A 144,179-nucleotide genomic window follows, 5' to 3' on the forward strand; every position below is an offset into this window, starting at 1 on the left:
TTTATGGTTATTTGTTTTCTATTAAAATTCAGAAATGCATCATCTCACTAATGCAATTATGTGAATTAAACACTCTCTGGCTGTAAATGAATATTTAAATGACTTCAGAGTCACAACATGAATAATACACATATGGAAAACTGTTCAACTCATTGTTAAACACAGATCAGACAGCTAACTGCTGCTGTAACTTCAGTATTAAATCTCTTTTAAGTTTTAAACAACATATCTCTCTTCTATTAACATTTACAGAATATTTATAACATGTCAGGATACCCAAAAACTCGAAATAAAGCCTTACTAGAGAGTGAGGACACTAATACACCGTCTCCCACATTCAGAGTCTCAATACACTCGCGTGTAACAGCCGCGAGCGCCATTGTTTACACAAGCTTTCTCCCGCGATTATAAACGCGGCTCTCTCACTCGGCTTTACACATCAAACATTTAATAACAAAATCATCACAGTTATAATACATCTCTTACACTTTAGGAGGAAACAGTCCTTATTGTCTTTTTTTATTTACGGAGTACGAACCTGGAAAACAGAATCAGTTGATTAGTGAGAGAAAGAGCGAACCGCCATCTTCAGATCCAAATCTCAATATGCGAGAAAAGGGAAGCGTCTGTCACTTTAGGCGGCGCGGTGCAACAATACTCGCACTTTGGTTCCGGTTTCTTTGGTTCCCCCCTAATTCATTTTGTTCAATACAATAAAAGTTGCGATTCTAATGAATGCTTTCAGATATTATAATGACATATATATATCATATAAAATATTAATTGTGTTACCACATAAAGGTGTATCACACACTCCCCAACAAATAAAAGTGGCTCCTGACACAAGATATTCTGAACAAATTCACTCAGAACACACACATTTTTTTTTTTTTTTTTTTAACACAAAATATTTCAAATATTTCAACTCTTAATTAATGTATCCTATCTGTCTAATAAGGTGTGTGCTAGATATCATTGGAGTATAGAATGTATGTATGTATGTAATTGTCTTTCATGGCTTCTCATCCACAGTGAGCTGGGTACACTACAGGTAGGTACGGATATGGTGGCATGGACAGGGGTTGGAAGTGGTGGAGGTATGGTCTACTGAGACACTGGTAAGTACGCGGTACTTGCTGGATTTCAACTGCGCTCACAGTGGGCTGTGGGTGATAAGCGGGTTGACCCAGGGATGGGTAAGTAAACACACATTTCGGCCGTCTCTCTCTCATAGACTGTCTCAGTGGAACCTGGTGTTCAGGCTGTGGTGTGGGGACGTTCTCTTGATGGACAGCATACAGTTCCTCTTGAACAGTTCCAGGTTGCTGTTGCTCCACACCCTGTTCATCCTCACTGGATGTCTCCTGTCCCTCGTCTCTAACACTCTCCCTGTCCTGTTCAGGTTCTGCATAACTCATTTCTCCCAGGTGTGTCTCACTCTGGTCGGATCTGTTTTGGCAGTCAGGATTCACATGCGGCACAGGTAAGTAACTCCCAGCTCTTAGCTTTTCCATCGGCATTCGCAACCAGTAACGAGGCACGCTTTCCTCTTCCTCAGGGTCACTTAATTCTGGGTCCTGTGTCTCGTGTATGGGTTTTGGGATGTCTGAAGCTCTCTTCTTTCGCTTTTGTGACTCAGCTGTGTTGGTCGTCGGGTTCTGAGGTGGCTCTACAGGTAGATCGTTGACTTGCAACAGGAGGTTCCTGTGTAGAGTGCGAACTGGTCGGCCTCCCGCCTCTGGGCTTACTTTGTAGACAGGATTATCTCCAACCTGTTCTCTCACAATGTAGATAATCTGCTCCCAGTACGGTCTAAGCTTTCCAGGCCCCCCCCGTTCACTCAGATTGCGTACCAGGACTCTGTCCCCAGGCTGAAGAACAACACCTCTGCTTCGTTTATCATAGTATGTCTTGCCTTTAGAGCTGGACTTTCGACTGTTTGAGTCTGCTATTCTGTATGCCTCCACCATTTTTCCTGCCCATTTCTCAGCATATCCTTTTGGTCCATTCGTTTCAGCTCCCTTATCTGTTATGAGACCGAAGAGGATGTCCACTGGTAGACGAGGATGTCGGCCATACAGCAAATAGTGTGGGGAGAAACCTGTGGCCTCGTGCCTTGTACAATTGTATGCCTGGAGTACATGGGGTAGGTGGTCTTTCCAATTCTCTTTCTCTTTCTCTCCCAAGGTGCGGAGCATCTGCAACAACGTGCGATTGAACCTTTCTGCAGGATTGCCCTGGGGATGATACGGAGAAGTTCTTGAGTGGGCGACACCAGCTAAGTGCCTGAGAGTTCTGAAGAGTTCATTCTCAAACTCCCGACCCTGGTCATGGTGTAGTTTGGCCGGGTACCCGAATCTGGGAATGAAATCATTGAAAAGTCTGTCAGCAGCCGTCTTGCCAGCCTTGTTCCTGGTGGGGTAAGCTTGTGCAAATCGGGTAAAGTGATCAACCACAACCAGGATATACTCGTATCCACCTCGGCAGGCTTCCAGGTGAAGGAAATCGATACACACCAACTCAAGGGGCGAATTTGATGTAATACTTCCCATTGGTGCTCTTTCATGTGTGGCTGGCTTCTTCTGCTTAATGCAAGAGCACTTTCTGGTCACATACTCCTCTATATCTCTTTTCATGAAAGGCCAGTAGAACCGCTCCCTCGCTAGGGTCAGAACTTTTTCAACGCCAACATGGCACATGTTGTTATGCAGCTGGGTGAGTACTGTTCGTTTGTAGGTGGCGGGCAGGACCAGTTGTTGTCGACCTGCACTCTTCCTGTAGAGAAGGTCATTCTCTATGTGTAATCTGCTCCACTCTCTTAACAGCCTCCTTGCGTGTGTGTCCATTCTCTCTTTGTCATCCTCTGTTGGTGGTGTGTCGTTTTCCTTCAGCGCCATCACTTTCCCAATAGCGGGGTCTTTTCTTTGTTCCCTCACAAGCTCATCATGACTGACTTCCGGCAGAGTCTCAACTTGAGATTGGCTTTCGGATGTTAGGTTGAGGGCTGCCACCCAGGCCACGTCTCCTTGTTGTGCTCTCCGGCTTCCTTCCCATACAGCACATACCGCCTCCTCCGATATCTCTTCCGAACACCCAGCCATGAAGGTGTCAATGTCCAGTGGGCAACGTGATAAGGTGTCGGCATCGATGTTGGTTTTGCCTGGCCGGTATTTGATATCAAAGTTGAAATCGGCCAGTTGCCCCACCCACCGGTGACCAACTGCGTTCAGTTTGGCAGAACTCAGGATGTATGTGAGGGGATTATTGTCCGTGAAGACGGTGAAATGTGGAGCGTAGAATAAGTAGTCACGGAACTTCTCACATATTGCCCACTTCAATGCGAGAAATTCTAGCTTTCCGCTGTGTAGGTGATAATTTTGTTCCGCTGATGTTAGCGTGCGTGATCCGTACCCAATCACCCTCATCTTCCCATCCTGGTTCTGATAAAGAACTGCACCGAGACCTTTTTGGGAGGCATCTGTGTGGAGTGTAAAGGGGCAGTTGAAATCTGGATACGCCAGCACTGGGGGTTTGGTCAGCCGGTCCACCAGGTGTTCAAGGATCTGTTGGTGTTGCATCTTCCACTCTACTGGAGTACGGGAGGACTGCTGATTGCCTTTTGTTTTTCCTCTTGACGGTTTGGTTGGAGGGGTGCTGGGCTTTGACTGGAGCAGGTCATACAGGGGCTTGGCTATACGTGAGAAATCCTGCACGTATGTCCGATAGTAGCTCAGAAATCCAAGCAACTGCCTGACGTCCCCAACTGTCTGTGGAGTCTTGTCTTTCAGGGCCCGCACTGCTTCAAGGTCTTTGGGGTCCATTTTGACTCCTTCCGCTGACACCAGCCGGCCAACATACCGGACCTCCTTGCGGAAGAGCTCGCATTTCTCCGGCTTCAGCTTTACCCCATGTTGTTGCAAGGCTTGGAGGACTCTGCGTAGCACCTCCACATGCTCATCAAACGACCTGGAGAAGCACAACACGTCGTCAAGGTAAGGGATGCAGCATTCATCTCTCAGTGTGTCAAGCATACTTTCCATGCTCCTTTGAAAAGCCGCTGGGGCATTCGATAGCCCAAAGGGTATTCGAACCCACTCATAGAGCCCCCACGGAGTTATGAATGCGGTCAGGTACCTTGATCCTTCAGCAATAAAGCCTTGGTGGTAGGCTTTGCCCTGATCGAGGATCGAAAACCAGGCATATCCCCCCAGGGAGTCGGTGAGGTCCTGAATTCTGGGAAGAGGGTGACGGTCCGGCACGGTTTTGTTGTTGAGGAGACGATAGTCGACACACAGGCGTAAGGACCCATCCTTCTTTCTCACACAGATGACAGGAGCTGAATAAGGTGACTGGGACTTCACGATCCACCCTTTAACCAACAGCTCCTGGATGTACTCCTTCACTTCCCTGTAGAGCGGTTTTGGGATGGATGCATAGGCCCTCTGAACTGGGATGTCATCCTTAGTCCTGATCTCCATCTGTAGGGAGGGGATGCACCCTATGTCGTCACTGTCACGAGCAAATGCTCCACATTCCTCGTAGAGCACTTCCTTGACTGCCTGTTGATGTTCAGGGCTGAGGTGACTGATATCAACAGGAGGAAGCCAGGACTCAGGTGGAGAGGTGCTGGGAGAAACGACAGCCTTGACCTCGACCGATGTCATCTTTCTTGGCGTGGGATCAGCCTGATGTGACTCTGGTGCATCAGCCTCAATGACCTTGATAATGTTTTGGATGGTTCCTAGAGTGGTTCTCCTCGGCAGGGTGATCTCATGCTTTGAGTGATTGGAGATGGGCACCTTAACATAAGGTCGTCGGGTGTTATTAATTTCCAAGAGGCCTTCTCCTACACTCAACTGCTCTAAGATAGCGCTTCCTTCTGTTGGTTCATATAGAACAATGGGGTTCGAGACATCAAAGTTTGGTGGTACTCTACACCATACATGGACTGTTCTGCCAGGGGGAATGATGGAATGGTCTTGGCCCACTCTTATAGTGACTGGATCACAGTATGTTTTAGGAGGCACCTGGATGGAATTTACAAGGGCCTCCACCTGTTCCTCCTCTATTCCGAAGGCACTGCGGAGAAGACTGACCACTGTTGCAACTGCATCGCCTGAGGACTCTTTCCTTCTGATGATCTCCTGGAGTACATTGGCTCCTAGAAGGGGCTGGGGCAATGGCAGCGGGCTGACCAGGAAAGGGGCCTGTATAGTTATATTTGGGTCTTCATTCCCGGCAAGATTAACTGTGAGCTCAACCCATCCAGTGTAAGGGACAGCATGGCCAGTGACTGCATAGACGCCAAGTTCTTCCTCTAAAAGCTCAGAAAGAGGTCTCAAGATGTGAGTAGGAATGTGAGTGTCAATCCATTGTTGGTCAATTATGCTCACTTGTGAGCCTGAATCAAACAAGACTGTAGCTGGGTACCCGCCAATCAAACATTTCAGCAGACTTTTTTTTCCAATTAGGGGTGCTTTGCAGGCGATGTTACTCTGGCTGGTCAATACATGTGAATTTTGCTGTTTGTTTTGCTTGGGGTGTCTTGTTATTTGTTTGTTATTTGTTAATGTTTGGGACTGAAGCTGCTCACCGGTCTCTGGGCGTCCCTCGACAAAGACCGAGCTCCGTTTCCCTGCACCCTGACTCGTTGAAGGCACCCCACTGCTCTGTGTCCTGCCTCTCCACACACAAAGCAATGGTTACACTCCTGCACATTCTGTTCTGTACATTTCGGACATCGAGATGTTCTTCCTCTCACCTGGACTATAGATTGTCCCAGCTGTGGTTGGAGAGGTCTGTTAGAGGTTGGCTGAGAAGGAGGGTAAGGCAATCGAGTATTTTCTGTCTGCTGCTCCATCAAAGAAGCCACCATGCGTGTCAGGGTCTCTACCTGAGAACTGAGCTGTTGTATTGTCTGGCGATTTTCATTGTCTGATGGTGTATCTCGTGCCTTGTTGTTGTTGTTAAGGTCTCCCGTCTCAACCTTGGCGCTGTGTGCTTGGGTCACCTTTTGTCGGGTGGGTTGGCCCAGTCGGCGCTGGTGCTCATTCTCATCACTTAGTATTTTCATGACCTGGCGAAGGATTTCCTCGTCCGTGACTTGACTGTTTGAAATTAGAGGTCTTAGTCTCTGTCGGAGGTCAGCGTGTTTTGTCCCAAAGCCCTGGTAGATGGTATGGAGGAACACTTCCTGGATGGTCTTGGGATCATATGAAATGTCTGCACTGGCCTGTCGGGACTGGAAAAGGATTTTCTGCTTGAGCCCAATCATGCGGTAGAGAAACTGCTGTGGTGATTCTTGGTCTGATTGCCTGGCGCACATTAATTCCTGGAACATCTCAGTCGTTGCTTTCTCTCCGAGGTGGGACCTGAGGAAGCCTTTGAGTTCAGATACTGTAATTGAGTATTTGTTTACAAGCATATCTTTAAAAGCTCCTGGTTTGATGATCCTCAACACCCCTCTCACCACTTCTGCTTCAGCAAAGCCCTCTTTCACTCCCTCGTCGATTTGTTTACTGATGTTATTGTAATTTAAATCAGAGTTCTGATCCCCAACCTGACCACCATGTACTTTAAAGTCTCTGCGCTGCAGGTAAGAAAGGTCTTTCAGTAGTACTGGTCTCTCTGAGTTCATCGATGGCATGTAGTGTAACTCTGATTCACCCTGGTGGAAGTAAGTTGTGGGTGATGTGGTCACTGTACATTCTTGTCGTCTCAGTTTCTCACCCAGCTCTTCATAGACTTTTCTCAGTTCTTCTAATGACTGTGTTGTTGTATTGGTATGCGTGCTAGAGTGAGGTTGTGTTTGCATAGCGGTACTGTTAGGGTGAGAATGAAGTTGTGATGTAGGGTTTGGGACTGTAGTGGATGGACTTAAACTAGGTGTAACGTGTGTGCTACCATCACTCAATGTACCCACTGGAAAATTCACAGGATCATCAGCATTAATTACTCTACCTATCAAATCATTTAAAACCAACAACTGACCCATACCCTCATCCTCCAGTCCTAGCAAGGTATCAGATTGCATGTAAGAGACTACATACTCCATGCAGCTTTCTTCATCATTCGCATTCAACTCTTCTTCATTTTTACTGTTGTTAATTGCAATGTCTTTTGCAACCTGATAGATGTCGTTACTTGAGAGTCTGAATAGTTGTTTCTTGATGGCCCACACTAATTCTTTACGAGCTGACGACATGGTGTATAGTTCTGATGTCCCCTTGTGGTTTGTGAGTTCAGTAAATCAACGATGTAGTGTTTTAATAAGTGGCGTGTGTGTGTGTGTGTGCGCGCGTGTCGACCTCCAGATCACAAATGAGATCTCTGATGCTGGCGTGCGATGACCACTGGATCAGCGTGTAGCCCTCCGGACAGTAGCGTGCGCTGGCCCCACGGCAAGTAGCGTGCGCTGGCCTCAGGATCAGCAGTGCGGCTCCCAAGCGAGACGGAGATCCCTTCTCTCTTTGACCTCCCTCCTCGGACACCCACGGGTTGGCTCCTGGCCTGCAGCAGCGTCTTGTCACCTTGGTCGCGTGGTTCTTGTATCTCTGGATCTGCTCCCCCAATGGTTGTGATGAGGAGAGATCCCGGACGAGCCCCCACAGTTTGTTACCGGTTTCAAGTATATAGTAACAGCAGTAACAAAAAGATTATTTTTGTTTTACAGGGGTTCACTACTTTCACCTCTTGTTGTCAGCCTGGAAAACAGAATCAGTTGATTAGTGAGAGAAAGAGCGAACCGCCATCTTCAGATCCAAATCTCAATATCTTTATTTACAATTGTATCAAATCAGGGTATTAAACAGTAACATTCCCTTAATGTAACCATGTTTCAATTTGTTAATGTCAATTTAAACATGTCAATAAAGTTTTCTTCATATATCAGTGTTCCTCTTTAAAACTCACATTCACAAAATACTGTCTTTGCAAAAATAAACATCACTCTCTTTAAAGTGCAATAATAATTGCAATAATATCACAAGGATAAATCATGCTTGTAGCTATATAGTTATATATATTTATGGTTATTTGTTTTCTATTAAAATTCAGAAATGCATCATCTCACTAATGCAATTATGTGAATTAAACACTCTCTGGCTGTAAATGAATATTTAAATGACTTCAGAGTCACAACATGAATAATACACATATGGAAAACTGTTCAACTCATTGTTAAACACAGATCAGACAGCTAACTGCTGCTGTAACTTCAGTATTAAATCTCTTTTAAGTTTTAAACAACATATCTCTCTTCTATTAACATTTACAGAATATTTATAACATGTCAGGATACCCAAAAACTCGAAATAAAGCCTTACTAGAGAGTGAGGACACTAATACACCGTCTCCCACATTCAGAGTCTCAATACACTCGCGTGTAACAGCCGCGAGCGCCATTGTTTACACAAGCTTTCTCCCGCGATTATAAACGCGGCTCTCTCACTCGGCTTTACACATCAAACATTTAATAACAAAATCATCACAGTTATAATACATCTCTTACACTTTAGGAGGAAACAGTCCTTATTGTCTTTTTTTATTTACGGAGTACGAACCTGGAAAACAGAATCAGTTGATTAGTGAGAGAAAGAGCGAACCGCCATCTTCAGATCCAAATCTCAATATGCGAGAAAAGGGAAGCGTCTGTCACTTTAGGCGGCGCGGTGCAACAATACTCGCACTTTGGTTCCGGTTTCTTTGGTTCCCCCCTAATTCATTTTGTTCAATACAATAAAAGTTGCGATTCTAATGAATGCTTTCAGATATTATAATGACATATATATATCATATAAAATATTAATTGTGTTACCACATAAAGGTGTATCACATTTGGCATGTGAATTATATCATGATCTTTTGGGGACAGAAGCGAGGAATGCTTGACATGAGCATAAGTGACGGAAAAGACCCTCAGCACTCACACGAACACACACACACTCTCACGCGAATACTACCAAATACCAACCAGACCACGACAGGGATTCGCCCTCATCCTCTATGCATGTCATCTTGTCTGCTGAGATATTATCTGCTGGCTCTTTGTTTAAGACCAGCAAAACAGATCTGTTTGTCTTCACTCATAGTTAGAAGGGCCGCTTACCACTCCACAACACTTTGATGTCACAGCAGGGAATTTTATCCATCAGTTGTTTGATTAAAGCGAGTTTCATTGCCTTAAGAACGACAACAAATGAGACATGCAATTCTCAAGTAATAACAGAAAGGAACATTTAAAATCTATTAAAAATATGAAAGAAACGGATTTCAAATCTAATGTAGCGCATTTGAAATACAGACTTTTTGTTCCAGAAAATAAAATAAAAAATCTTGCATAATTACGCAAGAGGAAATTAGCCAGCATGATTCCCCCCAAACCCCAAGACACACAAACCCCAGTGTACTGCATTCTGGATGTTACGAACCAGGTCAAGACTTGGGCTCACATGGGTATACAAATCAGACCTCATTTTTTTGGGGGGCACAATTCCATTGTTAGCTCATGGTACTGGCAGCAGTCAGCCTGTCAAAGCCAGTGAGAAGCAAATTTGAAGCCACATAAAAAATTCTGAGAGTTCTTGAATTCTGAGAGAGTATTGCTTCCCTGAGTTTCTCAAAATCATCTCCAATAAATTATATCAACTGACACTGACTAGCAAATAGCATATTATGGTTTCTCAGGGTGACTTTTCTTGTATTAAAGCTCATATATTACTTGTTTTCATAGCCATAAATTGGTTGCAGAGGAAGTGGCTGGAATGCTTTGATGTTTTGTGAAGAAACAATCAAAACATATTTTTATTGAAGTTTTAACCTCAAACATGCTTGTGTGAGTCAAAAAATAATGGGAGTCTTTTTTCCCCCAACATTTTCCATGATGTGCTATTTTCATCTGACAATCCAGTAATTCCTCAATAAAGTAGTCTTTGACCATGTGAACTAATTGTTTTCAGATTTAGTTTGCGGTCTCATATTAAAAGTTTGCTACTCCTAGAATGCATATGTGAGTAATATATATATATATGTGTGTGTACAGACCCTTTCCAAAAAATTTGAATATCATGGAAAAGTTTATTTATTTCCATAATTCCATTCAAAACGTTAAACTTCCATAGATTATAGATTCAGGGCCCACAATTTAAACGATTTCAAGTATTTAGTTGTTTATTTGTACAGAATTTGGGCTTCCAGCTCATAAAACCCACAAAAGCAGGATTTCAAAAAATTAGAATATTACATGAAATCACACAGTAATTACACAGTGATACCATGGTCATTGAACCAGGTTTTGGTTCTTTTGGCAGTGTGGGCAGGTGCAAATCCTGCTGGAAAATGAAGTCAGCATGAAGTGCTCTGAAAATGTCCTGGTAGACGGCTGCGTTGACTCTGGATTTAATAAAGCACAGTGGACCAAAGTCCTCTTTTCTGATGAGAGCAAATGTTGCATCTCATTTGGAAACCAAGGTCCCAGAGTCTGGAGGAAGAATGGAGAGGCACACAATCCAAGATGCTTGAAGTCCAGTGTGAAGTTTCCACAGTCTGTGTTGGTTTGGGGAGCCATGTCATCGGCTGGTGTTGGTCCACTGTGCTGTCCACTCAACGCAGCCGTCTACCAGGACATTTTCAGAGCACTTCATGCTTTCTTCAGCAGACAAGCTTTATGGAGATGCTGACTTCATTTTCCAGCAGGATTTGCACCTGCCCACACTGCCAAAATAACCAAAACCTGGTTCAGTGACCATGGTATCACTGTGTAATTACTGTGTGATTTCATGTAATATTCAAATTTTTTGAAATCCTGTTTTCGTGGGTTTTATGAGCTGGAAGCCCAAATTATGTACAAATAAACAACTAAATACTTGAAATCGTTTAAGTTGTGGGCCCTGAATCTATAATCTATGGAATTTTAACGTTTTGAATGGAATTATGGAAATAAATAAACTTTTCCATGATATTCTAATTTTTTGGAAAGGGTCTGTATATATATATATATATATATATATATATATATATATATATATATATATATATATATATATATATAACACTACCATTCAAAAGTTTGGGGTAAATAAGATTTTTATTTATTTTTTGGAAAGAAATTAATACTTCTGTTCAGCAAGGAGGCTTTAGATTGATGTAAAGTGACAGTAACGGCTTTTACATTGCTACAAAAACAGTACACAGTTGTTTTTAAATTGTAATAATATTTCACAATGTTACTGGTGACACTGTATATATGATACAGTTGATGAGCATAAGAGACAAAATTTCAAAAACAAAATTTGACCAAATTCAAATTTATGAACGGTGTGAAAAAAGTGATGAAACATCTGCTTATCATCTGACAGACAACATTTAGCAAGTTTTTATGTCTTGGTAGCCTAAATGCTTTATTGATCACATGCAAAATAACATATAGTGCAGAGGATCATGGAGCAGAGAAACTCAGGGAAGCAATACTCTCTCTCAGAATTCAAGAACTCTCAGAATTTTTTATGTGGCTTCAAATTTGCTTCTCACTGGCTTTGACAGGCTGACTGCTGCCAGTACCATGAGCTAACACCTAAATTGTGCCCCAAAAAAAGAGAGAAGAAAAATGAGATGTCTGATTTGTATACCCATGTGAGCCCAAGTCTTGACCTGGTTCGTAACATCCTGAATGCAGTACACTGGGGTTTGAGTGTCTTGGGGTTTGGGGGGAATCATGCTGGCTAATTTCCTGGCAGCAGCGCCACGGATAGTATGTCTGTGAGAGAAAAGTGAAAATTAAAAACATCCCCAGTGCTTTCTAATTCTGTCTCTGCGGCTTTCACTGTCTACCTCTCTCTCTTTGTAGATATATCTTCTTTTAGTCAAACGCCACTCCCATGACATCATTAATACTGTATTTAGGCCACTTTTTTATTGAAACCGATTTAACAATGAACATATTTATATACTCAAATACTAAAACACTGAAAGGCCCAGGCTTGCATGTTTCCACTCCCTCCAGCACTATGGCAGACCTTGTAATAGTTCTCTTAACATATTCTAACTAAATCTCTGTTGCTTTGACAACTTTGCTGTGTTTTCAGATATCCTTCCTGCCCCGGGCTGGTTTTGGGGTAATTACATTTCGGCAGTTTTCACCTTGATGTTGTAAAACCTGTGCTAAAAAGAAAAACACTTTTTTTGGAAGACTTTTGAAGAGGCTGAGGAGTTTCTGATGTCCCTCTGGGAGATTTGGAGACCTGGAGCCTCATTTATAAAGATGATCGTATAATAATCCTTAAAGTAAATGCACAATAAAGTCTTGAATATTCCTACAAGCAAGTTTTAAAAAGATGCTTAATTTATTTATTTAAAGGAATAGTTCATTCAACAATTCTATCGTTATTTAGTCACGGATATGTCACTTTTTCCATAAAACAACCTAAAAATCAAAATAAAAGTAGCCAATATGACTTGTGTGCTATATTCCAAGACCAGCCATATGATAGTTTTGCATGAACAAATCATTTAGTTCAAATATAATTTGTAGAAAAGAATGACTCAAAAGAACTGATCCTAAAACTGACTCACTGATTCACTGACTAACTCAACTTTCAACTTGACATTTTGTTCTTTCTTTATAAATACTGTTTGTTCCTTTTACTACAGGATCAGATCCATTGCGATTGGTCAAATCATACATATGATTTATAAATAAAATCACAGCTTGCAAAATGGATGTTAAACTATATTATGTCATTACCGACATGAGGTGCGTACCGGCGTCACAGGAAGTGACAAAGCAGGGAAGTTGCGTGAATGTGGATCTGACAAAGCAGTTTTAAGGGAAGCGGGCGGTTTCAGGAAGCCATTGTAAAAAAGATAATGTTTCCTGCTCTGATGTCACATGTGTTTCCAGGCTTCTAGAGCAGTGTGTATTGGAGTCGTGAGGTAAATGTAAGTGTAAAAGCACACTGTGACATCATCACATCCCACCTGGCAACTGAGGGACCCTTGTTCTCATCCTGCGGCCCGGAAAGGGAGGGGAAGTAAATGTGAGACAAAAAAAGTACCGTAAACTACCATTAACGTACCACTGTGCGTCAACATGTATTCATCAACTATTAGTGCCATCGACAACAATAAAGTGGCTCTCGCTGACATTTACTGATCTGATGCAACCAACCCGAGGCAACCAGGCAGAAGTGCCTAAGTCAACAGCCACAGTGCCTCGGTAACAAAAGCATTTCCAACACGCCTAATCCTCCTGGCTCCTGACTGCCAGAGTCCTGAGCTTTCCAATCACACTAGACCAAAGAGTCACCGCCATGGTGCACCTTCATCCAGGGGCCGTATACACAACACCGTTTTAAACTAAAAACGGAAAACATTTTATGCCTTTTGGCCGTTCATTTACATGACTATGGTGTTTTCGAGGCCTGAAAATGCAAACTTTTGATAACGAGTTTCAAAGTGCACGTTTTTGAAAACGATATCGTTATTGTCTCCATGTAGACTTCAAAAACGTGACGTGGCGCTTACATATTACGTGTTCAGTCTATACGTGCGTAGTTTTTCCTTACGAAGTGACATCGCCAACTACTGGCCTGGCAGCATATTACAGCGTTTTTAATCATTTTCGTGGATCCATGTGAACGGGGGTCATTTTGACAACGTTGTCGTCTATACGCCAAAAATGCAAAGGAAAAAACCTTTCTGTTTTTAGTACTTTGTTGTCGTGTAAATGTACAATTCAATACAATCGGCAGAAGTCAAAAGCTAAATGTAAGCTATAAACGAACTGCGCCATAGTCGCATGACTTCAACGTCACCATCTCTAAGCCTCAACATCTCTTTCAGTCATTATCTAAAAACATTTTCCCTGAAAGTTTGAGTAATTGTTTGCAAGTGTGCAGTTTATAAACCCAATGTGGCTGTAAAAGTGGACTAGTGAGTAGATGAGTTTACCTGTTCGACTGATGACATTTAATGTCTCCGATAACCTCTGTAGTCCCATTTAGTAAAATTGTTAGCAACCGCCTTTTACAAGACAAGAAAAATCAAAAGAGGGTATTACTGATTTATTTTATATCGTAGAATAAAATGTAAAAATATCTGTTCACCACAGACCTAATTTCAATCATTTAACCAAAAACTGACCTCAGGACTGCTAAATGCTAACTCATTTCCAGGTTTTGGCGTACAAAAATCACATCATCCCTGCACCACTCTATTGGTTTAGCCTAAATTGAGCTAAAAAGCAACTTTTATTATGCCAGTTGTCGGATTATATTGGTGATTTGACATGTTATTGAAATGTAAGCTTATCCAACAGTCTTGGATAGTTCAGTCTTTCTTCAGTCTTTCTTCATACTTACATGACTAGAAAATAGCAGCCTGGGGACGCTGCCAAGATGGCCTCTGAGCGAACTACCTTGCCTTAAAGGGACATTGGCATCTGATTAAAGTGGAGGAATAATGTACTGTAGGCTGCTTTCTCTCTCTTTCTTTGGCTAAAGCATCAGTTAAGTATTACCCCCAGTATTATTAACAACACCATTAATGAATATCATTAACAATTATATTTATGACTAACATTTAAGTTCTGGCACATTTATGAGATTAAATTAAAGGTAATTGTCTAATTATAATTTTTGAAAATAATGTAGCACCTACACTAAACTCTACCCTAAACTTATAGTGAAATAAAATTATTATTGTGAAATAAAATTGCTATTGCAAATCTTTGAACTCTTTGATTGTGAGACGTGTTTTACCAGTGCATGCATGGTGCATCACAAGTGCAATGTTTTACCAGGTGAGCTACCAAGCAAGTTTACTACATCAGAAAAGCCATACATATATGTGATGTAAATGTGAAAATGTAGTAGTTTATAAATCAAGCACTATGGTAAAAGTGTTTTGAAATAATAACATTGTATTGTGCAAGTAATATACTCCCATAGTCATCATTTGTGTGAAAAAGAATAAAAGGTGTTTAACTGACAATAATGTTCATTTTAGTGATGGGTGTGTTTTTGGTGTTTTGCAAAAATGTAGGTAGAGACACTTATTTTCAATGAGCCTATATTGGGATAAAAATGCCTGCCAAATGCATAAATGAAACACACTGGTGGCTTTTTTGAGGTTTTAAGATCTCTTTGAGCACTGCAACCCAAGACAGTAATGATTGCATTTAACATTATGCATGATGCTGTGTTTTTTTGTTTCAGTTTTTTTTCTCCTCTGTGGCTTGCCTTAATGCTTCATGTGAAACAGCTCTGTTATGGAGATTTTATTGCTTGCAGGAGTTTGGGTTTTCTCCCCAACGTAGTCCAAGTCTTTGTGTTCTGGGGTGTTCCGCCATTGTTCTGGGTGTGAGTTGGTGCCATTAGAGGAAAAAAACAGAGAGAGAGAGAGAGAGAGAGAGAGAGAGAGAGAGAGAGAGAGAGAGAGAGAGAGGGAATTTATGTCTCAACAGCATAAAATCCAAGTTTAAGACAACAATCCTTGCTTTATAGTTTCCAATTTGTCCATTTTCTAATTAACTTAATGTTGCATTGACAAACATGATGTCATAGCATTTAGATGACCTTAAATTCACAAAAGGGCTCCTTTTTGTACTCTATCTGGCATAGATAAGACAATTTCAAAACCTCAAACAGTGAGATCATTGTTTTCATTTCTTCATTCAGACTCTTCTAATTGTGCATGCTTAATTATGCAATTTAACAAGCCGTTTACGCTGTCTATCAGTCAAAGGTTTCTATAGAAATATCTTTTTGTGTTCTGCAAACACATTCAATGTTGTCTGCCTGCTTCATTGTTTGCGGTTCTTTATGATGGAGTATTTATATGATTTTTACAATGGCAGTTATGCTGGGAGGTTTGGCCCATGGCAAAAGTGCTAGTCATTATTCTTAATTGAGATTGGCAAGGTTTTGTTACTTGCATTAGCATTGACACACAAGAACTTTGCCTTTGATGTTGGTTTCTGGTAGCAGGAAGGGAGGCCACCAGCTGAAATGCCACTGAGATGAACTACAAAAAAGCACAAACTCTGTAATAGCATGAGCCTTTCCTCCCTACCGGGGCTTGCCACACACACACTGTGTCCTTAGGAAGGATAGGCACACACTGTGCCCGCCAAGGTTGCAGCACAATAGACAGTATTCCACTTCCTCTTTGAGCTTGATGTGAGCAAGGACCACAAACAGATTTTGCTGATTGCTGACTCTATAATTGCAAGCTTTATCAGGATCAAGTATGATTTGATTTGACCCTCATGACATGACACTTCTGTAGTGGTTGATCAATGTTTGTTTACTTTTTAGATGGCGGAGATACAGATTAAACAAGGATAAAGATGACCAAGTATATTGTTTAGTATGTCACTGCACGACACTGCATCCCCCACCCATTTAAAGATCTCTCTGATGAGATTGTCACATCTTAAAAGTGATTAAAATTGGGGATGGATCATTCTCCTCATGAGTTTGGGAGGAGTGTATTATGGTTATTATGGCAGCGGTCATAAAGAAAATAATATGTACACGGCTACTTACCTCATTCCTTCCATGAATTCATCCAGCATCCCTTCTCCATCTTAAATCTACATTTTCTTAGTGTCATGTAGCCTGCGCATCAACGATTTTGATGATCAAAAGGTTTCATTGTTGTAGGTTCAAATCCCTCAAGAGTTGATCCATCAATCAATATTGTGCTCTTGAGCATGACCTTCGGTTACTCCAGAAGGACTGATCTATAGTGCGTGTGTGTGTGTGTGTGTGTGTGTGTGTGTGTGTGTGTGTGTGTGACTGTGTGTACAGTATATATATTCTGAATCTGAGTCTATATATCTTTGGTCTCTCCATTTTGGATAAACAAGCCAAACCTGGTTACCCTTTTCCGCATGGCTTAATTGATATAAACACTTGAACTGAAGCCTGAAAGTGTTTTGATAGGAATTACTCTGTGTATTTTAGGCCTTACTTACAAAAATGCTTAGATTGTTTTACATTTGATTTTCATTCATGGTTACTTGACAAAGTTGTATAAACTTTAAATACATTAAAACGTGTGCATTCAATCTTGTATTTGACATTTTATAATAATAGCCAAAATATCATTCAGACCATCCAATCAGCATAATCATAATCAGTCAAAATTACTAGCATTTCATCTCACTTCTGCCCTTCACTCATTTCATCATTCTTCTGCACTTCAAACTCCTTTAAACAGTCATGGTCAATGGTGAGATGTCAGAATTTTTTTTTTAGTTCAGTGGTCATAGCATGTGCCCACAAACCAGACCTGTGCCTCCCTTGGACCGAACCCAAACCCTGACGCATAAATGAATCATAACATAACCCTCCTATGATTTACACATGCATTTGCCTCTGTTTGTCAAGGTTGTTCCAGTTGCACTGAATTAAATCAGTGTTTGAACCTTTCATACCCCCCAACACACCTCACCTCACACGTCAGTGTGTGTTCCCATAGAACGAGCCAGGATGAAGTCTGGACTGGTCTGAAATGCATTACAAAGAACTGTTGAATAAGTAGTGCACCAGAGAACTCTGGTTTGTGGTTTTATTCAATTAAGGTGTATTTATTAAAGGCATTTTTAAACATTGATTCTGTGCGGTGGAGGATGAAAGTCTAGTTTTACATTTGAATCTGTGAGTGAGTGAACTGGCACACACACTCTTGGAGGTGGCTCTCTTCCAGCGCTCTCTTGGTCTGCTGGTCTGTGGACAGCGGATTCAACTTTTTGGGTAAAAAGTGTGAGTAAAGTGAAAGAGCCATCTAAGACTACTAGATCCTTTTAAATAGATTCCCATTATTTGGCACAATTGTCAGTCAAAATACAAGCTCTTAAATTTTATTCAGTTATTCAATAAAGATGGTGTGGCATAGTATTTAAAGGGCCAATTCTGACAGATTACAGATTTCACCAGATTACAGCACGTCAATTCTAATTCTGATTAAGCATGTTCAAACGGGCGAAAACAAGCTCCTACAGATGCCAACAGACTCCGTCAGGGGTAACACACTGATCCGACAAAACCCGGCGTCGTGTCTGTTGGTGCGGTGTGAATTGGCCTTTAGGCTAAGTAAAACCTTAACCTTGCTGGTTTGATCCCCACATTGTTCATTGTGTCCTTGATCAGATATATATAATTGTGTTGAAATTATAGTTTTGACTGATTGGGGTGAATATAGATGCTAATGGGATGGTCTGAATGAAAACCCAAAGGAACCAGGTCAATGTTTCAGTAAAGGAAAATAATCTGTAAAACATGTTTCAGAAAAACATGCTTCTAGCCCTTACAGTTCAAAAGTAATTAACACAAACATGAGTGCAGATTTGGACAGTTGGTGGCGCTAGAGGGATTGAGTTAGAGACTCCAAAATTGCTGTGGTTAATGGTCAGACTGTCCTATATCTCTGTGCCAAATTTCATTATTTTCCCCCAAGCGGTTCTATGGGCTGCCAGAGACTTCATGAGTGGAAGAAGAAAACGAATACACAAGGCACCATTCCACCATCGCTGCTTATTATCACAATGTCTAAAATGCTTCAGAGAATTTGATACGATTACCAAAAATTGACAACCCAATCTATAGCGCAAACAAATCCACTGAGCTCAGACTTAAGAACAGCACAGGCGCACGAGAGATACATTTTTCTTGATTTAAATAAGCTTCAGCCAAGTACATTATATACAAATGACCAACAGCTGAAACATAAATGTTTCCCTTTCTTGCAGGTCCAACACATTTTATGTCCTCACCCTGTATACAGGACCTCAGTGATGGTGACTCATAATATTTCATTCTGCCAAAGTAGAACGGCCTCAATAAACCTTCACATCTTATTTTGAAAGTTGACAAAGAGTTTGACTGTCCACGATTCTCATATAAAACGTGTTTTCACAGCTGCAAAAAGAAAATGAGACAAAAAAAATCAGAACTTTGGGAAAGATGTATAAACTCTACTTTGAGTTATTTGAGCGGAGATGAAGACCTGTGAATGCTCAAGGTGAGGCAGAGAACTTTTCTCATATATATGCTAATGAGAGAGACGGGACATCAACTCTACCGCTGGGTTGTCAGGAGGCCTTTTTCATGTCATATCTTGTCACAGCTTAAGGTTCCTATTGAGGCTGTGAGATTACTACATGTTCTCTCATTAATTCAAACATTTAATCTGTCGTACTGTTTGAGGGTGTGCGTGCATGTGCGTGCGCGTGTGTGTATTGTACATATAAGTTCTTGAGTGTGTGTCCATCACTGAAGAATACTTACACTGTAGTTTTGTTCATTCTGGTCCATCAAAAGTTATCATCAGGGTGATGCGCCATTCAGAAATGATCTGAGAATTACTTTTACAGTTCTAGATTTAAATTGAATTTGAATTAGGGTAGCAAACAAGTTGAAGAATTGCAATTTGAATTTGAATATAAGACAGAAGTATAGAATTATTTGACTAATTTTTAACAAACTTTGAATGTTCACATAGATAGATAGATAGATAGATAGATAGATAGATAGATAGATAGATAGATAGATAGATAGATAGATAGATAGATAGATAGATAGAGCTTTTCTAACTCTAAGAAACAAAGGCTGTTCTTATCCAGCCATAGTCATTGTTATGAGTACATAGATAGCGTGTTAGCATTGACCCAAAAACTTTGCGTTGAGTAGCCAAGAGAGCTTTCGTGATCTTGGCACTGTTTTTTCTTCCCCGTAAAAGTAAGGAACTGCTGCGGGTGACCGAGTTTGGTTTTGAGTCTCCAGAAAACAGGTATTCCCCAGAGAAAAACCCTGAGACCGGTGTTTATTTACAAGCGCTAACAGGGCTAATGCCTCCTGAGTGATTCAAATGGCTGATGTGATATGTCTTCTTTGATTGGGTACAAATAGAGCCCTATTCAACAGAACCTCTTAAGCACTGAGACAAGAGTGACTTTTAGACCTCCACGAATTGAGAAAGAGTAAAGGATGGCTTCCAAATCTCCAAGCACCTGAGGGAAACCAGTACAGGTGACTAATCGGGACCATTAGCGCTGAGACGGACTCCAACGAATGGTTCAAGGAACAATCGTTGCTTTTTACAGTACTTTAGTAAAGGGAAGCACAAGGTTGTATCAGGCTGGACAGGAATAAAGATCTTTTGTCTATTTGTTAAGATCACAGTAGGACTTCTTCAGAGAAAATGAAGCTGTTTGCTCCAGTTTCTTGAAAGATGTCAGTATAAGTGTTTCTGCAGGACCACTATCGTCAAATACGATTGACAATTAGCATATAGTTAGGATTGGCGGTATGGTTCCGTTCTACGCAAGAATTCCCTGCGCATCCATGCAGCCTAGCATAGATAAGAACAGAACAGCACCAACATGAATGTTTGCAGATATCATTAATTCAAGGTTTAAAAGTACAACATAATTCGAGAATTTATTCTGATTCAAGGGGAATCAGAATGCCATACTGACTGACGAGAGGAGGAGCTGGGGATGGAGGAGGGTAACTAGCTCCTGAGAAATATCTGCTGATAATACTGAAGGAGCTTATATATACATACAGTGATAGGCGTCGTATTCGTATAGGTAGACGTGGATCAGTTGAGAGTCAGCTGACGCAAGCTTGACTAATGTGACCTGCCAGAACTGATGCTACGCTTGATTTCCATGACTGCAGCCAACTGAGGATCTTAGACAGCTAAAAAACATATTTAATAGAAAATAATATATTAGAAGTGGTCTGTATTTATCTTCTGAAGTGATACGATAATCAGCACAAATATGAGAGATAATGGAAATTTTAGTCAATTTTGCCTTGGAATACAATACTATTCAAAAGTTAGGGGTCAGTAAGATTTTTTTCTTAGTCAAAAGTAAAAGTATAGGCATGGTTGTACAAAAAAAAAAAAAAAAAAAACACAGCACAGCACAGCACAACTGTTTTTAACATTGATAATAATAAGAAATGTTTCTGGAGCAACAAATCAGCATAGAATGATTTCTGAAGGGTCACGTGGCACTGAAGACGGGAGTAATGATGCTGAAAATTCAGCTTTGCAACACATGAAATAAATTACAGAATGTGATGACGCATTTTCACAGTTATAAATATCTTAAATCTAGAAAAGTTTTTAAAAACTTTAAAAAAAAAGTATATTAAAATATAATGCTCATTGATTACATTTGCTGTTGGATCCACATTTCACAGTATTACTGTTTTTACTGTATTTTTTAAATCAAATAAATGCAGTCTTGGTGAGCAGAAGACACTTTCAAAAACGTAAAACAAATGTGCCAACCCCAAATTTGAGCACAAGAGTCTTATGGGCCATTGTCATGGTACTTTTATAATGCATTTGTAATATTTCTGCAAAACATCTCTTTATATGTTCCAGAGAAGAAAGAAAATCATACAGGTTTGGAGCGACGTGATGGTGAGTGAATGATGACAGAACTATTCCTTTAAATAAAATGAATTTATTTTCAGTTAATTCCGAATTTAAAGGAATTATTAAATGAATAAAAAAAATTCTGAATAATTACGTTATAGCATAAAAAATAAACATTTTACAGTATGTATGAACTAATGTTCAACAAAAAAACAAAAACAAAGTTTTGTCAGATTTCTTCTGGGGACATTTTTTCAGCTAAACTCTATCAGCACAGAACTAAAGGGCCCAGTTTTCTACACACACCTCCGCTGTGGGAAAATGTGTCAGGTTATTGACCCCTGAGGTAATCACAGTGTGAGCACTTGTGACTAAAGTGTATGGACCCTTCATTATCACCCTCAGTTCGCAGATGCGCACAGGTACAATAACACCTGAAGCCTCAGGGCTTTACCACACCACAGGAACGCAAGTCAATTCTTTCTGTAGTGCGAGGTGGCTCAGCATGAACTAGTCATGTCATCCCGCTGAAACATTCAACCAATATTTCTGCAGCCGTATTAGAGGACCAGCCCTCAAGGGAAGATCCGATGTCAATACAGCAAACTGGATGAAAGACAATAGCATGGTGGAAACAAGTTCACAGGCTCACTCAGACTCCACATCCAGTCTTGACATCTGAAATGCCTTTTATTTCCACATAAAGGATGGGGTGAAGGGTTCTGAGACAGTTGTGTAGACCTGCCTCCTCCAGAAGCCCCACTCTGAAAAGATAAGTTGTCGAAGTTGTCAGAGTTCGCCTGGAGGGAGACAAAGTCAGTCTGCTTTCATTTACAGACATCTTCCATTTGACCTCTGCCAAGTCGTCTTTGAAAACAGTTTTATTGCAGGTCGGTGCGAGAGAGGAGGGAGGGGTGAATGGTTCGACGGTGCTGAAAAGGACAGATTCCCCCTTCATTCTCCGGTTCTGTCCATTCAACGTTTTTAGCCCGAGCCCAATCTCACCGGCAAGGCTGCATTGTGACCGTAATGTGAATTTTTTTGCGGCGAACGTAGATGAAATAGGAGGCTAATAAAGAATGTGGCCCACGGAAAGTGAGCGACAGAAGTGCAGCAATGCGAAGCCTGGATTTAGCTTTTTCAATCTTTTTTTGACAATAGCGGAATGACTTTTCATTAGTCGCCTCAAGTCGAAGGTTTTCAAATAACTTCATGACGTGAGAGACAAAGATGTAGGGCTCTGTATACCGACCGCTGCTGAACACTTCATCCATGTTGATGTCTCACCTTTTTTTTTTCTTTTTTTCTGGCCATCCTGTAGATTCTGCTGACCAAAAAGGAATTTGTTCTGTTCAAAAAGTTTGCTGAACAATGAGAAATTTGCTTCAGATTGACAGTTGAGTTTGCAGCCATCTGATATGTTGAACATTATATATATAGATATATAATTTATATTCATTATATATATATATACACTGTATATACTGTATATCAGTAAATTGACTATGCTGTGGCATTTTGCACAATTAAAATGATTAAAATCATGATGAAGGGACAATATGTATGTATATATATATATGAATGATAATATAAGAAATGTTTCTTGAGCACCAAATCAGCATAGAATGATTTCTGAAGGATCATGTGACACTGAAGACTGAGTGATGAGGATGAAAATTACATTTTTAAATATATTCAAATTGAAAAACAGTCATTTTAAATTATAATAATATTTCACAATATTACTGTTTTACTAATTTACTAATTTACTTTATTTTACTAACCTATTTGTGATCAAATAAATGTCTTGATGAGCATTAGAGTCTTCTTTCAAAAACATTGTACTGTATAGTTATATGACAAAACTCACTGCACATGATGATGCTTTCAAAAACAAAAAATCAACCAATATTGCATAATTTGTAGCATGTTAGATTGCTCTGCTTTAAAATGATCTTCTAACCAACTTCATCATGTTGTAAGAAAGATACATACCAGAATATCTGTCCTGATTTCTCCCAGAGGTTTTCCCAAGCATTCCACATAGGGACAACACTCTCTATATCAAGCAGTCTGAATGCTATAATGGCACCGTGCTCATATCACCTTAATCGAAGAAGACACATGATAATTTCCCAAAGATGAATGTCGTTAAGTTATGTCACTGCATGTTTTGCATCAAAGAGAGTAGAACCTCATTCCTGTCTCTCTATGAGCTGCTCTGAGAAAGAAGAAAAGTTGCATGCTGATATTCTGTAAATCTTGTGCAGGTAGTTTTTCAACCTTCAAGCATTGGTATGCCTTTTATCTAGAACCCTGTGTCATGTATTAACACGCAAAAGCATTTACTCCCTAATACAAGAATGTTTCTGCTTACGGGCTGAGCTGAAGGGACTTGAATATTGTATGTGTGTGTGTATGTGGTGTGCAAACGGTCATAGATAAATCAAGCCTGGGGCTCTGTAACTTTAATTGCATCTTATTGCTTATTATGAGTTTCAAAGCGAAGACTTGTTTGAAAGAAGCAGCAAAACTGGAAGTGATGATTCCAGTGTCACAAACTCAAGCTACAAAAGTGAGTTTCAAAGCTCTTAGAGTTACTATCAGAGTGAAGGTTTTCACTGCTGCAGTTCCTCAAGGGAAAACACTAAGTTAAAACATATCGTCATCTTGCACAATTTTCTGACCTTTAATATGTAAACAAATAACATATTTTGGCCATGAGAAACTTCTACTGCTCTCGCTCACAGACCTTAATAAGTGTCTTTTTAAGGTCATGTGTCATAGCTATATCGACAGATGGATAAATATTACATGGATAAATAATAGAGGCTGCTTATCTCACTCTGGTGACTGTTTGTCTATATAATACAATAATTCAATTTCTGTGTACACAATACAACTTAATATTGCAGCTACAAAAAAGCTATTGAAAATTTCTTTTCAAAAACAGTACACACATTGACATTTTTTGAGTAGGCTAAGTAAAGGGGTAAGTTGTCACCCTTTTTAATAAATGGCCTATTAAAAGCTTTTCACAAAACTATAACAATTGTGAAAAACAAAATAATTAATGAAAGCAACATCTAACATACAAAAATGTAAAATCACTGTTTTGACCAGAAAATATTATGATAAAAAATGTACATTATTATTATTATATTATTAAAAATGCATCGTCATTCAGAACATAATTCAACCTTTAGATGACTTTTGTTTGAATGTATGCTAGTGTAGTTTTATTGTGTTATTCAACAGCAAACAAAGTATACCAAAGTTTGGAGAATTTATTTTTGTTTGTCATTTAAGAGGATTATTATGAACTACAGTGTACACCATAGCCTACAACACAATGTAAAAAAATGCACAAATATAGCGTTCCACACAGTAATTGCACTTCATATCTAAGTTCTTGTGAATACTTACCGAGTTTACTCCACCTAATGAAACATGAATGTAATCGCAGTGACAGTACGGTGAGTTGAAGATAATCACAGCGACTCGCGCTGAAGGGGGCGGAGCTCCAAGGTAAACCTCGCCCCGTGGGTGTGTCGTATGCAAATGAGCGACACTGCATCCACCTGCCAAGCTGTTTGGGCAGCATTTGAGGCGAGCGAATGAGTGCGGGCAGGAGTGCGCTTGTGTTTGGAGATATTCAGACTGGTAGCCACAGCGCTGAAGCTGTTCTCGGAGTTGTCAGGTGGCTTTTACGCTTCTTTAACGATTCTTAGCGCGATATCTAACGGGATTTTATAACAACTGTGCCAAATGAACACTATAATAGAGAAGACGCACACCGCGCTCAGGTGTTCAGAGAGATAAGGACTGTACCTCACTATACCTGCAGGACCTGGGACATAAACACACGAACATACACAAGAACTCAGGCATTTACTGGATTCACTCTTTGAGTTGAGCTCAAAGTTGCTTTTGGACAGTTTGGAGAAAGCAGGTAAACATTAATTTCTTTTGTTTTCATTTTCTCAACACTATCATCGTACTATTTTAGTATGAGTCACATTTCAACGTTTGGAGTTAATTTCTAAATGCATCTTTTGATCTCAGTTGAGTTTGCAATGAATGCAGACTCCTATTAAAATGGTATCTTATAATAATTATTTTCCAATATAACAGTCAGTGTTGGCAGAAATATATATATATTTTTTTTTGTATGTATCCTATGTATCCACCAACGTATCCATTGGTGACATTGATTTTTAAAAGGACAAATATTCCACATAGTACCTTAATGTAATATGGTCCTAAACACATGTATAGAAGTAGTTTCAGATGAATTGCAGAATGTCATGCCAAAGGACTCTGCAGAAACTGCTTGACATTTCATGTCAATGTTGGTTAGATTAAGAATAACACATGCTCTGAAGTTGTATTACCCACACACATTCATATGGCAGTATGCACACTAAATAACCTTAAATAATTCTTTGCATTGTCACTAATATTACTCTTCACGGCGTGACGAAATTGCTTTGCTTTGCACATCTCCTTTCATGCTGTTTCCCAGTGTTTTTCTAAAATAAGTTAACCATACACTCAGAGCTCCTGTATATATAACAGCACAATAGGCATTTAAGACCGAGTCAAAGTAGTTTATTTTCAGTTCTCTGCTGGGTGGCAGGAAAAAGAAACAAAATACAATATCTCCAGGGGCCAGAGTGCATGTACAAAATAAACACTGTAACAATTTCACAAACTAGCATTAAACAAACACAGTAAATATAGCTATTCTAGTACCAAATGGGGTAACAACATGCAGAAAGCAAGAGTTGCATAAAAATAAGTGAGACCAGTCATCTTGCTGATCAGTCATAACAAGTCTTTACAAATGTTGACAACTTTCAGTGTGTACCAGGAAGGCTGAATTTACAAGCCAAATCTGACTTTCTTGAGTTATAAGTAGCAGAAGAGACCATACTATTAATATTTTTATTTAATCTAGATTTTATTTTTTAAATTTGTCATCAGAATTGATTAAATCAGTAGTTGAGTATTTTTTTTTATTATTATAGTTAATAAATAAATAAGGCTTATCCTTTAAAAAAAAAAGAAATTGATAGAATCCTCTTTAAGTGGCATTTTAAGAGTAGAACAAATTAATAGATCAAAAAGTAAAAAGAAATGGGACTAAATATTTCTTGCTATCCCACATTTTTTTCGCATAATATTTTGCCTGTTCTTAAAAAAGCATTAAAAGCCATATATTTTGGGGTTTATGGATTGATTCATTCTTTCAGTGTATTTGTGAGATTGTATGCATAATTGCTTACCTCCAACTGTGTCTGTGTGCACTTGTGTTCATATAATTGTTGTTTAATTTCACTGGCTTGTGTGAGGTAAAGAGGCAGAGAATTTAGATAAACAGCCGGACAGTTAACAAATTGCCTGCAAATAGCTGAGGTTTAAACAGCTGCTTCCACTCATAAACGCTCTGCGGCCAGGCAGCGCTTTTTGGACAGATCGTCTTCCGCCAGAACTACTTTTTCTGTTCTGAGATGTTTGCTCCTCCTTAAAAAAGAAGAAGAAGAAAAAAAAAAAATGACGCATATACAGTTGTGATTGATGTCAATACTATGTGGGTTTGGGAACGGTCTCGTTGATTCAGTTATCCGAACAGATTTAAGTTTTTAAGGTTATGTCACGCCACCGCTGAGCAACACGAGTGCAGCCCCTCTATGGGTGGCAGCCTTGTTCCTGCCCATGTGAAAGAGATGGACTATGTGGCAGCAGTGGGGTTTGTCAACATACTCCCTTGGGGAATATCCCTTTGCTGTATGTTTCAAACAAATGTAACCAAACCCTTATTTTTTGGTGAAATGTTTACTGTGGAGGGCCTCTTAGCTTCTCTTATTAAAGCAGGGAGCCCAAAGGTAAAACTGGAACTTTAAACTATCTGGAATACATATAGTACATGCAAACAAGATTTCAGATAAAACTTTGGGTTTTTCTTAGACGTTTAGAGAATGCATAGGGAAAACTCATTGCATATTTTTCTTAATCTTTTGTTCTTCATTTGGTAAGTTATTGCTGATGAGTTCATCAATATAAAATCAAATGTACACAAATATTTCTTTAAAAAAAGTTTTCCACCTGCTTTCTGTGTGCAGCTATAACTAAAAGAAATCAGCTGTGAGTTTTGTGAATAAGGCTAAATTATAATTAACCTAATTTACACTGAAATGAGGTTTGTGCTTTGAAGAATGACAGTGACTTAATTTGAATACAGAGCAGTGCTATTACAGCACTTTTGTTTTGCGAGTGTTTAGTGAATAAATCACATAAATGTGCACTGAAATACGGCATGCAAAAGTGTGCCAAATGTCGAATTTGCCCTACAGTCTGTAACTCAAAGAAATTAACTTTTTATTATTCTGTTTGAGCCATGATTTACCTTTGGAAAGCAGTATATGAAGTCATATAATTTACAATCATGTGTTTTCTTTCGCCAGTGGCCTCTGCAATTGTGTCTTTCTGACTTCAACGGATGCACCATGCTGTTGGGCAGTCCTTGGTCAGTCCAGGTTCTCCTGGCTCTGTCTGTCCTGACATTGGGTTTGGACAGCGAACCTCAGAGCGCCCCCCGGGTCTTCTTGTCCTTCAAAGGTAGGTTGGCTGTTTGGCTTTCTCTTGATTTGCTTCTGGTTTTCTTTTAGGGATTGCATCTCCAGTTGTGTGGCCTGTGGTTTGGAGGAACCGTGTGAACGTTCTGGAGTATACTTTTTTTCACATGCTACCTTCTGGTTTTCATGACTGAATTTGATGAGTTGATAAATGTTTTTAGGTTCGGCGGGAAATTCACAGCATAGACGGATTCTCCGGTCTAACCGCACGCCGAATGAGTGAAAACACTCCGTGTGTTCCTAATGGCTTTCCCATCAAACATCTTAGATTTTTTCTCCCAGCCAGCTGCGTCCACTTTTATCCGGTGTCAGAGTAATTAAAGACACAAACAAGAGTTGAAGAAACAATCATTCCGAACCTTCAACACAGGTCAGAGAAATTTACAGAAAGCCGAACATGCCGTCTCGGTTATTTTCGGTAGTATGTTTTTAAGCACATTTCTGAAATAATCAATTGCAGATGCAAAACAGGAGATGTGAGAAGTTAGTGATGAAATGATGGCAGATGAGCCTACTGTTTTAGCTCAGGGCCTGAACTCTCTCACAGATTCACGCTTAAAGCTGCTTAAAAGGTTTTTACAGCCTGATGCCATAAGATAACCTTTTAATTTCAAAGTCAGCTCCATTCTGACCTAAAAAAACAATAATGTACACTCTTTAAAATAGAGCTTCTTTATTGGCATCTGTGGTTCCATGAAGAACCTTTAACATACAGAACAAATGTTCTTTTGATTATATAAAATGTTTTACTTCACACTAAGAAAAATAATGGTTATTTTAAGAACCGTTCACTGAAAGGTTCTTTGAGGAACCAAAAAGGAATTTCCCTTTTGGAATTTGCATTTTTAATAGTGTACATCAAGTACTTGTACAACATCAAGGACAACTTTTAAACCCAAAAATCCATATAGCAAACTCTGTAACCTTATACAATGAAAAATGTTTCTCGCTGAACCTAATGTCAAATCAAGTCACCTTCATTTATATAGCGCTTTTAACAATATAGATTGTTTCAAAGCAGCTTTACAGTAATAATAGGAAATTAAAGTAACAGAGATTGTTTTGGCTTTACAGCAGCTCTAGAATAAAGTTATTGTCCAGCTAAAGTTTGTTTTGATTGATTCTAATGTGTTGCAAAAAGCATTAAAGAAGCTTTAGTTTTAAGAGTTCAATTGGCCAGGCTGTGTCTGGGGTTTTAAAAGCATCTTGTAGAGTTAAATTGTCTAGATCAGCCATGCACATCAATATGCCTCAGGTCTGCACTGCTGGAGATCCGTCCTGCGATTAGCCGTTTCAGAGAAGGGACTACGCAATTCCACTGTTTGCCAAATTCCCCGGCACAGTTCGTTATTCAAGGCTTTTCCTCCCGCTTTAATCAAGATGGATTTAACACTCCACTGAGCATGTTTGTAGATCCAGTCATTTTTGAAGGATTTCAAATATTGGTCCCTCAGGAATCGCTTTACCTCATGAAGCTGTGCTATGCTAGAACCCTGCACCCACACAGTCTTTTAGCTCCATTATGTGTAAATTGTACATGTATTGCTACCAACAGGATCTAATGTGGTTATGGTTGAAAGGGTCATGGATTTGTCATTTTGTGGGTTCTCTTGAGAAAAAGCTGATTCATTGCTTACTTGCATACCATCAAGTTGGGCGCAGCGTTATTTGGATCCTGCAGTCGCAGAGCTCTCCAGCCAAACTCGCATTTAGCGCTTTTAATTGGTTTTGGAGAGCAACTGCAAACCTCATCATAAGACAGCACCTGCAGTCCACCCCAAACTGCAGGCCTACTGTTTTCACCACATAACACCTCACAGCAAGCACAGGAATGTGCTAATTATTGTCTAACCCATGCCCATTTTTAGATTTCTAAACCTCCCTTCTCACTTGAGTTCAATTTGTGTGCATTATATGATCATTGAAGCGTTTCTCTAAAACTTTCCTTGAGTAGTTCTCAAAGCTTTGAAGATCTAAAACCCAACCCGTCTTTGTTTAAGTTAGCTGTGTCAATATGTCGACCGCTCTTAGATATGTTATCAGGTTTTCCACTTTACAATGCTATTATTCTCAGGAACTCTGTGACAGAAGTATACCATGCCAAGCTGAACACGTTTAAGGCTCATGAATCTCGTTTTTATTTTTCTGTGAGTAGAATGTCCGACTGTCTATGATGCCTTAAATCGAATTGCTCTGTCAACCCACTTTAGGGGTCAAGAGTTGCGACCCCTCACACGAGTGTAGCTCACTTTTCTAGTAAAGCGGTTCCACCCCACTTGGAGAGTAAATCAAAAACATCTTAATTGTTCTTTGAGCTTTGCAACTTCCTTCCCCCTTGTATTGAACTTCGTCAAGGTTGTTTCCCTCGGGAAAATCTCCCATGATGCCAACGGTGAGGGTTTTTAAACCAGTGGCAGATGTGGTACCTTTTCCATATCAGATTTAGGAGAAACCCAATCCTGTTTGGTCTGTGTAGAAATGGATTGTCATGGTAAATGAGATGACACTGATTCAGTGATGATTAATCAAACCGTTGGCTGGATCCAGATGCCCGTTTTCAGTCGTATTGCATGCACGAGTTAATTATTTGAGCCAACGGAGGGTTATCGACCACTGCTCATTTGATGTAAATTGACGCTGTTTGAATGTGTGATTTAATTTCGTGTCTTGTCCCCAATATTGAAAGGTGACCCAGCATGCACAATTGATTTAGAGCCGTAGGAGTCTGTGTCGCCAGCCTCCCTCCAGGGGGTTCTGACCCCTTCAACTATATGGACGCACACACATCCCACTGGGTGCTTTGGCTAGTGTTGGCTTAACTTGCTAATCTGATGTCAGTATTGCTGCTTTTCTAAAAGTGTCTGGGACTGATTAGAGTAAGTAAACATGGCTCTGGATAAGTGTAAAAGAGTGATGTCCTAAAATGTTGAAGTTCTCATGCTTGGAGAATTCATAGGTGGAACCGTTGAGCTCATGCTGTTGTGACGCAATAACAGAGTTCAAAGTTGACTTTAAAGCTTTTAATGACATGCATGTGAAATATGCTGCCTGTTTCAGTTTGACTCCGGGAAATGGTATTGTACAGGTGACATTGGGTTTAAATTCATCCTGGCACAAAATCATAGTAGGCTTTCTGCTGATATTTTTTCTGCAAAGTCAGTTTAAGAAGAATAATTTGAGCCAGGTGGCAATGAGAATTAGGGGTAGATTGGGTCAGTTCACAGTACTGTGATCATTTCTGTATTCTTTTTTTATTGAATTGTAAAGGGTAGCAGATATCAACATGTACAGATCTCAGTTTATGCCAGGTTTATTATATTTCAATGCAAGGGGTAAAGCCAATGAGAAAAAGTCCACCAAAAAATTTGTGTCAGCCAATCAGAAAAATTGGTGGTGGCTCTTCACCAGTGGTGTGAGTGTGGGGGCGGGGCTACCTATTTATAAATAAGGGGTGGTAATTTGGTCATTGTTTTTGCATCCCAGTTTATTTCAATGGATGCCAATGGATTTCAATGGATTTTACACTGATCTTAGAGCAGTTTACCAATGATCCAGTTGATTTTGTGACAAAAGCAGCAACACTGTTGTCAGATCAGCAAAAAGGGCTTTGAAAACCCCCATGCAAATGTTCTGACATATTCTTTAGAATTTGAAAGTTAAGTAGCATGGATCATTGTCATGTCTTTGAGTGGCACAGTTTACTAATTCATAATGTACACATACTTTCTACATTTAAAAATACAATTGGACACATTTAGTTAGTTATTTTATTTGTTTGTTCTTCAAGCAACATCTCAGCTTTTAAGTGACCTGCATTTTTATCAGAATTGAACCTTGGGAACTGGACAAAACCAGGGAGCCCCATACCAGTCTCAGCTTGTTTTTACTTACGTGGTTAACCGCTATGCCAAACATGTGGCATTCATAGTTGCCCACAAAATATCATTTTTAATTTTGTAAAATAACTACTTTGAGGTGTCGGTTTTGGCCAAAGTGGTTGTGAACATTACACGTCTCATTGACTATTACACCCAATACAACAATAACAAATATAGCCATAATACACTATAATTAGTGCGCTAAAAGTGTCTGCCAGCAGGGGAAACAGCACTTATATGATGAAAACAGAACTGCTTATGGACAGGTTATGGGCAAGTGGGAATAGTTATTTTTTACCAGCGGAGTCATATATCTAGGTACACCACAACACTAAAAAATATTTCCAGGTGTTTTTCCAGATAATTCACATGCACCTTCTAGAGTAAATCATTATTATTATCAGAAACTCATTGTTTCTTTTAATTAAAAGATGGGGCTTCATTTCTGTAGCTGCACTTTTGAGCATTCTTTTTTATTTCAGCGCTCTGTGATCTCCCTCTAATGTGTCTGATGTCATCTGATCTCTATAAACAGTTCTGTGCTGTCATGTAAAATCAGGTCATTTGAAATGAAGTCAGTCGAGAGTGATTTGTTCTCCAGGCCTTTAAGTATCCGCTTTTATAGGAGGAACACTGGACGCATTGTATTTGAGAGGGGTAATGATCATTCAAACCTGGTATTGCAACCACATGAGGATCTCAAGAGGAGATCTGATAAGGATGAATAGACAGATGGATGATAAGGGGAAAAGAGCCATTTGGAAGAGTCCCTCTTTCTTATTTTCTAGCTCTTTTTCTCTTTCTTTCCATCTAAGCCATTTCCTCAGAGGCTGTTCGGATTTCAGGAAAACACTGTCTTGCGACACTGGAGGCTCCAATTCACTTTGAGGGCCTTTGGCATTCGAGACTGTGAGACCGTTAACCCTGTGAGGGTGTTCCTGCCCTCTACGCACAAATGGGCTAGGTCATAGTCCTGTATTAAAATAGCTGCTCTGGGTAAAGATAAGTAGTGCAGACTTACTGGCCCCTACTTACAATCACAGAAAGGGCACTTTCAAGAACAATTTTCTTTCTTTTCTTTATAAAGGGAAGCAATATTGCTGTGTTGTTAATGTGCTTTATATGTGGCTGTCTATATATGGTGTGTTAATTCTTCCTTGTCTTGCGATTTGTGCATATGAAAGTGTTAAGATGTTTTAATAGGGTTTTTGATAAAATGCCAGTAGCAAAAATGGTGCTAGAGTATGTATTTTTAATTCATTGACATGAATCAGTTCAAACTCATTCATTTACTGTCATGGAAAGTCATTCCGTGCCATTTATCATGCATTACAATGCTACTATATGTACAAAGTACAAAGGCTGTAATAGTATATCAATCAGTCCTACTCAAAATATATTTATTCTGCTGCAGATTAAATGGAACAATTGCTTTGAGCTACTTCATGCACAGATCAGATTCTGCTGACTTGCACAGAACCGCTCTAAAACACGGGAATATGACCAGCAATTTTGGTTGCTCAACACCATTGACCCACATTCAGTGTTTCTGACTGCACAGGCCAGCATGGTTCATTAATCTGGAGTGATATGATGATGTCTTGACTCTTTCCCACAAACCTCTGCTCTAATCCGTGTAGCTGCATCATAATGCAGGCCGTTTGCATCTCATCAGGACACGGGCAGCAGCTGGACCTAAAAAAAACCCTCACAAACCCGGAGCATGCACTGCAAGCGCTCAGAGTGAGGTCAGCGGATTATCACTGCCCTTTCACACGAGTTTCAGGTCAGCCGGTTCAGTGTGACTGTAGATAAAGGGAAAGGCTTCTGAGGATGAATCTCTCTGCCAAAGGCATCAAATCTCTAATTCTCTAATTATTTTAAGAATGATAATTAAGCACCTTACCTCTATTCTCAATACTGTAATGCAATGGAAATATTATTTAATCATTTATTAATTTAAATTGCAAAGTATCATTTAAATATTTAATGTATTGCCTTTATGCTTATTTTATTCATAGAAAATAAAAAAATACTTTTTTACTATTTTAATTATATTTTTTGCTGTATTACCATTTTAATATTTAAAGTAAAACATTTTACTAACCTTTATTTTAACTTCCATTTTAATTACATTTACAATAATTAGAATGCAATGAGAATCATCATTGCTGCAATGCAAAATCCTTAATTTTCTTTATGCTGAAAATATTTTCTTATTCTGTTTGTTGTTCTTTTGATTTTTGGGTGAAATATGACCCCGGCAATTTTTTTTTTAAACCCCCACCCCAAATGTTTTAGTTCTTTTAAAAATATCTTAGTCTTAAAACAAACTTGTCCACTCAGAGTGTTTCTTAATATAATTTGTCATGGTATTGCTTTAGTTTAAAAGGATATTCCAGGTCATACGGGTTTAGAATGACATGTGCTGAGTAAATGATGATAAAGCTTTTATATTTGGGAAGATTTCCTGTTTATAGGCACTGGATGCTACTAGTTATTTCATACAGTCAGATGTGTCCAACACTGGACATTTTTATGGTGCGTCTGCATATCAGAACTCGCATAGGTGGTCCTCATTTCTCATTTTGGGACATGGATTGTGTGTGTGTGTCTGTCTGTTTGTGTGTTCCATGGGATTTACTGCTGGTCTGTCTGGAGATTCTGGAGATTGATGTTTATGTGGACACCTGGTGAGGATGAAGTGTGTCGTACTTGCGCACATACAGTACAGCCATAGGGATTCTCACTTAATGTTTATTCATTCATTCATATTCATATTCAAAGTGTTTATTCATTTGAGGTCACAGGAACTATAGGTGACTGTATGTTCACTACAAAATGGCTCTTTAGAATTGGCCTACTTGATTTTGATTGGTCAGTCACTACATTCTGCTGTAAAAATGTTTGTATCTTGTCCCAGGCAACCAATTTCTACACAGCTGTGCTAGTTTAAATATCCTGTATTTTGTTGAGTCAACTCAAATCAATATTTCATGTTGGTCAGTATTTCATATTTCAATCAGTTTTGTTTATTTGGTTAGTAGCCGTGAAATAAGAGGGATCCATGTCATTATCACAAAATAAACCCTTTCAGCGTGATAAAAATCTAGTTTATTTTGCGATAATGATCATCTGACTATACATTAGCACTTGTATATTTGACTTGACTATACTTGCATGTATATTTTCTCTTGCATTTTGCCTTGGTTCTCTCTCGTTTTCTTTCTTTCTGTCTTCTCACTCTCTTTCCCCATAAGTCCTTTCTCTTCTCTCATCTGATCCGTTGACACGGGGGAATCTCAGGGAGGCCGAATACTCTGAATTCTTGGGGCGGCAGCAGTGCACACTTTTAGCTCTCACAGGAAGAGTGATGTTGAGTTTACCGTGGCCTCCCTTCTGGACTCTCACCTGTGCGCTTCTGGGGGTTTTGGGTTTCGCCGTCTGTCAGAGCTCAGCTGTGATTAAACTGGGATCTTTCCTCAGCAGGAACACTCAGAGATGCCACTCCACACTTCTTTATTTCATTCCTTCTGGTCTATGTGCCACACTGGAGAGTGACTCAGGAAAATCACGTTCATGTTTAACTTGTCCTAGTAACTGAGTCAGTTATTTTTCTCATTGTTGTCATGATATCACCCTAGAAATATTGGTGGGTTTCACAAAATTAAGATTTTGCAATTACAATTAAGCACTCACTGCTGATTCTCCATACTGTAATGTGAAAAATATTAATTAAAATTATCTATACATAATTGAATGTATTATTATATTGCCTTTATGGTGATTTTATTACAAAAACAATTGCAGTGTTTTGTGAAGTTTATCTGCAGATTCTTTCTTATAGGAACAAGCAACCAGCAACAACAGCAAATTACCAAATATTGAAAATCTGAAATCACTTGCCTAGAAAACTGACTCTTTATCTAAGATACCTGTGGCTTTGAATTCAAGCCTAGATTTAAATGGAGTATATTTAGATCTAATGCTATCGTTCTCAGATTAAAGTGTCGGATAGAATAATGGTCTAGTGGGATTAAGAGAGAGTGATTATTACTGACATGTGTTTGTTGTGCCGTGAGCGGAAACGTTGTGTGTGTGTGTGTGTGTGTGTGTGTGTGTGTGTGTGTGTGTGTGTGTGTGAGTGGAATGGCAGTGGAAAATAAGCTGAGAATGCTCAGTGGGGGGTGAGAGGTGATTTTTAGCATGTCTTAATTAGGTCTTGACCAGAGAATTGTCTTTCATATCTAGTTTGAGCCATAATGTCGATCATGTCTATGAGTTTTATATAAATTTAGTGTATAATTTGTATTTCATAACCATTTGATCGTCATAGTAGGATAAAGAAATAATTATAATTATAATTATCTAAAAAATATAGAACTGAATGGATTTTCTTATTTGAAAGTGAGAAATTTGTACATAACTTTTTTTTTGTGTGTAGAATTCGTATGGTTCACAAGACATTTTATTGCACAGATTGTTTGATTTCATTTTAATGCAAAATATAAGGCAGAACATGTTCTGTTATAATGTCTACAGTTCAGTATCATTCAGAGTTTGGCAAATTTTCCCAGAACGTCCTCCTGTGAAGTTTTGGAGGAGCTCTGACCTCTCCGTGGGATGGGGTCAAGAGCACGCTCTATTTAATGAGCTGGGCATCATTAATCAGCACGCTGTCAGTCATTCACCCACTAGATCTGCTCATCTCAGATATTTTCAGATTTAGATTCTAGAGATGATCTGGGTTCGCTTCAGTTTGCCTGATTTACAGTGTGTATGCCTGAAAATAATGCTCATTTCTCAGTTGATTAAACCATGCAACATGAAGAAACTTGTTATAAGTCTTTCTCAAAGTCAGTAATGAGTCATCGGGAACCAGAATGACAGTTCATGGAATGAGCTCTAAAGAAGGAAGCCAAAACATGAAAAAATGTTCAATGTTTTCTAACCCTCCTGCTTTACTTAATCTTGTTCTCAGTCAATCCCCCAGCATTTCAATCTGTAGTGGTGTGGAGAGGACACGACATTTGTGAAGTGTGGAACTCAGCGTCCGCCCCTGCATCAGGAGACTTTGAAGCCTTCATTGAGATGCTGATTCACGTTCTTCAGTCACCCGACACTGCATGCTTTTCGAGTGGGTGGCAATTGTCATGGAAGGAGATGAGCTCTCATCTGCTCTCATTGAAGCCGTGCCAGGTCCTCCCTCTCCACCACTGACCCTCCACCCACAATCCACCCCTGTTCCTGGTGGGAAATGGGTGGAGGTATGGCTTTGTGAGAAGATCAACTTTTTAAGTTCCCTGTGGACTGTGGAATTGGCCAGGAGTCGGGGGCGTATTGTAGACCTAGGGGTCCAAAAGGATGGAATGAAAATGGGGCGGGGCTTCACACATCCCTTGTTGTTGTTGTTTCGTCTCGCCCCTGCGTTCATCCACATAAGAAGGGCGAGCGGGCGGGCGTGAGTGGTGAGAGGGCATTTGTGTGGGTTCATCGTTCCATTCACAGCAGTTCATTCACATTCTGGGAGATCTGGGGGTGGGCTTGTGACTGGCACTGGGCCTTTATTTTCCATCAATGAGTGCCTTGCACAGTGTGCCACAGAGCAACACACACACTTTACACATACACATTAACCTCTAACTTATGAACGTATTGAGAGATCGGAGGATGGTAGAATTTGATCATAAAATAAATTCAATCTGAAGAGCATGCAGCACTTGTAATATCTGAATTAGTTGTATGTGTTGCTTAAAGACATAAATTCAAAGCTAACCCAATTTCATTTTCTTATAATTGTCCCTGGTCTTATTGTGTTTTGATTCATTTGTTATGTAGAATTTTTTTATATCAGCTGGGATTTAGTAGCTGTAAAATGCTCAAATCACCAAATATTCATATTAATTTCAATTAGGTTGTGTCAGCCCTATATTATTTCTGACTAAATATTCTATTAGACTCGGATATATGTCACATTATGGAAGTCAAATGCCTTGCACATGCTGATCCATATTGTTTTTTTATGGCATTCTAAACCAAGACAACATACGCCTTTGAACAAGCATCAAGATCTTTGAGCACTGATAGGGAAATATCTTATCGAAATTGAAGCCAGTTTAGAACTCAATGGTGGCCAAAGCCTAGAGAGCAGTGTGGTTTATTATTAATGTTTTGTTTATTATTTTATATAATTTACTGACAGCAAATGTTGTTAATGATTGATGCAGATAGTTTCCAAATGGCCACACCTTGTCCAATTAATCTTCCTGAACTTTATATCAAGTCTATTGCTAATTTGGTTCCACCCCAGATGTACCATATAACCAAAGTAAGGAGAGATTTTCAACTTTCTTATTTGTTTTTCTTTAAGAAAGGCATTGTCATTTCACCTCCAAACTCCTCCTTGCATCTAATGGCCAAGACCAGAGTCCTTCAAAATGCAAAATGACAGGCCTTTTCTCTGATGGTCTATGTTTTAACCCACTCCTCTCACATCAAAGCAAGGCCACTCAGTAGGTAAACGCACTTTATTCCAAGTCCCATTCACACGAGCCCGTTTCCCCCCAAGCAAGGTGCACTGCTCCGCGAGACCCGTCAAAGGAACTCTTTTGTTTTGTAAATATATAAGCCCAGGGGAGGTTTTGCCACATAAAGTCCCTGTTTAACTTCTTAACTTGACCACTTGTTGCCCCGCTTAGCGTCTGAATGGTTGTTAATGAATACTTTATTGCCACTTTGCCGCATGCATCACGGCGACTTAGTTTAATTTTTCAATCCAGGCGCCCTGTGGCGTTTCCCAGAGAAGTGGGGAAACGACACATTTGCATTTCCTTTCTGTGGAAAACACAAACGTGGGATGAGTACAAGTGAGGGAAAGACTTGCACACACAAAGACGAGAGCAGAGAGATTGCAAAGGAGGATGGCGTGCATGGAAGGGGGCAGGAGTTGAATTTGCTTTGGTGTGTATGTGTGTGTGTGTTTGTGTGGTTGTCCAGGATGGGGATACAGTAGGAATCAGATTTCCCTCCAGACCCTAAGGTTGATGCCTCAGCAATCTTCCTGTTACGTCGGTCCTGTTTGGACATGTTTAGAATTTATCTTCCGTGCACACACTTGTTAATGTGAGCGTTGAGTTACAGTCTATATTCTTGCTGTTGAGTAAATGTGTGCTGGTGGCTCTTGGGTGTCGTGAAGCAAGTGTATAATCAGGCTGCGCTCCAGATGTGTGTGGAAGCCATCATTTTTCTCACTGCCATTAAGAACATATCCTGACTCACAGGGATTGCATTTGTGTGAACGTGTAAGTGTGTGACCGCTGCCACGGGATTATGATTGTCATCACCCACTTCTCATGGTTTATTTTCTGTACGAAATGACTAATAACTCCATCAATTAGCCAGTAGAACAGCTGCAGTGATGATAATGGACTATTTAAATATCCCAATGCTCTCAGAAATAAATTTTTTGGAAAGTTATTTTCATATTGCATCATATTCATGACTCACTGAAATGTTTTTACAATACGTGGAAATCACAAACGAATCCACCCAACGGAAATAATAACGTCACTTTCCTCTAACTTGGTTTAATGTGATGAATTTTGAGGGTCAAGTTGTCTTTCTGGGCTTCTGATTTCGTGGCGGGTTAAGGCAAGACAAAAAAAATTATAGAAGAGATGTGATTTGTTGCTTGATGTTTTGTGTTGCACCTTCAGTGTTAGTGATAGTTCAGTATTAAAGTGTTCCTAATGTTCATCATGCAAAGAAGCAAAAACAGCAACGCTTGCCCCAGTGACACAGAATTGATCAACTTTAATTGATTGGAACTAATTAGCAGTGTAGAGATAAACAATGATGAGCAGAGACTCAGCAGCTTCTAATGACACTCTAGGGGAAAATAAATGTCAGAGGAACTCGTTTAAAAGGCCAGGCAAGGTTTGTTCTCATGTATGCGTGTTTATGTCTCTTTAAGGCTGAGTTCATAAGTTCCTCATCGCCCTTTAAATGATCCCTAAGACCTATAGTAATCAGACCACTTTAGAACGGTTCATTTTGGTGACTGACAACTGAATGATGTAGACATTTTTGCTGCGTTGGGCCTATATAAGTGTAGATATTGTTTGATATTATCTATTGACAATATAGTTCATTTTGTTTATATTGGTTTATACTACTACTACTACTAATAATAATAATAACAGTAGTAATTAATTTATTATATTAAATATTTTATGTTTATAATAATTATATTATTTAATAATAATAATATTAAAATAATTGTTTGTATTAAGGATGTTGTTTAATAATAATAAAATATTAAACATTTTGTTTAATTATATTATGTAATAATAATGAATAAATAACATTAAGCATATAAAAAAATATTGTTAATGATATTTTATAATATTAATAACAATAATAATCATAATAATACATTTATTATTATTATTATTATGCCGTTATTTTCATTTTTTCTGTTAAGCTTCTCTAACTGTGGATCTTAAAATTCTATGTATTTTAGCAAATTTAAGATATTTACCTGTAAAAACTGTTTTCTTTTCCATTTGGTGGGTGTCTGAAGAATACCATTACTCCACTGTATATGTCATTGCTAGATCTGATATTATTAGAACCAATTATTTAGTTCGAATTTAGTTGAAAAGTGTGAATGTATTTTAAATTATTATTATGGTGGCAGCGAGGCATGTTTTGCTTGAGCAAGTTCCTAAGTCATGGTGTCACTACTGATTATGTTAATTAAAGTACAACATGCATTCGTGCCAAAAATCTCTTACCTGAAGCCCAAACCTGCTCTAGATCAAGACACATTTGTCCAGCCACGACAGACCTGCGTTACAGCCCTCTATTGGTTATGTGCCAGCGTGCATTGCCAAAGCGGTCCCTGTTCAGGCCTGGAAAAAACTAACAGTTACAGAGCTGGCATCAGTCGACGACGTCTAACAACTGAGAGGTGACTTTAACAGCCTTCATCTGTTCTGATTTATGGCATTTCATTAGAATGCAGGAAAAAGCACTACACGATCTTGTGGCTGGTCCACTGTGTCCAAGGTCTTCACCGCTCTTTACTCTGTGACAGAATTAATTGCTGGAAACTTCAAGCGGAGCTAGATGGACGACCTCTTCTAAGATTCGGTTCTTAGTTTTGACAAGCTACGGTTAAGAGGGCACGCAAGTCCAGCGCTGTTTGATGGCAATCACATCACGCCGATGGTCACGGAAACCGCTGGAAAATATGATGTTTAAAACTTGTCATCTCAGGCCCATGCACTTCTCAACATAGACTTCAATTTGTTTCTCTCGCTACGTCTCGCTGTAGGTGATTTGTATTATTTCCAGTTGTGCTTATAATGGCTCGGCTGTATGCAGAAACAGAGGGTTGGTTTTGGACTAGAGTTCAGTTCTATGAGAGATCTGTTCCCAGATGGAGTCCAACTTGATTTAGAGTTCACACGTTTATTATTTTGATTTGAACAAGACCGTTTTCTCCCATAGCTAGTCAGAAGTCTCTCAGTAGAACAGTATTTTCACTGCAAATTAAAAAGACGAAAATTAGATATTTTATGAGTGGATAGAAGAAGCCATTACAAATCAAAATGATTGTAAGATTAAGGATTTACATTCTCAGTGACAACACATATTCAGAATAAGTGTTTTCAAAGCCAAAGTACAGTGAGCTGCTTTTATTAATTTCCTAGTGAAACCTGATCATTTTGGCTTCGCACTATTTATATTTCTCAGTAGCAAATAGGCTTTAATTACATCATGAAATTATTAACTAGTTGCTTGTTGGATGGATGACTCTGGAATCAAGAGGAGGGACATTCCCATTCTAGAGAGTTTTATTGGACTGAAATCTGTGCAATGGGTGCTTTCCTCTCAATAACAAAATAAACGCACAACAGAAATAACAGTGTGGGGTAAACCGCAGTTAAGAAAGCATCTGATCATAGCGATGTTGATGTTTGCACAAGCTTTGCAATTCGGCACTCCAGTAAAGTCACGTTGCATTTATTTATATAGCACTTTAAACAATAGATTGCTTAAACACAAGCAGCTCTACAGTTTTAAACATGAAACAGTGTCAGTGTCTCTTTCAATTAGAATTACAACTTCATTTTCTACTATGAAGCATCTCTCCGTTTGTGTTCATGTTTTCACTTGTGGACGTCCAACCTCGACGGACTGAACAGAAGAAATGAACAGGAGAATATTTCCACGTCTATAAAGGCGGAGCTTCAGAGCACACCTATTATGTGGTCGCCATGGACCAATGGTAGTACGAAAGGGTTTGCCAGCAGGATTGAACTTAAATATCGCTTTAGAATGATGTTTTAATCTCCTGAAACAAACTCCAAACTATAAGGAAAGCTGGTAACGGGATACATCCAAGTTGACTTAAATATATTTTAAACATATTTTATGTAGGCTAAAGGAAAACACACTTTAGAGATGTTCAGCCAAAAGACTGGGATTTACGATCCATAAGCCAGAGTTTGCAGTGAATCCTTGGAGGACTGAATTACGACTTAATCCCTTTAATGAAATGCTTTGTGCTGTAATCTGTCGAACAAGATGTTGGATACTGATACCATTCCCCTGTCTCTAATGTACCACCCAGATTGAACACACACACACACAAATGCACACACTCTCAGATTCAGTGCACATGCAAAGAGCACCAGTGCATGGCAGCAACTGGGATATCTTCATTAGATGTTTGGTAGACGTCTCCTTTTTAGGTCATTCCTTTCTAGTTTATACTGTACATTTACAGAAGAATCACAATTTACATTTTTGAGCTCTCTTAGAATAACTAAATAACCAGCATCTAAAAACTTGTCAAGTAGAAACCGTAATACCGTCTTTAAAACAGTTAGTTCACTTTATTGATGCCATTGGCTGAATAGGTCCAACAAAACTTTGCAGATTGAAATATATATGTTTGAATCTATAAACACAGAGTGACATAATGTCTTGACGAAGATTAACATAGAATTGATCTGTTTTTAATTTTCTCTATATTGTGCAGCTCTCCTCTCTTAGAAAACGAAACACCTCCTTCTCTCGCTGGCTCGTTCCATTGAGGAACAGTTTTGCCCGAGGAGGTAGATTAACGTCTTGCTGTGGGAATTTTCAGGCATGCTCAGTTTTTGACTCATCTTGCTTAATTGCTAAAGCAATTAAAATGTTTTCTGCTGAACATCATGGGGTGGCACCTCGGCGGTCTCTCTCTTTTACTCCGTTTTGGCACACTGTTATCTCTGGAAGAGCTGCAGAAGAAAAGTCTAGCGAAACACAACAAACAAGAGGGGAAAAAACCATTGGCTCTTTCCCAAATATGATTAGCAAATCACCCAGAGAAAGAGAGGCTAAACTCTGCCATCTTGATTTAAGGATGTTGCCGAGATTTTAACATGAAAAGACTTTGACAGATTACATGCCGATGCTGCAGGTAGCTTTGCTGATATTGCGATAGAAAATTACTTGAGAGATTTGGGGTTTTGCACATAAGTTACTTCACAACCTGCTAATTTAAAGTCAAATTTGGTTAGTTTTCAGTTGAAATGCATGGCCATTATTAAAAACATATTCAGATTTCATCTAACTCTGATCAGTTTGACAGTAATCAGAGAAATTACCTTGACGTGGCCTCTCAGTATGGCTGTTGTGATTGAAATTTATGAGCTTTTATGAGGGTTTCGCTGTTTTGTTGTAAAATGAAGCCAACAATAACAAGCAGTATTAATGGCTAACTCAGTGACGCTAGGTATTTGTTCGCTTTGGCACTGTGTGGGAATTTCATTAATCTCGTTCGCTGGACAAGGGGGCATTCTCAATGGAGACGGTTACGCTCATTTTATGCTTAATTCTCAAAAACTTGGAGACCACAAAGGAGTGTGAGAAAAAGGGAGGTTCTTCTTCACTTGATCTTGCTGAACCGTGACCAGAGACCCAGATAGAGAGATCTTTGCCTCCAAGATTTGGGAACAACGCTCATTTTCCCCTCCACTGGAACTCAATGGGCTTTGGAGATTCTTAGCCATAGGTACTTCATTATATAGCATAGTTCGCTTTTAATTACAAAGCCTCTGATTCGTTGTTGTTGTGTGTTTTTTTTTTTTTTTTTGTTGTTTTTTTTTTACCACATACTGACTTGTGGACAATGGTTTCCTTTTGGGTATTTATTATTTCAAGACAATCACCTAAGTGTAAGGTTGGCTTAAGTTTTTGCAACCTAAAGTATGAAGCTATGGAAATTTTTTTAATATTTCCCGGTTAACCGAGACGCTAACTCAGAATACGTGGGGGGAAATGCAGCAGTATCTCATGTCTTCATCTTACGGCAGTCTAGCAACCTGACTGCTAGAGGTGAGAGGTCAACCGTTAGGTCATGGTTTAGGATGTCCTGCCTGCCTGTCAAGCCTGATTGGGTGTTTCATCTGTCAATCATGTGTAACTAGAATGAGCTCTGACAGGTTCGAGACTTTGTGAGGGTTGAGATTGCTGGTAGGGGAGAGATGGTAAAGATAAACGAGCTCCTTAGATGGGTGTTAATTTATTGGGCTGTCACTCTTTCCCCTCGCTGTTTATCTTTCACCCCAAACGTGTGAGACCTGAGCCTCAGGGGCTGGAGTTTTATGAGTTGGGGGAGATATTTTGGGATATCTGACAGGCCTGACTGTGGTTAGCTGTTCCTGGAGGCAGAATGTTGAATGCAATTGAAATATCAGTTGCAGGTGATTCTCCTTTAAAATATATAATGCCCTACCGTTCAAAATCTATATATTGTGATGTCTCAATATTATCAAGAAATTGCCCCCTCATAAAATCTGTGCTCCTGGATAATTATTCCTAAATTATTAACCATCAAATGAATGCTGAATTGTTGTCATGTTCATTTGAGTAGGACTAGTAGGATTCCATTTCCTGAGTTCTTGTATTGAGTCTAGGGAATTTTTTTTTTTTTTTTTATTCAGACCCTATTTCCTCCTATATATTCCTTTCTGTCCTCTTTTTCATGACTACCATACTACTCCCATTGCACCTTGGGTAATAGATTACATCTGCATGAAACCCCTGTCTGTGCATGCACTTTAAGAAGGTGGTGTTGGCTTATTTTTTTGTTATTAATTGGAAGTGTGAGGTCAACCCAAGTATACTCCTAATGGCTGATAGGGAGAATGGATGGTTGGGATTCGGATGATAAAGGGCGGGGAGGGAAGGTTTACACCACTGCTCGGCACTGGGAAGTTATGAGGCCTGGATAATCCGGGTAGACCTCTGATGATGGATGAGAGCTCTCTCTTCTCAGCTTCCCTCTCCTGAGAACAGACCTATAAGTGCACTTCTGTGGGAGGAATTGGGTTTGTTTGGTATCCAAATCTCACTGTTGTGTAAAACAGTATATGGGGTAAGATACAGGAATCTAGGAGTGCAGAACAAAGTTTTGTCTTATATGGCATGTGCATGAGTGAACCGGACAAGAACATGTCTGGGTAATATTTCACCTCCTGAATCTAAAGGTGTATAAATTATTAAACTACATTTCTCCCAATTCTTAAGCCCAATTCTGATTACTGTAAATGCACAAAAAAAAAAAAAGATTTTGTGGTTAAATATGACCTGGACATGTTTTGTAAAGTTCATCCACATGCCCTACCGCAGTCGTGGTTAAACTTAATGAAAAGGCCTGAAATTCTCATAAAAACATATGTTCTGTTCTTGGCCTTGCTGTTCAAATGCATATTTCTAGTGGATTTGGAACATCCAAACTTTCCAGGAAAAACACAGATATTTAGAAGATATATACTGTATATTAAAACAAACAAAAAACATTTTGTGAAAGGTGTGCATGCAGAGATCAGGTTTTATAGTGGAATGATTTTTAGTCCGAGCAACAGGTCTTTGGGTTTTAGTTGAAGGATAAAGAGGATTATATTGCTCTCATATGATTACAGAAACACTACCTCAGAAATGAAATTGTGTGTTTTATGCATTTGTTTCCATCTTTCTGATTCTAAGCTCATTTGAATATACTTAAAGTGAATATATTTTTGTTGCTATTAAAATAAAATCCTCAATGGACAACAGTAATTCACTCATGTTTAATGGAGTGAAAAAATCAAGAGTATTGCTCATTGCTTTGCATTTCTCTTTAGAAAATCAATAGCAACTGCCAAATCTTGCCAAATCTCTTTCGCATCAGTCAGCTTATGTGAGAGTCCATTATGCCGACTGCAAACTGTGTCAGAGATCAATTTGGTCCGGTTGAGCAGGCCACCAAGGGCATCATAATACAATTTTAATATCATAGAAATCCTCTTATTTATCTCTGGTTTTGTTTGCCACTTGCAGCATTCTGGTTGATGTAATGTTATCTAGAGCTGAAGTTAAAGATGGAGACTGTTTATCTGCAGCAGGATGAGGTTGAAGTGTTGGGCGTACTATCATTGGACGAGGTTGGACAGCCTGTGACCCTCCCTGTCTACTGGTCGTCAGAACGCAGTGCTATGATAACCCTACGACCCTGCTCCCGCTGGAAGCTAATCGGGATGCTTTCTATATCTAAAACACAGCGAGAGACTCACACGGAGTGTGTCATTGAAGGGATTTATACGAAGACACTGTCTGTTAGGCCTTTTTTAGGAAAGCATTTGTTCCCACGGCATTAACCTTGGTCAACCAGATTAACCAGAAAGACTGTGGTGGTTAACTAGCATTTTTGGCAATGTTCCACCAGCTAGACCAGCATAAACCAGCATGGAAATTCATGCTGGTATTTTTTTTTTTGCTAAGAAAATGTGCTGCTTTGTCAATGTTTCCTAATGGACTGTTGGACGTGTATGCAAGCTAAAGGTCTGATATTGATCATTTCATATAAAAACTAAAACATAGTCTTCCTGATGGTGTAGCAACATGGTAAATCAATATCAATTCTAAGTTTCTGGGTGAGAACGTAAAGCGAGTTCATCAAGCCCAGTTTAGGCTCTGGGGAATTGCATCGATAAATCAAAAAATGTCATGAACTTGTTTCTTACACATCATTGATCAAACCAGCTTTTAGGAACCTTCAACCACCCAGCTGGATTTAAAACAACAGGAAAGTTAATTGTAGCTCTCTATAATGACTTTCTGCTATTGCAATTGGGCTATTATTTAAAGAAAAATGAGTCTATGTTCTTGTGAATGAATCCACACTCGCCGTACAGCTGCTAACTGATTTTCACTCAATGGCTTTTTTTTTTTTAAGTATTGTTTTAAGTTTATAAACGTTATATTGTTCATTATTCATTACACCCTATAGTGTAAATTTTGAACTGATGGTAACCAGAAGATCGTTTCAAGATGTCATGCACTCTCTTTCCTACTAATTTTCAAACTTTAACAAAAATGAGCCAGCTCATTTCGCAGGTCTTCGTGATGGTGGACCCTACAGCAACACATCATTCCTTATACGCAGAAGTATTTGTTCAACATTGTGTCTTGAAGTTGGCAAGGTTTGGGTTGTAAATCATCTGACAGTTACCTTCCATGCCAGGTCTGATTGCATGGTTACCTCATTCGCCTCCAAGTACTGTAAACTATTCATAGGGCTGAATTTTTCCATACCTGTAATTGAAATGGTTCTCTTTTTGTCGTTTCTTTCAGGCTCTGCTCTCCTTCAAAAAGAGTGTTTAATACTGACTCGCTGATTATAATTTGGTTTTGGAGTTTGAAGGGGTTCAGCCGTCTTCTCCCCATGAGTGAGAGTGACAACCACTTGAACCAATTTATTTCTTGAACCCTTTGTAATTTTCTGTTTGCACTCATTTCTGGAATGGGTCTTGGAATGTTTTTTTTGTGCCACTTTCACAGTCATGTTGTTGGTAATCTCTCTCTCAGCCGATTACCAGCAAACAGGGAGTCACTAAATCGGCCTCCTCTTCTTACTATCTGCTTTATCTTGCCCTGCTTCCTTCCTTTCAGTCTGTCAAGTCCTTCCTCTTTCCAATGAGGACATACTGGCTTGTATCCTCATGTCAGAATTAGTCAATGCTGGATAATATATAAGGGAATTAGCTATAAGTGCATTAGAATTAGGTGTTATAATGACTCCTAAAGACATGTGAAAGTGAAGGTACTAAATTTACCAGGTTTAAAAAAGGAATCTATGTGCTAATATGCACTTGCAGTGTATTCAGGATAACAGATCTTTCCCAAGTAGCTCTGTCTCATAGCATGTTACCAAGTAACACACATGTACAATCACTCCTATGTTGATTTCCCAAATGGATAATTTAACTATTGCCATGTTTGCTTTCTTATAGCTTAAGCTAAATTCTGTTTGAATATTGAATTGGCATGTTCATAGTTGTCAAAAATCATAATTTACTCATCCTTATGTCATTCCTATTTATTTATTTACTTACTTACTGAAATTACATTTTTAAATTAATTAATTTATATTTTTATTTATATTATTGATGTACTTAAATTCATTTTTTAGTTAATTTAATTGTACTTTATTAAGTTTTTTTTTGTTTTTTTAAGACCTTTGGCTTTATTAATCTTATTTTTATTCATTATTTTTACTAATAAATTCTTTGTTTTATAGGACAGTCAAGTGTAGACAGGCAGGAAGTTCTGGTCAAATGGCTTTTTTTTTTTAGGTTGACAACATCCATTTATTTTCATTGTATGGAAAGAAACTTTGTGTATTCCTTTTATGTTCTAAAAAAAACCCATTGAAAATATTTTCATTTTTGGTTGAACTACTTCTTGAAAAAGTGTCATTTGGAAAAGGTACTTATAGCATAAATTGTTGTATTGTTTTTCTTCCCTCATTAGACAGATCTGGCATTTTTCTCACAGTCAACGTGGGCAGTTATTAAAGTATTTGAGCCTGTCATTTTGCAAGGCTTATCAGCAGGGACCCTGTAGGCTCGGTGACACCTGTCCGTCCAGCTCTCCCTCAGAATGAGTTCCTACCCGTGGTGACAGAACCTGTCCTGAAAGGGTTAACCATCTGGCATTTTATTCCCATGGGAGGGCGTGTGTGTGTGGGGTGCCGGGTGAAAGTGTGGCGCACCAAACCTCATTGCTGTTTGTCCACAGCTAATCACCTCATTCTCAGATGAGCGCTTGCGTAAATGGAGAGGAAGAGCGACAGGGCGAAATAGATGAACATGTTGACTCAATCATAATCCTGCTTCCTTCCTGTCTGGCCTGGGAAACGGAACATATGCAGCCCTGATCGAATCCAAAGCATCTGCCAAATGTAACACCAATGTTGGTTTTCTCTCATGCATTGACTCTTATAGGTCTTATAGGATGAATGGTGTGAAAAGAGTCATTCTATATATAAACTTTTCCATTTTACAAAAGCAACAGTCATCTCTTCAGGTCCCATAGGTTGTAGTGACAAGCACCGAGGCAGCGCTATAGAGACCCAGCAGCGGGCGGTAAACGCATGCATCAGCGGGAGAGTAGCCGAAGGATAGAACTTCTACACAATGGCTTCTGTCACTTTTAGCATTCCTTCCCGTCTGCCTCAGAGGAAACGGGGGAACAATTCCACGGGCACCTCTGCCGTGCCTTGACCCCTCAGCTTCTGTTGTGATAGCCCAGCAGTCGGAGGCTTCCACCAGGGTGTACGTAGGACATTTCCCATCACCTCCAGGAGCCACAAGAGATCACCTTCCTAGATGTCCGTGATCGTAAATTAGCCGTCGACATGTTGCAGGATACTGACAGGAACTCTTGCAGAAAACCTGCTAGTCTCAGGCATTCAGCATTTTGAAAATCTGTGTCGCTGACGAAGCGCTTCTCCTCCATTCCCCTTTCCTGAGGCTTTTTAGGGGCTTGTGTTTATATAAGGAGGGCATTGTTTCATTGTAAAGATGATGTAGCAATTCTGCCTGTGGTGTCCTTTTGGGCGACCTTTTTTAGTAAGGGACTATGGTGCAGACATCTGTCCTTCTCATAAGTGCAAATCTTCCCTCGACTCTCATGTCACAATCAAAACTATATTAGTATACCACTTTGGACACCTGAATGGAAAAAGCATACCAAATGAAATCAAACCCTTTCCTCACGTTTTTGTTTTGAGAGCTATTGAGGCTCAACCCTTTCAGCGCGGTCTTCAAAAGTCCGTTCTTTAATAAAAACAAGGGTCAATGAAGTGGAACATTTTTGCTGAATTTAAACTTCCTTCTGGTCCAGGCCAAGTCAAACATCTTCATACTGATACTATGAAAGTGTGTATGGCTTTTGGCAGTTTGGAAACAAAGTAAGGGTGGCCTGTAGTCTCAGAAGACCAAAAAAAAAGCTCAATCAAACTAATATGATTCGTTTCAAAGTAAGTTCATTTGCAGCCTGGACCTCAAATTGTCATCAGTTAGGAATATTATTTACTTAACTATTAGACACCAATTCAAAACAGCTGCTGGGTTTGAAATAATGTATATTCTGTAAAATCCTCGTGAGCACGTCTTTACTCTTCTGAATATGCATTACCGTTCAAAATTGTGGGGTCGGTAAGATTTTTCTTAATGTAATGTTTTTGAAAGAAGGCTTTTATACTCACCTAGGCTGCATTTATTTGATTATAAATACAGTAAAAACAGTAATACACGCATGATACATTTCTTTCAGAATTCTTTGATGAATAGAAAGTTTAAATGTCTTTTACTGTCATTTTTGATCAATTTAATGCGTCCTTGCTGAATGAAAGTATTAATTTCCTTTTTGTTTGTTTTTTAACCTTACTGACCCCAAATTTTTAGACTGTAGTGGACTTTCCCTTTTTCTATTTCACTTTTGCTTGGAAACCTCATTGGGATTCTTTGCAGTAATGCCACTTTGTTTGTGTAATCCCTGCTTCCTGATTCCGCTCAGGTGGGGGCCAGTGACCCTGACCCCGGGGCTAATCCTGGATTAATCTCCAGCTCAAGCAGTCTTTGCTGCTGCTTCACGACTTCTGAGCCCTGGCGCTCCGGGTCTGATGTATTTACATTGGCGGGAATGAGTGTTTCTCTGAGATCGAGAAAGAAAGGAGAGTACGGAAAGAACAGCTGTTCAGTTTCTTTCTGGTTCACCCTTCTCGGACAATATAATATTTCAAAATCCGCTGATCCGATCAGTCTTTTTTTTTTTTTTTTTTTGCAATATTTTGCCAATCATAAAGGTGTCTTTTTCCAACATGCACCTGATCCCTGGACATCCGAGGCCGCCCACCCTCCTGGGGTCAGGGCACAAGAGCGCAACGCGTGTGAGAGGCAGACGTCCGAGATTGATCGCTGTTGAGAGAGCGCTTGTTAATAAAACATGTCTGTGGTGATAGAGAGCTGTGTTTTCACAGATGTGTCTAATTCAAAGCAAGCTGTCTCTCTCCTTCACAATTGAAGCCTTTTTAACAGATACCTTGCGCTGAGAGAGAAAACTATCTGCGGTTTGTTGACATTCAAGCTTTTCCTGTAGGAAATGAATTTTCCATCAGATGAGCAGATTTAAACACCAGTGATTCTTTCATTGATTTTACTTGTTAATTATTTCATCTTTAGTATCAAACAGGAGGAGGAAGTGGTTGAAATTTTGGGTTTTATGGTTATGCTTCTAGCTATGCAAGCTCAATTTCATGTGTATTTTTTTGTTGCATTATGCATTTTATTCTCGCTGTTGCCACAAGGGGTGCTATAGTAGCCATTGATATAAGCTGTGTCCCAATTCAAAGGATGCGCACTTCAAAGGCCACACCTTTGAAGTCCGTGGAGATCAGACCAAGCTTTGTTAAATGGGACGGTCTAGCCAACAGAGGATTGCTCTTTTCACCTAGCAAGCCGTTGATGAGCAGCAGTAACGTTTTTTCTTTTTCTTGGACAGGGTTCACAAAACAGTCTAAATATGTTCACCTTGGTCGATTTATGAACATAATAAATATTATAAACTATATAAACATAAAATATTTGAACTGCTTTTTGAACAATATATCATCCACTAATCGTTGTATTGGCAGATATATGATCATTTTTAATGTTATCTTATATGTTACTTTAACCATGGGTATTTTACGCAATGATCTAGCAATGCATTGGCGTACTTGCGAAGAGTATGGTTCTGATTCTTTAAAATGTTTAAAAGCCTGTATATTTTTTTCTTTAAGACAAATGGATGCCATTATATTGTTTGTTGCACAGTCTTGTACACACAGACGCCCACAATCACTGGGTGCTAATTATATCTTTGAGAATGGTGAGTTTGAGAGTTTGGGTTGGAGGTGGTGATGCATGATATTGGGCACAAACGTTTTAAATGATCCTGAAACAGAACTGATGTGACACACAGCGGCGCATAGTTTAGTCTGTCTGTGGGTAGAAAGACATCTGCAGATGTAGTTTATTAGACTTGCTCATTACTGATGAAATCACCAGCGAAGAAATGGAGTGTACCTGAAAACACCTCAAAACACATGTGCATTTTAAAGTGCAAAAGAATTGTACACCATCTAAATTCTGCAGATTTATAAGGTCACACAGATGATGGAGGCCAAAACATGAGAGATTGAATGAGAGATAAAGATCCTCAATTTATGCAAAATAAATGTCCCTGCAGGACATACAGTAAAATGTGTTTTTATTTGTTACCCCAGAAACCAGACAGGGGTTTAAAAAGGACATCATGATAGAAGAATTTGATGCACTGTAGACATGCGCTAATATTTACAACAAAAAGATCATTCCCCAGTTCACAGTCTGTTTTACATTAAAATTTAGTCTTTAATCCAAAGCAGCCAGTGAGGTATTTTACAAGTTTTTTTATCCTAAGATCTTTGTTCGTTTGTTCATTCATTCCGTCCATCCTCTTTCTTTCATTCCATCTGTCATATTTTCTTTCTGTCCATCCTTCATTTGTTCATTCATTCTGTCCTTCATTCATTCCTTCATACCGTCCTTTGTTCATTTCAAACCATCAAATGAGGAATTACTTATTCTATCCTTATCTTGTTCATGAGAAACTAGAGAAACTTGTTCATGCTTTCATCACCAGCAGGGTGGATTATTGTAATGGACTCCTCACTGGCCTTCCCAAAAAGACCATAAGACAGTTGCAGCTCATACAGAACGCTGCCGCCAGGATTCTGAGCAGAACCAGAAAATATGAACATATCACACCAGTCCTCAGGTCTTTACACTGGCTCCCAGTTAAATTTAGGATTGATTTTAAAGTATTATTACTGGTATATAAATCATTCAATGGCCTAGGACCTCAATACATTGCAGATATGCTCACTGAATATAAACCCAGCAGATCACTTAGATCACTAGGATCATATCAGCTAGAAATACCAAGGGTTCACTCTAAGCATGGCGAGTCCGCCTTTAGCTATTATGCCAGCTGCAGCTGGAACCAGCTTCCAGAAGAGATCAGATGTGCTCCTACAGTAGTCACATTCAAATCCAGACTCAAAACACATCTGTTTAGCTATGCATTTAATGAATGAGCACTGTGCCAATGCTCGTCCGACTATCTGTACTGTACTGTATTTTATTTTTTATTTTTCTAAACTGTTTTAATTATTCTTATTTCTTTTTATTATTTTAATTTCTTCTATGTAAAGCACTTTGAATTGCCATTGTGTATGAAATGTGCTATATAAATAAACTTGCCTTGCCTTGCCTTGCCTTATCTAATCCTTATCTTTTATATATATATATATATATGTTTGTGTCAGATAAATAAATGTGCATTTATAAATATGTATACATATTGTGTGTGTGTGTATCACATCAGGGACAAACGTCTATTACTCTCCACGCTTATGTATTTTATAATGGTCTTTCTGTGGTTCTCAGCTGTGATTAAAACAGGTCCAAACTAAACAGTAAGAGTACACCAGACCTGCTTTTCAGTAGTTTTGAAGCATTCCTTCTCCGTTGGATCATTTTTTGATCCTGGAGGCCAACAAAAACTGTGTGTGTGTGTGTGTGTGTCAGAGAGAGGCTGAGGAACAAGTATGTATTAATTTATGACACAAAAGGATATTGCTCTTAAGGCAATACTTTTAACAGCATAAGTCATAGCTTCAGGAGTAATGTAACTGTACTGTGAGCAGATAAAGACACAGCTTACCTCATAAACAACCAGGCTTCCAGAACTTTAGATATGAATCAGGTGCAGCATCCGGCTGGAACATATTAGGGATAAAGACCACTCTCTCTCTCTCTCTCTCTCTCTCTCTCTCTGAGCTCTTATCAGAGTCTTACAGGAAATCAGCATGTGTGAGTTGTCAGAACAATAACACAAGAGCACTGTGGCATACAGTGGGTTGGACTGCTTCCATCTGTGTGTGTGTGTGTGTGTGTGTGTGTGTGTGTTGGTCTGCCCACTTTACCACACGTAGACACAAGGCAAGCTGTTCTACATGGATGGGCATTGAGGAGGGTCACATGACTATACAGTAATCACACTTTAAAGGGCTTAAAGGTTGGCAGAAACACATTTGCAGTATCTATGATGTTGCTAATACTCAGTAGACTTGCTAATTATGGCATTATACTCTTAAATGATCTTATTAAAATTAATTAGAGTTATTGGCATTTTGGATGTGTGGGGTGGGCAACTAAAGTAATTAAAACTCATAAAAAAAAATAAAAAAATGTTTTGTCTGCACTTCTCTAGCTTGCTTCCTGATCTAGTTGTCCATTTATCCTGGCATTGTACAGTATATTACAAATATTGTTGGCTCTGACAAATTGCTTTTTGTTGCTCTTTTGTAAGTCACTTTTGATTTAAAAAAAAGTCTGCTAAATGTATAAATGAAAGAATTAAACAATACTGTCATGATCCAAAATAATTCTTTTTAATGGGCACAGCTCACCCTCACATCCCTTTTTCCTCAAATGTCCCCTTTAGGCCCCAATCTCCCTTCTTTTATAGTTATAATTTACCAATCAGACTCATGTTACAGATTTCAAGTAGACGTACAGTATATACATATAGCAGATGTTTGGCTGTTGTCAGGGTTTAGCAAAACTTCACATCATAAATTTCAGTGCAAAGTGACGTTTTGGACAAAGCAAGATATTATTTAAAAAAATGAATGTGTTAAAACGTGCAAATTTTAATGGCTGCTAAGCAAGACTCTTAAACACAGCTGTCTGCTCAATGTACGAGCCAGTCTCATTAAAAACAGACATTATTGCCATTCATTTTTTACTAATGTAGCTGTTAGTTTTGGCTACTTTTCTGCTATTTTTTTTTTTTTTTACACTTGTGTAGGACAAGCTCAACCAAATACCACTCAATTACATAGACTTAACGGCTGATTATAGATAAGTTAAGGTATATCTTGACTTGGAAGATGCTGTTGTCATTCTTTTGATTTTGTGTGTGTGTGTGTGTGTGTGTGTGTGTGTGTGTGTGTGTGTGTCTATGTCTGTATGTGTGTGTGTGTGTGTGTGTGTGACTAGGTGGAACCTGTGCTTTATGTGTCACCTGCTCCTCTTAAACTGTAATTATCACTCTATAAGTGTACAGTATGTCACTTCTGCTTGTGTTGTGCGTGTGAGCGAGTGAGCCAGCACAGTCATACGGCATACGCTGCGAAGAGTGATGATGTGGGTTCTGGCTTTGTCCGCGGACCGCCTGCATACATGGTGTCACGCTAATCCCAAACCACCCTCATCTCTCTCTTCCTCTTCCAAGCACCTCTCCTCTCTTCAGGGCCAGACTGAGTTTCATGCAGGAACTCGCTCCGCAGGCCTTGGCTGAGGCTCTTTAATTTAACAAAATTTGAAACTGGAGAAATCTGCCGCCGGATGGACTGTAATTTCAGGCGGTATCAAGATAACCGCGCTGCTAACGACCTGGACTCACAAGTAGTGATGTTGTTGAATGATTGTTATTGTTTCTGCTCTCAAATATATATATTTTTTAACATGAATAAACGAAGCCAAATCAAAATCAGACCAAAATTTAACCTTTTTGACGTCTCGACTGACGTCTTCATGTGTTTCCCCCTCTAGTTTTGCTCCAGCATATGCCACATTGCTAGTTATTTAGATATTCCATATTTTTGTCACTTTTTATTTTTCTGACCTTTTTTCCATTTTTTTTATATTGTTGTTATTATTATTATTATTATTATTATTATTAGTCCCATTTGTGCCTCTAAACCCATGACCATTTGTGCTTCCAAATATATATATTCTGGAGTTAATGATGTTTGAGTATGTGTAAATAAGCGTACATAAAAACATTTAAACCAAACAATACTGGTTTATGTAGGACGACAGAATTCACAAATACTCCTACGAAAAAAAGTATGAGGAATAATACATGAAGACGTTTTGTGTAAAGTTTGTATTCCGAGATAAGTGTTCCCCAAGCTAGAAAACAAAAGGGATGAGACCTTTCGTAATATCTGCTCCCGCTGCCAAAACCAAGCATACTTGGCGGCACAGTGCGAACAGCTGACCAATAGATGGGGAAAAAAGAGTAAATTATGTGATTATGTTATTCACCACTCACCAGCTGTTTTGTCTTTGTAATACAGCAAAAAAATCTCTGAATATGAACTTTGTATGTCTATCAGAAGTGGAAAACATTTTGGAAAAGTAGTTTTGCAATTGTTAGAACAATATTGTATATAGTTTTTCACTTCTTGAGTGTAACACCAATGTCAAGCACACTTTCTGAAAGCAACTAAGCCAGATGTTCTGTAGTTGGGCAGTCTTCTTTTCAGCCGCCATCTATTCAATAAAGTGACCATTGTGGACTTTTGAAGGTCCGTGGACTGAACCATACTAGAGTTAAATGCAACTAAGTAACAGAACGTCTTATGGGAAGTGACTTTATCTGACAGCATATGATTGTAATGCTATGGGAACATGTACCTTTGTGGGCTTTGGAGCAGAGTTGACCCATTGTTCGGTCTTAGATGTGGCCATGCATGGCTGTGATTGTCTTTGGCCAGCAAATGGAAAATCCAGTCAGGAAGAAAGAGGTCAGTTGTGGAGATCTTGGTACCATCATGTATAGCAAGCATGGATTAGAGCTGATCTCACATACCCACACCAGGTTACATTACCTTCCCTAGGGTTTAACAGTGCACACGGCGTGAAGGAAGCAAAAAGGTTTTCAGTTGATTGGAGAAACTCTGTGCGAACAAGACCATGTGAGAATGTAAAAGTAGAGAGGGAGGAGAACGTAGCAGACGTATTTCGGAACGAATATCCCTCTGTCTCTTCCTGCTACACTGCTCATGCAAAGAAACAGGGTGGGCATGTATCCGTGAGAGAGGGGTTTAAAAAAAAAAAAAAAAGGCTAAAAAGTGCAAGTAAGGGTCCGGTTACTTGCTCGTTAGCAGGACCAAGTTCTAGTTCCCCTCCAACAGGCCATTTCATGCTACGGAGGCGAAGCATAGAGAGGGGCCTTTCTCAACACAAAGTCCCCAGTGTGTGTATGTGTAAAACAGACCCCCCAGTAGTTAGCCACTAAGACTACACCAGGCAATGGTGTTCCTCCAGGCTTTATCTGGATCCACTTGACTGGATTTTCACAGGTCTTGTACCTAAAGGTTGAAAGAGGATCTATCAAAGAATGTTGTGGTTGTGGTAGACGTTGGCCTTGTAGATCAAATTTGTGGTTGTTCTTGCAATATTTCAGCACCTCTGCTGTTTTATTAGTCTCTCTGACCTGTCTTTAGCTTCATCCAAATCAGACACCATAGTAGGTAGTAGCTTGTATTGCCTTCTAGGTAGACTCTAGTCTGATGTTGTCTGAAGGAAGCTGTTGGCTCATGTGTCGGCTCAGTTGGTCTTGTTTCCACAGGTTCCACAAGAGAGAAAAGGACAGAACGAGAAAGAGGAGGGAGTTGAAAATCAAGGGAGAGAACAAGAAAAGGAGGAGATAAGAGTAGCATTTAGTTTTTGGCATGCGCAGCCTCCGCTCCGTATTTACTCTGGTTTCGACCATATGCCAAGCCTTGGAGCTGAAGCGAGCTTTGTGCATTCAGAGACACAGTGCATACTTGAATTCCAACAATAGTAAACTTACATTTCCCCTCCCAGTTGAACATTCCAGACTTTAAACACTAGTGTTTTCTTTGAGGGCTTCAGGAACTGGATTTGCTGCACGGCTCGGCAAGAATCACTGAATGCACGTGGAGAATATCCTGTGGAAGTGTTATATTTAGGTTATGTGGCGGACAGATTGGCTGTACGGTCTTATTAGAGCTGCTTGCTGAGGCAAAGATTTGAACAGATCCCTAACCTTAATGACGCTCTGTTTGTGCGACGAACATGAATGATAACTCAAGTTGTGTGGTTTATTGAGAAGTGTGCTATTACTCTACTAAGCAACCACTTAGCAACACCCTAACAACCACTCAGAACATCCCAGCATCATGGTGCCAGCTTTGGCATGTAGTGTGTAATGATGGAGCTCATGGTCTTGTGTGTGAAAGCTTTATCTGTCTTCAGTGAAAGATGGTCAGTCAAACAGATGTTTAGGAGACGCTGACGGACATGCTGAGAGGAGCTGGAACTGCTATTGAATCTACTTCTCTTTCTTTTTCTTTTTCTTTTTCTTTTACTCTTTCTTTCACACTTTTGCTCTTTTTTTATTGGCAAGTGGTCGGGCCTTTTTTGCTCTTGATTTCTTATCATTTCATTCACTCACCCTTTCTTTAGTTCTTTCTTTCACTCGTTCTTTCTTTCGTTCTTTCTATCGCTCTCTCTTTCGCTCTCTCTTTCTTTCGCTCGCTCGCTCGCTCTCTTTTGCTCATTCTTTCTTTCTTTCTTTCATTCTCTTTCGCTCGTTTATTTCTTTTATTCTTTCTTTCGCTTTCTCTTTTGCTCGTTCTTTTGCTCTTTCTTTCTTTTTCTTGCTCGTTCTTTTACTCTTACTGAGAGGAGCTGGAACTACTATATTGAATCTACTTCTCTTTCTTTCGCTCGTTCTTTTTTGTGCACTTTTTCTTTTACTCTTTCCTTCACACTCTTTCTTTTGCTCTTTTTTATTGGCAAGTGGTCGGGCCTGTTTACCTTTTTTGCTCTTGATTTCTTATTTCTTTCACTCGTTTGCCCTTTCTTTCGCTCATTCTTTCTTTCACTCACTCACTCACCCTTTCTTTCTTTAGTTCTGTCTTTTGCTCGTTCTTTCTTTCTTTCTTTCTTTCTTTCTTTCTTTCTTTCTTTCTTTCTTTCGTTCTTTCTATCGCTCTTTCTTTCACTCGCGCTTTCTTTCGCTCTTTCTTTCTTTCGCTCGCTCGCTCTCTTTTGCTCATTCTTTCTTTCATTTTCTTTCGCTCGTTTATTTCTTTTATTCTTTCTTTCGCTCTCTCTCTTTCGCTCGTTCTTTTGCTCTTTCTTTCGCTTGCTCGTTCTTTCACTCTTATTTTCTCTCCTCATTTCTTTCTCTTTCTCATTCTTTTCCTTTTCTATATTTCTTTCTTTCACACCTTTCTGTCTTTTACGCTTGTCTCTTTTCTTGCTATTTCTGTCTCTTTCTTTCTGTCTGTCTGTTCATGTCTATCTTCACGCAGTCTACATGGTGGATTGATTGTTCCGGCTTGAGCTCAAACACAAATAATCTCACAGACGGAGGCTCTCACACACCATTCAGACAGCTGTCAATCAAATCCCTGACCTCAAAACACAACCCTCGCTCAAGGATTTATTAAATCAAACTATACAAATAGAGCAATGGTAATGTGATTAATCAGTGTATTATGCTAGTAAATTCAGGGCCTGTCAGGCAGATAAACCGGTAATTTTACATTGCATTTGTTTTGATGAATTACTAAGATTAGAATTTATTTGTAATCTTATCTCTGCAGGGTGTTGAGTGGTAAAAACACAGAAGAGGTGTATGTGTGTGTGCGTGCGTGTGCGTGTGAATGTGTGTGTATATGGGTGTTTTCCTTGTCCTCTGTGAAACTGCGTGTACAAAGATGGTAACAACAGTTTAACTGCTGTCTGTTAACTATACGTTGAGTAATGCTTTACGCTCTCAATAGAGTTTAATATTCCAAAATTGTAATATTTGTAATATCTTATTCTTTAACTCCATAAAATGAAGTCAGGGCTTAACACAAAAATGTGTCGAAGTTTTTTTTTCAAGGGGGTGCATCTTCTAGACCTCAAATGTTCGTATGTGTCTCTGTAAGACTTAATGGAAAAACGTGAAGACAATTACAGTTTGCCATGTTTTGTGTATGCAATAACAAACCCTGTATTATCTCATTAGATGAAATAGATGGAGTAGAAGAATTGTAGCCAAAACTATTGTTAAATTCAAGTTACCATGGTTTTATGAGATGTATTCAAGCAATTATGGAAATGGCATGAAACTGGTAGTGGAAACACTTTCTCTCTTTACTTCTGTGTAAATCTTTCTAAAACAATAGCACAGCATTAAATGTCTTATTTGTTTTTGTCTGATTTTGACTGAATTTTCTCTGTCTGTCTCTCTCTCTCTGCAGATATGAGGTCTACAGGTACAGCCCATTACTTCTCTTTCCTGTTGAACACATCAGACTATCGCATCTTGCGCATGGATGAGGATCACGACCGCATGTATGTGGGCAGCAAAGACTACATCCTTTCTCTGGACCTTCACGACATAAACCGAGAGCCACTCATAGTAAGAACCAGCACAGAACACTCCATTTATTTATTACAAATTATTTTTGTATTGTTTTTATTTATATTTATATTTATTCAAAAAAATTGGTTTGTTTTTTATTTATTAATTAAAAATGTATGTTTTACTGTTGTTTTATTTTGTTATTCATTCATTTATTTGCATAACAACAACAATAATAGGCCTATATATATTTAAATATATTCATGCATTTATTATTATAGATTTATTTGATTTAGTATAATGTATTTATTATAAATGTATGTATTTTTACTGTTTTAATTTTATTTCATTTCTTTGTTTATTTATTTTATTTATTTATCATAAATACATTTGTGTATTGTTTCCTTTTGTATTTAGTTTTTTACTGTTGTATTTTATTTATTCATTTATTTTTGTATTATTCATTTATTTGCTACTGCTACTAAAAATAATAATAATAATAATAATGGATGAATGGATGGAGTGATTTGTAGATTTATTTATAATTTTATTTATTTTAAATGTATTATTATTATGTATTTATTATAAATGTATACATTATTACCGGTATACATTTATGTATTTTTTTAATTATTTTATTTCATTATTTTTGTTTATTTATTTATTATATTTATGTATTTACTTTTGTTATTTTTATTTATTTATTTACATAATAATTATTAGTATTATTAGTATTAATGCTATTATTATTATTATTATTATTAGTAGTAGTAGTATTAGTAGTAGTAGTAGTAGTAGTAGTAGTAGTAGTAGTAGTAGTAGTAGTAGTAGTAGGGGTAAATAATAATTAATTATTAATACTTTTTTTTACTGTTTAGTTTTAATTTTAAGGCTTGTATTTATTTATTTTATTTATTTACTTTTTTTTTCACACTGTTCACCCTGTTTTGGCTTTAGTTCCTGGACAAGCACAAGCCATAACCTAAATCACAACAGGCTCCAAGGGTCATTCCTGTATCACTGTTACTTTTTACTGATTAGCTCACAGCAATGCAGGAAACTGACTATTAAATTCTATAAAACTAAAGCCTGGATATGGGGGGGATCCCTTGGGCCTTATAAAAATGCAGGGTGAACATTCCCTGGCTAGTTCAGCTCATTATGGTGAAAGGTTGTTGAGTTAAATGGGATTGTTTCTGAGATAGTGTGTCGTTGTTGTGACAAATGAGATTGACCCTTCTCTCTCTTTCGTACTCTCTCTTTCAGATACACTGGCCTGTTTCCCCGCAGAGGAAAACGGAGTGTATTTTAAGTGGCAAAGACACAAACGTGAGTGCCTTCTTTTTCAATTGCTTTGCTTCAACACAGCTCACATACTCTGATCAGGAACAGTGTGAAAACGAAGAATAGTACTCTTGCAACCCATCAAATTACAGGACTGGAACTAAATGTTGTCTAATTTGTCTTTAAGACCTCCAAGAATTGTTACAGAAAGTGTTATGACAATATACACAACCAGTTTCTCAGTTTACAGTTGGTCTACATTTGCTTGCAAAATATCTTTGTTTAGACAACTCAACTCCAGCCAGCTCTCACTTATGAAACTCTATGGCTTTACATGTGAAATCTACTTAAAGTTTGTGTTTTAGCTGTATGTGTCATTACAAATGCACTGCTTGTATAAAACCATTTGGTCAGGGTCTACAACCCTCAAGCTCAACAAAAAAAAGCTATATGCTGATATAAATGAAGTGAAAGTGAGATATTCAGGTTTAGGAATAGTGCTGAGGTCAAATATATGTGTTACAAACCTCAACCTTCCTGGTCAGACACCACACACAAAACATATGCACTCATAGATATTCAGAGAAGGAAAACAGATGCTAGATCCAGCATGAAACGAACTCGAACCAGTCAAATTCCTGGATTTGTGGACATATGGAATTGGGTGTGTGGTTTAGTGGTCTGGTAAAAAAGCTGTGAGCTTCACCTGATCATCTGCACATCTGCAGGGAAGGGGGTGTTTGGTTGTGCACTGGTATGGTACTTAGTGTCTGGTATGGTAGTAGGACATTATGGGTTTTACCACAGCTCATGAGTTATTCATAATGTTGAATACAATTGCTGTGAAATGAATCCACATGTAACTCTCTAGAGGTACTTTTCTGATATCTGATTTGACTCTTTTGAACTTAACATAGGGTTGCTGAAATCACTTCCAGTCCTAAGTTTAAAGACAAAGAAGTAGTTGGGTTATTCTTTCCTGTGATTTCCTATTGAAACAGGAAATTATACATTTTTAAACAGCCAATACTCTTTGATTTACATCACAGCTAGACAAAACCATGATTAGCTGCATGCTGTTGCTAGTTAGTGATGGATAGTATTAGGCCTGAAAAATATTCTGTGTAAAAACAACACAGTAAGATTTCAAAGAAATGAATACTTGTATTCAGCAAAGATGCATTAAATTGATCAAAAGTGACAGTAAAGACATTTAAAACGTTAAAAAAATGATTTCTATTTCAAATAAATGCTGTTCTGCTGAACTTTATTCATCAGAGAAATCCTGAAAAATATTTCACTGTTTCCTCAAAAATATTAAGCAGCACAACTGTTTTCAACATAATAATCAGAAATGTTTCTTGAGCTGCAAATCAGAATATTAAAATGTTTCTGAAGGATCATGTGGCATTGCAAACTGGAAGAATGATGCTGAAAATTCAGCTTTGCATCACCAGACTTAAAATGGAAAACAACTGTTTTTAATTGTAATAACATTTCACAATATTACTGTTTTTACTGTACTTTTGATCAAATAAATCAGACCTTTGAAAGGCAGTGTATGTCAGAACAAAATGAATGGTGCAACTGCATCATATTTAAGTGTTATGATAAACTATCATATTACAAAGTATTCTACAGCTGTTTTCTCTGTCAACTACAGTGAGAGTGGAGCAACAGATTGAGATGTATAAGTTTGAAATCAGTTAAAATGCTGGCATGTTTATAGCTAGCTACCCGAATACCTGAATGTGCTGGTCAAACATTAGCATCTGTGTATGCATACTAGCATACTATGTTTTTGGCATTGGTACAGTTCTCGGTTTTGGACCAAACGCCTCTGCATACAGCAGTCAAAATTTTGGTCCATATTCCCAGAGGTTAAGGACTAAATTTCAAATGTTTATATCTTCTTAAAGTTTATTTAGCGGTAGCATGTAGCACATAGCACTAACGTGAGCTAAAAGCCATAAAACTCACATTGTAAATTCACTGGCTTTTTAATGTCTGGCCTAATGGGTCTTTTGTTCAGTCTGTCTTTGACATGTGTGAAAATAGTTAACGTGATTGTTTCCTCTCTCAGGGCGAGTGCGGTAATTTCATCCGTCTGATCGAGCCATGGAACAGGACGCACTTGTACGTGTGCGGGACGGGCGCCTACAACCCAATATGCACTTATGTCAACAGAGGACGCAAGCCAATGGTAAATAGCCTTTTCTGAGAGTGGGGTAACAGGGCATGAGAGGTGTGTCTTAAACGTAGCGGGTACACCTGGATACCTGTGAGGCACAGGTGTTCTTCCTGTATTAATAGATACGCCTTTTCCAGATTTCTCCACAAATCTATCCATTACCGACTCTTACAGTCCATCAACAGTGATTTGTCACTCACCGTCCCACTGTGTGACCTCCTTCCCCCCGTAAAAACCCTCCAGGTGTTGGCTGGCGTTCACCCTCACAGCTGCCTTCCCCAGCGCACTATAACTCTCTCTCCTGTTTAGTCTTACTCTTTAATTGAGGAGCTTGAGTTTCTTCGCTCGAGCCAGGCATCACTCTGTGGACCCTCTTTGCCTTTTTAGGACCCTTGCTTGTACAGCTAGCACTTTGTCTCTCTAAACACACCACTTGTTCTCTAATGACGGTCCAGGGACGTTTAAAGTATAGAATTAATAGAAGTCAGAAGTTGGAATACCATTTATATACTTTTTATTCTTTAACACTTAGAAAACACACCTATACTAATACTATATAGCGATGCATTTCTTAAAGAAATAATTCACCCGAAAATGAAAATTATTTTTGTAACTTTATCTCAAACCTTCACAAAGTTTTATTTCTGACAGATTTAAATGTCAGTTTACTGATAATTTATGACAAACCATTTAATGAATCAACTACATTTAAATGCCTTTGCACGGTTGTTCAAAATGTTGATGGTTCTTGTTAGTAAAATAGTTGATTCATTTCACAAACAAGAGTGAACAGATTTGTTCATAAGTTGGAATTCAACCAAAGTCCCTTTCAAGGAAAGTCTGTTCACTCGGCAGCCATATTTGCAACATATTCGGCAGCTATTCCGGGCATCCAAGACCGAGTCCTATTTATTTGAATGGGGAAATCCTGGAATCTCAAAAACTGCTTGCCGAACTCTCAATTAAATAACATATTTCAAATCAGCAACAAAATCTGACATGAACTGTACCATAAATTGTATATTTCAGTAGTAATATGAGTGCACCATCTTTGTATATCTAAAGTCTTTGATTTAACTCACTGACTCAATGATTCAGTCAGGTTTTTTATTTTTTTTTATTCAGAGATTAACAGCTGTAGTCACTAGTTGTATGGAAAATACCTCCATTAGATGTTCTTCAGAAAGTCTCATGGGTTTGGAATTGAGTGTGAGTAAATATGACAGAATTATTCCTATAATTTCCCAGTTTTAATTCTGAAAGCAGTATTATGTAGGGTATTATGCTATGGGAGCTCCCATTATAGCGTCTCAGTATGGTGCTGGAGGTCGATTTCCCATCATAATGAATTGCCTAAACTTTTCCCAGGAATTTTTAACTGGCACACATACTTTTAATGCCCTCCGCGTGTGAATGTTGGTACAAGAGCTGAGAGGTGATGTGATATACCCCTTAACACCCTGCTCTTTCTAGACAGGAAACCTGGGTCACAGACTGCGTCCACAAAGTCCTCCAGCCAGGCAAACATCTCCATGTCTGTGCCAATGAGCATGACACATCATGTCTAACACATACAGACGCACATTAACCCAAAGACATCCAGATGTGGCCAACTGCAGCAGGTCTTTGGCGTGCTAGTCCATGCTTTGTATTCAGACTGTACCCAAGACAGTATGTTGAAAGAAACACATGTGGCCGCAGTAGACGTGCTGACTCACAATGTTGATTTTTGGGGTTTTCCGAAAGCCAGCTGTGCAACCCATAATGGTCAAACCATTCGACAGCAGCACGCTACGATAACACCCCTGACTCGAACACATGACACCACAATCCCAGACGGGTTTTGATTTACACTTCAAGATATCTATAGTGCCTAATATCTTTCGCACACTATCTCTCTTCCGCAACTTAGTGAACCGTCTGGACATGATGAAAAACAGTATACAGTAAACCATGTGATTCATTAGACTATTTTGATTGTTTTATAGGGGTTTTAGACACTTTTTAGCTGGCTGACCAGCTAGTCCAGACTGGGGGACTAACTTGAACAACTTAAACCACCTTAAGGCTGGTTTATACTGTTTACTGGAGATCACTTCCCCGAAGCTTAAAAATACATAGCACACATGATTATTGTCCATATATATATTATTTTTTATATAGGGGGGTGCTAAAAAGGGGGACCTTACTTGGTAAGTGGGTAACATCATAGATCATGCAACTATGTTGTGTTTTAGACGGCCATGCATCTCCAGATGCCCCAGACCAGAGGAAGAACTAGTCGTGCTGCTGAACCTGAAATCGTGTTTGATGAGACAGGACTACAGGTGGGACACGGATGTGGACGTCTGCTGCTGGCTCCCCGTTGTCTAAAGATGCATTAACCTGCATGCTCTTTGTTCCTCTGTGTTTTTCCTGTTCCGTCTCATCTGTCTGATTTCTGGAGTTTTTTTGTTGTTGTTGTTGACTCTGTCATGTCTTTCTAACATGTTTTTTTTTTTTTTTAAAGCTTTGTTCTGTGGCGCACATCTTGTTTTGTGTGCATTGTCACTTTCTTTTAGTTTTAGTATGTCTTAATGGCTAATAGCTGATCTTTGTTTAATTTCTGTTCTTCTATATTGTCTTAGCTTGTTAAATGTTTCTCTCTTTGTTCCCTTTCTACCCGCAAACCTAACTTTTCAAGTTAATTTGTAAGATATTTCACAACTCTATTTCATTTTTTTCTGGACCTTGCTATTTCTTTATGATTAACTAACTTGCAATACATAATGTTCATACCATCAAAGTAAATGCTAAATACACACACACACACACACACACACACACACACAGGCAGTTGATTCAGAGCAAACACAAAGAAGCAGAGGAAATAATAGACTTTCAGAGCTAAACATTACTCAAATACTTCAGCCGTCCTACATTTCACATCACAAGAAAAAGCGCTTGACCCTCTTGTGACCTGTACATAATATACATATACCACATATACATATTAATAATAATAATAACAACATAGTGAGGGAAAAACAACATTAGAGAAACAAGTAAAAAAAAAATTGGCAAGCACTGAATTGCAATAGCATTTTGAATTGATGGCAAGCACATGTATGAAATGAGGCATTTAAAAACTTTTCTTAGAAATGGTTATTCAGGTAATTCTCACAAAAGTTTGTCGCAAAATATTTTTAGCTCACTATAATCTCCATTCAATCTCCTCAGCCAAACAGAAGAATATAGGGAATCTGTCACAAATTTGACATACCAATATTTCTAATTTAAGGCACTTAAAAGGCACAGGATCTGCCAGCGCCGTTGTTTCTGCAGTGTTGATTTTAATAACGGGTGAAAGGGAATCTGTTAAAGCTGGACAGCACTGAATATTTTGACAGCTTTTCCGCTCTCATTTAAATGAATGTTGATAGATAAGATTAGAAATGTCTTCCACTCCTCCATCTGCATCTTTGACGGTAAAGGAAAATCTCAGGTTAGAAAACTAAGGATCTGGCTCATGGCGAGTCTCCAGGGCATGTCAGCACACGCTCGTGGCAATTCCTAAATCGCACATCCAAATACCTGTCAGTCAGTGTTTCTATATCGTGCCCGAGGGATGCTGGGATGGGCCGGTGTCAGTAAGCCATTCCGCCACGCTCGCTGTGCAGGAATAGACAGGTGTTGCAGGCTACGGACGAGCAGAGAAGTTTGGATAGTGAAACTTTATATCTGCGCATTATATTCAGAGATCCAACTCTGAGATTAGTTCATTTTGCATCATTGCTTCTCTCTTTTACTGTTGTGCATCAGTCTTTTTTGTCACATGCCTAACCCTGTTGCCTAAGTCCATGTCATGTTTTATAGGGATCTGAGGACTGAAGACTACAGTGTTTTTTTCTGGATTATTGATTGTAAGACAGAGAGATCTAATCTTTGCTTTCAATTTCCCTTTCAGGAATACGTGTTCCATTTGGAGCCTGGCAGAGAGGATTCTGGGAAGGGAAAATGCCCATATGATCCAAAACTGAACAGCGTCTCCGCTTTGATTAGTAAGTCCCTTCAAAATGGTGGAAAATATATTTCCACTTCAGAGAGTTGGGTGTTGAACGTGCAGTGTCTTGCTCCAAAAAACGGCATCTTGTATTCTTGTGAACGCTCTTTAAATGACTAATCAGAGCAACTCGCTTTATTCAGAGAGCTATTGCTCAACTGCTGCCCTAAAAAAGTGACTAGCTCCTAAGCATTGCTCTTTTTTTCCTGCATTCCTGCATTTTCCCATAAGATGGTGAAAAACTGAAATTTAACTGAATGAAAATTTAATTAAATGGAGAAACCATGGGATTATTAGTTATGCGTTTTATTGGAAACGTCCAATCCATGATTTGAGTAACTCTTGATGGAGAACTCAGATGGCAGTGAAAGCTGTTTATATTGAACCATGCGAATCAATGAAGTGCACGGTGTGTTTTAACAAGCCCTCTAACGATGCTTCTCACTGCGACTCTTCATGCACTACCAAACTCAACGGTTTATAGATCATTGGTAACGGGTCATTTCAGAATAGTGCTTGAGGGGAAAAAAGCTTTTCACATTTAGATATGTTCCATATTCACAGAGAAACGGCATAATGTTGAGGAAATGACGGCTTTGTTTTATTTGGCTCCTTGTAGTTAAATTAGGTATGAAACATAGAAATAAAGCCGCACTATTAAGTTAAATAAAACCGAAATCGCAATGTGGTTTAGTGCAATTATCATATTGCAAATGCAATATGATAATTGTAAATGTTTGTAAATAATTGTAAATGTTGTAAATAATTGTAAATTGCAAATGTATGTTCTGCACGTGAGCACCTCAGGATTATAATAACAATATTAATATTAACAATAATTTTTTTACCAAATTCTACAGCCCATCAAATAAGCACTGAAAACCTGAAGCTTTTTTTAAAATTGCATTTTAAATCTCAATCTCAATTTTTAACAAAAATCGCAATTTGTTTATTTCCCCCCAAGTTGTGCCCCAAATCTGAAAGTCTTTTTCTTTAAAAATGTGCATAGCTAGCCTGAATATTATCATGTTAGCAAAGCATTTGTGTCTGTGTATTTGAATAAAGTATGTTAAAGAATGTTTTCCTTAAACAATTTTAGTTTGTTACAGTGTGGAAATCCATAGTATTTTCTGACAAAATAGTTTTGTAGCCTATATTAGTTTTTTATTTTTTTTCTGAATAAACGATCTCCAAACTAGCGGGTCATCAGCAAGACCAAACAACAGCACAAAACCCCAATTTAGCAGGACTTACACAGCAGGTAATTCAGCAAAACCCTTGACTAGGAAAACAACTGGCTAAACCATCTAATCAGCACAGCTTAGCAAAGCCCACAACTAGCAAAACCACTTAGCTAAGCCAGTAAAACAATTTATCACAGGCTTACACGAGGTACGACCTTAAAAGCCACAAACAAACATGACAAGGAAGCTTTTGCAAACTTTGGCATGCCAGTCCTTGAAAGAACTCTTTATTGCTTGCCTGCCTTGTTGTATTTAACCACCACCTCATATATTAGAGTTGTTTGGTTGAATTTACAAGACGTTCTGACAGGTTGGCACCTAGACTTCCCCTAAGAATCAACAGTTTTGAACGGCCTTTGGAAAAACCGCCAACGGGCAGAGCAAATAGACTGTTTCAACAGACTCATTCTACATCCAGCCCGTTTCCTCTACAAACTGAACTCGTATCTCCCGCTGTAAACAGAAGCAAGTGTGGGCAAAAGCGGGTAGGCTCTGTGCTCTTGATACCTCAGAGAAGGAATTAATCTTGAGGGCCGCGACAGAGCTCCGTCTGGCCGTGGTTCTGCGGCCCCTCCTTCACAGCCATGGCCTCTGCCAACTACACACTGAGACACCTGCTCAAATGGCCTGTAACTGGGTTCTACACACCCACACACACACACACACACTTGACCTCCACACTACTTAACTAGGAACAAATTCCTCCAGAGGCAATAATAACCCCTCACATGCGCATGCATAATGACCATGTTCATGTGAAACCCAGTGGGCATCAATCTTGTGCATAATTGTGTATAGTGTAAGTTGGCAGTTGCCATCAAGCCAAGCTTTATATCATTGAATGGTGTCATATTAATATGCGTGTAATTAAAGTTATTATTATTAATATATTTTATTTGATAAAAAAATATATATATATTTTGGCTGATTGTCCCTGTAAGTTCACTGCAAATTGAAGAGTTGATCGGTTAAATGCTCTTTATCTGTGTCCTGATGGATCTCTGCACAGATGTTGAAAGAACGGTGTTAGACTTTGGGCGTGGCTGACATTTCATCATAGACGGCATAAAAGCTCATAAATCAAATGCATCATTCTTTCACATTTGCAGATTCTTACATTTTACTTTTTCTTTTTATCTCTCTGTTTCTGTATCTCTTAGATGGAGAACTGTATGCAGGGGTGTATATTGACTTCATGGGAACAGACTCCGCTATTTTCCGAACTTTGGGGAAAAACGCAGTCATGCGTACCGACCAATACAACTCAAGATGGCTGAATGGTAAATATGTAAAATAAGTGGATAATGAGTAGTTGTCGGTCTGTCTATTTGTCTGTCTGTCTATCTATCTGTCTGTCTAGAGAAAGTGTTTGTTGATTAGTGCTCTGTCTGCTTTTCCATTTTTTTAATTACCTTTTGCTTTTTTGCAGGTCACTTAAATAGTCCTAATGATTCCATGTAGTTTCTCAGTTATCATGAAAAGGCTGATAAATGTTTAATCGCATTGCATGTTACATTTTTCTCTCCCTCTCTCTTTTTCTTAGACCCCTCATTTGTCCATGTGCACCTTATCCCTGACAGCAATGAGAAAAACGATGACAAACTCTACTTTTTCTTCCGTGAGAAGTCTTCCGAGATGGGCCAGAGCCCCAAATCACAGTCACGCATCGGGCGAATCTGCCTGGTGAGCTTAAATCTCTGACCTAAAATATGATTTGATGAATACAACCCAAAGTTTGAGACATTCCATACCATTCAGCATTTCTGGAAGAGATTCCAGCTACAGCCGAGAGCGAGTGAGCTGTGGTTTGTGGATACTTGACTGTGGCATTTTTGTTTGCTTGCCGCTGACGTGCTGAAATCCACACATATTTGACCTCCCTGCTTACAATACGTCTCTCTATCCATGTGACCCCTGAACCTGCGACCTTTTGACCTGTCAGATCAGCCCTTCCGAGTATGACTGAGTTTCTTTACGTACTATGGAAAAGACTGCTAATTTACTAGCACCGAAGCATTTGTCCCGAGCGTAGAGCTTAACCACAAGTTCTTAATGAAAATAGTGCAAGACCACAGCTGCAAATTGAGCAGGGCAATGAAAACAAACATCGAGCGGCAGGCTTGGGCCACAGGGGTAAACTCAGGGGTTTGTGGTGCATCTTCTTGGGCTTAATGTAAGCTTGTGGGTTTGTTCTTGTTTAGCTGTATTGGGAGGGTTAAATAATGAAACGTTTCCCACAAACATAGCTAAACTGTACAAAACCCACATAAATGGGTAAATTAATTGCAGAATGTCCAGCCTGCTATGCAATACAATAAAAGTTCCAAAATGTCTTATGACTGTAAAGGTGCTATATATAAGTCTTTGAAGCTTTATGATTTTTTTTTAAATATTGTTTCTAGTAAAACTTTTTTATGTTTTTGAAAGAAATCGCTTATACTCAACAAGGCTGCATTTATTTGATCAAAAATACAGTAATATTGTGAAGTATTATTACAATTTAAAATAACTCTTTTCTATTGTAATATTTTTTTAAATGTAATTTATTCATGTGATGGCAAAGCTGAATTTTCAGCATCATTACTCCAGTCTTCAGTGTCACATGATCCTTCAGAAATCATATATGTTGAGTTGCTGCTCAAGAAACGGTTATTTTTATTAACAATGTTGAAAACAGTTGTGCTGCTTAATATTTTCATGAATTCTATGATATTTTAATTACAAATCGTTCAGAACATTATATATCTTTTGATCAAATTAAAGCTTAATAAAAGTAGTAATTACATAAAAGAAAAATCTTAATGACCCCAAAATTTTAAATCGTAGTCTATATACAAAATGTTTTTGTGTGTGTGTGTGTGTGTGTCTTTACAAATGGATTTGAGCGTGTGTATTTTAATATGCATCTGTTCATTGAGCTGTTTCATATGTGGAACCACATGGTGGTGACATTACATGTGTGTTTGTGTGGGTGAGTTTTTGTGTTTATCCGCTTTCTGTTTTGTGTTTACGGGTGTGTTTATATGAGTGAGTGGTCTTTGTCGTGCGGCCCCCCAGGTCTTTGTTTATGAGTCGGGGTCATGTGGTGACCTAGCATGCAAACACACCCCTGCACTCAGGGCTTTATGGATCACACTCCGGAGAACCAGCCATTCTGCATCTCACATCTGAACCCATCTGGTCACCATCCACACTCTCACAAAGATCTTTAGCTTTTATTAATAACAATCAGTCATGCGATCAAAGATGAAGCATGCATAAATAGCCTTAGGTATGATCATTCATATCATGTATATGGTTTGTCGTATACAACTCATTTAGCTGCATCTGTATAGTTTGGATAGTTCACCCTAAAATGAAAATATCTTTCATTATTTACTCATCACATCCCAAACCTGAAGGACATTCTTTTTTCTGGGAAACACAAAAGGTGAATTTGAATGAACATGAATGAGGACTGAGAAATTCAAGCTACAAAATTACAGTAAAGCACCTTAGTTGCTAAAGATTAGGATCCCCTAATGTGGGCCTCCTTTGTGCATTATATTCCAAATCTACTGAAGAGTTTGTGTAAGGAACAGATTGAAATTTAAGCCATTGCTCACTGAAAATCTAGCTGTATTAATTCATTGATGTCCAGATCATTAATGAATTGTTTTTTTGAGTCATATCTTTTCAGTGAATAATTGATCCAGTTCACAAAACCAGTCTGAGAGATCCGTTCACAAATGGGACTGATCTGGGGATGGGTTCATGAAGTATTCTTAAGAGAAAATTTATTATTCCTAGAAAAATTTCTTAAGAATGTTCTAAAGAAAAAACTTTGAGGAATTGAATTTGAAATCCTAAAAAGAATGCTCTTAAAATTATTGTAAATCTAATAACCTTCAAATAGTTTTAAATCCCCAAAAGAAAGAAATTCCCATCAAGCCAATTGCAATTTTTTTTTTTTTTTTTTTTTTTTATAAATGTGTGCACATTTATTATTATAAAATCTGCAGGTAGTGTAATTGATTTTGGAACATTTTTCATTCAGCTGATCACCAAGTCTTCGACAAGACCCGTCATACAATCAAATATCTTCAAAGTTTGTCATTTTGTTTTTAAGAAAAAAATCTTATCTTAAGAAATGTATTAACTGAAGTCTGAAGAAGATTTTGGTTAAACTTTTCCTGTTCACAGCGGTTAACATAACTAGTTTACAGACTACTTTAATGATGCTTTTATGGTGTTTTTGTGTCCTTTTTGAAGCTTGAAAGCACCAATCCCCATTTACTGTATTACAATTGTATGGAAAATTGTATTGTATTCCCTGGAAGAAAGTAAGTGAAACCAGTTTGGTATGACACAATGAATAAATAATGACAGCATTTTTATTTATGGGCAAACTATCCCTTCATACATACCTCCCAAACGAATAGGTTGGGATTTGAAGTCAGATGATAAATCAGGATTCCTCAGCCACCTCTTCCTAAAATTTGGCCGGCCATCAGACCAGATGGGTGTGTTTTGTGAATCAGACGAGACACTATTTGCAATCTTGTCTTCTCACAGCTAACTTTTCCTGGCTGTTTGTTCCTCTCTCTCCCGCTGCGGAGGGGCTTGCAATGAATTAAATGCAGCTATTTCTCCTCTCTTTGATTTCGGCTCAAACCGCGTGTGTGTGTGTGTGTTTACAGAACGATGATGGCGGTCACTGCTGCTTGGTCAACAAGTGGAGCACCTTCCTGAAAGCTCGTCTCATCTGCTCAGTCCCAGGAGCTGATGGGATTGAAACGCATTTCGACGATCTCAGTAAGTGTCCATTTCCGTTTCATCTCCAACAGATAAAGCCGCCAGTGGAAAAGTCCCATCTCGGCTCTTAAAGTGGTCTGTGTTGGCTGCGGGCCAGTCAGGGATCACTTTAGCAGTGTGTGAATGAGAAAGATCCTCTCCTGGTTAGTCAGGTTTCAGTGGCCCTGTCCAATGTCGCCCACACCCTAGTACAAAACCACATGCAAACCCTCCATCCACCCACTACATCCTGGATCCCCTAATGTGGGCCTCCAGGTCTGCATTTACACCGTGCCAGGTGACGTACCTCACCCCCCTGCCATATGGCACCAGATTCCCCCCTAGTCCATATGCCGAGATGGATAATGGCTTTTTCGGAGCGGTGTTACAGAAACCCACCTTTCTTTCTCCGAACAAAAGGCTCTTTTGAGAAGGCTGAAGGTGTGGGAGATGTGCCATGAGCTGCGGAGAGAGTTCGGATGACGTCCAGAGAGAAGGGCATGCCCTGTGGACGGATCAGGTGGACCGACAGAAATGCAGGGTCCAATAAGGGTCTCGCTCTCGCACTTATAGCCATTTCCAGACTAATTGGCCCCAGTGATGTTGGGAAACGGTGGGTTATGATCACGCTGGAATTTATAGCTGTTGCTCGTATTAAAAGAGCAGGTCTGGGCTCCCGAACACAGCCGCTCAACACTTATAAACACGTTTGGCTCTTTATTAGTGGGGAGGATGTTTACACAGGCTCGTGGAGAGGTTTTAGATGTGTGTGTGTGTGTTGAAGGAGGGATGTGCAGGCATTTTTAATAAGGTAGTAAAGCTGTAGTACATTGTGAGTTGTGACAGTCTACTAATGAACAGGATTAAGCTTTTATTAGAGTAGAGAGAGCGCTGTGCTTAAGTACTGTGCCATGTTTATAATCACACGTATATTATATGGAAAGCAGAAGAACGGCCCAAAAGTTTAGGGTTGGTAAAATATTTGAATGTTTTTAAAAGAAGTCCCTTATGCTCACTAATAATGCAACAGAAAAGAACAGGATTTATTTAAAACATATGTCTTTTTTAACATTATACATGTCTTTACTGTCACTTTTGATCAATAAAATGCATCCTTGCTGAATAAAAGTATAAAAAAAAATTTAAATAAAAATTTAAAAAAAAGGACTGATCTTAAGCTTTTGAACTGTAGAGTACCTTCTTAATAAATATTTCTGGTCTTATTATTCACAAATTGTCAGTGCACGTTAATCTATATTGTCATCATTATTCATCATAATTGATTATCTCAGACTCTTAAAGGCCACGTGGGCGGGGAAAATAATGTTAAAAGTAGTGCTGTTTCATGTCTTTAAATGTAAATTCCTGCATTTTCTGTTCAGTGTTATTGGGAATCATTGTGTAGATCTTTACATAGATTCTATACAGCTGCTCATGTGACTCTGGCTTTACTTTTAGGAGATTATGGGAGTTTGAACAGTTGGAAGACGTTAAGGATTTGGAAAATTCGTCCCAGATGTCCAATTGTTTGTTAAAAAAAAATCAGTAAAGAGGTGTCATTTAAAAATATGTGTGTTCATCCCTTTTGAGGATCCTTAGATATACACCATTAACTGCGTCTCTCCTGTTGTGAAGGAGGAAGGGGGAGGACATTTGCCTCGAGTTGCCATATGTATTGGCATGGGCAAGAGAGAGTCTTAAAGGTGTTATTAGTTGAAAGCATAAAACATAAGGGGCTGGGACATGTTGCAGACTTAACTTGCATTTACGGCAAAAGCACCTCAGTGTGTCTGGAACATGTGCATAACCAACTATACCACAACTTTTCATTTTTCATTTATGTGATCATGAGTTTATAGCTCTCTGAGTCTAATAAGCCTTGTCCATATACACAAGATGCTTCACCTGCACTATACATATACATCATATACATCTACACTCAGATACTGTATAAAGGTTGGCAGGATGTGTGTGTGAAGCAATAGGAACCATATGCTTTGCTATCTTCTATCACTCACTTATTCCCCTACACACACATGCACTCATAAGTGTTTATGCAAGCCGACTCAGCAAGTTTCATCACAGTGACTGTCTTTCACCTAATTTTCTGTCCGGTTTACTGGAACAAAATTACTCCCAAAAATACTACAATAAGTATAATACTGGTGTGGCTTATAATGTTAGAGGTTTCTACACACATTTTAACTGTAAGGTTTATGAGAAATATCTTGCATTTGCCAACCTCTGCTTTGATAACACATCCAGTCTCAAACTGTTACAAGGTCTAAGCCTGAGAATATAATTTGTAATAGAGATAACTCAATCAAGTCCGATTGAAAGAGATGCTGAAAACAAGACACAAATCTGATGAGTGAAATGCAGTGAGAAACTCTGAGTCACAGGAAGTTTGTCCCAAGATTCAGTAAATGCGTTTGATTTATGCACTGCAAATATTAGCTAAGTGTTCCTCCAGCTTTTTCACTGCAGTGCTGTTCTATGTTTGTGTCTTTTAGGGGATGTGTACATACAGCCCACGCAGGACACTAAAAATCCAGTCATCTATGGGGTCTTCTCGGTGTCAGGGTGAGTTTGAGTGTGTCAGACCAGGTCTTTCTCCATCTGGGAACTGTAGTAAACACTGGAAGGGCTTGTTTAGCATGGGCATTTGTCCACTACATTTGCATCTGTTTTTTTCCACGTTTAATTCTAAACATCACTTTATATATTATGAACTTTATAACAAAACGTTGTCATATTTCCCCCGCCAGCTCTGTATTCAAAGGCTCTGCGGTCTGCGTCTACTCCATGGCGGACATTCGGATGGTGTTCAATGGACCTTTTGCCCACAAAGAAGGTCCCAATTATCAGTGGGTGGCCTACACTGGAAAAATCCCCTACCCTCGTCCAGGAACAGTGAGTTTCACCCTCTAATGAATCAGAATACCAATAATAAGATGGATTATTGTCTCACCGGTGTAGTAATATTAATCTAGACCTAGGCAACACGCTCAAACTTCAGCAAGCTGAAAGCACAGATTATAAGTGGGTTAAGGTTTTAGACTTAGCCATTTGTTATAGAGCATAAAGTTAGCCTTTAGTGCTGCTGCGTTAGCACAGTACAGGGATCTGATTGGCTATATTGATCCTCATCATTTTTTTATTCAGTGTCCTGGTGGGACTTTTACCCCCAACATGAAGTCCACTAAAGACTACCCCGACGAGGTCATCAACTTCATGCGGAACCATCCCACCATGTACAACACTGTGTATCCGGTGCACAAGCGCCCCCTGGTGGTCAGGACCAACGTGGACTATGAGTTCACCACCATCACTGTGGACCAGGTGACTGCTGCCGACGGCAACTACGAGGTGCTCTTCCTGGGTACAGGTGAGTTTGGAAACTACCCCGATTTTTACATATTTATTTATTTATTTTATTTTTTCTTGCATGTAAATTTACCATGTTATATGCAATATAATATGCATACTTAAATGTAAGTAACTTAAAATATTGTATAGCAGAGCATAGTGTATGCTCTAGTATTTAAGTATTTAATTATTATTTTTTTTAAATATTATTTTCAGTTTGTCTCTTCAATTTAGTTTAGCTTTCATTTTATTTAAAAATTAAAAATATTTACAAATAAAATTAATGCCCTAACTGGTATCATTTAAAAATGTTTAAAAGTAATATAATGCTCCGCACTGGGTTATTGTAGTTTAACAAATTTTATATAGTTTTTATATCTGGTTTTTTTATGTTATTTTCAATTTGTCTTTTCTTTTTTGTTTGATTTAAAAACTTAATTTTTATATTTACAAATACAAGTAATGATATCATTTAATTTAATTTTAATTTATATTTCTCCACACAATCTAGTGTTATTGCTGTCTAATGGCATTTTCATGATTAATGCAGACAGGTTGTAAAAGTTTTAAGTTTAATAATATACCATGTCTCAAAAAAAATCGAATTTTTAGTTGTGCATCATGGACATTATTTTATTTTACTTTGAGTCATGCAAATGTATTTTAGTTTAGTTTCCGTTATCCCAGTTATTTTATTTGACTTATTTGTCAATTTGTTTGTTTTAATTTTAATTGTGTTGTTTTTTTAACAGAGCTTTTTAGATACAGTAACTATCACCTTGCCTTCCCGCTAAACCTTTATCAAGACACTTTTCTGAAACTGCTGCAGGATAAACTAAAAAAAAAACAAGTTTTATTCCTTCTCTATGTACTGTAACTCTACGTTTATCAGACGAGGTGAAAAGCATCTGACTCTACTTAGATGGAAGTCAAACGCAAAAAAAGGTTTCGTGTTTCCATCTTTCTGTTCTTTATATAAAAACTGTGAATGCAGCCCCTTAAGACCGGAGGATCACTGTAAGAGAATCCATCAACCTACACTGATCTGCTAAACTCTTTCTCTCGTCTCCTCCTCTTTTAGTTCCCTTTTAACATTAAAGAGTCAGAATGCCATCATTCTTTCTGTACACGGTCTCGTCATGCTGTAGGTTATCCCTTTATGTCTGCTTTTCTTGCTTTGTGAGTCTGAGAGGCTAATGGGTTTTTAAATCAACTCTGCGTGCCCCATTGCACCTACAAGCACTCACAGGAACGTCTCTAGCTTTCAGCTGCCGTCGCTCGCCTCCATTCAAAGCTCAGGTTAGATGTATTGCTCCGGTTGCAATAAATCTCCAGCGACTTGCACAGAGGAATGCAACGGGCACGCTTAAATCAAACAAGCGTTTCGGTAGGGCGCAGCCGCTGGAAAGCCTCAGCGTTCCAGTAGAGATGGAGCCTGACAGGGTACAGCCGAGCTGAAAGATGAGCATGCCGTGAAAAGCAGAGAAAACAAAAGACAAAAGAGGGATTTTAAAAGGAAGGGATGGTAGATGGAATACGTGAAGGGTCTGCATGTTAGATGAGATGGAAAGAAAGAGTAACTCAAGAGTCTCTGGAGTCAGTGAAAGATCATAATCGTGATTTTTATCAGGGCATAAGATGCAAAGACAAAAGGCTCGGAAAAAAGGAATAGACAGAAAGTTGTCAGAGGAATGTCATGGCGCTTTGAATGTTTTTGGGTCAAAGACGGCCATGCTTTGTTGTAACATGGAACTGCACTTGGAAAGAGCCAGTTTATGTGGTTGGCTCAGTGAATGATCTGACTGTCTTTCTATTGGCCTACAGACAGAGGTACAGTGCAGAAGGTGATCGTCCTGCCAAGAGATGACCTGCAGACAGAGGAACTCGTGCTGGAGGAAGTGGAGGTCTTTAAGGTGAGCGCTGAACCCTGGGACTTTCCTGTTCGCTGGTTAATTGTGATATATATGTATTTATTTCCTGTGACGGCAAAGGTGAATTTTATGCAGCTTTTTATTTTCTTATCATTGTTATTGTTGTGTTGCTTAATATTTTTGTGGAAATCGTGATACCTTTTTTCAAGATTCTTTGATGAATATAAAGTTTAAAAGAACCAAATTTATTTGAAATAAAAAAATAACTTTATAAATGTCTTTTATTTGGTCATTTTAATGCATCTTTGCTGAATAAAAGTATTAATATCTTTCCAAAAAACTAATATCGTACTGACACCAAACTAAAAACAAAGTCTACATTACACCTAATAAACAAATTACCAAAAAGTAAAGGTTAATGTACAATAACGTTTTCATATCTGTCACTTTCAGGTCCCTACTCCCATCACAACTATGAAGATTTCTTCAAAACGGGTAAGAATTAGCTATACACTAAACCTGATATAAATGGTTCACAAACGCTGATGAATAACCAAACCCATAAAGAAGATAACAATAAACCGATTTAAATTGGACATGCAGCTGCTATCTGTCTAAAAATGATCCCCTGTAATTTATGACACAATTTGTGTTTTATTCTTTCATTGTGATTGGGATTGTTGGCAGATGCGGTATGACATCATTACAAGGCCATATTTTAAACACTAGTTCTCCCAGAATAACTGATTCAAAACAGCTGATCCTAAAAACAGAAATGCCAAGTGTCCAAACGCTGGAGAAAAAAGCTCCATTATCAGAACAGGCTTGAATGTGCAGTTCCAACCCTGCACAGACCTGCCATTTTTTTCCAAAAGGGTTTCACAGAAGGTCATGTATTACCCTGAACTTTCACGATCAAATCAAATTATGGATGTTTACACTTCACACTCGTAGTTTGGTTCTTTTGGTCCGGACCAAAAAAGAAAATGATAGATTTAGTCCTGGTTCGCTTAGCGTTCACACTGTCATTTTTAACACCGAACCTAAAGATACAAAAAAAATATGGCTTATATTTTGCGATGGAACTTGTCAAACATGCAAAACAAAAGCGGCCTGAGACCAATCTTTTCAGGGTTCTCGGTCCTCTTGTTTTGTTCCGATGGCAGCGTTCACACTTATTCAAATAAACCGCACTAACAGAGCAATCGCACCAGAGTTCATTTTAATCGAACCAACCTATGTTTCATCCAAAGGGAGAGAATACAAATGGAAACAACTACTAAATGTCTTTTGACTTTGTTGCAGCAACAACTGTACGTGGCGTCAGCGGTTGGCGTGACTCATCTGGCCTTGCACAGGTGTGACATGTACGGCGAGGCCTGTGCCGACTGCTGTTTAGCCCGAGACCCTTATTGTGCCTGGGACGGCAAGTCCTGCTCTAGATACTCGGCCTCGCAGAAGAGGTAAATATGCCAAAAACACTTCAGGAAGACAAAACACACACATCAAAGATCACTTCCCAGTCATGAGCATTCTTAAGAATATGATCCTCATTTACAGTCATATTTGCTTGATTTCTGGGAACATTGTGCATTGAATGTTGCAACTGCAGATATTTTGCTATCGTCCAGTCAGACGCATTAGTCATTTTGGGCAATTTCAGGGGAAATCAGTTTGAAGTTGTTGGTGTGTCCATATGAACCTCATTTAGGGACGGGTGAGTCTTATCGTTGTGAAACAGGAAAGGATTTTTCCCTGAGTTGCAGAAAGATGAAATCCCAGAGAAACACATTGAACATTGCTTCCTCTTCTGAACTTTACACAAGCATTCAACCTGTCATATCTTTAGCGTGACTGCACACACAGCTTGATTTATTGAAGCAGTAGATGGTGCAACATTGTTTGGGTTGGAAAAAACCCTAAAAGTTGAGCGTTAAAACTGAGAATTGGAATAACCCAATCTGCTAATCAGATGGGCTGTCCAGTAAATTTTTGTCTAGTTATATATTTTCATACTTAATCAGTTACAGGTGGAAATAAATGTCTTATCTTGCCATATTGGCTTCCTTTCAGACGCAGTCGACGACAGGATGTCAAATACGGGAATCCCATTCGCCAGTGCAGAGGATACAATTCCAACAGTAAGCCTAACTCATATTTGTAAATGCAGAAATGTATTGTAATGTATATTATCAATAAATAGATTTAGTCCAGTCTGTTTTGTTTGTAAATATATCAATCTAATAAACATATTGTATGCACAACTAATTTACTGGTAAATCATTCACAGCTAATACTTGTTTTCATATCATGACACATTTATCAACAATTCCGTTTTACTCGCTTTCATTAATTTGTCAAGTTTGTTTATATAAATGAAGCGTATATGTAAAATTCAGTCATGCTTTCTTTATTCAACCCTTATGAGCTGTTGACAGAAAGCATCATTCTGCTCTGATCTGGATTTGTTTTAGTTTGACTGACACGGCTCTCACGTTCTACGGGCTCTGCCGTATGAATTCACGGTCAGCTCTCGTTCTCGCTCCAGTGCTGTGTTGATGTCTATGAGAAATGACGTGTTGTTGTTGTTGTTGTTGTCCAGCCAATAAGAACACTCTAGAGACGGTGCAGTACGGGGTGGAGGGAAGCAGCACGTTTTTGGAATGCCAGGCCAGATCTCCTCACGCCGCCATCAAATGGCACCTGCACCGAGACAACAGCGACAGGAGGAGAGAGGTGAGGACACACCAGTACATATCCATATTCATGTATGAGTAAATGGTATAGATGCACAGTATGTTAGAAAGATTATATATGTCTTTACTGCATCCTTTCTGAATAAAAGTATTAATTTCTTTCCAAAAAAAATATTTTGAAAGAACTTTTGGTCCCACTTTATATTAAGTGGCGTTAAGTACTATGTACTTACATCAAAAAATAAGTACAATGTACTTATTGTGTTCATGTTGTATTGTAAAACACTTTTGCTGCTATTGAGGTGTGATGCGGGTAAGGTTAGGGACAGGTGTGGTGGATTGGGTAGGTTTAAGGTGTAAGGGAAGGGTCAACTGTGTAATTACAAATGTAATTACATAAATTAATTACAGCTGTAATTACATGCAGGAATTTTTAAAATGTAAGTACAATGTAAAAACATGTAGTTACACAATAAGTACATTGTATCAAATTATTCATTTCAATGTAAGTACATAGTACTTAAAGCCACTTAATATAAAGTGGGACCGAACTTTTGAATATATATATATATATATATATATATATATATATATATATATATATATATATATATATATATATATATATATATATATATATATATATATATATATATATACAGTATACACACACATACATACACAACCTTATATATATATGCATATATGGTTCACATGATTCTTCAGAAATCATTCTAATATGATGATTTGATGCTCATTTCTTATTATTATTTCTTATTATTATCAATGTTGAAAACAGTTATTTACAGTTTTATTTCAGGGTTCTTTGATGAATAGAAAGTTCAAAAGAACAGCATTTATCTGAAATAGAAAGATTTTGTAACATTAAAGACTACCATTCAAAAGTTTTCAGTGCATGTTTGTAAATACAGTATAGACGTATTAAATTTTTTTTTTAAATGATATATAGAAATTGTAATGGTATCAATTAAGCAATCTGAATTCTACATACGAAGTTCATTGATTTATTAATCTGTTCCTCCAGGTCCGCACCGATGGGCGCGTGTTGAAGACAGATCAAGGCTTGCTTCTACGTTCCCTCCAGTCCTCAGACTCTGGCATCTACGTCTGCACAGCCACTGAGAAGAACTTCAAGCACACCTTGGTCAAACTCCAGCTGGTGGTCTTGACCAACCAGGCCGTCAACAACATCCTGGTGGAAACGGGCCGTCCCGCGGCCTCTCCGCTCCAGTCCAGCGCCTGGACCCCCAGCGCCGGACAATACAAAGACCTTCTGACCATCCTCAGTCAGCCCGAGATGGGCCTCATAAACCAGTACTGCCAGGACTATTGGCAGTATGGAGACCCGCTGACCGGGGTCATCAAGGCCAAAGACCTCAAAGAGCTGAAGGAACAGAAGAAACCGCGGAATCGCAGACATCACGGGGACGAAGAGGAGACATGAGGGGGTTTTCCACTCCTCGGCCCTATAGGAAAGACTTCTAAAAGAGGAAAACCTAAATAAAAAAAAATAAAAAAAACTTCCATCACATGAAACCGAACTTTGCAAGAAACAAACGGAATTCCCTTTTAACACGTAAAGATGATATCATACACAGTATTTATTGTAGGTTGTATATAGTACCATTCTGTGGATTTCTTTGTACTTAAATAGAAAAAATGAATGCTCTTTGTGTATAAGTACCTAACGGGCAAATATTATTGTAATATTATTTTTATTGTCACAAGTTCAAACGAAACAAAAGAAATCTCCAGTTTCCATCTTCCGGGCATTGACGACTCGTGTATATTGACATAAACTCATAGACTATGAACTACGTTGAACTGATGGGTGAGGAACGAGCGACTGGGGACAAATCTGGCCCTTGGACTCTTCAACAGAAAGACAGACAAAGGCGGTGACATCATGCTCTTCACCACTAGTCCCACCCCTAAGTGCATTCTGGTCTCTCATTGGTTACAATGAGACACCAGCTCATATTGTCTTCCTAATGTCACTCTATATGCACAGCTCTTCTGTTTTCATTGCACAAATGAATCGAATTTCATGGCACAATAATGTTTTTTTTTTGTTTTGTTTTTTTGTGAATGGACTCGATCAAGTTTTGACTAATGTAAAACAGCTGCTGAGGGCTCTTAGTAAGCTTTTATTGTTTTATATGCCACTTTTGAAAAGACTAAAAGCACAAACCAACTTGCACCGCAATGATGTCATGGTCGTATATGTCCAGGTCATATTTCACCATTTAAAATGTTTTTGTTTTTTTTCTTCATAAAATAAATAAAATATACAAATATTTTCTCCCACATTTTATTTTACTGAATTACACTAAAATTCAGTAGAATTAATTTTATTTAAATTGGCACTTTTTAGAAATGCTTCACAATTATATATATTTTTAATAATGTTATTATTAGATTTGAATGGGGAAAATGTCCTGAAAATAGTCACAATGCAAAACTCAATGGTACTAAAAATGATTTTTTTTAATAAGCAAACATCATTTCATATATTTTTATTTTTAATTTCGGGGTGAAATATGATCTGGACCTGTTTTTGTGAGATTCAGCCAATTATGGCACATAACCTAAATATGAATTTAGATGAACTGTTGAAGACTACAATATTATAAAAGACACATGCTGATGTATGACAAAAGCTACATTCATTTTCAAAACGTGTTCACACTGTATAGAGCATTTTATCACGGTTTTAAACTACTCAAGGTCTTGGGAAGCTGGCTTTTCATTGTGTGCATGATTTATGTAGTGGTATCGTAATTACGAAATTAAAGCTAGCTGCGTTACAGTTCTTTCTGTTGATATGTTTTTAGGGTAAGGTCAGTGTTGGGCAGAAGACTGATGGTCTTATACATGCAAAACGGAGGGCAACTATTCACCTTAAAACGATGATAAACTGTTTCCTCAACAGTCGATGGTATCGTTACTTTCCCTGCAAAACACCACACGGCCCCAAAACCAGTAAGAAGCAGTGTCTTACATCGAGAGAAAATGGTTGTACAATTTCTTGGTATTTTTAAGATGTGTCTTTAGAAATGTTTGTGTTTTTATTTTGTCATCAGTTTGACTAAATGCACAGGTGATGTTACTGTGATAATTGTGTAAATGATATTCTTTCCCCTCTTGCTGTTGCTAACTAATAAATTAAAGCTCTATATTTTATAGTAATTCAACTGTTCATTTTTTTTTTCTTTACCAGCTGATTTATTTGATCACAGACTCATGGAATGGTTATGAATTGTTTTTGTGGAAGAATCCTGGACCGACAGGACAGGCAGTGAAAGGGAGTATTTCACTATTATAGCCCTTGCATGCTGGCACAGTCCTGGTATTTCTATTGAGATGCAGATTTTTCAAGCAACTTTATAGGTATAGTTCATCCAAAAATGAAAATTAATTTACTCACGATTATGTCGTTCCAAACCTGTGTGACTTTTTCTTCCATTGAACACAAAAGATGTTACCTGTCAAGCTTCAAATAGTACCATAAAAGTAGGCCTACTCCATGTGTGCGCTATAAAGCCTTAGCTTTGTGTGAGGAACAGACCAAAATAAGCAGTTCATTTAGATTTCAGAGCAAAGCATCTTGCAGTGAGATTTCTGCAGCGTCTCTTATAAGCTGACTATAGGCTATATCAACTTGAACCTGCAGTTCGTCAATGACACCTAGTGTTCTTTAGCCTATTCGTCTACAAGGTGTTTTTACAAAGTGCATTTAGCAGATGCTTTTACCCAAACTGCACATAACCGAAACAAGCGCTCTGCAAGTCTCATGTAAAAGGGCAAAAATGATTGTTTGTTAGACTCAAACCAGCCAGTTATGTTGAAAAATGAAAAGCAACACTACATAAGATATTAACTTGTTTTCATAAAATGTTTTTTTTTTCTTTCTTTTTTTCAGATTTTATGTTTTTTTTTATATTTTTACTTGGATAAATCAAGAAAACAATAATTATAAAAAGTATTAAAAAATAGGAAGTGTTTGGGAACATCATTTCTGCCACGGAATAAAAAATAAAGGAAATTGTGACTTTATATTTCTGGGTTTTTTTCTTAGAATTGAGAAATAAACTCCACAATTCTGAGAAAAAAATCAGAATTGTGAGATTTAAAAAAAATAAATAAATCACAATTTCCTTTATTTTTTATACTTTATAACTCGTAAGTCGGACTTTATAACTCGGAAGTCGGACTTTAACTCGCAATTCCGAGTTTATAACTTGGAATTCCGAGTTTATATCTCTTAATTCGTACTTTTATAACTCGGTAGAGTTGGGAAGTTCATTTCGTTTTCGACTCAGTGCTCGTTAACCTACAAGACTATTTAAAACAAAAACAAAGTTATTAGAAACCCCTTCTATTCTGGATCGGATGGTTTGAACAGCTTTGTACGGTTAGAACAGCGACTTCTCAAATGAAGAGTTGTTGTCAAATGATACTTTATTGGGAAGTGTACTCTTACAGGCTCAGATGTTAGATTCACTGGAAGATTCAAACAAACTAACTAATTAAACAGTGCTATAATGAATCCAGTCAGCGAATCCTTGCTCCAGACTCACAGCACAGACTTATAACTCGCAAGTCGGACTTTATAACTCGCAATTCCGAGTTTATAACTTGTAATTCCCAGTTTATATCTCTTAATTCGTACTTTATAACTCAGAAGAGTTGGGAAGTTCATTTGTTTGTTTGTTTTTTCTGACTCAATGCTCGTTAAAAAAGACTATTGAAAAAAAAAACTTAAAGTTAGTGAGTTAGAAACCCCTTCTAACAGCTTAGCCTACAGCTTTGTCCGGTTAGAACAGCGACTAGAACAGCGACACTCACGGTTACTGAATATTGTTCCCAATGAAATAGGTTGCAGCATTGTTGTTCTCTGGGCACCACGGGCATCCCAGACATCGCATTCAGGCAGAAAAAGACTTCATCACTAGCCTCTTTTGTCCCATTTGTATCTCCCCAACACACAAACCTCTGTGTCTCTTATCTGATAGCTCCCATCATTCCCAGTGCCGGTGGTGGGCAGTGGGCACAGTCGCATCAGTCAGCAGTGAGTGACTGGCTGTTCTCACCCACCGGGGTGATGGATGATTATCGGAGTGAATAGCTGAACGGCTCAGAAACCCACATGCTTATCTTCCCGACCCATCTCAGAGGGGGAAGCGGTGCCATCCTTTCAACATGCCATCATAGGCTGTCATTATGGAAAGGCCTTTATTCATGCTTAAAAAGTCTTTTGTCCACTGTTTCAAAACCTCTTTATCGGTCCGACAAAAAAGAATAGGCCTATCTTTTATCGATTATGTTTTGTCCCAACTTCCAAGCAGATGTTTAAAGAATTGTAGCACCCATGGTGAGAAATGAAAGCTCTGAAAAACTAATTTTAAGTAACCTGACTAGTCTTGAAGGACATCAGAGACGTTTACTGGTCTTATCAGGCTGAGATCAGAGACTCAGAGGAAGCGAATGGAGTGAGTGTCAAGACTTTTTGAGAAGAGGCAGCTGATGAAAGGGTGAGATGACGAATGTAGGGCGTCATGTTTGTAATGTTTTGTGGTCTGGACAGGACATTAGTAAGCCAGAAAAGACTCTGATGTCATTCTAAACATCCTCTAAAGTGGTTTAGATGCAGACGATAGGCTAATTGTGGAATCATCCACAAACTTTCATATAGCCTAACGTAATTTGAGGTTTAGTAATGCATTTGGCCAGACAATAAAATATTCTCACTTCTCATTAACAGAAGAGAGACAAGATTGCGCGCTTATTGTATGGCTGATTTTCTTTGTCATAAACTTGGTTTTCTTTACGGATCAAAAGTGTACTAAATGATGTGAACCAGCAGAGGGCAAGCTTTAATAAGCCTCTAGGTTGCTTTCTGATGCACTGTATAGGAGGAGTAGGCCACTGCTATAATATTTTATGTTATAAATGTTCTGCCATTTATTTAGGCTAAATGTTTATATAAAAGTCTGTATATGCAAATGGATTTTACAATTATTTTGCCCATATAAGTGGAGAACTTCTCTGCTGGAGTAACAGGTATATCCTATAGGCTATGCTTATGTAATATATTATTACAAAAAAAATATTAAAATATTAAATACTGTAACTCCCTTGAGTGAGAATGGGTTGCAAATAATCACTCTAGGAGCCCTGTGCACATGAGCCCATAATGTGACTGTCTACTTTTTAAAAATAACCTGAGGTGGTTTTCTTTGAGATTTTTGACAACATCATATCTAACTCTCAAAGTCTCACATTCTAAGCATGTTAAAATGAATAACACTACTTGTTGCACACAACAAAGAACTACGACTACTAATGGATGATCATTCAAGGATGTGTTTATTTTGAAAGCATGAAAGTGATTTGAAGAATACAGAGGTTAAAGTGGAGAGAGGCCAGTCCTCAGTGTATTCACAGGTTCACAGTCAACCAAACTGAGAAGAACATCTGAGAGAATGAGGAAATCAACAGACACCCAACACCAAAGGCAATAGTGAAGCACTATTTTAAAAAAAATTGCTTTGAATTGTGTTACACAGTATCTAGTTGCGGTTTTAGTATACATGAATGCTATAAAAACATTTTTTTTTTTCAGACCTACATGAAACATTACTTATACTTTTTTATTTTAGATCTTATCAGTTTGCGCTTTTTGAATTTTTATACGAAATCAAAGACAGAAAAACAAATGACATCTCAAAGTCTCAGGGTAGATAGAACGAATAAAGGTATGCGACAGATTTTAGAAGAGAAATATCATTTTATAAGATCAAAGAGAAATGAAAGCTACAAAATGACAATGACACAGGTGAGATCTAAAGTATATCAAAGCTGACTTCAGTAGAAACCTGTGGCAACCCATGCTGAGCATCATTATGAAATCAATAGAGCACTGACAGCATAATTGCATATCAAGGCCTTCTTCAGTCAAACCTCCACTGACTCCTATGATGTTTAGAAAATTACAGCTTGTCACCACTGCACAACAATTACAAATCGTTGGCCACTGGAGGGGAAACTCACTGTTTTCGTTCACCTTTACTGTATGACAAGTTCGAAATAATAGGACCACCATTAGGTGCACTGGCTTCATCTGTCCCGCTCAAGTCCTGACCTTCCCGTCCTTCCAGAATGACGTCACTATTGTCAACTTCAATGGAGGACAGTCTAATCAGAAATTGAGTGTTCACATGGACACTGACATTGACATTAGCATCACAGTATCGCAGTTGTAGACTATTGCTCATATAAAGAGGTCAACCGTTTCGATTTTGCTTTTGTTAAGCTCTAGTAATCCTATATATCCTTATACCTGCCGCTTCTCTGTGCTAAAATATGTTTGTATACTGTAAACAAAGCAACCTAATCGTGTAAAAAATGAAGACGGCACAGACAAAAATGAAGACCGTCTCAAAATAACCAGTCCCCTCAGCGTGCGGGCCGGGGCTTTTCTCAACTGACTTTCTATGATGTTTAAAGCATCTAGAGATGCTGATTTTTAGAAGGCAGCTGTCTAACTCAAAGATCAAATATTTTCACAGGAAAAAAAAAAAACGTTTAAATATGTCATTTTGATTATCAAAGATGAGTTTTAATGGATACAATTATTGACTATTGACTTAAAAATCTACAAGTTGTAAAGTTTCCTGCTCGGCGTGATGTTTAAGGCCCGTTCGCACCATTTATGATAACTAAAAAGATAACTATATTAGCGTCTACAACAACAGATGATAGTGTTCTGCTCATTATAAGCACGTACTGTAGTTTTGTCGTCTGCTGCTTCAAATGCTAAAGCTCCTTAAAGTCTTTAAAATGGATTCTGATTGGCTGTCAAAGTTGATTATTAGTCAGCTGAAAAAAAATGATTCTTAAAGTAATTCCAACGGTGTCGTTGCTCTGTCGTTATCATTGTTATTGTGATGTGTACTTCCCTATTGTTATAGAATTAGAACGATTATTAAAACACAACATTACAGTTATCGTCCTTGGTGTGAACAGGCCATTAATGTCCCTGGAAACCTCTAGTCCCATTTAGCCATGTAAAATATCTTGAGCCTGTTAACCACAGACTTTATTTCAGGCGAGTTAGCAAAACCCCATTCAAAAAACATTGATTTGGGGACGATCTGAAGTGCAAAAATGCTAACTCATTCCTGCAGCACTCTATACTTGTCACTGAGACATTTTTGTTATATGACCTAATGTGCCTTTCTTAAAGCAAAGGTGGCAAAGGGTTGAATGACTATAAATAAGGCCCTATTTACATCTGGTATTAAGATGCGTTTTGGTCGACTGGATCACAAAGTAGACGAGGGAGACACATACCCGTTTACACCTGGTATTTTAATTAGTCTCTTTTGTCCACTTTCAACCACTTCTGTCCTGACTTCTTCGAAAGGAGGGGTCTATGGGCAAGATAAATGTACGTTTTTTTTTTCCAGATCTTTTGATCTAATGGATGAAATAAGCTTGTGCAATTTATATATAAACGTGCCCAGAGATGACAGAAAAACATACGGAGAGCAGTGGCGTTCCTTTTTGCTCTGATAGCTGTAAGACTATCACAGAACAGAGATCAAGAACAGAGAACCCTGCGAGTTAGAAATCTTGAATGGTGAGAGAATATTTGTCTTCAGCCGACAAAGTTTAAATCCTGTCTGGCTAGCGCACTTCCCATACATTCGACCACATGAGTGTTTGCACTACGAAAGCAATCCGTTTGAATGTGTTTTTGACCACCTCTGGAAGTGGCCGAAAGTGGACAAGCTCAAAACATTTTAGACCCCGTTTACACCTGTATTTAGTGTACTTGACGAAAATGCTTCTTAATACCATGGCCTAAATATCCGATGCCTATTATATACTTGCAATTCAAAAAAGATTTGGGCTCAAGAAAAATATATAAAGATCATGAGTAAATAATCAGCCCAACGAAAGCGTCTCAGAGTTGGCATAAAATGGCCACTAACTTGTACATTTAAGCCTCCAATGAAATCCTGTTAAAAACAAAGATCACTGTGTGTGGCTGTGTACTTTTAAAATGGAAAGGTATATTATTCAAAACATGTACAATGTATGCAAATGAGTATATAATACATTATAAGAACAAAACACATTTTCCACTGTTCATGTGGCTAGCTACCAAGCAGATGTGAGGTATTAGTTATGCTTACCTACTCTGCTCCATTTATTGGGCCACACGTCTCAACCACTAAAACACCATTACGAGATGAATTTAGCCGCCTTAGTTGCTGTAAAAGTATTTTTCATATGAATCCTCTTAACGTTTCGTGAGTGCGTGTTCGATCAAAACATGAAATGTCCATGTAAAGCTGAAGCTGAATGTGTCAGTTACCTGGACATGTGTGTCATAAACAGCAGATTTGAAAAAAAGCATGCTGTTCTTGGCTACGTCTAATCTACAGAGGTAAGTAAGCTATTTACAGAAACTGTACATTGCACATGAAGCTGTGTCTCTGTGGTCCTCTGACTAGTTCAATACAGATGTCAACAAATTGCAATGCAATAAAATAAAATAAAAAGTAGCTATAAAATGAGGCCTACAATGATAATCTATCCTAAAGCATGTATGCAGATCAGTGCTAAAGTTTCCAATCTTGGCTTAATGTAAGCAGAAAACAGCTTTTTTCTTATTTTACGCGAAGTTAAAGTGGCCAGAGCATTCAATATGCGTCACACGGCATTGTGATTCAATAGAAAACAAGAGAATGCTTGCTGGAAAATGTTTAAAGGCAAATTCACACTGCACCGACAGACGGCGACCAACGTGGACAACCACCATATTACAGTACGCCACTTATCAGACATCCGTCAAACGCAGATTCAACATGTTCAATCAGCAAAAACGAGAGCCAATCAAACACACTGATTCAACAAAAGTGTCTGTCGCTGTCTCTTGGCTTGTCTCTGTGCAGTGTGAATTGGCCTTTAGAAGTGTTGAGATTAATGCTATGTGCTGTGGAATCAGTATTAGCATGCTTGCTGCTTATGTACAAGAGTGCGGGATCTTAAACGCAGGTGGGAGAGGAAGCGAGATTAACCGCTCTGTTCCTCCCCTGTGTCCGATGGCAGGGAGTCTAAAGCTTCTCCGTTGCATCGCGATGTGGGATCGGGCTGTTCGGGCGCTGGGACGTGGAGAACAGGCTCAGCTGGTGGCGGGGCGGCGGCGGCCACTGCTTCCACAACAGGGGCTTCTGTGCTGGCAGAGTGGCTTTCAGCAGTACTCGACTGGGCTGTGGAGGCCTCAGATGGAGCCTGGGGTTTTTCCTGAGCTCCTGCTGCAGGGTTGGCCACTTCTGGTACAGCTGCTGCTGCTGCCGCCGCCGTCTGATGCTCTGGTGCCCTGAGACGCTTCATCATGGTCGTGACCCGTACGGCTTTCTGCAGGAAGGTGATGATCCAGATTTCATTTAGACAAACTCAACTTAAAAAAAAAAATTTAAACACACAAGTGTCATTGAGGGTAAAATGCTTTTAGAAATTACCTTCCACTTGGCTTTTGCAAAGTTTTTCTCGATTTGAGCACACACATTTTCCTTGATGTTCTTGTCGGAAGCACCATTTCCAGATATCCTTTAATAGTACAAGAAAGCTTATTATATGGCCTGGAAAGTTGTTTATAGATATATACTACTATTCAAAAGGTTGGGGTCAGTAAGATTTTTTATTTATTTATTTTTATTGAAAGAAACAAATACTTTTATTCAGTAAGGATGGAGTAACTTGATCAAAAGGATCATGTGACACTGAAGACTGGAGTAACGTTGCTGAAACTTCAGCTTTGACATCACAGGAATAAATTGTTTTAAAAAATATTCAAATAGAAAACTGATATTTTAACTGATATTGTACTAAAACCTTACAATATTGTTTTGACTGTTTTTCTGATCAAATAAATGTAGCCTTGGTGAGCATAAGATACTTCTTTGAAAAACATTTTAAAAAATCTTACTGGTCCCAGACTTTTGAATTGTATTTTATACCCCAAAATCTTCTCTGAATAGTTATGAATGCCAATATATTGAGTAATTGTCAAGTATATTGATACTATAAGTACCATTCATGGTTGATGGCTTCTTGTGCAGTCAGTCGCTGGTCCTGGTCCACCTCCATAAGACGTGACACTAAGTTTTTAGCTGCGGACCAACAAAATGGAAGATGTAACCCAGGAAACACAACCAAACTTTCACATCATGTCTTTAAAATCAAGGTTTACAAAAGAGAAGTTTGTGCTATACTAAGCATGTGAGGTTTAATCAGTATTCTTCAGTAAAAGTACCGGAGTCAGAAATGTCATCCCAGTATGGTGAGTCAAACTCATAGTCTCCAGCAAGAATCTTCCGGAAAAGGTTCTTGTCATGGTTTTCATAGTCATCCTCATCTGCTTCATCGTAGAATGGAGGATTTCCCGAGAGCCTATGCATGAGATGAGGAAAATCATTACAAACTGTGAGAAGGGTCTGGATAGTGGTAGACTTGCTGACATACTGTCTGATGCATATTGCTCATAAAATGAGCACAATATTGGCATTTTTTAAATTATTGTACAGATTTTGTGGAGACTGCAGCAACATTATGTGAATTAGATATTGCTTTATTTACTCTAATCTATTACTGCAGTATCATCAGTTTAAAATGTATTCCTCAGACAGACAATTCTTGCCAAAGTGGGTGGTTCTTTACATCAGATTATCAGCCACTTCAGCTGATAATCAAAAGTCTAGCTGTGGAAGAGTAGAAGAAAATAAAGGTATTATGAGCTCCTGGTTATAGGAGAATACACTCACAGTATGTACATGATCACACCAAGAGCCCAGCAGTCCACAGGTCGGCCATATCTCTGTCTCCCAACAACCTCTGGGGCTGGTTGAAAAAAAGAGGAGGTCAAATCATTTATAGAAATATAAATGCTCTCATTTTCTATTCTAATTTTTATTCTAATTTTAACAACTTATGCCCATGTAAACAGAAATCTTGTAAGAAAATTCTGTTTGCTCGCTCTGTAATCTTCGTTGTTCCTCAATAAAGACCATCTGTTGCACCTGCTCCCATGAGTGTTCAAAGAGGTTTAGCCTGTTTTTAAGAGCTTCTTACCCAGATACTCTGGGGTTCCACACGGCTCCTTGATGAGTCCATTCTCCAGTTTTGCCAGATGGAAATCACTGATGACTATTTTTGAATGTTTCAGTCGGTTGTAGTACACCAAATTCTCAAGCTAGAGGGAATGAGAATGACAAGATGACATGCTGTGTTCCAAAACAACAGATGTAAAACAAACAACATTCCCGAGTGAAATTTATGAACACATTTTACTGAATAAGAATAATTATTAGTTATTGTATATAAGATTTAGATATAGCACAACTATGTGTAGTTGTTTGTCAGTAAGATAAAATGTTTGATGTTGATAAAAAAAGACACATGATCTAAGAAAATCCGATTTAAATATGTTCAGTAGTTTGTAGTCTGCACTGCGAAAATAACTTTCCGTGATAATATTCAGTATTTTTGTTTTGTTTTCCAGTAAAATTATTCTTTCCCCACTAGAAAATTGTAATAATAAAGCATAATTTACGAACAGGGTAATAAAAATAATCGTAATTCAACGTAATTTCTCTGAAAACAAATCGAATTTACTCATCTTGTTTAAAGGATGTTTGATGCTAAACAAGAACATTTACTGATTAAGAAAGTTTTTTTCTTAATGAACAGCAATAAAAAAATTTATACATTTTTGAAATTGGAGATGTCTAAATTCACTGTCAACTGATATAAAAAACAATATTTAGAGAATAATAAACATATTGACAATAATGAATATTGTATGTTGACAACAAACTAAATCTAATTTCATTGCATAAAAAAAAAAAAAAAAAAAATGAAAGTGCGAACATCAATTCTAAAGATTGGATCTGGAAACCAAAACAGAACTGAGTGCAGTGGAAGCAAAGCTTCTAGTTTATGGGGTTAATTCGTTATAAAGTATATGTGCTAGTGTCCACCAGAGGGCGCTTTGCAACGTACCTTTAGGTTCCTGTGAACGATCTTCAGGCTGTGCAGGTAAGCAGCTGCCTCCATCACCTGTCTGATAACATTGCTTGTGTCCCTCTCAGAATAATAGCCTTGATCCAGGATCCAGTCAAAGACCTCGCGACCTGTGGCTCTGCAAGAAACCACACAACGTGCTGAGCTGCTGCTTCTGTGCAATTATGAATTATTCACACCCTGCTTTAAACGTTGGCACCTTCAAAAGCTTTACTTAATCATGCAGGTGTAGCAGACACAAATCAGCCAGTCCACGCCACACATACAGCGTACAGAAGGGACAAGGCATTAAAATAATGAATGCAAATCCATACAGGCAGGTAGGAATGTGACAAGGACGAGGCGGTATAATCATGCTAGGACAGTCTAAGCGCAGGGTTTATTTCTGTTATGTCTCAGGCAACAGCAGCAGCGGATTTAGCCTCTTGAAGTCAGTATCAACATTATAGAAGAGAACCTATGTCACCAAACAACCTATGCCGGAGGAATTTGGTTTCTGCTACTTTTTTTTTAAATTCATTGTTTTGCCCTTTGCATCCACACGTCATCTGAGAAACAGGCAGCTGCTTGCAATCGCTCACATGCAAAGTTGTGCACATGTTCTGTGTGCTGTATGCAAGCAGTCAAATGCACTTCTTGGTTAAAACACTTGTCTTAATTGACAAAATATGAATGTACACAGATTCAGAATGTAAAGTAAAATTTCAAAGTAGATTTGTGCATTACACATTGCAGTGTAAATACAGCCAAATAGACATCAATAATAATCAAACAGCAATAAATATTCACAAGAAAAGAAAATTGCTCTCATCTCTATAACTTTAGATTATAACTATAACCCTATAAAGCCTACTGTATCATTTACACTCAATTTTTTAAGTTATCTAAATGATCAACATGATCAGAACTCTGCTGAAAAACCTGTTGTACACAATCTACTACATGCCTTCTGTCGTCTGATTGATATTTTATACTTTTTTAGAAAGTAAAAAGGCCTTTTAGTATCATTTTTAAAATGTCTCCCTTCAGGTCATGGTACACGTGTCTTTTTGTTGTGAAATATTTACTGATTTGAATAAAGTAAACCTAAGAATAATTTCAATATTTCAAGATAAACACTTACTAGACTGCAGCAACTTTGGTTTAGTTGATTATCCAAACATATTTTTAAAAATCATGTTAAAATGTGAGTATAAATATGTTACAACAGGCTTTTGAGGAACATTTATTTGTACTTCTCTCAATCATCATTGTATTACATTGTATTATACTGTATGTCTACATAATTTGAAAATACCTGAAGGTATGCCTTTTAACATATAGTTATTAGTATGCATAAATATTTAGCTTTTTTTAATAGTTAAGTAAACTATTTCAAATGAGTATGCTGAAGAGCAAATTAGTTTAGCTGGGTGTTGAGAACTGAGAAAATACCAACTACTGAAATCATTACAGTAAAGAACTATTTCCTCATAAACTGATTTCAGGACTTACAGCTCAAGGAAGAGGTAGTACTCTTTCCGGGTCTCGTAGACATCGATCAGCTGGAGGATGTTGGGGTGTTTCACCCTGGGGAGGAGAGAAGGACAAACAGTTAAGAGCCCAGATCCACCCCGTCCCACCATCAACCCCACACTCGTGCCCCATCTGCCACCGCAGACTCATACAATGCCAGTCATACACGCCTGCATTTGCATATTGCATGGGTTCCTATATCCGCTGTAATCATATTTAATTAAACAACAAATGTCAGTATTACCATTAACGCTCTGTGGCTGTATCACATCTGTTCAAATCAACATTTATGTATGTATGATTTGTGTAATTGTTTTCAAATATATGCCAGCCTGAGGAGAAGGCTTCACCAGCTGAGTCTTGGTTCCTCCCAAGGTTTCTTCTCCATCTACTAAATCTTGGGGAGATTATCTTGGCCACTCTCGCCTTTAGCTAATCACTGGGGTGTTTGTAACGCATTGTTCTTATTTTTGAATATGTATTATAATGAAATTAAATGAACTGAATGGCAGATGTAACGGAAAGAAACTTCCCTTAGAGCATATAAAATTTTAAATCCAGCACGTATAAGCGTATGATTTAATTCATTATGCAACATGGACACTGTAAAAGAGTGTTTGAGAATTTTGTAAAGGTGGTTATGTCAGCCAACTTTTAAATTAAGAAATGAATACACTGATTATGCTTTGAAGACGCTAATGTGCACTTCTGCCAGCAAAAGAGAGGGGAACTAAAGGTGACCTCAAAGAAATCCCTCTTGCCGTTGTGATTTGTGAGCGGGGACACAAATGTAGCACTGCAGGATCAAAGTGGCATCAGTGACTCACGGCAGATCAGCCTTTTAGATGCAGTATAATCATACACTGATGCAAAGCATTTATCTCTAATATCTTAAGGCTTTGACATGTCTGGTATATTAAACAAAATTCATTGCATCATTAGGTGTTTAGTGTACTTTCCTGTTCTTTGAGAGGACTGAAAATCTCGATAATGAACACCGGCTACGCATAGCTCCACAAAGTCAATAAGCTTTTTGTTAAAATCGACTGTGTGGATTCCACTTTTTACAGAATTAAAGAAAATAAGCAATTTGCAAGCAATATTATGTGGGTTTTTGAAGCAGACGTAAGAGTATGTTCAATACAAAACCTCAAATCTCTGTGCCATTAAACTGGATGTGATTTTATTCAAATCATGCTTATGTGCAGTAGCTTGAAGTTTGTACTCATAGATTTGCATAAAGTATGCAGTGGAAGTAAATGATTAGGACTGTGTCGACATTAGTTTTGCCGATGCACTGCGGCAAGCTTGATGCAAATTATTGATGCACACAGTTGACATTTTTAAATCTCTCTTCTTTTTTTGGAGTTCCAAAAGTGACCAGCACAATGAGGATATGTGAGCTTCTGGGATACACAAATCATTCCAGAGGAATTACAGTTTTTAACTGAGCTTTAAGAATCATTATTCATAAAATATATGATTCTCTTTCCACCAAATGAAATCAAAAGAGCAGATCAAAGGACCGCAGAGGAAGCCGCAGTCTACAAAATGATTGTAAAGGTTTTTGAAAAAGAAAACTGAGTTGAACTCACATCTTTAGGATGAAAATCTCATTTTTGGCAGCCTTCCGCACTTTTCTTCCATCTTTCTTCAGGAATTTTTTGCAGGTGTACATTTTCAGAGTGTTCTTATCCTTCGCCCTGAAGATCTCACAGAACTCCTCCCTTGAGAAGAAATTACATTTATTGCATGAAATACATTAGAATTTATATTGACATTATAGAATAGTTCATCCAAAATGAAATTTCTATTAACTCTACAGAAAATTACCGCATGAGCTCTTAACTCTTAATAAATAGCTCTATTCTGATTGGTCAATGACATCATTCAGCTGTAAATCATTTTGTATAACTGACCATTGTCCTTGACTACCATATTCTGACTATACTAGTTTCATGTCTCTCATAACACTCTACAGTCTCACATAATCAAATCATTTCAACTGAAATCAATATTTTATATCCATTTATTTAGCAAGTAGCCAGATAATTAGAGGCATAATGAACACAGTCAGTCAATCATTGTTGCAAAATAAACCCCTTCAGATGATACAAGAGTCATTTTGTGATAATCATGGCTGACTGCACATTGTCCCTTACGAATATACATTTGAGAACAACTTTTGCAACTGCAACTTAGATGCACAAATAAAGAGGACGGATAACACAAAAACATATTTCACTTACGTTTTAACAATCTGCCCCAGATCATATTTGTCTGTAATTTCTGTAGGACTATTGTAGTCCTTCTTCTCGCCAGGATTTAAACAGCCGAATGGCATGGCCCACCCTGCCCTTGAAAGAACCCGAATGAGAGAGAGAGAGGTTAGAGAATAGATCCATTTAATTCCAGTTATCAACACTATTTATTCATTGCACATTGTGTGAATATGTATTACTCAGTCACACCAATTATTCTGGATTAATATGCATGTTCACTTCATATCACATTCTGTGACATTTTTCATTCCGAAGGGAAATAACAGCTGTGCATAAACACTCCCCTTTGACATTCACAAACAAAACAAATTCAGTAGCAAATAACACTGCACTGCTAAGGGATTCGTCTCTCTGCCAATCTAATTTCAAATAAAACAATATTTATGGAACTTATGAAAAATGTGAGTTGTGCTGCACACATGCAAAACTTCAGGCCATCACGATGTTAGGGTGTTCCGGGTGGTTTCCATGTGGTTGGTATGGTTTTATATTGTGATATAATGAGTTGCTGTTTTCCCTATGGTGTTCTGGTTGGTTGGTAGGGTAGGGTGGTTGCTTCCCTCTTTATGATAATCTGCTATCTACATCGAGCCTGGGACCCTATTTCTGTGCAAGTCTATGGGATTTCTTAACGACTGCCAGGCAAAAAGAAAAAAAAGGGAAAAAAAAGTGTGCTATTAGTACACTTCTTTAAACTAAAAAAATAAAGTATATTTTTAGTCTACTTTTATGTACTTCTAAGAAATATACTTAAAATGACACTTAAGTGTATTTGACTTATACTGACAGAAAAGTATATAAAAGTATAAGTATTTTTGGCCTATACTTGTACTCAATTTTTTGATCGAGATATACTTAAAAGTATAATTAACTATTCTAAGTATACTTGGCTTGTAGTTGTGTTTACTCTTTTGATTGAGTAGCTTAATAAAAAAATAAAAAATTCACATAGCTGTCCATACTAATTTATAAACTTACATTGTTTGAAAATATTGATTTATAAAGAAAACATATATGTACTTAATTCTGAGTATGTGATGCGAGTATGAAATCCACTGAAATCCAGCTGAATAATTATGGGCAAAGGAAATAGAGGTGATGAAGACAAACGAAAAACTTTTGTGCACCTTTTACCACACTTACAGTCTAAATCACATTGTTCCACTTCTTCCAAGCCAACAGACTTACTTTCTTTTTTGCTGAAAGTGAGACTTGTTTATTGGCAGTCTAGTCGGTAGAGTTTTTTATATTGAAACTTGCATGCATGTACAGAGGAAACTGAGAACCAATCGACTTTTGATTTTTGCTGACTAGAAACCTCCCATGATTGCCTTGGACAAAAAAAACTCTGGCATTTGTTTATTGAGAATTTCCTACTCTAACTCTGCCTCCACTTTACTTGTGTATGCTAGCTTTAATCATACTGTAAAAAACTGTACCTTGTAAAAGAGATGAATTTAATAGCATTAGTCTCCCTGAGTCAACCCAAAGTGTTTAACTCCCTGTAACTCGAAATAGGAAATCTGATATTCTAGTGTATGTTCATATATTAAGCTTAATTTTTTAACTGAATTAAGAATTTCATTTCCCATTCAATCTTGAATGGTTTCACCCACACCACAACTAAACTATCTTAATTATCAAAATTTAATACTAAAATATATTAGCTTTTCACCACAGAGGAATGGAGGTAAAGCATCAAACATGGTTTGAAATTAAAATGGTTTCATGCAAGTCAAAATTTGTATTTAATCTGACTATTTAAACAAATTAGGTCATTTTTATGATTTAGTTAGATCATTAAAATTACAATTGCAGGTTACCACACATTCCAGTTTACATTTTAGTGTGCCACCCAAGGATTTTTACTGCGCCCCTCTGGCCACCCCATTCAAAATATCCTGGAGGTGCCACTGATAAAGATGATTTCAATGTGATGTTAATCAACAGCTTGGAAGACATTTCATGTAGCCAGTCCTTTGACTAAATGTTATAAGGATCAATCCAGGATGAAATATGACTTTGTTTCCAGACGGAATGATTAAAACACCAGCCAATGAATTTTAACCTGGCAATTCAATCCAGCTCTTGCTAGTTTTGTGTGTAATATGCATCAGACGGTCACAGTGAACGGATTACGGCTGGTCGTGGGTGTGCAATTTGAAACTAGTCTAGAAGACACACAGCCCAACACTAGGAAATGATTGTACAGTTGACTTAATTATTTCATCATCAGTAATGTATGAGCACTACAAGGTCTACAGAGTATATATATATATATATATATATATATATATATATATATATATATATACTAAAACAAAAATAATAATGCAAACACAGAGAAAGGCAGGACACAATTTACACACACAGTCAAGCAGAAAAAGAACAAGCTTTCTGATTTACTGTACATCCTCAGACACACAGATTGTGTTCTCTGTTTCTCTCCCTCTCTCATATTGTTCATTCCTCATTTTTCCCCTCTCGCTGTGCTCCACTTTATCTTGTTCCTTCCCTCTTTGTTCAGTTTTGTAAACCTACATATAATGCTAAGAAGTTTGTTATGTAAGTGATGAAGCTCTTTGCTCTATGATTAATTACACTTCTGTTTGCTGTGTAAATTTCCTTAAAGGGATAGTTCACACCAAAATAAAGATTCTGTCATCATTTACTCTTTTTTATGTTGTTCCAAACCCATACAATTTTCCTCGACTGTGGAACACAAAAGGAGAAATTTTGATGAATGCTCAAGTTGCTGTTATTTATACAATGAAAGCATATTTAAGTAATTTGTGTGGACAATCCATAAAGAGGGTCTTTCATCATATTTTACTAATAACATGAATGTATTAATGGCATTAAAAATTCAATACAGTAATAGTATAATTATAAATTATAATTGCATGTGTTAACACGTTACCTTTGAATCGTATATAGATGCACTTTCTCTACTGATTTCCCAGTATGGCACTATAAAGTTCCCCATGTTGGGCTGTGCTCTTAAAGCACATTTACAGCACACTCTCTCCACATCCATATGCTTTGATATTACTAACACAGCATAATGGGCAGTTTGGCACAAGCACACACAGGATGATCAATCCAGGATTAGTTAATTAGTAATATATTAGTTAACAAATATATAATGTATATTAAGCATTATAGTCAAGGAATCTGGCCTGCAGGTCTTCGGAAGAGGGCAGATCTGTTGATCAATACACTGAGCTGTTTTACAGCGGCCTGTGTGCTCTAGCCAATATCATCAGCTTCTGTATCATCAGTCATTTTCTACTGAAAGGAAAAATTATTTAAAAATGCAGGTTGAGAGCAAAACTTCTCTAGGTTATTAATTATATGAATGCTTCTTATTTTTATCAATATATAATATTATTAATATACATACACAAATTATATTAATATTTACCTACTCAAGGATAAAGTACTGTTTATGTTCTTCAGATGCCTTGTTTATGGAGTTTTTCCATTAATCTTCATACTCTTATGCTTATCCTTAAATGCTAATGTGTAATATATTGATTTTCTGAGAGTGTATATTGATTTTCTGAGTAAGAGTTTTCATATTTGAATAAGCATTTTGTAATTCTACTCCATGCTAATGTTTAAATGGTGATGTAAAATGGCATATATTATATATAATAAATGCTGTTGTGCATTTAAAAGATAATACACAAAAAAAGCAATTTGTCTTCAATTTCCTGGCCTGGTTTCATCTCTCCAATGATGCAATTACAATAACGTACAGTAATTCATAATACATTTTGAATAATTGCAAGACCAGTCCCTCTTCAAATGTATCAGGGTCTACAGAGCTTTCCTCTCTTTCAAGAAGCGTTCCTCTGTGCAACAAGCAAAGAACTTAATTGGCTGAAAACTCTTGAGGTTTTTGGAGAAGCGAAGAGAGCAACAGGAAGCAAGAGAAACCGACCACGTGAGCGACAGAGAGAGCGAGCAGGAGGAAGATTACAGCGGGGTAGAACTGCATTCTGCAACATCATCTCCAGCTCCTCATTACCGCCTCTCGAAAGAAATCAGGCGATCCAGAACTTAATACGAAACGGGAAACTTCTAAGAAAAAAGAAATGAAAGTTCCTTTGCTTTCCCAAGGGCACTGTGAATGCTAATTAAACCCAGTGGCTGGTACATTAGACTCTGTTTCAACCTTTCTGCACGCCGTAGAGAAATACAGAAAATAGAAACTAGGGGAGAGGGAATGATAATAATCTCATGTAGGGAATAAGCAAGGGAAGGAGAGAGAAATAAGAGAGATAGTCTTGCTACACACATCAATCATGAGTCATGAGGATTGATAAAATGACAAGAGACAAAAGGAGAAGACAATAGTATTCATCATTCACACACCAGCATCTGCGTCTCTCAGGAAGGGTGGTTTGCAGCTAGTAATCGAGCATCTCGTGTATCCTGCGGCATTGTGCTACCCAACCAGCTGAAACTTCACTCTCATAATCACACCATCTTCTCCAGTTTTTCAGAGCTGGCAAAATCTGTGCCTCCCTCTATCAGTCCCATCTGCCTTTAGTTTGTAAATACATGACATCAGGTTGGGCCACGGATAGGCCGAGACAGAGATCGCTGAGCTTGATGGCCCACAGATTGGCTTACAGCAGGTGGTTTAGACATCTGATCCAGAGACGCTTTGAGATCCTACTGCACACTGAGTCGGGTCAAATTAACCAGGGATCGGGGTAAAAATACCATTAAATGTGGCAAAAATCCACTTGATTTTTCAAATGTTTTTTTTTCTAAAACCGTGTCTACACCAGATGTGAGCAGTGCGACGCCACAAAAGCAAATAGAACCCATTATAATCAGTGATGCTGTCTACAATGGATACGACATGGCGCTACACAACAAATTCCCGACATTAAACTGATGCCTATTCTATTTCTGACGTACTTAAAGCTCTCACGCTACTTCCGACATGAAGAACTAATAGATTTGCAAAGGTCGCTTTGTTGCGTCCAGTGTAAACAGCTTGAAGCTGGTGTAATAGACATGGTGTAACATCTAATATACTGCATAATATGCATGCAAGCCTATCTAGTTTAGCCTCTGCAGAGAGAGTATTGACCAGTCGCTGTCAGATATCTGCGTTCATGGTCTCAGAAAAGAGTGTTTTTGGATCTATTGCTAATATCAAATGGTTTTTAATAAGATAACATAAAACATTGAAAATGCTCCTAAAACCTCAACCAGCAAAACACTGATATGATTCAGCAGCTTAGTGGTGAAAATGTAATGGTAGCCAATAGGGACTGGCCAATTCTAAGTAGATGGCTCATACTTAGAATTGGGGATTTAAACAAACCCTTAAATAATACAATCCAGTTAGTGATTCATCATTCACATACTACAGATATGAATAATATCTCAAAATCATGTAGATTGTTGAAGAGTTAAAATTATTTTTTAAAGCAGATTATGATTTTCCTTTTATGGATGATATATGGGCAAAAAAATACCATTATTTTATTTGATTTGATAAAAGCTACAGCCACAATTGTTATGAATAAAGTAATTGACAAAAATAAGTAACAGCATAATAAATAAATAAATAAATAAATACATACATACATATTTAAATAAATCAATTTCCAGTGTGCAAATATGCCCCACTAATACAAAGTTTATACTGGATGAGATTGAACTGAAGTATAAATATTGTTTGTGCCAGGCCTCTAGATGGCCTTTGAACATCACTGACACATCGCTGAAGACTTCGTCTAGCTTAGTTGTCCTCTGATTTAGTCTTCAGTCAATGTGACGCTCAGATCTCATCTCTAGACAGCTCCCCCTGGCACATTCTTACTTACAAATCTGAGTAAAAATGTGAGTATTGATAAAGGAGCATCTGCTGTCATTTGGGCTTCACTCTATCCTGTTTGGGCATTGGAGTGTTTTTCAAAGACTTTCTGAGGCCAGTTTCAAACGCGATGAGATGTTTGAGTCCGGCACAAATGAGTGCCTGCCTCCACGAGAAGCTCCAAGCCTCATCGCATTGTTGGACCAACGGAGGAACACACAAAATAATGAGCAGGGTGAAATAAGAGAGGAACACTATCAATTATTTCTAGTGCAGCTCTCTGACAGTTTCTCTCCGGCTCTGGGAGCTCTCCGGCTCTGGAATGACTGCTCCTCTCAGTTATTCCCTGTGTATTGTTGAACAACGGCTCCTCCGATTCCTCATTGTTATTCCTTTCCTCTGCATGGCTTCTCTCCTTCTCTCTCCTCTGGCTGTTTGTTTTGCAGTGGTGTATACTCCATTATTATTGATCATTTTGTTAGAGAATGAAAAATGCAATTCATGCATCATACAGCATATACACAAACAACACCTTTGTGTTTGGCAGGGTTGGCACTCCGCTGTTGAAACTTTATCAGACAAAAGAATTCTCTCTCTGCATTAATCTTGTTCTGTGGAGGATTGTGTAAGACACAATTTACCCTATTTTTTTGTGAGTCGACTACATAGAACAGGGGTGGGCAAACTACGGCCCGCGGGCCCGTTAGGCTGTTTAATCCGGCCCGTCGAGTATTTAAAATTTTTTTCTTAAGATCGCATTCATTTAGCCTTTTTCTTGCAATACTTTGCGTAATACAGATGGTGGACAACCAGAATGCCTAATACCGCCGCGCCAGCCGCCGCGGTGATTTCGGAAAATAAACCAGCCGCATTTCAAAGTCGTTCCCGAAATGACCGCCAGGTGGCGCAAAGGGACATTGTGCAAAACAGCGGCAATTGCCGTATTTTAAAATGTAAGTGGGTTAAATATAAAACCCTAAGCCTAATAGGCATATTTTTCATATATATAAATAGGCCTATTAGGCTACAACAGAATAGAACCAAAGATAGAATCAATTTTAGAACTGAAAAAATAGAATCAAAAGTTAAAAATATAGACGATATTAGGAGCAATGACGCTGAATATTTTTACTATTCTATTGAGGAATTAGATAAATGAAGAGCTCTCGTGAGCGATACAATTGCATAGTAATTTATAGTGATTTCAAAAGCAGTCCTTAAAAAAAAAAAAGACATGGAGTAGTGTGGCATAATTTTTGAGAGATTACTCGGAACGCGTTTTAGTTAAGATCCTGGTTTCAATGTCCTTAATGTATATAGGGTAGGCTACTGCTTTAAAAAAATGTCAAAACGCGTTTTGAGATTGTTTTGAATTAAACATTGAAGTTTAAAATGTAGTGTTTTGGCACACCAGGCCGAGTGGCGTTATAACGTAGAACTGTAGAACTGTAGAACTGTGTGATTCCGCATTTTAGTTGTTTCAATGTAATTTTGTAAGTTGATACAACTTGTGGTTTCTGAATTTGTTAATTCAACTTAACATGTTAAGTTTTCACTGTCTCAACTAGTCTGCAAGTTGACATAACTAGAGTATTTGCCGCCTCAACTTAAAAACATATGCTGAACCAGTAAGGTTAGTTCTCATTTTTTATCGCGAGATGAGATCACGTGAAGCGCGAAACAAACAGGTCTCTCGCCTTGACTCCTTCATCGGCCATTGCTGGAGAGTTTATCGGCAGATGATTTAATTCTTCCACTATCATCAAATATGGTAAGTAAATATTCGTTAATATGATGTAATAACTTGTAAAATGACATATGAAGTAATCATCCATTTATTGTTCAATATCAACGTTTCTAGATCACATTGGACCGTTGCTAATCCAGTTTTGCCAGTTTAACGTTACGTAGGCTAATATATATATATATATATATATATATAATATTATGTGAGAGAGACTGATATATGGATGAATGCTAAAATAGCCCAGAGAGCGGGAAATGCATGTCGTGAAAAATAACGCATTTCTACCATGTTTGTTCACTCTCATGTTCAAGTTATTTGCGCCAAAATCAGCAAGTCTAATCACCATTCAGGCAAAGCAGCGTCGACGCGTGAGTAAGTTACGACAACAACGAGCTGACAAATAATGTAACGTTAATTTAATGTAAAACTGTGTGAGTGGTGCGGCAGGATTATCAGAATCCTCCGGTGTTCGAGATGGACGCTCCATAACTGAAAAGTTGTTGTACAGCTGTCTAGTTTTACTTATTAAATGTCGAACTTAAAAGACTGTGGTCAGTTATGTTTAGTTTATTGTGGGAGATTATGTAACTATAGCAACCGCTTAACCATCGCAGTGTTTTCCCCAGAACTAGTGAAATGCTTAGCAGCTAATACTGTCCTAATAAGGTCTTAATAGTAATGTCAATAAATATATGTCCACAAATTTGGTGATAAACTATTATTGATCTAGTCTTGATCTTGATTGTGTATGTGTACTCGGTTTATTAAATGTTAGTTGACTTAATTGTTCTTTTCTTTTGCCCTTGACCAATAAAGTGGAGCAGCAAGTTCTGTTTTTTTCAAGACAACCAATGAACGCATTGTCAGAAGGCACTACAAGCTGAAGCACTGCCATCATGTAAGTAACTGTCTGCTTCCCTGCATCTATAAAGACTGTGTGTGTTCATTTAGAACTGAGTTTGCTCTAAAAAAAAACATTTGTCCAGGGACCATACACATCTCTCCGGCTCTGTGCTGCAGCTTTTACGTTGAACTGTGATCTTTATGCTTTCTCAGAGACCTGTGGCATTACAGGCAGACAGGAGAGTTAAAAAAGGATCCTCCAGTATCTGATATGGAAAAAGAGGTGGCCGGTTCTTTTTTTGTGAGAGACAGGTAAAGTCCTACACTGCTGAAAATGGTGTTTAGATGAATATGTAGATATATTATTTTGCAGTGTTGTTTAACATGCTGCTGTTATGTTTGTGTCATTTAATATTAGTTTAGATCAGTGCAGAATTCAACATGCTAATTTCACTGGACCTGAGCAAGTCCTTTTATGAGGGTCTTGACTGGCATCTACCAAAACTGTTGTGTCTACCGTTCAAGCGCTTTGCTGACATTGCTGAAATGAGGACCATAATGGACAGCCTAGATAAAAATGTAAGTACATATATTTCTACTGTACTTTTTTCATAAACATTATGGGCACTTCCTTTCTTGCCATTTCTGTTGTCGTGCATATTTTTTATTAGTGCTGCAAAATATTGAAGAAAAAAGTAATATGTCATTTGTTAATGCGTATTTAAAATAAATTAAAATTAGTCACCTTCTAGTCAATCATTTTATAATGACATATTAAGTTTTATCTTTGATAATCAAAATTACATTTTGGAAGAAAAAAGTCCCCTGTGAAATCAATTTCTTCAGGCCTTAAAATATTGTAGCTTGATTGTAACATTTTATAATGCTTCATTTAGTGTACAGATGCAAAATGCCTCCGTTTATTCACAGTGTATAGTATTTGACCTAAGTCTCTCAGTTTAAAGGTTTTTTACAGGATAGTTCATTCAAAAATGAAAGTTCTCTCATCAATTACTCGCCCTCATATTGTTCCAAGCCTGTAAGACCTTTAATCTTCTTCGGAACACTAAATAAGACTTGGTGTACTCATGTTGTGTTTAAGTGGTTGAGCTTCAGTGTTGTATGTGTGAAAGCACATTTTGAAGTTTGTCATTTTTTAATACAGCACACAGATTCCGAAGAAGATATGATCGGGGCATGACTCTTGGAATCATCGCAGTGGTGGAAGATGTGATAGACCCAATTCCATGCAACTCTAGTGATGTGGCCCTTGTAATCGAGGAAGCAGTTGTTCTGCGAGGATTTGGTGACATACAAATGACATTGCTTTATGCTCTCAACATAAACTACCCCAGAAAACACCTCAGATACACTTTCGAGGTGATTCATGAACATTGGAGCTGATACCTGCAGTGCAAGAGTGCACTCTCTTAAAAATACATTGTTGAATTAAAGATGTTGTTGAGGTAAGGTATGTATTTCTATAAAGAGCCTGTGTTTTCATCTGTATTTTTTTGTTTACCCATGTTTTTACAAGTTCTCTGTATCAAGGGCCTGACATCATTTTCATTGTTTAACTTTGTTTAATTTTACTTGGCTAAAACATATATTAAGATTTCATGTGGTTTAAAGTTATTTCACAGTTAAAGAGGTATTATTAATGTGAAAAATCTTAAAGTGTTAGTTTAACCTAAATTAAAATTATTTTGTTAGATGTTAGATCTCATGTTGCTCCAAACCTAAAAGACCTTTGTTTATCTTTGAAACATAAATTAAGATATTTTTTTAAATGAAATCTTTGATCTTTCTGTCCCTCCTTTGACATCCTATTCAACTAGCACTTTCAAGGTCCAGAAAAGACATCCTTAAAGTAATCCAAGTGACGTCAGTGGTTTATATATTTGTTTACATGCAGCAGTGTCAGCTTTTGCGTCGACACAAAAATCATGTGCTGCTATGTTCTTGTTAACATTTGATGGAGAAAACTATTTAATAAATAAAATGGAATGAAACACTGACAATGCTTCATAAAACTTAGGTTAAACCACTGGAGTCACTTGGATTACTTTAAGGATGTCTTTTCTGGACCTTGAAAGTGCTAGTTGCTTAGGCTGTCAAAGGAGGGACAGAAAGCTCACCGATTTTATTAAAAAGATCTTCATTTGTCTACCAACAATGGAAAGTATTAACAGGTATTGACAGGTGAGCAACTTTTTTTGTGTGAACTGAGACATTAAGATTTTTCACATAAATATACCCCCTTGTGAAATTACTTTAAAACACATGAAATCTTAATATATGTTTTAGCCAAGTAAAATTTAAAAAAATTAAGCAATGAGAATGCATGTCAGGCCATCAATGCTGAAAACTTGTACAAACATGAAAAAAATCCCACATGAATACACTTTCTATGCATTTTTCAAATACATTTTTATCTTTAAACTTCATGCAGTTGTGAGATAATTGTATTCCTTTGAATATGTTAACAGTTTGTTCTTAACATTTATTGATTTGTAAGGAACAATAAAACCATTTGTATGGAAAAATCTGTTATTTATTTGGTTGAGATTGGTTGAGATCTATTTATTGCAAGTTGAGAAAATATGCTAAATTAAGTTCAATGAACATACACTTTAGTACAGATAACTTGAAAATGTAAGTTATCGTATTTCAACTAATATTTAGAAGTCCAGGTAACTTGAACATGTAAGTTATTGTATTTCAACTAATCTTTACAAGTCCAGGTAACTTGAAAATGTAAGTTATTGTATTTCAACTAATCTTTACAAGTCCAGGTAACTTGAACATGTAAGTTATCGTATTTCAACTAATCTTTACAAATCCAGTTAACTTGAAAATGTAAGTTATTGTATTTCAACTAATCTTTACAAGTCCAGGTAACTTGAAATTAGTTTTTGGCTCAACTATTTTAACTATGTCAACTAAACTTTTTAAGTTGAACATACTTAGTAGATTAAGTCAATAAAACTTAACTGAGTCAAAGCAAAAAAATAACTAAAAAATGTAAGTTGAGTGAACTAATTTTTTTTTACAGTGTACGCATTGTTCAAAAATCAGGTTTTATTCTGGCATGTTGAATTGTTAGATTTTTTTTTTTTAGATTTATTAGATTTAGATTTTAGATTTCGTTAGATTTTTTTTTCTCATAACAGCTAAAATAACTAATATATGCCTTGTCTTAATATGACCTACTTAATATAGGCAATATATAGGCATATAATAGCCTATATAATAAATTAGCAAAACTTGGCCACTAAATATTTAATTTTCAATTATTTTAATTATCACAATTAAAGTTTTAATTTTATTAAATTGAACAAGCGCAACAATCAGCATTTAATCAAATATTCTAAAAGATGTATTATTAATAATAATGTTATTTCAACATAATATTTCGTTTTTTTCGACATAATGTGTGCGTGCAACAAGCAAGATGTGTATTTGTAAATCCGGTGATGCGTGCATTGATTTTTATCAATAAACTAGAGTTTTCTGACAGTGTCGACTGCAAAGATGAAGTTGACGATCGCCATTTTTGTAGTGAACGCACCTAGAGAGAAATGCACATAAAGACATAATCAGAGAGTAGCCTTTTTCTTTTCGTTTTGAATTATTTCGTTTGAAGACATTTCAAGCTTTGTGTATTTGATGTATTTATCATGTCTGTGTGAGGCATACGCTGAGTTTCGTTAAGTTAGGAGGATGAGATGCGCTCCAGCTGACGTGCAATGCAAGTGACTGCGCGGGCGCCTCCATGATTAGTGTCTGTTATATTTGCTTCTCTTACTTATTTAAATCCAGGCAATTGGTTGATGAAAAATTGATTAAAATTAAGATACAATTTATAGAAAACGAAATTCACTTTAAAGAAAGGTTTTCTACTAAACAAAACTTAATGAAGTGGTCAAAATCATGTCTGACCATATCCATCTCTCGATATAATGCATCCTATCTTACTCGTGCTGTTCACTTTTCATATTCAACATAGATGGAAAAAAATAACATTATAATATTTTAACAAATATGATACTATATGAGATTATTTAATGGCTACAACAGTATAGTAGGCCTATAGACTTTTTTTTTAGAATAGATTTTTGCTGTGCACTTGCATATTAGTGTCAGCTGGGAAGGAAATATAGAGACCAGACCTCTTGGAACTTTAATTGAATACATAGCGTTGGTAAAGCATACTGAAATTACATCCCTACAAATTTATTAGGCCCTACTGAAAATAAATGTATCGAATTTAAGCAAAGTAGCCTAAATGTTAAGACTGTAAGCCCTTTGCTTTTTTACGTAGCCTATAAAGGACTCTTATAGCCGACTTTGTGTTAATTTAATTTGTAGAGGATTTGTAGAGGATAAATTATTGTAAATTTTTTGGCACATACTTTGGCTAATACTTAGAATTGGGGATTTAAACAAACCCTTAAATAATACAATCCAGTTAGTGATTCATCATTCACATACTACAGATATGAATAATATCTCAAAATCATGTAGATTGTTGAAGAGTTAAAATTATTTTTTAAAGCAGATTATGATTTTCCTTTTATGGATGATATATGGGCAAAAAAATACCATTATTTTATTTGATTTGATAAAAGCTACAGCCACAATTGTTATGAATAAAGTAATTGACAAAAATAAGTAACAGCATAATAAATAAATAAATAAATAAATACATACATACATATTTAAATAAATCAATTTCCAGTGTGCAAATATGCCCCACTAAGACTGTATGTTAAGACTGTAAGCCCTTTGCTTTTTACGTAGCCTATAAAGGACTCTTATAGCCGACTTTGTGTTAATTTAATTTGTAGAGGATTTGTAGAGGATAAATTATTGTAAATTTTTTGGCACACCACGACGAGTGGCGCTATGCATTGTTCTAAAGCCAGGTTTTATTCTGGCATGTTGAATTAGTGTTCGACAAACGCGGCGGCGCGTTCATTTGAATGAAGATCGCTTCTCGCTCGTTTGAGCGAAAACACACTGGAACGTTAGGCCATGTCGCAACGAGTGAATCGTGGCCGAGTGGTTGAACTTACGTTACGATCATTTAGATGACACGGGTTCGAATCCCGAACTAACTTAGACTACTGATATTTTTATATTAGCCTATTAATGCATTTTATAGTCTATTGTTGATGCAGAGAGATTTGTCTAGTTCTAAAACATAGTTTTTTGCTTATAGCCTATTTACAAAATAAAATCACCATGCATTTCCATTTTACACTAATGAGGAACAAATATTATACAATGACTTTACTTCTGTAGCCTATAATAATTCCAATCGTAATTTCAAAAGCAGTTCTGTTAAAAAAAAATAATAAAAAAAAAAATAATAATAATAATAATAATATATATATATATATATATATATATATATATATATATATATATATATATATATATATATATGACGTTTAAACGACAAACAATAAAATCAGAACCAGTATTCTGTTGCATTCATGGTTTCAGTGGCAGTAATGCATCCACGGCTTTTCAAAATGTCACAAAGCGTTTTGAGATTGTTTTGAATGAAATATTGAAGTTTATAATTAAGTGTTTTGGCACACCACGACGAGTGGCAAACTCTTTGCTTTGTTTTGCAAACTCAGATAGCCTGTGGGGGGTTTGGAGAAGGCAATAGTTGCTTTATCGTGGGGGTGCAGGACTGTGCAGTTAATGTTCCGTCTTTCATATGGAGAGTGTCGGAGCCAGCCTGATGAGCAGGCAAAGGCTAAATTCTTTTAAGGATTAATCTCAAAATCTCCAAAAGTCCATAGCCTATGTACAGTAGGCCCTATATCTTATTAAATTATATATTGTAGTTTTATTGATTGTATTTAAAGGTTTTCCACACACAATTTCAATTTAGCAGATACAGAGCTCTTTAATTCGCGACCCACCTCGTTTTATTGTAAGGTGAATTCAGCAAGGCATGTTGTATCTTTGAAGGAACAAAAGCTATTTGTTACAGTTTTTTCTTTCGTGATTTGTGTGGATGACACACAGCGACATATACAGTATTATCAGCTGTATGGTGTTTTTTTACGCTGAAATGCTTAATTTCGAGAAAGACCCGGCGCGCGCAGTGAGGGAGACCAAACTTACTAAAAAAATATCCAGCGCGAGAGAGGCAAAGAAAAACGCCTGTTCTTAATTTATGTTGCTTTGAACTTTTTTCGTTTTGTACCGTTTTAATTTTTTAATTTAGCTGCAATTTCTTTGACAATAGAAATTTAAAATGTTGCAAGAATAAGATTCTGTGTTTCTTATTTTGCATCACAAAGGGAATAAACTCTATCGATGCAACCCTGTTTAAATAAATAAACTGTCCCGACACTTTATTCATACCTTGAAATGTGCGATGGGTTTTCAAACTTAATTAATTTTCTTTTTCTTTTACATTTTCATTGTTTATTTTTTAATTGAAAGTAATACTGTATTGAAAGTATTTTTATGATTTGTTCGATCTGTTTTGAAAAATGTCTTCCGTTGCTATGGCCGGGTATCACTGTCAGTCATCTCAATCTCGTGAATGATTCACACACACAAAAAAAATAATTTAGCAGATTAAAGACGAGCTTCATCATCTTCATTTTCTGGTGCAATCGGCTTACAGTCTTCCTTCATCAGATGTGTCGTCTTTGCAGCGGCACAACATGTTGCAAATTTATGTTGTAATGTACAATTGATAATTAAACAAGACGATTGACTTTAATAAACAGATGCATATTTAAGCATCAAGAACGGAAAAACATAAACACTGTCGGCTACACTGAGATTCGATCTCAGATCGTTTGAAGCTCCTAGAGGCTATTGTTAATGCATTGACCACAGAGCTATCGTCTGAATAGCCTAGGTTAACTACTGTTTGTTCGGGATTTTGTTTTATTTTGTTTTAAATGTATTTTTACATATTTTGCTTTCGTTAATGTTAACCAATTCTGTTGTAGCATAATAGGCCTATATTTTTTCCCTAAAAGTTTGTTTTATTCTCTGCTTTGTTTGTTTATATTTTTACATATTCAATCAGTCTCATTTTTGTTCAAATAATGAAAAAAGTTTTTTTTGTTTTTTTTTTTACAAGATCTTGCGCCATGTTTCTTTTTTTTCAAATTTTTTTAAAAAAAATAAACAGATAGGAAACTTACCTTTTAAAATGCCGCAGTTGCTGCTGTTTTGCCCTGTCACTTGCGCCACCCGGTATAGCCTAGTTATTTCGCGAACGACTTTGAAATTCGACTGGTTTATTTTTGCTGCGGCAGTAATAGGCATTGTGGTTGATTATTTATTAAATAATTCAATTGATAATCATAACAACATGTAAGCCTATTTAATTCTGAATATAACAAAGAATGCTTAAACCGACTAACATCGGTTAGTAACTGCAAGTCCTGAAAATGTTTTAATTTTACGTAAGTAAATGACAAGTAACCTATTGACATAGCCTTTCTAAATTATAGAAAAACTGGGCACACAATTTTAACGTGTCTACTTTGTTTAAATTTAATGAATTTGAATTTGTTTAACCACAATATTTATCTTGAATTTATCTGTGGCCTCTCAGCTCAGATTACTGCCGCGGCAGATTACGTCATAAAGAGAATAAACTGACACTTTTCAAAGTCTGTGATTACAGCGCCACTCAGCGGTAAAAGGCAGCAAATACACATCCCAATCTTGCCGCCGCGGGAACGGCGGCGGTAAAAGTCTCATTCTGGTTGTCCACCATCTGTATATATATTGCGTTGCATATATTTGACAATCGGAATATCAGATATTGCATGCCATAGCTGTAAAAAAGGAAAATATGACATAAAAGCAGATCATAATTCATTCAGCGCTGTTGTGGCTGCGGTGTGTCACGTAACAAGCAATGACGCGTCACCATGGAAACCAAACAGACAGCGACTTAAGCGCATAGACTTGTTGCACGTTAATGTTTTTTCCTTTTTTGGAATCTCACAGAGAAAAAAAAAAGTTTGGTAACCGCTTGCACACCTGTTTAGTTTTTCCTTTGATTTGTCTGCTATTTAGTTTCTTTGCTCCTCTGGATTTGTGGATGTATCCTGACTGAGTGATTCCGTTTACCGACCTTTATCGCCCGGTTTTCGGCTACGCTCCCCTGTCTGCCATGTACAGAACCCGTTTTTTTTCATTAAATGTTCTGATATGCCTTTGCTTTTTATGTTTTATTTTATTATTCTTAAAATAAATTTGTATATTCGTTTATTCCGTTTTTTTCCACAAATGTATGACTTTTTGAAGTGCAAATTGATTGCCATATGCAGTTTTAATAAAGTTGAATTAACGTAACCTTCTGTCATTTTTACTCTTCTAAGTGTACACTTTCTAATTTACTGTTATGACCATTAAATAATAATAAGGATAAACAATATTTAAAAAGTATAGGCTATAATTATCTAACATATGACTAATTAAAAATTAACCTCAAACATTTTTGGTGTATAAATGGCACGAGAAATAAAATTCGTGGTATAGATACACACTTTCATGAGATCGTGTTTCATAATCTGCTACTGAGCCGGCCCTCTGTCAAATTTTAAAACCCAGTGTGGCCCTTGAGCCAAAAAGTTTGCCCACCCCTGACATAGACAATTAAATCATCATCATCGTCATGTAGAGAGTCTTTAATACACTAATCTGGTCAGAGCATTCTTTAACTTGCTAAAGATGTAAAGTTCTGAAAGCTCTATGCTCCGACAGGATTTTTTCCAATTATAACATCCAGGGTTAGAGACAGTTCAGATGTCAGTAATGCATGGGAACAGAAGACTGTACAACACGCTTAACCTGTTAGCCTTCACGAGGACGCGGACACACTGAATCGTTCTTAGTTTAAATAGTTCAAAGTTACTATCAGATTTAATGTTATTACCTTGACAAACTATACATCATTAAAAAGATATAAGACTAAAGTTTCAGTATTTGACCACTATTTTATTCTGAGAAACTTATAGTGACAGTTATGTATTAATTTGTGTCAGGAGTTATGTAATGAAAAAATGAGTCGATACCTTTAATGAATTATGAGCGTCAGCCACTCCCATTCAGAAAAAAACTCCTGTGCGGTCGTTATGAAAGCACTTGACCAAACAACATCCCTCAGGGCTTTTAGCTCAAAAATGTGCAGATTTAGAGAAATAATGATAGATTCTCATAGGTTTACGTCAGATTTCTATAGAGAGGAATAATATTTATTGAATTTGTACCCAAAATAGGCCGATGTAATCATTATGAGCACTGTACTCTGATGTACTGTGTTTTCAATCCATACTGGCAGCCTGAGGGCGCCCTATGCACATTTAGTCCATATATGGAACACATGAAGAAGAGCCATCATGTGACATTCCAGGAACTCTCTGACATAAACAAAGCTTCCAGAGATCGCTGTATCATGCTGATAAAGACGTTTTGGAGACATTAAACATGACTGCAACGATATATGATTTATCTGTGTTCTTCGAGCCATGTCAGGTATTTTCATAATAATAGATTATATTTATAATGTAATGCTAATCAATATAGACTTTATCATCGTGCAGAATACTATAAAATAATATATTTTCAGTCTGATTTTTTATCCAAAGCCAAATCAGAACACAGAAGGTTATTTAAAACACTCGACTTGCGTTAATAAGTAAGTTTGGCCGGAGAGGTGTGAATGTGTGCAGGGGAGACTGAGACTGAATGGGGCTCGTTTTCCCTACCGCATTCAAGCAGGCTCGGGTAACTCCACTGCTTAAAAAAACAACATTAAACACATCACTTGTAGAGAATTACAGACCTGTCTCTCTCCTACCATTCATTGCGAAAACACTTGAACGAGTTGCTTTCAACCAAGTAACATCCTTCCTGTCTCTGAACAACCAGCTGGATGTCAACCAATCTGGCTTCAAGAAAGGGCATTCAACCGAGACTGCATTACTGTCGGTCACAGAAGCCCAATGGACCGCAAAAGCTGCTTCCAAATCTTCAGTTCTCATTCTCCTGGATCTGTCTGATGCTTTCGACACTGTGAATCATCAGATCCTTCGGTCCACCCTCTCATCACTGGGCATCATAGGTACTCCTCTCCACTGGTTTGAGTCCTATCTCACAGGTAGATCCTTCAAGGTTGCAAGGAGAGGCGAGCTATCCAAAGCACATCAACTGACCACATCATCAACCAGATGATCCCACAGTAGCTGCATGGATCTCAAGCTGTCTGGCGGACATCTCGGCATGGATGAAGGAACATCACCTGCAGCTCAACCTGGCAAAGACTGAGCTTCTATGCCTCCCTGCCAATCCGTCTCTACAGCACGACCTCATTATCCAGCTAGATTCATCATCAATCACCCCATCAAGGTCGGTCAGAAATCTTGGAGTAATATTTGATGACCAGCTGACCTTCACAGACCAAATTACAAAGACCACTCGATCACTGCACAACATCAGGAAGATCAGGCCTTTCCTAACTGAGCATGCAACACAACTTCTCGTCTAGGCCCTGGTCATATCTAGGCTTGATTACTGCAATGCTCTTCTGGCTGGACTTCCATCATGTGCAACTAAACCTCTACAAATTATTCAGAATGCTGCAGCCCGTCTTGTCTTCAACGAGCCCAAAAGGGCCCAAGTCACTCCTCTGTTCATCTCTCTACACTGGCTACCACTCGCTGCTCGCATCAAGTTCAAGGCATTGACACTCACTTACAGATCTATCACAGGCTCAGCTCCCTTCTACTTTCACTCACTCCAACGAGTCTACATCCCTACCACATACCATCCCTATCCGTTCAACGAGCGACGACTCGTGGTACCATCACAGAGAGCCAAAAAATCACTCTCCAGAACATTCTCATTCACGATTCCATGCTGGTGGAATGATTTCCCCACCCTCATCCAGAATGCAGAATCCCTGACAACATTCAAAAGACAACTGAAAACTCATCTCTTCCGTGAGCACTTAATCTCATTAAAAAAAAAATTCTTTCCTTTTCCCTTAATCCTCCCTTATCGGGCTTATGCTACTCTGAGCAATGCCTGCACTTTGTATTTTGAGCACTTCTTGCATTGTTTTTGCCTCTTCACAATGACTCGCCTAATTTGATCCTAATTTGTAAGTCGCTTTGGACAAAAGCGTCTGCTAAATGACTAAATATAATGTAATGTAATATAATGTTTGCACCACAAAACAATAGAGACAATAGACTGAATGGATGCTTAGAAGATGACAATAAACATCAGTTTGCATTTTAGAGTCTAATCAAATTAAAGTCATATGTGACCCTGGACCACAAAACCAGTCACATGGGTCAATTTATTTAATTTGAGATGTATACATCATCTGAAAGCTGAATGAATAAGCTTTCCATTGGTGTGTGGTTTGTTAGGATAGGATGATATTTGGCAGAGATACAACTATTTGAAAATCTGGAATCTGAGGGTTGAAAAAAATCGAAACATTGAGAAAATCTCCTTTAAAGTTGTCCATTTATGTTCGTGATTGTGCTGCATCCACTCACAAAAATAAATGTTTTATATATTTACAGTAGGACATTTACAAAATATCTTCATGGAACATGATCTTTACGTAATATCCTAATGATTTTTGACATAAAAGAAAAATCGATAATTTTGACCCATACAATGTATTGTTGGCTATTGCCACAAATATACCCGTGCGACATGTGACTGGTTTTGTCATCCAGAGTCACATATGACATGATCTTTAAAAACATTTAGCTTAATTAAATACAGAGTTTTAGACTTATCATCTTCAGATTTTAAATATAACATGGTCAGATGTGGCTTTAGCTGCAGTGCATTTCTAGATTGATACAATGCCAACTTCATGAAGATATTTCATACAAATATATTTCTAGTAACTTTACAAAAATTTGAAGCTATTTATAAAAAAAAATTCATTATGACAACAATTAATTCTAAATGTACAATAAACTGCCATGTGTCAGCTTTCAGGTGAGATCATACTTGTGATTTTAGTGCAAAGGGTTCATGAACTGTATCTGTTTTAGTTTGGGTATGCCATTTCTGTGGATTTTTCAAAAGTGGGGTTGCTGGCTAACAGGTTAAACCATGCAGCAAGCTCTCACTGAAGCGCAATGCCTTATTTTTTTAAATCACAGCAGCTGTGCCAGAGAGTTTTTTTGTTGTTGTTGTTCCAGGCTTAGTAGAGGACAGCTGATGTACATTGGAATGTATGTAGATTACACAATTACAAATTCAACTTCAGACCATAAGGCTGAGAGTATAGGGAATTGTGTAAATATATACACTGTGAATGTACAGCACTGTGCAGAGCTCCTCAGTGCAGCTTAGTGATCAGGAGACAAATGCTTCACACATGCTAATATAGACTACCTTTCAATGGTTTGGGGTCAGTAAGATTTTTTTAAATGAATACTTTTAATATGCAAGGATTCTATTTTTTATTTTATTTTTTTAAATACTGTTCCTTTGGAAAAAAAAATTATCAAGGTTTGCATAAAAATATAAAACAGCACAACTTTTTTCAACACTGATAATAAGAAATGATTCTTGAGCACCAAATCAGCATATTAGAATGATTTCTGTAGGATATTTCTCTATATCAGTAAGCACTCTTTTTAAACTCCTCTAAACGCCTTGATTGTAGTCTTGAGTTTTCTTCAGGGAACGTAGACATTACAACATTCCTCATTTAAATAATTCCCTCCCAAGGCATATGCAAAAAACAAATAAAAAACAAAAAAACAGGCCTCACTGAGTTGCATTAGTAGTGTGTTGAAACTTGCGGCTATGGTAAGGGGTGTGACATTTCCGAAACATGCTCAAAGTTTCCAAAGTGACCAATCTCAAGACACTGGTCCAGCCGACCAATCAGAGACTGGAACTAAACAGAGCATTACTGACAGACTGGAAAGGGAAGATCTGCAACAATGCAAAATGAAAAATAATGTGTTCTTTAAACATTCAAGAATGCAAACTTATTCTAGAAGAAAAAAAACAAAGAGTTTGTAAAAGGGCATAATATTGCCTCTTTAATGATTCCATGATTAAATGTATTATGTTGACACACCACATTATATGAGCTAGGCTACTCATGTAGACATCCTGATAATTAAACGCAATTCGTAATCTTTTTTTATTCACAACTGAGAAAAAGTTGTGAAGGTCTAAAGTGGCACAAAGTGTGTGTGAAGTGACCCTGTGACTGATTTAGCATTTTAAAGACTGCATTTACATTCTGCAACAACATCATACAGATTCATTTATGCTTAACAGAAGATCTGGCAACAAGCATAAACAGGGTGATGACAAATACTAACACACTTCCCAGTATTTCCATGACAACAGCAGACTGCTCTCTTACCAACACTAATATAATATACACACTGAACAGCAACTTCCAGCAATAAAACTAGCAAGGGATCATTTTTACGTGCATCGATGTATCATCGACTTCTGTCAGACTTTACAGTCTCATTTGAAAGAGTTATGCATTTACTTTGTTTTTATATGCTCTTCTCGCATCTTTTGCTACGCTTAACATCGATGGCAATTCCACTGCAGGGTTGTCAAATGAATCTTACAGGGCAGCGAGGAGTGACGTGTGCACATTTTCAGTGACTCTAGGGGATGTTTTCCAAAATCACTGTCATAAATATGTCTCTTCATTACAGAACAAGGAGTTTATGAGTGTGCACACCCCAAACAACCACATGCACGCTCTAATCTCATTAGATCTCTATGTCTCATATGCTGCTTCAGCTACACACTTTTTAATTGCCTTGTATAAAATTTACATTACAAGAAATATTTTAAGCTCACACGGCAGATAAATAATAATGAAGTCAGTTTGAATGCAGGCTGCCCAGTAATTGAAGGTCCATTCGGATTGCTGACTGCAGTAGTCAGGAGAGGCGAGACAAATTACAGGCTATAAATTCTAGTGTGCATGGCATCCAATTTGAAGGAGTGTGCATGTGTTTTCAGATTCATCTGATCACTTTCAAGTATCCTTTTCATGATAAAACCTTTTACAAATACTTTCACCGCAAAACCAGACACATTCAACATCTAATGTCCTTCTAGAATGTACTGTTTATAATTAACTGATGCAATTTTTGCATTTTTAAACGAGTCCTCGTTTTAAAGATCATTTCATGCATGCATGCACCTATCCTACCATGCTCATATAAAGGTGTTCAATTGTGACAGGTGCACACAGGCCTGTGGGGAGCACTGCAGTACACTGTGCTTCTATTCGCCATTGCTGTCCTCTATATTGTAGTTGTACAGTCTGCCTCTCACATGCTAAATATAGTTAGATGTGTCTTACAGTGTCAGCTGGCAACGACTGCACCAACTACATGAACAAACGCACAGAAGTTCAGTTCAGTTTTATTCTGTTCAGTAATAACTTCTCATATGCCATTGCATTCACTCCACTTCTGTAACCAGCTAAGAAGTTTAGTTTAATGGTCTTAAAGATTTAATTGTGTTCATTTCCTGCTGAGCTTCCTTCCTGGAATTGAAGTCCCCATTTGTGCCATTAGAAAAGGCTTTGAGGAAAATGGAACAAAGTAACTTATAAAAGGAAATCAATAATATAACTAATCAATGGCTATTCTACATTATTCAGGGGTAACTGCGCTCTCATTTGCCTCACTCAATATGCACCAATAATACTTCCCAGCCTATCAAGCATAAAGGGCATTTTTGAAGGAAACAGATTATTGCAGAAACATAATTTTCATTAAGAAACGTTAGTCAAAAAGCGTCAGATTTTAAGTATTCTTACATTGAGTAAATTTCTTGCTCCAGGATGGACCACAGTTAATCCGATCTTATATTATTCCCTTTTATCCACATAAAGTATGTAGACCTCTTCTCTTTATCAAAAGAAACTGATTTATTTTTCTCAGATGGAAATAAAAAGACAGTAAGACCCAGGGAGTTTGAGTTATCTAATATTTGACGTCAACTCTTCATGGTGGTAACAGATGTTGACTCCATAGAGGTGACAAGAAACAACGCCCAGCAATTTCTCTTTTAACACTAATGCATTTTGCACTACAGGACGAGACAGATAAAGATTCAAACCACACAACAGGGCAAATCCACAGTGCCTGAGGAGTAATAGTCCTTTTTCACAGTTTGAAGGTGTGAATTTGATTGCTTGCACAATGGAGAGTGCACTAAAGTATTATGGGAGCAAATTGACTATTGTGTGTAGCAGAAACTGTTTATATTTCAGGTTAACCCTGTTTCTGCGTCTACTCAAATGTATTATTTCCTACGTGGAGACACGGTTGACTGATAAAACATAATGAATGCTGCCTACTTTCGCATTATCTTCCTTTCAATGTATTGAAGAAATTTCACCTATGAGGGTAGGTAATAAGTATTTCTATAACAAATCCACTTTTGGCAGCACAGCATTGCTGAAAAATTGCTGCAACAAAGTAGCTAAACTAGTTGATGCCTTTACTACTTATATGATTAAGGTACTGTCGTTACAGTATAATGTTTTAAATGTTTAAATGTTTTTGGTTCACAAATGAGAACAAACAAACATACTATTATGTTTGCAATCCATGCCACATTTGCATGTGGAGCCCCCTGTTGTCAATTCATATGATAACTGGCACTGGTCTTAATTAAGGGTTTGTATGCCTTTTCCCTTCAAAAGGAGATGAAGGAGCCATCTGATATTTTTTGCCCATTTCAATCTTTAAAGCGCTGCCTTGTAGCTTTCATTCATATTTCTCTTTATGTTGTGGAAATCCATCTTCTATCAGAAGAGAACAGTGGGTAGAGATGAAATACTCATTAAGACTTACTTTTATGACTATTATGTATCGATGAGGAGAGTCATACAGCATTCCTGCATGGCCGATGCTGTTTGGGTCTTTGGTGTCCAGTCACTAGGGGAAAGCTAGCACCATCTTCATGTAAAGCATGTTTCATAACTCTAAATGGAAAATTACTTTCTGGTCATTACAGGATTTGCTCACTGATTTCTTGTCCTCGGTAGATGCTGCATGGGTCTTTGATGTTTAATCAAACAGGAAGCAAGCTATGTTAGTTTTGCAGAATAGAACTCATTAGTAAGCAGTTTAACAGACAGATTTGAAACCCGAACAGACAAAAATGGTCCAACAGTACTTAATATTTATATTTATAAATATTTATAATATTTAGATATAGGCCTTAATTCTACAAAACATATAGTTTGAGAGCTAAGACCATAAAATATTCTGACAAATATAAAATATATAAAAGATTCAGTCAATTATTTTGTTTTAAAAAGAAAAATGTCAATCCAGCAAAAAATATAATAAATAAAACTGTTTACTTCTACAACTGTGCAGTGAATGAATCAAGTAATCTAAAAACATTAAAAAAATTGGAAAAGGAGAAAGTTACTATCAAGGCAAAGTATGCCTGGCAAGCAGAAAATTATTAATTCAAGCTCTTTAGAGGAAGAAAAATATATATTTTTTACAAATATATAGATATATACAAATATATACTTTATGTGAGGAATTGCAATATGTGATAATATGTGGTCTTATGAACAGAGACATATATAGAGATATTTTATAGAGACATCTCCAAAATCCGAAAGACCCAACTCCTTTGGAAAAATCACTTTGACTCACAAAGCAAGAAGATGGCATTTCAAACTAAATCTGTCAGACACATTGTAGCACACATATAAATGGTGGAAAGCGTGTGGGGTTTACAGAGGAAAAAAGAAGCAGTCAAGCAGGAATACGTCCAGATTGAGACAACAGAGGGAAAAGATAGTTATTTGCCAATTACGCAGAGAATACTGAGCAATAGCTAATACAAATCATCTTCATATGCCATATTATATAAATGCAGATTAATAAATAATGATCTAAACGTATCTTTAAGTGAGCCACTGCAAACGTGTGCAGAAAAATTGCAACAAACACTGCCAACTGAGGCATATCAGCTTGTTTATTTCATGGATAGCTTCACCACATGCTCTCAACAGATGTCATTTTGAACCTTATGAGGCTATAGGACGACTTTCAGTACAAAACATGTTTTATTTGTTCAGGTTCAGCTTCTGAGCTCCTATCCTACACTATCTAGTGTCTTAATATGACTAATTTCTGTATCCATCAGCTTTGGTCTTTAGTGTTGGTGTTCTGACTTTGAACATCACAGAGTGTTGGAACATGCTGTAATTAGATTGGACGCAGCCCACAAACACATTAAGACTGGGAAAGAGAGCCAAAGACTGAAATTTGCAAGAGTTACTTGGGCCTTTATGTATTCTCATGGCCTGATTATTTTAGTGGTGTTATCACTATGCATTGGCAAGCCAATAATTTTATGTTGCTCTTCTCTGCCATCCAGACATGCTGTTGCTTGTATCCTTTTCACCTTCAGATATTACAAAGCTTAAAGTGATGTTAATTGATAAGAAAATAGGCAATGTGAATTTAACAAAAGGATAAATGCACAACAAAATTTGTGTTATTTTAGTATCATTGATATACTATTATAGATTTTGTTATTTGTTGTTTTTATATTTTCTCTTTTTAATTTTAGTTTTAAAAAAATCTGTGTGTTCTGTAATTTTTATTAGTTTTTTGGGGGTTTTACGCATTGACGGAACTTTATTTTTTATTTTTATTTAAGCATAATAACTCTGAAACACACACACACACAAATTCTACTCCTCTGTTTTGTTGTGTTTAAATGCACACGCACACATACGCATACACACACACACACTCAGAGTGCTCTGGGAACTGAAGCATGTCTCACACATCCTGCCTGCAAAAATCTGTCCTGGATGCTCAAAAGGGTGACTGCCAGCTCTTACCCAAGAACAGCAGGAACTTTCTCTCTCCCTCCCTCTCTTCCAATCACTCACTCTGTCTCTCTATCTCTGCCCCTAAATTCAAGACCTGAGAAAACAGATTAAGCAACACAGGAAAGTGACCCTGTACTTTTTATCTTCACAAACAAATCCTGCTGCACTGAGAAATCAAAATAATACAATTAACATAAAAACATAGGGTTTTTAAAGAGTCCAGAACAGCAATGTAATTGAAAACAAAGATGTGTAAAGTTAATATACTGTGTTAAAAATATTAAGGACACTGCTTAATATTCACCGCTACCCAGGCAGCAATCTGCTAAATGTCCTGTCACTCCTTGTGTCTGGTTAGGACCAAAACTCATGGAATGGCTTCACATACTGTAGATTTTGAATGTTTTTCCCCTAGTTAAGATTGTGTAATGCGCAAATGCGCATGGAATGAAGCTATCGTCCACTTTATTACATTATAAGGCAGTCATAGCCAGAGTGAAAGATAAAAGAATGACTGCTGCTCTAATAAGCTTTCAGATCAGCATTGTAAGCCAACAAAAATGTCCTCTGCCGCATATGTTAATAGAGCTGAAAGCCGTTTCACTGCTCAAAACAGCCCCACAAGGCTTTACAAAGGATGAATTCCAGCATCCTTACACCCACATGGGTGAAAGAGCCCACCTCGCTCGATTATCTCTCCCAGTCAATTGAGTGTAAGAGCTTTTTTTCTTTCCCGCAAACTAAATATAACTGGAGGTGAATTGCTGTAGTGTTGGACTGAACTGGACAGTGGCTAGTCAGTGTTTTTATGTCAGTACACAGTGTGATTGGAGAGTACAGCTCTGCAGAGAGAGAGAAAGAGAGGGATGAGTCATTGAACGGATGACAGAGGTCAGCACGGTGGGAGGATGAGGAGTGCTGAGCGATGAAGGTGAGAAACAGCTTGGTTAATGGAGGACTAACGCCCCCGTTAGTCGTGCTACGCTAATACATGTAGAGTTTGTGTGTGCGCGCGCGTACATTTGTTTGACTGTGCTCCAGCTGACGCAGCTCACTGTGTGCAATCTGACAGCATTTATTTTTTGCATTTGCTGTTGCTATTGAAAAAAGCCTCTTTTGAAACGGTTGGTTTGCTTATTAGACTCACCCTGCAGGAAGTCTGCCAAACCTAACCAACACCTATGAAACACCCAATCCAGAACACACTGCAAACATTTCCAACAGAAAAGAAAAGTCACAATGTCACAGTCAAGAAAAGAATCAGGTTAAATAGATATTAAATGGAGACGTTTGCCTTCTCATCTATCTCAGGAGATGTGTCTCAAAAGAGATATTTACAATGTCACAAAGATTAACAAAGATAACCAAATCTGCAACTAAAAGTCAGAGATTTCAATTTGAGTCTTTAAATAACTCCAAAGCCAACTTATCTGAGTTATGGTGTCCACATTCATTTTATAACTCTTAAAATTTGAATTAGGGATGGGAATCACAGCGTACCTCACGATACGATACACGATACATGGCTCACAATACCGATAATATCCCAATACAGCAATTCTGCAATAATCAATATATTGCTAAACAATCCTACAATGATACATCACAATATCTGTCTAACTATGAAAACAAAATGCCTGTGAAAAGGTTAAAGGGTTAGTTCGCCCATTTAAGACATGAAGTTGTATGCAATCCTTACCAGCACTATAGTGCATACACACTGACCCACTCTGTGGTCACCTCCCTGGTCAGAGTTCTGGCCGCTGGAAGTTTTTCAAGAAAGTATTCCCGGTTAGTTTCCGGGGCCTCAAAACTGTGCGTTTTTACCTGAAAAAATTATATGCGTTTCAAAGCTTGATTAATTTACATCACAAAAAACACGCCAGCCAAAATTCATACCTCAGTTTTAATCGGCACTATTTTCTTTCCATTTCTATCAATCCGCGCTGCTGTCAACGTCAACAGTGCGCACGTTCCGATCAGCTGTTAGTGTTTACACAATCGAATGACAACGACGTAAAAAGTACAAAATTAAAAATGGTGCGAACTTGTAAATTCCCAGGTTGTGACCACAAGAATGTGCCGGGATCACCGTTCAGATTCCATCGTTTTCCTGTTTCGGATATAGCTATGAGACTTTGTGTGTAAACTGACATTTACCTGCTTATCAGCTATTTTATATAAACCTGGTACATTTCAAAATTTACCAAACTCTTTAATTTAAGAGCATGAAGAGTGTCAAAGATGTCTATTTACAACATGTTCGTCCCTGTTTCTTAGGCAAGTTAAATTATATTCACGTTTCCCTCATTCACGTGTTGAGCGCCACCTCGAGGAGCCATGAAGTAGTGACACTGGGAACAGGAAAATCAACTTAAGAGTGCCTTATTTTATTAATTAAAATATCGATATTTGGCGCCTGCATATCGATTATCGTATCGCACGGAGAAGGACAAAGATATATTGCCCAATCGATATTTTGTCCCACCCCTACTGTTAATGCATGCAAGCTGTATTACTCCAAATTAAAGGTTGATAGCTAAATGAAACATAAATCCATTCCTCCATTAAGTCTCTTGAGCTTTGAAAGAGTAACTAAAAAAAAAAAATTTCCATAACTGGTCGTACTCACCCCGTTTAGAGCGAAATTTGAACCGTGATCTCTGGCGTGGGAGGCGGGCGAGCTTACAAGGACACTAAGACCGTGGCCGCTAATGTGCCTCTTGAGACCAGGGGAGTGAGGTTTACATGCACAGCTCTTACTGACCTACGTCTGTTACATCCGGGTTATAAAAGCGCATCATCAACAACCTAAACAGCCATTCACACGCTCTATTACAATAAAACTCAGTTGCAAATGCATTTCTTAACTACACATTGCCATATGAACAAGCGAGACGATTCAGCAACTTCTCTGACTGATTCAGTGAGTTCAATCAGTGAAGGAATCGTCAGACTGAAAGACTGACAACTTGTGATTTTATGAATCTGTTTGACTAATCTCACTGTATGTTTATTTTCCTGTTTATGTTTATGTTACATCTTTCAAACAGTGAAATATATCACACCAGTCAAAGACATCCATTACAATGGTATGTGTTTACATAAAAAGTGCATGTGTCACCAGCCCCTAATGCGTCACTCTTGTCATCCAATTGTCTTTAAAGCTACAGAATGATGTTTTGATGTAAAACAGCTCCACTGCGGGTGAGGTGTGGCAGTCATTTCACAGCATGGCTCCCACCTAAGCAAAATAAAGGAAAAATATCTCAAGTTTAAGCCCTTCACTCCTCATACACTAATCTGACCATTCTGCTCTGCTATTGTTTGTTGCCTTGGTTACAAAGTCCCTCAATGGCATTTCACTCTACAGTTCCAGTAAATCAGAGAGCAAAAAAATAGAAAACGCACATGGTTTGGGAGCATGATGTTATACAAGGCTAAATTTAGGAGCTGCCTGTTCCAACATCCGTCACTCAGAATTAGGAGGGGAAAAAAGGAAATGTCTCGCTTTTATATCTAAGATCAGGAAGTTAAAATAGAACATTTAAATGGACAGGCACATGGAGATGAGGTCTTTGTGTGGGTAACTGAACCACGTGAATGAAAGCCTTCTGAATTAGAGCTTTCAAATACGCTTGGAAGTATTTGACAACATATCCCACGCACACTCAATTCATCTGTTGGATATGTTCTGCCTGATGAAGTCAACTACATCTCTGTGAATCAATGAAACTGCTCCTTCTCACTAGATAATCTGTCTCACCCTTCTTTGAATTAATCACCTGGTATAAAATGCAGCATTGATTAATAATAGTCATGTATGCTACAGAGAGACATTTATCTAAAGATTATTCAACATAGTGCTTCCTCCATAATTGCGTGCATTGAAATTTAATCAAATAAAAAATCAATTAAAAGCCAATATTTCATATGAACCTCTAAACAGGGTCTTTTTGGGGAACCTGTTCAACCACTGCTCTTGGTTTTGAAGAGGTTATAACTTATTTTTTCACATGTTCTATTCATATTTTGAACGCATCTTATATTATGCATGCTACATGTTCAAAAAGAGTCAGCACAGCCATGTGCAAGTGCATTATTAACTTAAGAGGAACATGAAATTGCATTTGGCTTGTCTAGTGCACACGGCCTTCTTAAATAGTTCCAAGAGTGAAACCCAGGCACTTCATTCAGCTTTTACACACTAGGGTGGGCTGTAACTCCATCAGCTATGTGTACAAATCCACTACCTGTCAGAGCTTGAGGAGATTGCTCTTTATTGATTTCTTTATAGACATTCATGCAAACACAGGCCAAATACTTGAGTCCTATAATTAAATCACAGCATCTGTTGACAGCTAGCTTAACAAAAAAAGAACAAGGACAGGCAATAACTTACATGGACATTTTAAAGTGTCGCTCGCTGTCAATCAAAGAATATTCTTATTGGAGTAGAAACCGAGCGAGATCATGCAAGACACCTTGAGCACAGTATAAATCTCTTGTCAAAAATGCTGCAGAATAAGAAACTGTGTGCCCTTGAGATAACATGAGGGGAGCAGATCCCAAATATAAGTGGATTAAACAGGCTTTCTGATTCATAAAAACAATTTGCATTTCTAAAACATAGTTGTTATAGCTTGTCTAATTATGCATTTTTTGTACTGTAGTTCTCGAACTTAAATTGACAATGATGTAGGGGTGTGCAATATCATGATTTTAGATAGTAAATGATTAAAATATCTCTGCCTTTGAAGAGAGGTTGTAGTATCGTGCAACAGTGCATTCAGTTGCAGTTCTGACAGTTCAGCAGTAGGGTTACGCTCATATGACATTGCAGTTCTTCGCCATCATGACAGTTTATTATTTGCATGCGTTTTAAAGCCTTGCCGGTTGAACTTTTTATTTCCACACTGTTCTGAGTGCGTACACCCGAGAGTGCGTACACACAATATAAGCTAGTTACACGAGTACTTAACTAAGTTTTCTTTCGCATCTTATTGTACTTAAATTGTCAAATACACACAAGGTTAAGAGCATAAACACAGTCGTTAATATCTTAAGTGAATGTAAGTAAACATTTCGGATGCGTGTATATTAGATCTGTGTGTCAGGTCTTAAAGTGACAGCAGCCTAATAAACCTGCTGCCGCCTGTGTAATTTAGGTTAATCAAACAAATTACAAAATGAAAATCTTCAAACTTCAGTAGCTTTAATAATAATCAGTGTATATTCATACAGTAACGTATGTGTAGTGTTTCATTTTTACATTTGCTTATTCAATTTCTAACTTGAATGCTGTTAAATAGACCTACTTTGGCTGGCAAAAATTAAAGCACTGTTTATTACATTTCTATCTTGTATTATATTTGTCCTTTTATTTGTAATTTGCATTCTGGTTCTTACTCTTCTAATTTTTAATAACAAAGACAAAATAATGAAATAAAATAAAGTTAAATAAGTTAAGTTGTAAGGCAAATTTTTTACAATTGGGCAAATTAATTTGGCTGTACTGATATTACATTTTTGCCAATCACCCACCCCTACAATGATGGATAACCTAAAATAACGAAATGTTACACTGCAGAAAAAAAAAAAAAAAAAAGTTTAAAAAGCATGTGAGAAAAGATGTGATGCTCAGATGATGTCATGGAGCATGGGAATAAAGTCATCATAATTCCTCATACAAACGATTCAGAGAGATGAAAATGTCTTCAGAGGCAGCATGAATCAATGCGGAGGTGAAATATTAATAAATTTTTGATTTAAAATTCCCCTTCAAATTCGCTATTTATGGGGGCTATCAGCTGGAGTGGAGCTTTGAAGATGCCTCATGCCACATGTAACCCTTTCAGCAGGAGCCATGCTTCAGCTATATCCTACTACCCTTTTGTCTCTGAGAAAGTCTTGACGTCACTGAAGGCTATGTTGTTCGCGTTTAAAAAATGAAAGGACCAATTCCCTTCAATCAATGTGACTGAGCATATATGTTGTTATTATTCTTTTTACTATTGGAGAAAGGAATGGTCTGTCAAAAGATTACTGACACATGTGTTGCTATGGACCATTTTGGACACATCACTTTGTACCCACAATGGGAGAAATGCCTACAGCCTTTCATCTTTCAGGTGGGACATATTCAATACTACCAAAGCTAAAATAATATGTCCTAGTCAATGGTGCAGAACTGAACAGAATCGTTATCTAATAAAAACCTGCCACAACTATTCTGTAGATTCATTTATCACAATTGCTAGGCTTAAGCAAAATCCATGACCTCTTGGAAGTCTCTCCCTACGGGACACAGTGCTGCCAGTAATGATGACTACCTTAGATCATAAAGAATAAGGGAATGGGAGCATATAATCTCTATTAATCATTACACGACCAAGACTGGTGGACTTTGTTTCAGTGACTCTTATGCATATGACCCAATGAAGCTTTAACTATTACACCACTTAATTTCCAACACCATTAGGTGAATAAATCATTGCTTATGCTCATTACTGTACTAGAAAAAATACACAAAATACAAGTTAGCTGAGGATTTCAGGGTCACGCTAAAGCTAATATGATCCTGGCCAACATGAGCTACTTTACACACAGTCATTCAGTGAGACAAAATATGGCTGCTTCCTCCAGTTTTGCTGATGGTGTGACATATTCAGCTTTGTGTGATTTTTTTTAGAACCTCCACCAGATCATTATTATAGTCTTGGAGACACAGAGAGCAAGAGGTTCGCTCTGGTTGTTATCTCTCAGGAAAGGTCAAAGGAATGCCAACAGAATGCCCCAGGGGTCAGTTACCTATTGACTGAAGTCTTGAACACTAATGGCTTACAAAAAAAATATACAAATGAGCCTGCTGGTTCCTGACGGCTGAAGTTTTGCATAAACTATACACTTTCAGGCTGATGGCATGCCAAGAGTGTTGTCTGTTCTTTTTTCTGCAGTGACTAAAGGGTTACATTTTATGGTTAAACCTTGAGAGCACACGTGAGTTAAGGCTATTCCATGACATCTAAAATTTGGCGTAAAGACTTAACGCTGCATAAAAGCTAATATACGCCAGCTCTGACCCTCCTCAGCAGCCGTTCATACATGTTCTTGCTTTCAACAGTGAGGCCCTGTAAAGAGGAATGGAACAGAACGGGGTGTCTCAGGAAACATTTAAAAGTTTAATTTCTTTTAACTTGAAAATCTTGCCACTTAAGGTGAAAGACATCCATCTAGCATTTTTACATAAAAAAAACCAAACAATAAAAACAGCACAGATGGACACTAGAACACATTCTGTGTGAGCGGCCCCTTAGCTCTGTGTAAATGAAACAGTGGAGCCTTTTGAAACTGTCATGACAGTCATAGTTTCATATTTTTATTTCTATACTCTATATATCATTTCATAGCATTATTTCTGAGTGTGAATTTTCTATAAATGCATTTATATATGCCTTTGAAAAGCCGTAGGCTGCCTGTGTAAATGCACCTTTGCGCGTTAAGACAGATGCAGTTTCTGTGCCACAGCATTAGGCTTTTCTGTCTGGATTGTTTCCCAGACAATCCAGTTGAAGCATACAGTATGTGCAGACTTCACCTGATCACAAAAGCTGTTTTTATATCTTGACACTATTCAATGCTTTTGAGCCAGAGTACAATGTGATTCAGCCTACAGTATGCATTAAAAACAAAGCAAAAGTGAATAAGCATGGTACTCTATAAGCGCTTTTGGATTCCTTCGGGATGAAAAAAGCAATGTCAGACCTTATGCATGCAGAGAACTGATTCATTTGAATGTTACTGCCTTTTATAAAACATCAGCAATCCAATAAATCAGCCATGTTTCCAACTGTACAGTGTCATTTTGAGGTACAATCAAAACTGAAGAATGCTATTTAGCCTCTTGTGCATAAAAATTACTGATCTGATTCCCAGTAGAAATCCCTACAAACATACATTAAAATGGCCAAGCTAATGCTGGCTTAAACTGCTGTCCACTTTATGCAACATTTGTCTGGATCTACTTACTGGAATACAGTCAGTCAGACCACAAAACTCACTTAGGAGCCGTTGCTTAGTACAAGTGCTCCAACACCATAGTGGTTAGTAGGCAACATTAATCTTGCAGCATTTTGTGATCACAATTTCACCTCTTTCCCATATCATTCCCTGTCCTCTCTCTACCATTCCTATCAATAAAAGTGGCAGCATTTCATTTACTTGAAGGCAGTATTCAATCAACTCTAGCCATACAAAGCCCTTTACTAAACCCAGTCCCATATTTCAAATTACAGTTCAGGACCCTTTAAAAGTGTAATAATATTTATGTCACATGTCAAAAGTTATAATCCATCTCTCAGGAGAAAATGATAGGGGATGACTTTGTTCTGGTAGAAGACCTCATAAAAAGGATCTGTCAGAACGAGATGAGTAAGCTCACTCCACCACCACTGGATGTAATAAATGTACTCACAGTCTGTAAAATACAATTCAGGCTACATGTAATCATTTAAAACAATGTAATGTTCATTTAAAGAACACTAATTAAGCAGCATGCAAAAGAGGTCAACGGTTTCCAACAAGCACTTGCTAAAAGACAACCTGAGACACAGTTGGACCCCATATGCTCCTAAGGGCTAATCAAACATCTGCATAAATTCTCAAATGCAGAAAAAAATAATCATCAAAAGCACTGAACCATGTATGAGTCTTTTTTTCTTATTATTATTAATCAGGTTAACTGTCCTTAAACTATTAATGTCATTTCGGATTAGCTAGATATGTGCTTCCAGCAGAGCAGCTCCTGTTATGCATGGACAGAAGAGGATGTCTGCTATCCAGAGGTAGTTATTCACATAACTGACATAACTGACTACAAGTATGGAGGAACTCTGGTGTTGATCACTGGAGTAGTACTGTGTGTCAGCCACGTTTCAGCACCATGGACAGCAACACTGTCTGCACAGCCCACATGAAGCTCTTTATTTGAGTACTACAAACTTAGATAGTTATAACCCAATCCTTCCTATTTTCATTTATATGCAGAAAGGACTGATGGTACATCCAATAGGAGTACATGAGCAGTTCTGGTGAATGGCTGTTGAATGTGAGCAGTTCTGGTGAATGTGGTACAACTCAACATCACTATTTTATACAGCCAGACAATCACATCATGCAAAGTGAAAATGATAAGAACATAGAAAATGAATATGCACACACTATTTATTCTGTTTTCTCTTAGCATAATGATCTCAATACCACTCTAAAGATTAAAAGGAGCAACATCATAATGGCTATTATCATTTACATTATGTGGGCACCAAATAAAGGCACCATTAAAACAATGAATAATTGACACTGATGAATAATAGATCATTTATGTTTAGACAACTACTGATGAGTTGGTTAAGTGTTTTTTTTGTTTGTTTTTTTTTATAATTAATTTTTAAAAATGGGTCAAATCACTGTCAAAAATGTATACAAAGAATATTGCTTAATGTAATTGCTTGTTAAAAGTGAATAATTGGATTGGGGAGGGGTATTTTGTGTCAACTTTTACACTTCATGATGGTCTTCTTTCTCAAAACAAATGAAATTAAACAAGCTCTTGCACAGAAAGTGTTTTTTGACGACTAAGTAGAGTCTTTATTATGAATGAATGCATGTGTCTATCATCCCTCAATGATGGCTGATGGTTTTACACGACTCTCCTTTCAACAAGTAGTCAAACGTTTACCAGTTACTAATTCGCATAATTTATAAGACTAAAATGAGCAAGTACGTCAATAACTTTGTTATTCATCTCATCAAGACGTCGAATAAAGACCCTCAGAATAAGGTGGAACTCATACTATATGACTTTTCAGCATCATTATTATTAAACATAAAACAAATTATATTGTATTATTTATAATATAGAATATTGTTGCATTTTAAGATAATCACACAGAAACAATTTGGTTTAAAACACAGACGCACCGTAGCCTATTATAAAGCCTTCCGAGGCAGTGCGTCTTTAATGCAGCACATCACATTAAATATATATATAAATAAAGCTGAACATATTTCTTAATTTTGATTTCTATTTTGAATCTATGCAGGTATTACTCACTACTTATATAATTACACTGCACTGCAACATGAACACACATGTAAAGTGTGACCAAAACAGTGAGTGCATAGGCTACCGTGTGATGTTTATCATTGTTCTGCGATTTAAAGTTATTATTTGTCGAATAAAGCCTGCAAAAAGCTTCCCTTCGACGTATTTTACGTACTAACTCACCGCACACACTTAAGTTTTGTTCAACACGGTGCCATTAATGCAAAACTTACTTTTCCAGTCGTGAATAGACGTGAAATGCCCTCTCAAGTTCTCAGTCCAGAAGTCTTCTGGACGAACTGAACTTCTTGTCGGTGTCCGTTAAGTTTTGGCGGTTATTCTCTGCACGGTAACGGTCGCAAATTCCGCGGATGCCTTCCCATCTGTTTCGCGCTGGCGGGTTTTTTTCTCAGTCGCGAGAGGATGATGGATATGAGCGCGCGCGAACGAGAGAGAGTGAGAGAGAGAGAGAGAGCGAGAGAGAGAGAGAGAGAGAGAGAGAGAGAGAGAGAGCAGCGCGCGTGAGAGAAAGAATGCGCGTTAATCTGACAGTCGTTTGTAGGGGTGTGGCCATCTAGTATCATAAGAGAAAATATTAAGAACATAACGTGCTGTTTTGTACTCTTGTCCTGTTGCTCATGAGGGGGGGAAATACAGCACAATACTCAGTTGTTTTAATTAGTTCATATGAGATGTGGCTAATCACACAAAAGTGCTGTAGTGTGACGGGGCAAAACTATGTTTATAGAACCACTTTATTAAATACGATTAAAGAAAAAATCATTGTTTACAGTAGGCTACCTTTTAAATGTTTATAAAGGTATATCATTTGTGTAAGAAAATAATATTTGAATGTAGCGAATGAAAAATGATCAGCTTGTATGCATCATAATAAGGAGTAAGTAGGGTAGGTTGGGGTAAGATGCTATTTAAAAATATAACTTTAAAGCATACAAGCATACATAAGTCTATACAAGTGTCTTATTTCGGGAGTAAGGAATTCACTGTCAGCAACTGATGATCATGCAGCAAAGGAAATACTTTTACACATCATCATAAGGTGAAAGTGTGATTAAGGTCTGGCACTTTCAACTCAAAATAAACTGACAAAGTAACTGCATTGTTTATGAATGAATGCATGTCATTCGGCTGACGAGCTTTACACAATGTTTACCATGTTCAGCCAGTCATTATTGGATTAAGATTATTTTATAATTTTTCACCTAAATTTATACTAATGCGTATTATAGAGTCACTTTATGACATAAGATAAAAGGAAACTACTCATGTCACGTTTGAATTGAGTTAAACGTGATCAGAAGGACATATTTTGGATCACGATTATACAGAGACCACATCCTCAGTGAAACAGCTGAGCAGAAGGGGTCGAACTCAGCCACCATGGAGAATTTGTTGTTTCAAGCTACATTCCTACTCGCAATAGCAGTTTGCCCCAAAGGGTCTCAATGTCTAAGAGAATTAGTTGAAGCATAAGCGTATAGTGTCTGCTTGAGTGGCTTCCCATGTTCATGCATCTCACATAAAAAAATATGAAAAAAGTAATATGCTTCAATCATATGAAGACTACTATGAAGATGTCCACACATGATTGGTTTCTACTCTATACCATACAAAAATCTAGTCTCTTGTGAGTAAACAAGACATTTGTTTTGGATGATTAGACATGCACTTCAAGCTGAGCTACTGCTATGCGTGGAAAGAAGAGGATCTCCTGACATACTGTAAATCTGTATGTTTACTATCCATACTATCCATTCTCACATTAAAATCCACCAGAGACCACAATAATCTGCACAACCTCACATTCATTTGACACTTATTACTGTTACAGTACTGAAAACTGAAAGCAAGTACCCACCATCAGGTTCATAGGATGGAAATGACCTTTATAATCAAAAGGGACCAATGAAACGGCACAGATTTTGGAGGGTTTCGAATCACTGTTGCATTAACAAACTGATTAAATAATCACAGCAGTCTTTCAAAACAGTTGAAAACAGAAAACATAATAATACATTCAAATATATACGATGTCAACACACTGATAGCATCTAAAATGTTAAAATCTTTTATGTACACAAAAAATCTTTTGAAAAGTGGTTGAAACTAAAATTGCCAGCTTTTGTCACCATTGCCATCATATATAATTAATCCAATTTAATATTATTAACAATAAAAATCAACAAATAAATTCCAATAATTCAATATTTTAAACACTTCAAATTCTTTGTCTCTATAGTTGTTCATAAAAAGTGTAATGTTTTAGATGCTGTCAATATACATTGATTGATCATCACCAATGACTAGTTAACCAGTATTACCTCCACTAAGGAGGTCCTCACATTCATTGGTTTTAAAATGAAACCTGCCAGTCAATTCTGAACTTTAAAAACTCTAAAGAAACTGTGACCAGAAGCTTTTTTTTATTCCTTGTCTATGTTAAAAATACAAAACTGAGATGAGGCTACACTGTTTTTGAATATAGGGTAGTGCTCATCCGTGTTATCACAGTGCTCATGCACTGTTAACATCACCAAATTACACAAGCCTGTGTTACTATGGTTACAGATTATCACAGGCAAATATGCACAGCATGAAAATCATGACTGGTGGAATGGAAGGGAGACAAAAAAAAGTGATGTTTTACATCAAAATATACTGAAAAGGTTTATAATCATCTACAGAATTGTAATAGAAGGTTAAAGTGGATTCACCGAAATCTTTTAAACATCTTTACATACTGATCAAATGAGGGAATGCTTGAAGCATTACAGTATAGTCACTTTAAATGATGCATTATGGCTTCAGAATGAGCATTTATGCTGTGCGGAGCATTCATAAATTCTGAAGACCTGGACCTCTAGAGATGTGAGCCACTGCTCTACAAATCCACATAAAATATCCCCTGACACAGTTTATAAGGTTTGGTTTATGATTTGTTTTTTATTTAGGGGCACATCATTTATCATATAAAGCTATCCAGTATGTCAGCGGCTCGTACTCCCAAGAATAAAGTAAGAAACCTGGGATTTGAGGACTATATGTGTGATGCTAGCTGGTGGTGTGATATTATGGAAGAACCCTGGGGTTTGGAAGTTGGATCTCCTTCTTACCACAACTGATCTCTCAGCTGAGTGTATAGCAAGGATTTACTAATCAGTGTGGTGCCTCCACTCAATTACTACAAGTCAACAACAAATCCAAACTGACACCATTTGTTTTCTTTTTAATATGAATGGTGTATGGCATGTTTGAGTCATTTTACATTGAATCGTTGAGGCAACACCGAATCTCTGTCCTTTAAGTCAACATAAATTAAAACTGACCCCTTTCTAATGCAAATTCCTGGTCTTACTCCGAACAATTCAAATCCCACCCTCATCTTTTCATTGAATATCTTGTTTTACTCAAAAAAATAAATAATTGTAAATAAAAAAGGGAGTGGAGTAAACATTTCACCATCAAATCAAAAACGACAATTCTTTAATATTTCTATATTTATTATAAATGATTTATGCATGCACATCATTATTTTATTTTAAAAATCATGTGCACGTGTAATCTATAATCAAAATAACTTCCCCTCCCTCTTGTAGTGATATCTCTTCTCTTCCCTGATGACGTGTTTACTAATGTGAGGGTGGGGCAACCTGTCACTCACATGAGATCAACCAATTGCCAGAGGTGGACAGTAACAAAGTACATTTACTTGAGTACTGTACTTAAGTACACTTTTTGAGTATCTGTACTTTACTTGAGTATTATTTTTTCTGGAAACTTTTTACTTTAACTTCGTTACATTTGAAAGACAAATATCGTACTTTATACTCCTTGAGTAGAGAGTATAGTAACGTCAGTCAGGTGATGATTTTGGTTGCAGGGGTTGCATTTTGTTTGGAAATGAAAGCTGGGTTGACGTCAGAACCCAATGATTTCTGACGTCAACCCGATTTTCATTTTCAACCACAATACAACGTCTGTCCAACGTTGGAGATTAACGTCAATCTGACGTTGGATTCTGACATCAACCTGATTTTCATTTTCAACGTTGGGTTTGGTTTTCTAAATGCGAATTTTGTCATTGTTTTGGAGCACACTAGCTTATAGACAACAGTAAGGCTAACATATTCATACTAAGGTACTGTAAGTATTACATACAACGATGCAACAATAATAAAACAATGCATTGACATTTACTTTTTACTTTTGATACTTAATACTTTTAAAAACGAGTACTTCTGTACTTTTACTTAAGTAAAAATCGGTCTTTACAACTTTTACTTGTAACGGAGTAATATTTGACCAGTAGTATCTGTACTTTCACTCAAGTAAGGAAGTTGTGTACTTTGTCCACCTCTGCCAATAGCAAACCACAACCATCCAATCAATTCCAAATGGACAAAATCAAGTATTTTACTCGAACATATGTCACAACAGGGAAGAAAAGACTCTTGCAACTTCTGTTTCATGTTTACTTTAAGTTGCAATCATCTTAAGCTCTCACATATATCAAAAATCCAACCTACATTCACTATAGGTTGTTTTGAAGCGATTCAAACAACTGCCATCAGTGTGTCTATGCCATGTGGAAGAGCAGCTGCAGTGGCTAAAACAGAGATGGTTTGAATCCTTAAGGAAACATAAAAAGGAAAGCAGAAAGTGGAAAATGCTGCCTCGGGGAGCTGCTCTGCCGTCCCATGTGCGCCGCTCCCTAAGTTATATCACATATACTGAATATCTGTGTGCTGACACGCACAATGTGTGCAATGTGACAACATTCCCTGGAGATTGCTGTGTGGAAACATTCTCCACTATGGATCAAGAACATGGGGGGAAACACTCTGTTCATACATTATGGTTTACTGTCAAGACATTGTGACAATGTTACGATGCTTCCATTGAATGTGACAAATAATTGAAATAATTCAATCACTACAAGAGAGAGTGAAATTAGCCGGACCCTGCTGCAAAAGCAGTTAGATAATGCTTGAGGAAACATGTGAAATCTCAATATATAAAATATAAATGAAGCTTCCCAATCATTAAACCCAGAGCTATGGCCGCACTGATGGAAATTACTCCTTTATCGTGGCTTCCAGAGTTTTTATAAATAAGTCTAAAGGCCCTTTCGCATAATTTGCATAAGCATTCTCACACTGACATTATTTTATCTTACAATGTGCTTGATGCGGTAACAATATCAAATTATTTTATTCAAGTCAAAAAAATTTTTTAAATCACTGTAAGAACCACAAGTTACTTATTTCTTAGCACAGATGTAGGCTATGTAGATAAATCTACCTTGTATTAGGTTTGAATTCTTGGTCTGATTTTTATGTTGCGGGTCAAAATGATCCTAATTGAATTCAATTCAATTCAAGAAAAACTCATTCAATCAATTTCCAGTGAAATTACCATTCTTTAACTGATAAAGATGTACGCCTTCAACGCTGTGTACATTTGTTTGGATAGAAGTGTCTGCCAAATGCATAAATGTAAATTTAAATACCCTGACTGACATAAAAAATACATATTTTTTTATTTTGGGACTGTGCAGCTGCAGTTAACCATGAAATTGTGTGTCAAATTTACCCGTGAACATCAAAATCATCCAAAATTTTGTACATGCATTCCTTAATACCTCAGAGTGTCAAAACTTTGCAGGCGTGTTCATGACCCTAAATGAGAAATTGTCACAAAAAAACAATGTGAACAAAGTGTACAACAATATTTAAATATTTCCAACAATGAAGGTCCAATAATCATGCTTGATGATGGTGCAATAACTGATAGTTTTTTGACGCTGTAATTTTATTTTTTATTTCCAGTTTATTTATTTAATAAATATTCTTGAAATTCTTGATGTTCAACTCGCGCTTACATATCACGGATCAATCTAAACACGTAACAAAACTAGATCAGGTGGAAATATCTCCTTAAAGTACTGTGACTATTGCAGGTGACCACTTTTCTCCTTAAAGATTAGCAAGAGTTAGGTCAAGAGTTGTGTAAGACATAAAGCCAAAGGCATTTCATAACATTCAAAGAAAAAAATTATGTGTGGCAGAGAGTCAATGTCAAAACATGGTAAATTCGCCCTTCTGTGGCACTATCTGCAGCACTTTTGTGTGTTGAAGCTCTGACGCAAGTCATGTGAAAGGGACTTAACATCTTCCTAATTGCGTTTATGTCTCCAGTTTAAAGCTTTTAAACTCCTATCTTTGAATGCTGAACTACAAAAAAGAACAATTGAGAGCTGAGAGGTGACTATGAGCTTTCTAAAGCACTTAAATTCAGCCCAAATGCCTCCTCAGTCCTGCAATCTTCCCATTTTAGAAATCCTATCTCAGAAAATACTCTCCCTCCAGCATCCATGCTGGATCTATATATCACTTCTGGGTCAGTCTGCTGTGCCTCCAAGTAAGCAAATCTTCATTTTCTTTGTCTCTAAGAGATTTGATCTGGAAATATAATTCAATTCCAAGAGATGCATTGTCTTTATAAATTTTCCTCTAACACTTTCATTGTACAGTCTTCTCAGAAGGTGTAGTCTGTATATGGACTCTGGGTAGAAGACAAACAAAATGGTTAACCTGCAGGTAACTGGATCATAACAACAAGATCTTTATTGCTTCTTAAAGGAGAGGCGTGTCATTTTTTGCACCACTAGCACCATAAAACAGAATTGGTCGAGATGTTTATAAAGGAACTCAACCTACTAATAGCTTACTTATAGTCTCTGCATAATAACCTGGGACAGTAGAAAGCGATTAAACATTGGGTATATATACAGTGAGGAAAATAAGTATTTGAACACCCTGCTATTTTTCAAGTTCTCCCACTTGGGAATCATGGAGGGGTCTGAAATTGTCATCGTAGGTGCATGTCCACTGTGAGAGACATAATCTAAAAAAAAAATCCAGAAATCACAATATATGATTTTTTAACTATTTATTTGTATGATACAGCTGCAAATAAGTATTTGAACACCTGTCTATCAGCTAGAATTCTGACCCTCAAAGACCTGTTAGTCTGCCTTTAAAATGTCCACCTCCACTCCATTTATTATCCTAAATTAGATGCACCTGTTTGAGGTCGTTAGCTGCATAAAGACACCTGTCCACCCCATACAATCAGTAAGAATCCAACTACTAACATGGCCAAGACCAAAGAGCTGTCCAAACACACTAGAGACAAAATTGTACACCTCCACAAGGCTGGAAAGGGCTACGGGGAAATTGCCAAGCAGCTTGGTGAAAAAAGGTCCACTGTTGGAGCAATCATTAGAAAATGGAAGAAGCTAAACATGACTGTCAATCTCCCTCGGACTGGGGCTCCATGCAAGATCTCACCTCGTGGGGTCTCAATGATCCTAAGAAAGGTGAGAAATCAGCCCAGAACTACACGGGAGGAGCTGGTCGATGACCTGAAAAGAGCTGGGACCACCGTTTCCAAGGTTACTGTTGGTAATACACTAAGACATCATGGTTTGAAATCATGCATGGCACGGAAGGTTCCCCTGCTTAAACCAGCACATGTCAAGGCCCGTCTTAAGTTTGCCAATGACCATTTGGATGATCCAGAGGAGTCATGGGAGAAAGTCATGTGGTCAGATGAGACCAAAATAGAACTATTTGGTCATAATTCCACTAAACGTGTTTGGAAGAAGAAGAATGATGAGTACCATCCCAAGAACACCATCCCTACTGTGAAGCATGGGGGTGGTAGCATCATGCTTTGGGGGTGTTTTTCTGCACATGGGACAGGGCGACTGCACTGTATTAAGGAGAGGATGACCGGGGCCATGTATTGCGAGATTTTGGGGAACAACCTCCTTCCCTCAGTTAGAGCATTGAAGATGGGTCGAGGCTGGGTCTTCCAACATGACAATGACCCGAAGCACACAGCCAGGATAACCAAGGAGTGGCTCTGTAAGAAGCATATCAAGGTTCTGGCGTGGCCTAGCCAGTCTCCAGACCTAAACCCAATAGAGAATCTTTGGAGGGAGCTCAAACTCCGTGTTTCTCAGCGACAGCCCAGAAACCTGACTGATCTAGAGAAGATCTGTGTGGAGGAGTGGGCCAAAATCCCTCCTGCAGTGTGTGCAAACCTGGTGAAAAACTACAGGAAACGTTTGACCTCTGTAATTGCAAACAAAGGCTACTGTACCAAATATTAACATTGATTTTCTCAGGTGTTCAAATACTTATTTGCAGCTGTATCATACAAATAAATAGTTAAAAAATCATACATTGTGATTTCTGGATTTTTTTTTTTTAGATTATGTCTCTCACAGTGGACATGCACCTACGATGACAATTTCAGACCCCTCCATGATTTCTAAGTGGGAGAACTTGCAAAATAGCAGGGTGTTCAAATACTTATTTTCCTCACTGTATATATATATATATATAAATATAGCTCTTTATTTCCATCTTGTTTGGTTCATTTAATTGTGATTGTTTAAATAATAAGGTTATAATCGATGAAGTTTAAGGTTTATTTTTCTTTCGTTGTTTCTTTTTTTTTCGTTACAGAGGCAGCATGCCTCTTAGAATGGCTATTTTCACTGTTTTTCTGCCTAAAGTAACTTTGCAACATGTCAACAGTTTGATTTCCAGTGAGAAACAACAAACCTCAAAGTCAAAATGAATGACATTGATATGATCTTCGCAAAAGCTGTTAAAACTATGCCTGAAAGCTGTTCATGTTACAAAGGACACTGTTTACAAAGCCTGAATATGAAACTCAAAACTCAGTACTATACAACAAGAATGAATTCACTGATAATTCTTTCAGACAAATGACAGAGTAAAGACCAGAGAGGATGTAGAAGT

General features: G+C 37.7%; 2 protein-coding genes and 1 long non-coding RNA gene across 5 annotated transcripts; 2 read left to right on the plus strand and 1 right to left on the minus strand.

Annotated features, from left to right (window-relative positions):
• Positions 1-24,995: 24,995 nt before the first annotated feature.
• Positions 24,996-85,170, plus strand: sema3fb (sema domain, immunoglobulin domain (Ig), short basic domain, secreted, (semaphorin) 3Fb). 2 transcript variants are annotated; one of them, XM_084100552.1, is made up of 19 exons: positions 24,996-25,345; positions 27,861-28,014; positions 60,393-60,553; positions 61,763-61,825; positions 63,864-63,983; positions 66,209-66,298; positions 67,918-68,011; positions 70,418-70,537; positions 70,801-70,940; positions 73,937-74,051; positions 76,544-76,613; positions 76,799-76,943; positions 77,196-77,418; positions 79,224-79,312; positions 79,724-79,765; positions 80,576-80,733; positions 81,344-81,411; positions 81,873-82,006; positions 83,012-85,170. In XM_084100552.1, the coding sequence occupies exons 2-19, from the start codon at positions 27,903-27,905 to the stop codon at positions 83,429-83,431; spliced, it is 2,364 nt and encodes a 787-aa protein (XP_083956678.1). In that variant the 5' UTR covers positions 24,996-25,345; positions 27,861-27,902; the 3' UTR covers positions 83,432-85,170. The 2 variants fall into 2 exon arrangements, with proteins under 2 accessions (XP_083956678.1, XP_083956679.1); XM_084100553.1 differs by lacking the exon at positions 66,209-66,298.
• A 3,167-nt stretch (positions 85,171-88,337) lies between these two features.
• On the minus strand, positions 88,338-135,719 carry camkvb (CaM kinase-like vesicle-associated b). Its single transcript, XM_084100874.1, has 11 exons — positions 135,555-135,719; positions 98,847-98,954; positions 98,193-98,324; positions 96,577-96,651; positions 95,062-95,200; positions 94,132-94,252; positions 93,825-93,900; positions 93,317-93,453; positions 93,095-93,173; positions 92,523-92,610; positions 88,338-92,418 (listed from the first exon to the last, which is right to left on the minus strand). Exons 2-11 carry the CDS (start codon positions 98,939-98,941, stop codon positions 92,074-92,076), a joined length of 1,287 nt encoding a protein of 428 aa, XP_083957000.1. The 5' UTR covers positions 98,942-98,954; positions 135,555-135,719; the 3' UTR covers positions 88,338-92,073.
• LOC311074552 lies at positions 107,303-109,787 on the plus strand. Of its 2 annotated transcripts, none has more exons than XR_014604318.1 (4): positions 107,303-107,366; positions 107,525-107,623; positions 107,730-107,890; positions 108,477-109,787. It is a non-coding gene; the product is annotated as an uncharacterized lncRNA (long non-coding RNA). The 2 variants fall into 2 exon arrangements; XR_014604319.1 differs by having other exon boundaries at positions 108,484-109,787.
• Positions 135,720-144,179: the final 8,460 nt, after the last annotated feature.

This window comes from Abramis brama, assembly GCF_963993115.1.
Source record: "Abramis brama genome assembly, chromosome: 23".
Classification (NCBI taxonomy): domain Eukaryota; kingdom Metazoa; phylum Chordata; class Actinopteri; order Cypriniformes; family Leuciscidae; genus Abramis; species Abramis brama.

Excerpts from the sequence above, each read along its gene's own strand:
- sema3fb (XM_084100552.1), top strand. The coding sequence starts at position 27,903 with ATGCTGTTGGGCAGTCCTTGGTCAGTCCAGGTTCTCCTGGCTCTGTCT. Across the intron at positions 28,015-60,392 it reads GGTCTTCTTGTCCTTCAAAG|ATATGAGGTCTACAGGTACA; the intron begins GTAGGTTGGCTG and ends CTCTCTCTGCAG. Across the intron at positions 76,614-76,798 it reads GGGGTCTTCTCGGTGTCAGG|CTCTGTATTCAAAGGCTCTG; the intron begins GTGAGTTTGAGT and ends TTCCCCCGCCAG.
- camkvb (XM_084100874.1), bottom strand. The coding sequence starts at position 98,941 with ATGCCATTCGGCTGTTTAAATCCTGGCGAGAAGAAGGACTACAATAGT. Across the intron at positions 93,454-93,824 it reads GGTGTGATCATGTACATACT|GCTCTCGGGAAATCCTCCAT; the intron begins GTGAGTGTATTC and ends TCTCATGCATAG. Across the intron at positions 93,174-93,316 it reads GGATGACATTTCTGACTCCG|CTAAAAACTTAGTGTCACGT; the intron begins GTACTTTTACTG and ends GTTGGTCCGCAG.